Consider the following 144,179-nt stretch of genomic DNA (forward strand, 5'->3'; position numbering starts at 1 on the left):
GAATTGCTAAAATCTTCAATCTCAAGGAAGGCCTTCCTTCTTTCCTTTGGATCACTTCGTCTAACACATCTTGGGTTACGCTTTTTGGGTGACGGTTTTTTAAATCTTGTCATTGCAAACCGCTATTTCGAACCTCCAGTATGCGCAGAGGTTGAACTTCCTACAGATGGTTATTACCATCTATCGAAGGCACACCCTTAGCCACGTGCCTCTTAAAATTTTCTCTTTTAAGTTGGGCCTCTAAAATGGGCTTCTTAAGTCCACCTGACCCACCTTATATGGGCTTGAAGTTTGCGGCCTATTGAAGACTTCTACCCCCTTGTCTTTCATAAGGGCCTCCTCTACCTGGCCCACCGATTTAATGTTCCCATCTTCAGCATGTTTTCCTAACCCTTTCTGGTCTTCTCGCAGAAAAGCAGGTGCAATTGATAGTTTAGGAATGACGCCACTTGTAACTGCATGGACATAAGATTTGTCAGAGGCCCAACAGCTACCTTGTTGAGCACGCTTCGGCCGTTCCTCCTTCTGCAAAGCTTTTGAACTTCTCAAGTTATGTTCACCCTTTTTTGTATTACTTTCTTTTCCTTGCAGGATCCCCAATCCTTTACTGCTACGTAGGACTTCATCTTCAACCTTTGCATCTTCCTCCTTCCGAGCTTCCCTCCACAGCTCATCTTCCAAGGAGGAAGCCAACCAGACCTCCATGAAAGCTCCTTCTACCTTCACATTCACTTTCCTGGGAATATCCTCGGGCTTGACTCCATTCAACAATACAACTGCAGACCTAAGGTCTCCCTAGAATACCCCCTCCAGTTTCACTCCTCACAACACTGCTATTGCTATTGCAACCTCATCCTTCCAAAGATGGAAAGGTAAATCCACTATACACATTACCACCCCATTTAAAATCGAGGAATCCTTTGAGTGTGAAGAAGGAGACCACCGGAAGATATTAATTGAGCCGTAATCATCTCTGTACGCATACAACAACCTCTACTCCTACTTCATTTTCAAGTGGATCCAAGAAGGCTTTACACTTATCAAAGGGTGGATCCAAGAAGGCTTTGCAACCAAGGTAGAGTCACATTGCCTAGGGGATTCAAGATGGACTACTGTTCTTGAAATCTCTTCTTCTTCCTTATTTTATGTACCACTTTTCTTTTCTGCCTTCTCTCTGCACGAAAATTCTTTCAAAGGCTTTGCTATCTCCATCCACTCCTGACTCCTTCCATCAGGAAAATAGACTAGTTGTTTCCTATTCTTGTCAAAAAATTCTGTAAGAGATTGAACAACCCTTTATGATTTCTTCTCATTCCACCACATATCTTCTTCCCACCTTCGTGGTGAGCTCTTTCCAACTTATCTCCTTCCCTCTTGCACTGGATTTTACTAAAAGTCTGTGAACAATTCTACCACATCCAACACAACCATAAGTACTAAAGCCTTCTTGGCTTCCCCTATTCTCAAGTTAATCTGTCCTCTGATTTTTATTTCCCCCATCAGGAAGCTTTTCGCCTCCACCTTTAGAAATCTCCTCCATAGATTGGCCTCAACAAAGTTCTCCATTCTTCTTTGAGCTTAATAGGTTGCAGCTTCACACCACACTAATTTCTCCTTCTATTCACCGACTCCAAGCCTCCTGTGTTTGCATCTTCTCCTTGTATGTAAGCTTTGTTATTTCAAGGTGAAACTTCATCACCTTATATTGTAATATCTTTTTTAAAAAAAATTTACATTATTATCATGAACAAATAATGGCAAGTCAAGATGGCCTGAAGAGCTGTTTATGAGATATTTGGAACAATGATGGATGTAGTTGAAGCATGTTGAACAAACTCAAGAAAAGTGAAACACATTATGCACACGGAACAGATGTGAGAATTCTTCTCTAACAAAGATAAAGTGTGGTTAGTTTATGTGATTTTCTCCTCCATTTGTTTTACATGCTCCAAAGTTGCCCATTTACCTGTTGTACATTAGCAGTATTGGACATGCCTAGAATTTTTCAGTATGCTTTATGAATAACTGGACTTTCGGCCATAGGGCCTTTGAGTAAGTTAAGTGAGAGTTAAGTCATTTGTAACACCATCGTTTGCGTAATAAGTCTTCTGATTCCTTGAAGTACTTTTTTACATAATTATTTAGGTTTATGTCAGTCTCTGATTGTCAAATGTGTCAACTAAGCAAGTAGTGTAGAACTTCATTTCCATTATGTAATAAAAAATTAGATTTTCATTTTCACATTTAGTTTTCTATGTTTGGAGCTGATTAATATTTCAACTAAGAATGGTAAAATTGTTCATGTCCTTTATTAAAGACTCCTTTCAATATACTTGGGTTTACCCTATGCACACAAGAGAAGAGGTTCCAAAGCTTGTGAAAGATTTTCAGCATATGGTCTACACCAAATTTTAGACAGAGATTCAAGTTACTCTATGTTTGTGCATAGGGTAAATCCAAGTATATTGGGAGAAGTCATCAATAAAGGAGATAAAGTATTTGTAGTGATTCTCAATTGGAATATTAACCGGTCCCCAAACATCAGAAAACAAAATGTGAAAAGGAAAATCTAGTCTTTTATTACCTAAAGGAAATGAAGTTCTACAATGTTTACTTGTTTGACACACTTGCCACATAGACTTAAACAGAATTGCAAATAACTATTTTAAGGACTCAAAAGACTACTGTCCATATAATGGTGCCAAAAATTATTTGACTAACCCCCTAGACTCGATTATGGTACTGCACTAGGTGTTGGATTGGGTTGTCTTTGATGTGCCAACCAATGAGATCCTTAACAGGGGTCAAAACCTGGGTATGTTGGGACAATCTGAGAATTCACCTGAGTGGGTGATCATAGTGATAGAATCAGCCCCTTTGTCGGACAAAGTGAATGATCGGGAATGCATTCTCTCTGATGGAAACCTAAAACTACCGGCAATTGATTTCAACCATTGAAATTTGTTTTTGTAAAATATATTTATATAAAGATATACATATATATTATGATTTCAAAATGTTTGCAAAAGGTTTTAGTTCCCGAGATCCATGAGAGTAGAGTGTGCAACACTTTTCCTTGTAGCTGAGGGAGAGGTCCTCTCTTGTCGAGTAGTGTTTGATCATTATGGGCTGAGAGGTTAAGTGTAAGACCACTGAGGTTAATACCTGATGGGCTAATCTTGCATTTGCCCACAGTTCTTGGGTTTTCATAAGTTGACTAGACCCAAGGACCATTTAGTGTAAATGATGGGCCCATTAAGAGCCCATGGTGATGGACTCAAGGGTTCACTATCTCCTACATTGAATTCAGTTAGGCCTTGTAAAAAAGGATGGGCTGAACCCATGTGGCTGATGTGTAGATCAATGTTTGGGTCCCACGCCATACAAGGAGAGCCAACTGGCAGTAGGTTAACAGGTTAAATGAGCACATAAACTTAATGGGCCTAAAGCCCAATTCAAACTGGGTTGATTAGATTAATTAAATAGGGGCAGATTTGGGTTTGGATCAGCAGATAAGGATAAGAGGATAACTCTTATCCACTTAAAGAGTCTAGATCCAAATATTATTTGGATCAGGAAACTCCTAATTTGATTAGGATTAAGCTGATCTTAAACTGCAGATAAGATAAGGGATTATCCTTATCACTTGAAGAGTTCAGATCCAAATAAAGATTTAGATCAGGAAACTCCTAATCAGATTTGGAGGTTGTCTCTTTAAGGCTATAAATAAGAGAGCAGGGCGAACATGCAAAACACATAACAGACATTACAGCAGTTTGCAGAGTCCTCCCCGGTTCTTGCTGCCCCTACCCGGTTCGTGCTCACCAGCCCACTACCCCATTCTTGCTGAAGAGCCATCTTGTTGATCATGCTTCACCTCACATTGTGTCATCTTCAGTGGAAGTAGTTTTTAGATTTCTCCTTGGGCGTGAACACATTCATTGGGAGTTACTACTACTCCGTATCAGGTATATCCCTGTCCTCCCTTTTGGTTTCAGATCTGGTCCGATTTGGTTCAAAATTGATCATTAAAAATGCAGTTTTCTAAAATAGGGAATGCGATTCCCAGATGGGCGAGAAAGAAATTTATGAAAATTTGCCCAACCTTCCTGCATGGTTCAGCTGAATTAGAAAATGGAAGAGAAAAGGAGAAAGATAAAGTGGTCAGACCCCGAAGGCGCTTCCTACATACCCTCTAGCGAGGGATTAGGACATTGTAGTTTACTAGAGTTGGAATTTTGGCTATGATGGAGAAGGACGGTGGCAGTTGTATAGGAGATGGAAGGTGATTTAGATGGAAGGAAGGAAGAAAGGGAGCATTAAAGGTTTGGACGTGAACGATCAGCTCCCAAAAGTCCATTGAATAGAAGGGACGCCTAGAACACTTGATTGGTTTATACCAAAAAAGAGGGTATAAACCTCTCCGTGAAGCCCATGCAGCAGTAGTAGCAGCCCATGCAAAGCTTTACAGACCTCTCCGTGACTTGTTTACAGCCGTAGGCCACGTCATAACCACCTACATGCATTGCTCATGGTAATGATGAGCTGATAAGTGAGAAGGCCTATATAAGGCCTACGGGTAGAACAAAATGGCCAAGAAAATCATAACCAACTTATTCCTTTCCCTCTTTCTCTTCTTTCTCTCTCTCTCTTAATTCCGTTTTTGGACGAAGGTGCTCTCTCAAAGAAGCTCCGTTGACTTAGAGTTCATCTGATTTATATCAAAAGAAAAAAGATAAGTTTTCAACAACGAAACATGAGGTCATTTTTCTTCTTCTTTCCTTTACTTAATTAATTATTTCATTTTTCTTTTATTCAGTACTACATTGATTCATTCCTTAATTCCTTCATTAAAATTAATTCATTCCTTGTCATTCTCACATTTATGCATACATTTATTATGGTGAATGCATGAGTGTAACCATATGAATGAATGCATGTATGAATGAGTGGATGCTTGATGCATGAATGCAAAGGAAAGAATGCAGCAATCAATGCAAGCATAAATGCACGAATGAGCGAATCTATGCTCCAATCCATATGCATGAATGCACAAAGGAATGGATGAATGCATAATTTAAGGAATTAATTAATGTGAATGAAAGAATTTAGGAATGAATCAATTATGTAAGGAACAAAAAGAAGAAAAGAAGAATGAATGAATCAATTATGTAATGAGCAAAAAGAAGAATGAACAAATGTAGGATGGAAGAAAGGAAGCAAGAAAAGAAACAAAGCAATAAAAGAAAAAAATAAGAATGCAAGAGGTGGTACTCTGTACTCTGATTCGAATTCTTAGGGATTGGCTAGGCGGCTGAACCAAAAATACGGAAAGAAAATGATCAAGAGAAAGCGGTCGGACCCCAAAGGACTGCCCACATACCCACTAGCAAGGGATCAGGACGTTGTAGTTCATGGAGTTGGAATTCTGGCAATGGACAAAGATGGTGGCAGTTGTCTGAGGGATGGAAAGTGGTTAAGACAAAAGGAAGGAAGGAAGAGGGAACACTAATGGTTCAAAGGTGAATGTTGAACATCCAAAAGTCCCTTGAATGCGGCAGGCAAGTTGAAGACTTAGACCGGTACCACAAAGGAGGGACTTTGAACCAAGGCATGTTGCTTTAAGTGATCATGTGCCAAGATAGCAATTAAATGGACTGGTAGATGACTCATAGCCCAATACCTATGCTATTGCCTATAATTGAAGTTAAAAATTCTTAGGGCCCTTGTCGTGATTCTAAAAAAGAAGAGACATGGGAGTTTTTACCATCTGTCAAGTAGAATTTTATGTGGGCAGGGACAACAAAAATATATAGGAACAAGCAAAAGCAATGTACTCAAAACAAAGGCACTATGTTAGAATTTATCAGTTACAAGCTTGTAGAGAAGATGAACCGAATGGCCCATAGGCTGTTTATCCTTTTTTATCTTTTTTTGTTCTTTGCTGTAATGGGCCTTAATTAGGGCCCGTATTTTTTTTATGTAATGTGTTTTATTTTCTGCCCAACCAGGGGCCTCTTTGTAAATTACTAATGTTTAACTTAATGAAATGGGATTAGGGCCTTAAGAGGAGATTATGTTAGAAAATCTCTCTCTGAACCCTAGTTGCCACTACATTCTTCTTCCTCTCCTCTCTTCTTGAAACCTGATTTCAGCTACTTTCTATGGATTCTCTACAACATTTTAAACAGTCCTTTCATTTCAAAAGGTTGTTTATCTTCTTGGTATCAAAGCAGGCTTGTCTTCTTCTCTTTTCACCTCTTTTTTCCCATACACAGTGTGTATGGTGAACTGAATTGGATGAATAGTTAAAGAAACCTGTTTCAGCCTAGTTGTTAGTGGTTTTTGGAGAAGGGGACTGGTTTTTTCGTCCTCCTAACAGATTCAAGTGTGTTGCCCGAACCCTAATTTTTTAGGGAAATATGATTGTGGGCTCCACAGGGAATTTGAACTAGGTGCTCAGTTACTGGAAGTCTTCTTATCCTTCATCTTGAAGATCGATTCAAGTGGTTTGGTGTTCTGTGAAGTCTACAAGGTGCGGCTAATATTTCTCTGATTCTCCCGGGTTCTGGGTGTGACGCAGGTAGCAGGTACGACTGCATAGAGGTTTACTCACAACACAGTTTTTCTTCTGTTATTCAAAGTTGTTAGAAGTTATTTTTGAAGTATTTTAAAAAGATGAACCCTTCAGATGTTGAAAACAAGCATGTTGCTGAATCCGGATAGGTTCCGGGAGCCTCTGTTGGCTCTTTACGGGCTATGACCACAGTCAAGCTAGATGGAACTAATTATTTGGCTTGGTTACAATCAGTAAAAATTCATATCTACAGTAGAGGAAAATGGGGTTTTATCTCCGGCAGCAAAAAGGCTCCCTCGGAAGATGACCCATCATATGAAAAATGGACGCAAGAAAATTATATTGTTATTGGTTGGCTTGTGAACTCAATGCAACCTTAGATTTGTCAACACTATTTGTGGATGAATTTAGCAAAGGAAATTTGGGATAGTGTTGTTGAAACCTATTCCCATAAATTAAATGTAGCTTGGGCTTACAAGTTGAGGAGTGATGTGAAGAATTTGAGACAGGGGGAGAAACCTTTAACTGTTTATTTATCAATACTGAAGTGTATATGGCAATAAAATGATTTGATAGAAGCTATCGCCTGGGACACCAATAATGATGCTGAGACCTAGAGGAAACTTGTTAAGAGAAACAAGGTGTTTGAGTTTTTGACAGGGCTGAATCCAGAGTATGACATGACAAAGCAAAATATCTTATCCAAGGATAATGTTTCACTATCTCAAGTCTATGCCTTGGTAAGTAGTGAAAAAAGCAGGAGACTTGTCCAGGTTCAAGGGGCTGGTCTAAATGATCACTTTTCTAATATGGGAGTGAAACCTAAGGAAGTCTGATAAAAACAAGTGTTAGAAATTATTTGTGAGTTCTGTAAGAAACCAAAACACACTAAAAACAAGTGTTAGAAATTGCACCCTGAACTTCTTCCTCTTCGCTTTCAAAAGAAGTTTGATAATATGAAGGCGGTGAGTGCCAATGTTGCTGCTGGTCCAGATACTGAAAGATGCCTAACTGAAGAGAAGACTACTAGTGAGCAGTTAGTAGCTATAAAGGTAGAGTATGACAAATTTGGAAGGATGGTCAGTCACCTAGAGGGTGTGGCCTCCTCTTCCAACCCTCCAGGAAATTAAACCTCTTCTGCATTTGCTCATTTAGGTATATGGCTTTCTACCAATCATGCAACTATTTCAGGTAATCATAGGAATCCTTGGATTATTAATTCTTGTGCTTCTAATCACATGACTGGCATTTCCACTTTGTTTGTTTCTTATGATTTACTTCCTGGTCGTGACAAAATCATCATAGCCAATGGCTCTCTTACCCCTATCTCCTACAAGGGAATCATCAAGGCTACAGATTCCTTGGTACTTCCTTCTACTCTTCATGCACCCAAGCTAAATACAAATTTGTTATCTGTAAGTACTCTAACTAAGTCTTTGAAATGTTGTGTAACCTTCTTTCCTTCCTACTATGTTTTTCAGGATCTGGAGTCTCAGAAAATGATTGGGAGTGGCCATGAGGCGAATGGAATTAATCTGCTATACACTCCTGGACAGAGCCATGGACAACCTGGAAAAACTGCTTTTGGATCTACATCTACAGAATCTATCAGTCGGGTCATGTTATGTCATTTTCATTTGGGTCATCTTTTTCTTATGCATTAAGTCATTTATTCCCATAACTGTTTAAGGGAATTGGTCTATCCAATCTTCATTGTAAGTCTTCCGAGTTGTCAAAGCATTGTAGAAGCAATTATCCTTTGAGTAATAAAAGATCTTTTTCATTCCATATTGTGCACTTTGATGTGTGGGGGCCTTGCCACTTACCTTCTATGGATGACCACAAATATTTTATCTTGTTCATTGATGATTTTTCACGGTTCACTTGGATATTTTTGATGAAGTCCCATGATGAAGTTCCCAGACTTGTGAGGCAATTCAATGAATTTGTTCTAACCTAGTTTTATACCAGAATTAAAATTTTTAGATCCGACAATGCAAAAGAATATTTTGAGAAAAACCTGACCTACTATCTCACTGGTTTGGGGGTTATTCGTCAAAGCTCATGTGTTAGGACCCCTGAACAGAATGAAGTTGTTGAAAGAAAAAATCGGCATATTGTTGAAGTTGCAAGAAGTATCATATTTGCCTCACATGTCCCTAAAAAATTATCGGGTGATGTTCTCACTGCAACCTACCTAATCAACCGTATGCCATCTAGGGTTTTGGGGTTCAAGTCTCCCTTCAGTCTTCTTCATCCAGGCATGAACCTCTTTCCTATTCCACTCCATGTCTGTGGCTGAACTTGTTATGTACATATCCCAAGTGTCTAGAGACATAAATTTGAACCAAAAGCCCACAAGTGTATTTTCCTTGATTATTCCCCCATACAAAAGGGTTATTATTGTTTTGATCCAAAGATTGGAACTCGGTATGTCTCAATGGATGTAACATTTGAAGAGCTCTCTTCCTTTTATGATTCCTCTCAGGAGAGGCATTGTCCAAATGGGGAGAATCTGTCATAGTTGTTTCCTCTCCCCCGTCCTGTCCCAGTTGAGTCTTCTTTTGAGACTCTTCCTCCTACAAATGAATTAAGGGAGTCATTTCATTCTCATTCCAGTATTCCTATCCCTCCTCCTTTACCTCACCGTCCTCTTTTTAATCCTAGGTTATACCAACAATAGAGAACCAGTTGTGAGAAGATTGTTTCCCCTACACCACATGAGCTTTCTGCACTTCCAGTCACAGAAGAGACAACAGGTATTGATCCCTTTGGAGTCATCCTTTCCAAACCTTGATATCCCTATTGCTATTAGGAAAGGAAAAAGCAAGTGTACTAAACATTGCATTTCCAAACACATTTCTTATAGTTTGCTCTCTCCTTTATCTTTTGTCTACCTTTCTTTGGTTGCTTCTAACCCAATTCCCAGGTCTGTGTCAGAAACTCTTACTATTCCATAATGGAGGGATGCTATGATAATAAAAAATGATGCCCTGCACAAGAATGACACTTAGGAAGTGGTCAATTTACTTGATGGTAAGGATCCAGTAGGCTGTAAGTGGGTCTTTACCATCAAATATCATGCTAATGGCACCACTGAAAGGTACAAGGCTAGGCTTGTTGCAAAAGGTTATACATAGATATATGGGATTGATTATCTGGAGACCTTTGCTCCTGTTACCAAGATGACTTTTGTGAGAGTTCTACTATCTCTTGTTGCATATCAGACTGGCAACTTTATCAGTTGGATGTAAAGAATGCATTTCTGAATGGAGATTTACATGAGGAGGTCTATATGTCTCTTCCTCCAGGGATGTATGAAACAGATATTGTAGAGAAGGTGGGCCGAATGGCCCATAGGCTGTTTGTTCTTTGTTGTTATTTATGTTTTTCTGTAATGGGCCTTATTTTGGGCCCATCCTGTCTATATTAAGTTCTTTGTAAATTCTTCCCCAACTAAGAGCCTCCTTGTAATTATTCAAACCTATTTTAATAAAATAGTATTAGGGTGCTGAGAGAGGTTCAGTTCGAAATCCTCTTCTCAAACACTCATTGCAGAATACTCAACTCTCCTCTCTTCAGTTTCAACAGATATGAAAGGGAAGGTCTGCAAGCTGAAGAAATCTCTTTACGGACTTAAAGAGACTCCTAGGGCATGGTTTGAAAGGTTTAGGGCTGCCCTTGTTAACTTTGGCTATGTATAGACTTAGTCTGATCATACCCTCTTTGTGAAGAGGAGAGGATCCTTGGCAGTTTATCTAATTGTGTATGTTGATGATATTGTTGTGACTGGTAATGATGCATTAGGGATTATTGATCTCAAACTTTTACTTAATACAGAGTTTGAGATCAAAGATCTGGGGGAATTGAGATACTTTCTTGGCATAGAAGTTGCTCGATCTAAGGATGAGATCCTTATATCTCAGAGAAAGTATGTACTTGACTTGCTCTTTGAAACAGGGAAGATGGGTGCTAGACCCGTTGCTACTCCTATTGATATGAGTCATAAACTCTTTGTTTCAAATGGAATATTATTGAAAAATAAGGGAATCTTCCAGAGGCTACTTGGGAAACTTCTCTATTTATGCATGACTTGGCTAGACATTTCATAAGAAGTCAGTTTCATTAGTCAGTTCATGCATGTTCCCAGGGACAATCACAAGGCAGGAGTAGAGCGGATTCTGTGTTAGTTGAAGGGTTCTCCTGGAAAGGGAATTCTATTTGCTAAGCATGGTAATATGAAACTTGAAGCCTACACAGATGCTGATTGGGCCGAAAATATTGATGACAGAAGATCTACTTCTATATACTGTAGCTTGGTGGCAGATAATATTGTCTCTTGGAGAAGTAAGAAATAATTAGTTGTTGCCAGATCTTCAGTTAAAGCTGAATATAGAGCCATGGCTCATGGAGGTTTTGAACTACTGTGGCTTAGATCCTTGATGGAGGAACTAGGTATTGAGCATTATAAGCCATTGATGTTATACTATGATAATCAGGCTGCCATCAACATTGCTTACCATCCAATTCAACATGACAGAATCAAACATATTGAAGTTGACAGACACTTCATTCGAGAAAGAGTGGCTTCTAGAGAAGTGTGTCAACCTTTCATAACTTCTAAAGGACAGCTAGTTGATTTCCTCACCAAGGGAATTCCCAAGACTAAACTTCAGCATGATACTGGCAAGCTTGGCATGATTCACATATATGCTCAGCTTGAGGGGGAGTGTAGAGAAGATGGGCCAAATGGCCCATAGATTGTTTATCATGTTTTATCTTTTTATGTTCTTTGTTGCAATGGGCCTTAATCTGGGCTCCTTTTTTTTCTTATGTTATGTTTTTGATTTTCTGCCCAACCAGGGGCCTCTCTGTAAATTACTAAATTTTAAGCTAATGAAATGGGATTAGGAGTGTAAGACGAGATTATGTTCAAAAATCTCTCTCGGAACCCTAGTTGTTGCCACCTTCTTCTTCTTCCTCTTCTCTCTTCTTGAAACCTAATTTCTGCTACTCTATTTATTCTCTACAACATTTTAAATAGTCTTTTCATTTCAAAAGGCTGTTTTTCTTCCAAGCCTATTCATCAATAGGTAAGCAAGGAGAAAGAAGCTTATTAGCTTTCCATTCTGCCCTCACTTCAATTAGGAAAGAGTTGGATTACTGCCAAAGCAGAGAATGGGAGAGCGAGAAAGATATGAAAGCCTATAAACAGTTGGTCTCCCAACTATTGGACGGTGAAATCCATTATATGGCTGGCTGAACCATGCTAGATGGTTGGGGGAAATATAAAAAAATTTCTTTCAGCCTTCCAAGAATCGCACTCCCAATTTCAAAAAAACTGCATTTTTCTAGGATCATTCTTGCACTGCAACTAAATCAGATTTGAAACCAGGAGGGAGAAGTATACCTGATACGGATTCCACAGATGTAGCTCCCAAAGTGGTAGTTCACATCCAATTCAAATCCCAAAACCAGCTTTCATTGAAGATGGCATAGCTTGGAGTGCAGTCGGTTCAGCAATGCAGTTTTTAGCAAAACTGCAATCCAACTATATGGATCGAACAAGGGAGGTGACCACGGTTTTTCAATGATATTTTCTTGCAAAATTCAGAGATTGAACTGATCAAGATCAGTCTCAAAAAGGGGGAGATAGGACTAGGGTTTCTGGGGCAGCAAGAATAGAGAGAGTTGAAAGCAAAGTGATCTGAAGCAGTTCACCTCCTCTCTTTTCATAAGCCTTGAGGAGAACCACTCCTAATCGAATTAGGAGGTTTGTAATCCAAATCTTTATTTGGATCTGGACTATATTAGTGGATAGGTTTTATCCTCTTATGAGAATGGGTGACCAAACCCCATATTTGCCAAGGTCAGATGATTGCTTAAGTTGTCACGTGACATCTTGATTAATCATATTAATCATGGGCTTTAACCCCATCAAGCAAATGGCTCATGTCCCAAGATAGTTGCTGGCGCATTTAGGTTCAATTTGTATGGCATGGGACCCCAACAATGACCTCACATAAGCCCACATGGGTTCAGCCCAGCCTCTGTGAAAAAGTTTGGCTGAATTCACTGCCAAATGCAGTGAACCCCTGAGTCCATCACTATGGACTTAAAACGGGCCTAAAATTTATAGTTAAATGATCATCGAGTCCAGCCATCCTATGAAGGCCCAAGGATAATAGACTTAAGTAAGACATAGCCCATCAGGTAAACAGACTTCAATGGTCCCTTACACTAAACCTCTTAACCCACAATGATCAAACACTGGCCGATAAGGAAGGACCACTCCCCTGATTGTAAGGTGCAATGTTGCACTCTCTACTCGAATGGGTCTCGGGAATTAAAACATTTTTGCAAACATGTTTCTTTAAAACATAATATATATATATATGCATACCATATAAATATATTTTACAAAACAAATCTCAAACTCTGTTGAAATCTACTATCAGCAATTTCGGTTTCCATTAGAGTGCATTCTCAGACTGCCCCAACATACCCAGGTTTTGACCCCAAAGGATCTCACTGATTGGCATATCAAAGACAACCCGATCTAACACCCAGTGCAGTACCATAATAAAGTTTAGGGGTTATGTGTAATTTCCAGTCTAATGGTTCGGGTTCAGTGCTTCAAATAAACACACACTACATGTGCTTTGGGTCTCACCCTAGCAACTAAGACAAGGTGCTGTGTTATGGACCCGGGCGTAGGATCCTGTCATGGGTCGGTCCACGGGGAGAACCTCTAGCTTCCCCTTGCCCCTCCCCTTGTGTGGAGACCCTATCGTGGTGACCTAAGGGATGATTTGTCCAAGAGATCACCCTAACTCTCCTCAACTCTTTTCTTGATTGAAAATTGGATGCCTTTATTCTCAAATCGCAGCTCCTTAAATAGAAGATTACAAGAGGTAAGAGTCTGCCTTGTAGGAAGACTCCTTGTTGAATTCGACTGCTTACAAATAAGACTCCTACTTGGGAAGGATAAGGCTTCCCTAAGATAAATCAAACTCCTACTACTCTTCTAATAGATAAAGAACAGATAAGAACATATAAGAGAGACTGCTAAGGATAAGATAAGATAAGAAAAGTTGTTGGATGATAAGATAAGTTGCTGGCTAAGGAGCGGATAAAATAAGCTACTGCCATGTGGACCCCTCTTCACTGCTGCTGCTGGCGGAGGTACGTCCTCCCCACGAACGCATCTACATCATTACACCCCTCCTGGGCAACGAGCTTATCCCCAAGTTCGATATCTGGATATGCGTCTTGAAGATCAGTCCATGGGATCCAAGTGGCCTTGGCTGATGGTAGGTCATCCCATTCCACCAGGAATTCGAGAACACCCCGATTGACTCGGCCTTAGCTAATGGATCATTCCCTTCCACTGGTGGATAAGGATCTATATCTTTTCCCTTTGGTGTTTCATTATCAAATGTTTTAAATGTTCCAAAGTTTCCCATTAACTTGTTCATTAACAATATTACACATGCCTTGAACTGCTTAGTAAATAACAATTCCTCCCCCGTCTTTTTTTTTTTTCAGTATTTGGCCTTTGACAAGACAATTGGAAAAGGAGGACATGGTCCATATGTCTTTTGAGTCCTTCAAGTACTTGGTTCTAGTCTTTTTAAGTTTTTGTCAGTCAGTGATTTGATGTGTCAAGTGTGTCAACCGTGCAAGAATTATACAACTTCCTTTTCCTTTACATAATAAAATATCAAAATTTCCTTCTCACATTGTGTTTCCTGATGTTTGGGAACTGATTTATATTCCAACTAAAAATGACTACAAATACTCCATATCCCTTATTGATGACTTCTTTCAATATACTTGGTTTTACCTTATGCACTCACATAGGGTAACTTGAATCTCTGTCTGAAATTGGGTGTAAACCATACTTTGAAATCATTCACAATTTTTGGGAGTTCTTCTCATGAGTGCATAGAGTAAACCCGAGTATATCAAGAGAAGTCATCAATAAAAGCAAAAATATTTATAGCCATTTTTATTTAGAATATTAATCAATTACCAAGCATTAGAAAACACAAGTGAAAAATAAATTTTGATACTTTATTACATAAAGAAAATGAAGTTCTATAATGCTTGCTTAGTTGATACACTTGACACTTAAAATCACTGACGGACAAAGACTTGAACAAATCTAGAAACAAGTACTTCAAGGATTTACAAAGGCATATCGCCCAAAGTATGGTAACACAAAATTACTCGATTCTTACTTGGCTGACTCAAAGCTCCTGAGACTACAAGGCTAGATTTATTCTCCAACACATATAAACCACCATCCATGTTCCCTCTACCAATCATCTTTCCGGAGGCCAAATCCTAAAAAACACAATAGTGGAGAAGAAAGGTTACTAAACAAATTAAGGCATGTGTAACACTGCTAATGGAAAACAAGTTAATGGGCAACTTTGGAACAAGGACTCATCAGCTAACCTCACTTTATCTTTGCTAGAAAGAAGGGTGTAGGAAGGAAAAAAGGTTGACTTAATAATCATATGGGCGGTAACATCAGAATCAATTATCAACAGGGATTCCAGGGTATCAATAGCTACATGGAAACCAAAGGCAAATCATTTGCCTCTTCTTCTAAACTGAAGAAGAGGCAAATGATGTAGAAGGGGTGGATCCAAATCTACCTACAGGATAGCCCTACTATATTGTTCCAAATGGACATGGAGGGAGTTGATAATATCCTTCTTTAGAGTAGAACCTGAGGGGGGCAATTTTGAGAAGAACTCATAGTAGAGATACCACTTTGAGGTTCATGAGATGCAAGTTTGGCTGATTTCTTGCTTATATTCTTGCTCTATTCTTGGTCTAGTTTGGATTCTTGCTCATGAGATACCCCTCTGATCAGAACCTGAGAGGGGCAAGGTGAACTTCTAGTTTGGATTCTTGCTCTATTCTTATGCTGGTTTTTGCTTAGTTCTTGTTCCCACTTTGGTTTCTTATGCAATTCCCAACATGTCTCACAGGTGTGCCTGGATTTTTGACAATTAGTACACCGTAGTTTATCTTTATCATCTACCTTTTTCCGATTTTCCCCCTTTTGATGAACTGGTGTTACCTCTCACATTTGATTTTCCCCATTCTTGAATGGTGATTTGGAGGATGAAGTCTACATTGAGTGCTTGGTTTAGCAGATTCTACCAAGAAATGCAATAAATGGGATTCTTCTACTAAGGGCAGTGAACAGAAAATCTATAAATTGAAGAAATCCTTATATGGGCTAAAATAGTCATTGAGTGCTTGGTTTAGCAAATTCTACCAAGAAATGCAATAAATGGGATTTAAGTATTGTCAATCCGATAACACTCTTTTCCATGAAGAAACAAGGGAAAACAACAGCCTTGATTGTTCATACTGATGAAATTGTAATAATTGGTGACTAGGTTTTGGAGATACAAAGGTTGAAGAACTTTCTAGCTATAGAGTTTGAAGTGAAGGATCAAGGACCATTGTGTTATTTCCATGGAATTGAAGTTACACGGGAGTTTTTACCATTTGTCAAGTAGGATTTTGTTGAAACTGAAGAGAGGAGAGTTGAGTGTTCTACAATGAGGGTTTGAGAAGAGGATTTCGAACTCACCCTTTCTCAGCCCCCTAACACTGTTTTATTAGATATATTTGAATAATTACAAGGAGACCCTTAGTTGGGCAAGAATTTACAAAGAACTTAATAATGACAGGATGGGCCCAAAATAACAAGAATAAACAACCTATGGGCCATTCGGCCCATCTTCTCTACACTCCCCCTCAAGCTGAGCATAGATGTCAATCATGCCAAACTTGTTGGTATCATGCTGAAGTTTTGCCTTGGGAATGCCTTTGGTAAGAAAATCTGCCAACTATCCATGTCAATCATGCCAAGCTTGCTGGTGCTGAAGTTTTGCCTTGGGAATGCCTTTGGTAAGAAAATCTGCCAACTGTCCTTCAGATATGATGAAAGGAAGACACACTTCACCCGAAGAGATCCTTTCCCTAATGAAGTGTCGATCAACTTTAATATGCTTGGTTCTATCATGTTGCACTGGGTTGTGAGCAATGTTGATGGCAGCCTGATTATCATAGTACAACATCATTGGCTTGTCATATTCAACTCCAAGTTCTTCCATCAAAGATTTTATCCATAATAATTCAGAAACCCCATGTGCCATGGCCCTGTATTCTGCTTCAGTAGAAGACCAAGCAACAACCGATTGTTTCTTGCTTCTCCAAGAAACAACATTACCAGCTACCAAGCTACAATACCCAGAGGTAGATCTTCTGTCATCAATGTTCCCGGACCAGTCAGCATCGGTGTAAGCTTCAAGTTTCATATGACCATGCTTGGCAAACAGAATACCCTTTCCTGGGGAGCCCTTCAAATAACATAGGATTATCTCAGCAGCTGCCAAATAAGTGTCTCGAGGAGCATGCATGAATTGGCTAATGCAACTGACTGCATATGCAATATCTGGCCGAGTCATGCATAGGTACAAAAGTTCCCAAGAAGTCTCTGAACGATTCCTTTGTCTTCTAACAATGTCCCTTATGAGGCTGAGAGTTTATGGCTCATATCAATAGGAGTAGCAACTGGTCTAGCACCCATCTTTCTAGTTTCAGAGAGCAAGTCAAGAACATACTTCCTTTGGGAGATAAGAATCCCATCCTTGGATCGAGCCACTTCTATGCCAAGAAAGTATCTCATTTCCCCCAAATCTTTAATCTCAAACTTTGTATGGAGAAAAGATTTTAGATCATGAATTCCTGAGGCATCATTACCCGTCACTACAATATCATCTACATACACAACGAGGTATACTGCTAGAGGTCCACTCCTCTTCACAAAAAGAGTATGATAGGACTGTGTCTACATACCTTCCCTTTCATATCAGTTCCATACATCCCTGGAGGAAGAGACATGTAAACCTCCTCATGTAATTCACCATTTAGAAATGCATTATTTACATCCAATTGATAAAGGGGCCAGTCAAAGTGAGCAGCTAAAGATAGAAGAACCCTCACAGATGTCATCTTGGCAACAGGTGCAAAAGTCTCTAAATAATCAATCCCATATGTCTGTGTATAGCCTTTTGCAACCAGCCTGGCCTTGTACCTTTCAATGGTGCCATCAGCTCTGTATTTGACAGCAAAGACCCACTTGCAACCAACAGGATCCTTCCCTTCAGGCAAATCCACCACTTCCCATGTGTCATTCTTGTGTAGGGCATCGATTTCAGATTTCATAGCATCCCTCCATTCTTGAATCTTAAGAGCTTCTGACACAGACCTGGGAATAGGATGAGAAGCAACAGAAGAGAGATAGGCAAAATATGAAGGTGAAAGAAAATTGTAAGAAAGGTGCTTGGAAATGCAGTGTGCAGTGCACTTCCGTTTTCCTTTTCTAACAGCAATGGGAATATCAAGGTCAGGGAAGGATGAATCCAAAGGTGATGAACCAATATCTGTTGTCTCTTCTATGACTGGAAGTGTATGAGGCTCATGTGTTGTAGGAGAAACAACCTGCACATTTCTGGATCTTTGCCTTTGATACACCTTGGGATTGAGGATAGGACGAGGAGGTAGAGTACTAGGACAAGGAGAATGGAACGACTGATCCACCCTTCATTCATTTGAAGGAGAGGCAGACACATCAAGGGACTCAACAGGGACAGGAAGAGGAAGAGCAAACACCTGTCTCAAATCCTCCCCCTGTGGACAATGTCCTTCTGGAGAGGAACCATAAAAAGGGGGAAACTCATCAAAGATGACATCCATTGAGACATACCGATTGCCAAACTTTGGATCAAAACAACAATAACCCTTCTATGTGGGGGAATAACCAAGGAAGATACACTTTTGAGCTTTGTGTTCAAACTTATGCCTTTGGACACTTGGAACATGTACATAACAGGTGCAGCCAAAGACACGAATAGGAACAGGAAAAAGGTCTTTGTCTGGATGAAGAAGAGTGAAGGGAGACTTAAACCCCAAAACCCTAGATGGCATGCGGTTTATAAGATAGGTAGCAATAAGTACAGCATCACCCCAAAACCTGGTAGGAACATGTGCAGCAAATAAGATACTTCTTGCAACCTCAACAATATGCCTGTTTTTCCTCTCAGCAACCCCCTTCTGTTCTGGGGTCCTATCACATGAGCTTTGATGAATAACCCCCATGTCAGAAAGATAGCAGGATAGGTTTTTCTCAAGGTATTCTTTTGCATTGTCCGATCTGAAGATTTTAATCCTGGTATCAAATTGGGTTAGAACAAATTCATGGAATTGTATTACAAGTCTTGGAACTTCATCATGGGATTTCATTAGGAATATCCAAGTGAACCGTGAAAAGTCATCAATAAACAGGATAAAATATTTGTAGCCAGCCATGGAGGGTAAGTGGTAAGGTCCCCACACATCAGAATGCACAATATTAAAAGGAACAGAAGATCTTTTATTTCTCAAATGATACTTGCTTCTACAATGCTTTCACAATTCACAAGACTCACAATGAAGACTGGACAGACTAATTCCCTTAAATAGTTCAGGGAATAGATGACTCAAGGCAGAAAAAGACAGATGACCAAAACGACAATGACACAACATAATCCGACTAACAGACTCTAAAGAGATAGATCCAAGAGCAACATTCCCAAGATGATCAGTGCATTGTCCCGGAGTTTCAAGCAGGTATATTCCGTTCGCCTCATGGCTACTCCCAATCACCTTCTAAGACTCAAGATCCTGAAAAACATAGTAGGAAGGAAAAAAGGTTACACAACAGTTTAGTGACTTGGTTAAACTGCTCACGGACAACAAATTTGTATTTAGTTTAGGTACATGAAGGGCAGAAGGTAGGTACAAAGAATCCGTAGCCTTGATGGTTCCCTTACAAGAGATAGAGGCAAGTGAACCATCAGCTAAAGTGATTTTATCACGTCCAGGAAGTAAGTCATATGAAACAAACAAGGTAGACAGATTGGTCATATGGTCAGAAGCACCTGAGTCAATAATCCAAGGGATCTTGAGATTACCTGAAGAGGTAGCATGATTAGCAGAAGCCCTTATACCTGAATGAGAAAATGCTGAAGTAATAGAATTTCCTAAAGGGTCAGAAGGAGAGGTCACATGACTCAGCTGATTGATCATCTTCCCAAACTTTTCATATTCTGCTCTCATGGATGCCAACTGTGCAGAAGCAGACATCTCTTCACTATCTGGCCCGGCAGCTACATTTGCACTTCCTGATCTTTTACTATCATGTTTTTTCTGAAACCGAATGGGAACAAGATTAGGATGTAACTTCCAGCACTTGTCTTTGGTGTGCTTCGGCTTCTTGCAGTATTCACATATAACTTCTTTCTTTCCTGTGCCACTAGAAGTTCCAACATTCCCTTTAGGTTTAATCCCCATATTGGCAAAGTGATCATTAATATCAGCCCCTTAAACCTGGACAGCCCTTCTGCTCTCTTCACTACTCACCAATGCATAAGCTTGTGACAAAGAGACACACTCCTTGGAAATAATATTCTGTTTTGTGATATCATATTATGGGTTTAGTCTAGTTAAGAACTCAAAAACCCTGTTCCTTTCAACCAATTTCCTGTAGGTCTCTGCATCATTGGTGGTGTCCCAAGTTACAGCTTCTATTAGGTCAATCTCTTGCCATAGGGATTTCAGGGTTGAGAAATATACAGCAAGAGGTTTCTCTCCTTGCCTTAAATTCTTTACATCACTTCTCAATTTATATGCCCGGGCCACATTGAGTTTTTGGGAATAGGTTTCTGCAACACTGTCCCAAATTTCTTTTGTTGAATTCATCCATAGGTAGTGTTGACTAATTTGTGGCTGCATTAAGTTCACAAGCCACCCAATGACAGTGTAATTTTCTTGCATCCACTTCTCTTAGGATGGATCATCTTTTGGGGGAGCCTTCTTACTCCCGGAAATGAACCGTCACTTTCCTCTACTACATACATGAATCTTTACTGATTGTGACCATGCCAGATAATTAGTTCCATCTAGTTTAACTATGGTCACAGTCAATAAGGAATCACTTGGAGTCCCCTGAACTAGTCCATATTCAGCACCACTTTTGTTTTCAAACTCTGAGCAGTACATCACGTAAACACTCCAAATATGATTTCAGATGACTTCTACAAGTATACTGAATAAGGACAAGCAGTAACTGAGTTCAGCCGACCACAAGGAGGCAACACACTGAGTTCATCCGACCACAAGAAGACAATACACTGAGTTCAGGCTTCAAGAAGTAATCAGAAACTCCTAGGCACTGTGCACTCAGCCGAAGTACCTTTTCAAAGTTGTACACTCAGCCAAGAAGAGTAAGTACCAATCGGTATTGCTGAATAGGCCTTTTCACAAACACAGTGTGGGCAATAGAGACAACCCCACTGTCAAGGAAGAGAAAAGACCCCAAAAAATAGTTCGTACAGCCCCCTAAAACAGCCGAACAAGAGTAACAATACACAGCCTTGTTACAAGGATGTTTCGGCAGGTTTTAACAATCCAAGAAGAAGAGAAAAAACAGCCCAGAAATTTCTGGGTTAAACCAGATTTAATGCAGTTGAAGGTAGTACAAAACAGCTTGGATTTTTGGGCACTTCAACAGTCCAAACACAGTCGAAGGTAATACAAAACAGAACCAGAAAACTGAGCACAACTTATACTTCGAGCTTCAACAGTCCAAACACAGTCGAGCTTCAAAACCAGAACCGAGCTGTTCCCCTTCCCCCCCCCCCCCCCTTCTTTCTTCTTCTCTGATTCTTCTTGGTCACTAAACCCCTTCTCCAAGAGATTCTAGTCTTGGGCTTGTCCAATGACCTCCAAGAATCAGGCAGTACGTGACTAAGCCTCCAGCCCTAGGATATTCAAGTTCAGATATGCTCTGATACCATGTTGAAACTGAAGAGAGGAGAGTTGAGTGTTCTGCAATGAGGGTTTGAGAAGAGGATTTCGAACTCACCCTTTCTCAGCCCCCTAACACTGTTTTATTAGATATATTTGAATAATTACAAGGAGGCCCTTAGTTGGTCAAGAATTTACAAAGAAATTAATATTGACAGGATGGGCCCAAAATAACAAGAAGAATAAACAATCTATGGGCCATTCGGCCCATCTTCTCTACAGATTTTATGTGGGCAGAGACAACGAAAAAAATATAGGAACAAGCAAAAGCAATGTACTAAAAACAAAGACACTATTCTAGAATTTATCAGTTACAAGCCTGTAAAGAAGATGGGTCGAATGGCCCATAAGATGTTTATCATTTTTTATCTTTTTATGTTCTTTGCTCCAATGGGCCGTAATCAGGGCACTTAATTTTTCTTACGTTGTCTTTTTTATTTTCTGCCCAACCAGGGGTCTCTCTGTAAATTACTAAAGTTTAACTTAAAGAAATGGGATTAGGGCTATAAGAGGAGATTATGTTCGAAAATTTCTCTTTGAACCTTACTTGCCACCACATTCTTCTTCCTCTACTCTCTTCTTGAAACCTGATTTCTGCTACTTTCTATGGATTCTCTACAACATTTTAAACAGCCATTCATTTCAAAAGGTTGTTTTTCTTCTTGGTATCAGAGCAGGCTCGTCTTCTTCTCTTTTCACCTCTTTTTTCCCATACACAGTGTGTATGGAGAACTGAATTGGATGAATAGTTAAAGGAACCTGTTTCATCCTAGTTGTTAGTGGTTTTTTGAGAAAAGGGGACTGGTTTTGTCATCCTCCTGACAGATTCAACTGTGTTCCCCAAAACCCTAATTTTTCAGAGAAAAAATATTGTAGGCCCCACAGGGAGTTTGACCTGCGTGCTCAGTGATTGGAAGTTTTCTTATCCTTCATCTTGAAGATCGATTCAAGTGGTTTGGTGTTCTATGAAGTGTACAAGGTGCGGCTGAGATTTCTCTGTTTCTCCTGGGTTCCGGGTGTGACACAAGTAGCAGGTACGGCTGCATAGACGTTGACTCACAACATAGTTTTTCTTCTATCCTCATTCGTTGTTATTTGACGTAGTTAGAAGTTATTTTCGAAGTATTTAAGAAGAACCATTCAGAAGTTGAAAACAAGCATGTTGCTTAATGCGGACAGGTTCCAAGAGCCTCAGTTGACTCTCTACTAGTTGTGACCATAATCAAGTTAGACGAAACTGATTATCTGGCTTGGTCACAATAAGTGAGTGGGACAAACATAGGAAACCAAGTCTAATCCTATTTCCTGTGTTCTTATCAGCATAGGAGAGCTTTTGTAGGAGACCAACACCTTGCCACCTTCCGCAGTTGAGTTAGTCTTCCACTGCTATCTGGCTTAAGGCGATACATAACAGACCATTCCAATAGTCTTTCCTTTGAATCACATCGTCTAACACATCTTGGCTTATGCTTTTCAGGCGACAGTTTTTTTTAATCTTGTCATCGTAAACCACTTTTTCGAACCTCTAGTATGCGTAGAGGTTGAACTTCTTGCAGATGGTTATTACCATCTATCGAGAGCACACCCTTAGCCACATGCCTCTTTAAAATTTTCTCTTTTAAGTTGGGCCCCTGAAATGGGCATCTTAAGTCCACCTGGCCCACCTTATATGGGCTTAAAGTTTACCGCCCATTGAAGACTTCTAACCCCTTATCTTTTATAAGGGCCTCCTCTAGCTGGCCCAAGTTCTTGAATTATGGACCCCCCAAATCTAGTTTTGTCGTTTCCCCCCTAACCCACCTATTTAATCTTCCCATCTTCAGCATGTTTTCCTAACCCTTTCTGGTCTTGTCGTAGAAAAGCAGGTGTAATTGACAGTTTAGGAATGACACCACTTATAACTGCATGGACATAAGATTTGTCAGAGGCCCAACAGCTACCTTGTTGAGCACGTTTCGGACATTCCTCCTTCTGCAATGCTTTTGAACTTCTCAAGTTTTGTTTGACCTTTTTTGTATAACTTTCTTTTCTTGCAGGATCCGCAATCCTTTGCTGCCACGTAGGACTTCATCTTCAACCTTTGCATCTTCGTCCATCCGAGCTTCCTATTGGTTCAATTGGTTTAGTGTTTATGTTCGTCTTATTTATGTTTTAAGTTCTTAGTTATTGGGCCTAAACTTGTTTTATTCCTTTTATGTCTAGGTGTCCCATCACTAATCAGGGACATTCTAGTCCATTCTTGTAACATTACTTTGTAAACATCTATATAAGATTATAGGGCCGGCTAAAGTGTGCAAGCCGCCATTCTTCTTCTTCTTCTTCTTCTTCTTCTTCTTCTTCTTCGATAACTGTTCTCCAGCAAACATGGTATTAGAGCACTAATCGGTTTGATTGGTTACAACCGCCTCTTTTCTCCACTTCTCTATTCCTTCTCTTTTTTTCTCTCTCCTATCTCGGCCACTGTGAAGAAACCCTAGGGCTGACCGTAGAACACAGCAAGCTCTGTATCTAGGGTTTCCCTTGGTTGTAGGGCCCAAGGGGAGTTTGTTCCAGAAGCTTATGCCCTACTAGAAACCCTGCAGCAGGTAGTAGTCATTCGGCTACTAAGAGAGATTTGTGTGGAACAGATCTAGGTGGAAGGACTGAGTTAGACAGTCCTAGTACAGATCATAAGGGTGGTCACAATCTAGGTTCAACCACCGGAGGTGCCAAAGAGGTATTGCCCTCGGCTACAGCTACGATAGCAAAAGTCAAAACCCAGTCCAGAAGTGTTCAGCATAGTACAGGGGTGGATCGTTCTTGGTTTCAGACCTATTACGAGGGGTTCTCAAACTTGTAACAGCTTCAGTAAGTCTGAAATCGTGTTCTTTGTACTAAGTTTTCAATTGTGATTACTGTAAGAGGAAGGAGATGTCTTCAATATCGGGAGAAATGTCTTCTAGGGAAAATAGAACTGGTGGAAGGTATTCTAATCTGGAAAACCCAAATCTGCACAACTTGCATATCACTAGTGTATTGTTGGATGAATATAACTTCAGAGAATGGTCTGTTTCAGCCATGCTCTTCATTACTTCCCAGGAACTTATGGGTTATTTAGATGGATAGAAGCAGGAACCTGAAGTGGGTAGTGTGGAGTATGCAATATGGCGTAAGGAAAATGCTACTGTTATGTCCTGGCTGCTTGCTTCATTGACTCCAAGTGGCCAAGATTGTTCAACACTTTCCTACTGCTGCTAAGATTTGGGAGAAAGTGTCCTTTGCCCTAATCTTCCAGACTTTCCTCTTCCACCTAGAGTCTTTGGTTGTGTATCTTTTATTCATGTAAAGGATCCAAAGAAGACCAAGTGCGATCCTAGGGCTACGAAAGGAATCTTTCTAGGGTACTCTCCTACACAGAAGGGTTACAAGTGTTATGATCCCGTTACCAAGAAGAAATACGTCACAAAGGATGTAGTATTTTTTGAGTCTCAATCCAATTTTCATTCTTCCCAGAATCCTCTTCAGGGGGAGACTAGTGGGATGGAAGAGGATTCTTCTTATCCCTCTTTTTTTGTGCCTCTTTCAGCCTTGGGCCTTCCATCTTCTCATCTTGATCCTCCTAGTTGTAGCATCCCAAGTGAATTTATTGAGGCTCCCATTGATCCTATTACCACTCTTGATGTTGCGGATGTAACTGAGGACACTAGTAGGCAACAAAAAGATATGAGAATCACCTACAACAAAAGGAAAAAAGACCCTCATGGCAGCAACTAATCGGACTCGGATCAATCTGTCTCAACAACTCCAGGTAATCTTAACACTCATACTTCTGATTTGGATCTCCCTAATGCTCTTTGCAAGTCTACCAGCTCTTATACTATCCAACACCCCATTGTTGAATATGTTTCTTACTCACGTTTATCTCCTCGTTATTATTCCTTTATGTCTACTCTCTCTTCCGTGCATGTCCCTACTAGGTACTCAGAAGCAATGTCTGATCCAATATGGAGAGAGGCTATGAATGAAGAAATGAAAGCCTTAATGAAAGCCAGGACTTGGGAATTAGTGGATCTACCAGAAGGGAAGAGCACTGTGAGATGCAAGTGGGTGTTCACTGTGAAGCATAGGGAGGATGGGTCCATTGAAAGATACAAGGCCGGACTAGTGGCAAAGGGGTTTACTCAAAAGGAAGGGATTGACTACAAAGAGACCTTTGCTCCAATCGCAAAGCTCAAAACAATCCGGGTTCTATTGTCATTAGCTGCAAACTTCTCACGGGAGTAACATCAGTTGGATGTGAAGAACGCTTTCCTAAATGGCGATCTACATGAAGAGGTATTCATGGATCCTCCACGAGGTTATGGTTTTGATGGGAAAGTGTGTAGACTGAGGAAAGCATTATATGGTCTTAAGTAGTCCCCTCGAGTTTGTTTTGAGAAGCTCTGTGGGTACATGAAGAGAGTGGGATATACTCAAAGTTGTGGTGTAAACTTGGGAAAGCATTATACTTTGTTCATAAGGAAACATGATTAGCAAACTTATGGCACTCATCGTCTATGTGGATGATATGGTGATTACAGGGAATGGTCAAGAAGAGAAAAAAAGATTGAAGGAGTTCTTGGCATCTGAGTTTGAGATCAAAGACTTGGGCCATTTGAGATACTTCCTTGGAATTGAAGTTGCTAAGTCACAAGAGGGCATCTATATATGTCAACGGAAGTACGTCCTTGATCTTCTAGAGGAGACAGGTATGATAGGGAGTAGACCAGCAAATACTCCAATAGAACAGAATCATTGTCTATAGGAATCAGTGGGAGAGGACTACCTTGATAAAGAGAGATACCAAAAACTGGTAGGGAAATTAATATATTTGTCTCTCACTCGACCAGATATTGCTTATGTTGTACATGTTGTCAGCCAGTTCATGCACTCTCCAAAGATTCCTCATATGAGACCAGCGGAAAGGATTCTTAGGTATTTGAAGACTTGCCCAAGCAAAGGAATTATGTTCAAAAAACATAATAAAATTGAAATTGAAGCATATACTAATGTAGATTGGGCTGGTTCTGTTGGACACAGGAAGTCTACTTCTGTGTATTGCACGTTCGTTGGAGGGAAATTTGGTTACATGGCAAAGTAGAAAGCAGAATGTGGTTGCTAGATCAAGTGCAGAGGCTGAATATTGAGCTATGGCTCATGGTGTTGCTGAACTATTGTAGCGTAGGACCCTTCTTGGTGAGCTCAGGATAAGGGTTGAGTGTCCTCTCAAGTTGTATTGTGACAACGAGGCTGCCATCAAGATTGCAAATAACCCAGTGCAACATGATAGGACAAAGCATATTGAGATTGACCAACACTTCGTTAGAGAAAGGGTAGTCTCAAGGGAACTCTGCATTCCTCATACTCCTTCTGAGATGCAGATTGCAGATGTGCTAACAAAACGACTAGCTTCAATGAAATTCTTAGACTTACTTGGCAAGCTAAACATGACTAACATCCATGCTTAGCTTAAGGGGAGTGTTGGTTCAAATGGTTTAGTGTTTATGTTAATCTTATTTATGTTTTAAGTTCTTAGTTATTGGGCCTAAACTTGTCCCATCACTAATCAGGGGCATTCTAGTCCATTCTTGTAACATTACTTTATAAACATCTATATAAGATTATAGGGCCGGTTGAAGTGTGCAAGCCGCCATTCTCAGATCTTCTTCTTCACATTCACTTTCTTGGGAATATTCTTGGGCTTGACTCCATTCAACAATACAACTGCAGACCTACGATCTCCCCAGACCCTCGAGTTTTGCTCCACACAGCACTGCTATCGCTTCTGCAAACTCATCCTTCCAAAGATGGAAAGGTAAACCCACGATACGCACTACCACCCCATTTAAAATCGAGGAATCCTTTAAGTGTGAAGAAGGAGACCACCTGAAGATATTAATCGAGCCATAATTGTCCTGTAGACATACAACCTCTACTCCAACTTCATTTTCAAGTGGATCCAGCAAGGCTTTGCACTTATCAAAGGGTGTTAAGATATATTTTGTTCTTAATTTCAAATGTTTTCTCAAAGAACCAACAATTTTCCTTCCACCCTCTAGTTGGATTATCGACTTCAACAATCAATTTGCTTGTCCAATCTTCTCTTTCAGTTATTACTAACAGAGCTGCCTTAGTTCCAGTTTGCACCAAGGTAGAGCCACGTTGCCTAAGGGATTCAAGATTGACTATTGTTCTTGAAATCTCCTCTTCTTCCTTCTTCTTTCATGTACCTCTTTTGTTTTCTGCTTTCTCTCTACATTAAACTTCCTTCAGAGCCTTTGTTATCTCAATCCACCCCTGACTCCTTCCATTGGGAAAATAGACTAGTTGTTTCCTATTCTTGTTAAAAAATTCTGCAAGAGATAAGAATGACCCTTTATGATTTCTTCTGCATTCCACCACATATCTTCTTCCCACCTTCATGGTGAGCTCTTTCCAACTTTTCTCCTTCCCTCTTGCACTTGCTTTTACTACAAAGTCAATGAACCATTCTACCACATCCAACCCAACCAGAAGTAGTACTAAAGCCTTCTTAGCTTCCCTGATTTTCATGCTAATTTCTCCTCTGAAAGAATTTTTTTGAAATTTCGCCTAACCATCTAGCATGGTTCGGCCATCCACATGAAGGATCTCACCTTCCTTCAAAGAGAGCATTGACGACGGTTTGGAGGTGAATGATGTGATCCCAAAAGTCTCTTGAACAGGAGGGGCAGGTAGAAGACTTACATTGGTCTAAACCAAAAAAGAGGGAGTTTGAACTAACCCATGTTTGTTTAAAGAAAGCACTTATGCCATAACAAATGTTATGGGAAGTAGGGATGAAATAGGAGAAATTGCTAGATTGATATGTATCAACAGAAACAATATAAGGTTCAACAAGGAAAGATGAGGTCAATTTTCTTCTTCTTGTCTTTACCTAATGAATTCTTTCATTTTTCTTTCATTCACTTCTACATTGATTCATTGCTCAATTCCCCTATCTTTCATTTCTACCTAATGAATTCTTTCATTTTTCTTTCATTCATTTCTACCTAATGAATTCTTTCATTTTTCTTTCATTCATTTCTACTTTGATTCATTGCTCAAAGCAATAAAAGAAAAAGTATGAACGCAAGAGAGGTCTTGTTGAATGGACTTCGATTATGTTCCCGGTGGTTCTTGTGTTTATTTGTTTTTATTCAGATTTAATTAGTTAGGGTTTAACTAGGTGAATTTAGAGGTGTAAGGCAATCAACAAATGGTGGTGTATACTCTAATTCAAATTCTGAGGTATTGGCTAGGCAGCTGAATTGCAAATGGGGGAAGAAAAGGAGCAAGAGAAAGTAGTTGGATACCGAAGGGGCTGCAGCCTACATACCCTCTGGCAGATCAGGCCATTGTAATTCACCAGAGTTGGAATTCTGGCATTGATGGAGAAAGATGGTAGGCAATTGTATAAGGGATGGAAAGGTGGTTGAGACAAAGGGAAGAGATAGCATTGATGGTTCGGAGGTGAATGATGAACTCCCAAAAGTCCCTTGAACGGGATGGTCAAGTGAAAGACTTAGACCGGTCTAAAACAAAAAGGAGGGGCTTTGAACCAAGGCATGTTGCTCTAAATGATCACGTACCAACAAAGCAGTAAAGTTGGCTGGTAGATCACTCACAGCCCAATACCTCTTCTAAAAGGAGAGTTATATTGAGAGAAGTCATCAATAAAGGGGGATAGAGTATTTGTAGTCATTCTCAGTTGGAATATTAACCAATCCCAAACATCAGAAAACAAAATGTGAAAAAGGAAAATATAGTCTTTTATTACCTAAAGGAAATGAAGTTTTACAATGTTTACTTAATTGACACACTTGCCACACAGACTTAAATAGAATTGCAAACAACTATTTTAAGGACTCAAAACATATACTGCCCAAATAATGGTGCCAAAAACTATTTGACTCTTATTTGACTAACTCAAAATCCCCAAGACCACAAAGCTAGCTTTATTCGTTCTTGTGATTAGTTGTTTCCATTCTTGTGACTAGTTGTTTCCACAAAGCTAGCCCAAATAAGGGATTCGTTAGGCAGCTGAATTAGAAATTGGAAAAAAAAAGGAGAAAGATGAAGTGGTCGGACCATGAAGGCGCTTCCTACATACCCTCTACCGAGGCATTAGGACATTGTAGTTCACTTGAGTTGGAATTTTGGCTATGATGGAGAAAGACAGTGGGCGGTTGTATAGGAGATGGAAGGTGATTTAGATGGAAGGAAGGAAGGGACCATTAAAGGTTCGGACATGAATGATCAAGCTCCCAATAGTCCATTGAATAGAAGGGGCAGGTAGAAGACTTTGACTAGTACATACCAAAAAAGAGGGTATTTGAACCGACCCATGTTTCTTTAAACTACAGGCGCCATAACGATTGCAATGGTGGAGTAGGGATGAAATAAGAGAAATTTCTGGATTGATTTTGATAGATCCCAGGCAGATAACCCACCATCAGATCATTGGGCCCATATTGTTCAGGAAAGCTAGGCCCACACAGGTCGTGAAGCCCATGCAGCAGCAGTTGCAAACCATGCAAAGCTTTACAAATCTCCCCTGAGACTTGTTCACAATTGTAGGCCACGTCATAACCACCTACCTGCATTGCTCGTGGTAATTATGAGCTGATAAATGAGAAAGCCTATATAACACCTATGGGTAGAACAAGATGGCTTGGAAAATCATAGCCAACTTATTGCCTTCACTTTCTCTCTTCTTTCTCTCTCTCTCTCTCTCTCTTAATTCTGTTTCTAGAGGAAGGAGCTTCCTTGAAGTAGCTCCGTCAACTTAGAGCTCATCTGATTTGTATCAAAAGAAAAAAGATAAGGTTTCAACAAGGAAAGATGAGGTCATTTTTCTTCTTCTTGCCTTTACTTAATTAATTTATTCATTTTTCTTTCATTCAATACTACATTGATTCATTCCTTAATTCCTTCTTTAAAATTAATTCATTCCTTGTCATTCTCACATTTATGCATACATTTATTATGGTGAATGCTTGAATGTAACCATTATGAATGAATGGATGCTTCATGCATGAATGCAAAGGAAAGAATGCACCAATCAATGCAAGCATAAATGCAAGAATGAACTCATTAATAATGTACGAATCTATGCTCCAATCCATATGCAGGAATGCACAAAGGAATGGATGAATGCATTATTTAATGAATTAATTAACATGAACGAAAGAAATTAGGAATTGATCAATGTAGAAATGAATGAATCAATTAGGTAAGGAACAAAAAGAAGAAAAGAAGAATGAAAGAATGTAGGATGGAAGCAAGTAAGCAAGAAAAGAAACAAAACAAAAAAAGAAAAAAATAAGAATGCAAGAGATGGTACTTTGTACTTTAATTCGAATTCATAGGGATTGACTAGGTGGCAGAACCAAAAATGACCTCACATAAGCCCACATGGGTTCAGCCCAGCCTCTGTGAAAAGGTTTGGCTAAATCCACTGCTGCTGTAAGGCTTATTTAATTGTTACTTTGTAGTTGTTGTTAGTAAGCTGACTTCTTAAGATACTATCAGTCAGTTACTTTTCTTTTTTTCTTATTAATTTGGTTTTAGGGTGTGCCTCCATGGGCATACTTGTAATTTCTATTCTTTTTTTTAAGTTAATATAAATAGATAACTAGCGGCAACCAGTAGTGATTTTCTTTTCCTCTCAATTGTGTTTCCCTTTTCTTCTCTTTCTCTCTCTCTCTCGTCTCCCACTCTCCATGAATGATTACATGGTATCAAAGCTAGGTTTTCTGGGCTGTAAAAGACCTTCGATCCCTCCTGTTTTGAACCTGCTTCGCCTTTTCTTCCTTCTTTAAATTCTTGGACATGGAAGACAAAGAATCCCTAGCAGATTACTGGCGGCACCTCCTGTCGTTTTTTTCTTGGTCATGATATCAAGGAAACCCTAGTCGGAGAAGGGCGATGCTGATAGAGACTCCCTTCCTTCTCTGTTCGATTTTGTGAAGTCGATTTCAGGTTGGCACCTTCGTACAGGTGTTGGACAGGTGTGTTCTTGTTTTTGTCTTTTTTAGCCAATGGTGTGAAGGGCTTATTCCTTGGTTCTATATATTTGTTTGGATGCTGGACTGTTAGACTATATGAGCTGCAGTCGGACTGATAGTAATGTCTGCCTTGTCTGTGTTGGATTGATTACTGGGCTGGTTTAATGACTGAACCATCTCAGAGTTGATTTCAGCAGTGTCTTGTTCTCTTCCTCACATCCTAGAAGTAAATTCCTTGAGAGTTGGTATTTTGCTTGTGGTTGTTGTGTAGTTGTATGGTGTTTGGACTGTTTTCAGCAATGTCCTATGGCAAATTATGAATCAACTTCATCGGGGGCTACACCGACAAACAGTACAGCTGGTATGGGAGGTGAAAACATGATGTTTCCCATGCCAATTACCCCTTTAAATGGTCTGAACTACCTAGAGTGGGCTAAAAGCGTAAAACTCTATGTAACGGCAAGGGGTAAAGGTGGTTGCATAAATGGAAGGGTGAAAAGAACCCAAGGGTGAGACAGCTGAACATGATAGGTGGGACCAAGAAAACAGTATGGTGATGTCTTGGCTCCTCGCAGCCATGGAACCTGATGTGAAGAAGAACTTTATGTGGGCAGACACCGCTAGTGAGATCTAGGAACAGGCCAAAACTACCTATTCTGAGCAAAGGCATTATGCCAAGGTTTACCAGTTACAAGCTGAATCTTCAACCTGTAAACAGGGAAACCGTAGTTTGTCTTCGTATTATTCAGCTCTTACCTCCATATGGAAAGAATTGGATCATTATCAGGCTATAGAGTGGAAACATGATGATGATGCTAAGGCCTACAGAAAGCTGGTCTCTTAGCAACGTGTGTTTGCCTTCTTGTTGGGACTGAACCCTGCATATGAACCGTTGAGGGTTCAGATCCTAGGAAGCAAAGAGTTGTCGTCGGTTCACGAGGTATACTCCCTTGTTCAATCGGAAGAAAGCAGGCGGAGTGTGATGGTTACAGCTGAGGGGGAGCAACAAGTTGCTTTGGCTGCAATGAATAATAACTCCACGGGGATGAAAAGTGACATTAAGAAGACTAATGATAAAGATAAGTTGTTCTGTACCCACTGTCGGCGTTCACGGCATACACATGACACTTGTTGGGACATCCACGGGAAACCCAAGTGGGGAGTGAAGAATCAAGAATAGGGTAAAGGTCAAGGTCAGAAGAAGATGAACACAACACAGAATGCAGCACATGCGGCAACCCAAGATACTCAGGTTGCCAGTAGTACCCGGGACCACCTCGATAATTCTGACCCCAAGGAAGATATAATGAATTCCTTCAGAGCACCGGGAATCTTATGGTAGGGCTTTGCGACAAATGGACAACTCAGTCACAAGTACTCCATCTACTTCATTTGCATCTACTTCAGGTAATACAGCTTCTGCATTCCATGTCACTCCCACGGATTCCCCTTGGATCATTGACTCAGGGGCCTCCAACCACATGACCGGTAAGCTGAACTTGTTTCAGACTTATAGCCTGTTGTCAGGAAGGGATAGACTAATACTTGCAAATGACTCTTTTTTATCCATTGCAGGCCAATGATCAATATCCCTTCCCTATGGCCTTGACCTGAATTGTGTATTGCATGTCCCTCAACTTCCTATAAATTTGCTTTCAATTAGTAGTATTACAAACTCTTTAAACTATAATATAACCTTTTTTGCTGACTCATGTGTTTTTCAGGACCTAACTTCTGGGAGGATGATTGGTAGAGGGAGCCTAGTGGATGGTCTCTACATTCTCGACAACAAAGCTGGTCTCTCGGTGTCATCCCCAAAGTCACATAGTTAGTCAAATAAGAATCAATTTTTTTTGTGGCATAGTCGTTTAGGTCATGTTTCTTTTGAAATAATAAAGTCTTTGTTTCCCATTTTATTTAAGTCATGTTCAGTGTCAGAGTTCCAATGTCAAACGTGTCAGTTGAGCAAATAATGTAGACCAACTTTTCACTCAAGTGATAAAAGATCAAATGTTCCTTTTCATGTTGTGTATTCTGATGTATGGGGGCCTACTAATGTAATCTCTAAGGGTGGATATAAGTACTTTATCACATTGATCGATGATTACTCTCGACCTAATTGAATCAAATTCGAATGGTTTGATAAATTAAATGGTTGAATTCGAATTTATACATTTTACCGATTAATTTATCAAATTTGAATTTGAATTCATATTGATCCAATTTGATAAAAATTCAAATTTGATTAATTATATACATTTAATATATATTAATAAATATAATAAAATATAAAGGTCAAAGTTAAAGAGGGGTAATGTCAAGTACATCATAAAAAAAGCTGACAGTGGCAATTATATCGCCTGTGCATGCTGTCATTCTTGATAATTCCTCCCCTCCTCTCTCTCTCCCTCTCTCGTCCAATCGTCCTTTTCTCTTCCATTTATTTTATTTTATTTTATTTTTATATAAACTAGAGATCCAAACCAGTTTCATCTCCTGTTTTTAATTTTTCTTCTTCCTCTTCTTTCCTCTCTCTCCCTCAGTCTTTTCTATTCACACTCCGCTTCTCTTCCTCTCCCTTAGTCTTTTTTTTTTCCAATCTTTAGAAGCTATGAGCAGTCAAGCACCGGTCACCGGCCACTACCATCTCCTTCACCGATAACTATCTACTTATCGATGGATGATTTAAAGGTAAAATTTCCTCCCTCCCTCTCTTCGTTACCCTCTTTCTAACTCTTAGAACCTAATATTAATCTTGGTTTTACTTTTGTTTTTTATTTGAGATGAAGCATTGATAAACACCACCACCTGAAACTTAATTGGACAATTTATGTACAATAGTGCTGGTAAGCTATCCTTTGTGAATTTCATAGCTGAAACCGAATGCTTTCTGCATTATTTTCTCTTTGAACTATCACCAAAGACGACAATAAATACACTTGAAAAAGGCACTATCAATTTGAAGAAAATACTATCACAGGGATTTAATAGTTTTGCTCAAGGTAAAGTTGTTTTTCCAATAAATGCTCTTTCAATTGATAGACTTAGGGTGTTTTAATATTTTGTAGTTGGATACTCTGTCTATGTGATTGTATTGAAGATAGATTTAAAAACCTAATTTAATTTATAACAATAGGGATTTGATTTCACCAGTTTTTGTGTTACCTAAATGGTTTGACTCAAATTACAATCAAATGAACTGAAATCAGATTTAGTAAAGGCATGAAAGAGCATCATTAGGTGCCACATTTCAGAAGTTGAAACTAGAAAAACTCAATAGTACATTGACCTTGGAGCTTTTGGAGTGCCACTAATTCTGGTAAATGTCTATGGGTGGCTGGTTTTTAGTTTCTATTGAAAAACTCAATAGTACAAGAGGTGTAGGCTTGGACATCACATGAGATTGTGGTGAGGAGCTGCAATGAGTTTTAGAACACCACATGCCTATTGTAGGCTTCAAAATGACTATTTTACTTCAAGCCTGACAACTTTTCACCTTCCATTGATGGGTCTTTGACTTGAGACTTCTTCCTCCTAAAAAAATTATAGATGTACACATCAACTTGACCAGAGTATGTTAATTAAAAATACAAGTGGAGTTTAGTTCCAAGTATCCCAACCTAATGAGAAAAAAATGCCATGTGTCTAAATTTGAAAAAGCCATGTGTCTAACTGGTGAGAGGCTATAGTTTGAAAGCCTTCCTTTAATGTCTAATATATATATATTATAGGATCAAGAAGGAGCCATGCCTGACCATCGGGCCTAGATTTTAGGCCTGAGCCGGACCTCATAAAAGCTTGAGACTCGAGCCCGAGCCCAAAGCCTAAACTAAAATGATTTTAGAAGGGTTGGCAAACTGGAGGAGTGGAGGAGATAGAGAGAGACCTGATGGAGTTCTCTATCACTAGTTATCGCTTGTCCGACTTCTGTTGTAGATGCCACCGGCCGCTGTTAGGGAATGGGGACACCACCTCTAGTCCATGACTGTGTTAATATATATTTAAAGATCAAAGAATGGGAGATGGGGCACCACCTTGCCAAAGAGATTATATTGTCTACTGCTTCACCGTTTGTGGAAGGACATGAGAGATGATACCGCATAGGCGCTCATTGCTGCTACCACCGGCTGTGATTTAGAAGGTTTGAAGGAGAGTCTACTGAACGAAATGACCCGAGTCGGGCTGTCGAATGCACAACCCAAGAATAGGTTTATTTCTAACCCTCTATCAACTTGATCTAACACTGCACGTCTCACCATGAGACTGGTACCTACCATGTATGAGATGTGTGATGTGAGATCATGTCGGTAGAGGGTAAGAACCCGTTGTTGGCAAGTGATCCAGACTCCTAATTTGTTGCCTTTACTGTTGAGTTTGGATCACCTACCAACAAAACATGTTCCAACCCCCACCAACATAACCTCATATCGCACATCTCATACATGGCAAGTCCCACTTTTATGGTGGGCCCCAGTCTCTCATAGTAAGATGTGCGGTGCTACATCAAGTTGGTAGAGTGTTGAGACATGTTTTGTTGGTAGAAGATCTCAATTCTTTATTATTAGGGTTAAATACTTAAGCTACCCTTACGCTTAGTTTGGAAGGAGTACAAATATAAAACTCCTGAGTCTGGGGACACAGGACCCATAACCAATTTGGGTCTCTATGCCACCTTTCATTAAGTACCAAGATCAGGACCCACCATTGAATGGTTCTCATCTAGGAGTAGTCAAGTAGGCCAAAAATCAGTTTAAATTCTTATCCAAAGTGGCAAAAGCTTTTGTGGGAACTCTCACTTTCAACCTGTACTAGGAACTATGTGGCTTTCGTAGGATAATATGTAAGTTGGTTAAACATACAACCGTTGGGAGTGCGAATGAAAAAACATGTTGGTAGTGTCTTGTGTGTAGCAGTGCAATTTTATTTGCACTAGTACAAATGCATGGGAGTGCAAATGAAAAAAATGCAAATTCTCGTTTAATTGTGTTTTGGGATTTACTTTATTCTGCTTCATGTCTTAATTTATTTCATTTGTAATGCAATCAAATGAAATAAGTTAAAATTTGAAACAAGAATTGGTCAGAATTTACACTTAAATCATTTGCACCGTCACAGTTCCACAACATTGCAAATTTATTTGCATTGCAACCAAACACAGCCTATGCTACATTAATTGATAAGAAGAAAAAATAAAGAGCAAGTTACCAACATTCTTTAAAGACTATTCTTTTTTCTTCTAGCATGGAACTTAGCATCTACTAGCTGCTTCACCACATCCCTCATTGTGGGCCTCTCACGTGGCTGTTGTGCTGTACATTTCAGTGCCACCAAAGCACCTTTGTTACTTCTTCTAAGACAGAGGAATCCAAGACTTCTTCAATGAGGCTTGGATCCACAATGCTATTGATAGACTCAGTTGTACTCCAAATTGAACTTACCCAATGGACTATGCCTGTGTCCTCGGGAAATGAAGTATCAAAAGCCTTCTTTCTGGTTATTAGTTCAAGCAAAACCACACCATAGTTGTAGACATCTGATTCCTTGTTCTTTGCCACTTCATATGAAATCTCTGATACAAACCACAGAAACAGAGTCAATGAAAATTTTACAAATAATTTCAAGATAAAAGGGCAGAAAAAAAAAAGTGAAATGTGATTTGACATAGAAAGGAAGAAAAATGATAACAAAAAGGAAATAAAGCTAATATCCAAAGGGACATACCTGGTGCTATATATCCGATGGTGCCCGCTACTGTGATGGACTGATCTGAGGCAGAAGAATGATCCAGGAGTTTGGCAAAGCCAAAACCATAGATATGAGGCTCCATCTCCATGTCCAATAGTACGTTATTTGGTTTGATATCTCGGTGCACAATAGCAGGATTGCAGTCATCACGAAGATAAGTTAATCCTTGGGCAATTCCCAGTGCTATCCTGTAACGCACTTCACACTTGAGAACTGGAGGTGGTTTTATCACATGTAGAACATCATGGAGGCTTCCATTCTCCATGTATTTGTACAAGGTCAACCCATAGTCTTTCCTCAGCCAGAAATCTTCCAATCTTACCAGATTTCGGTGTCTGATCTCCCCAGCAGTCTGGATTTCCCTAATCATTCTCTCACTTGCTTCTTTATGGTGTGAAAATGCAAGTTTCTTTACCGCATACAATTTCTCTGGACCCAATACTACTTTGTAAACAGTCCCATGGGCTCCTCTGCCAATGATAAATCTATCATTCAGATTATCAGTGGCCTCAATCACTGCATTTAGTGAGAGAGTTGAACCTTCACCAATAGAACTTTCAACTTCTGGTTTTGATCTTCTGAACTTGAAAAATACATAACTCAACAAAAGAATAACTGGAACACAAAATAGCTATGACCCAATAGCTATCAATGAAGTCTTTACTCTAAAGCTCTTCTGATCACCGGATCGATGACTACAAGGCATAAGATTGTTGTTCATGCTGCAATTGGAGCCATCAACAAGAAGACAAGGAACACAGATTCCTGGGTTCCCCAGGAATGATGAAGGAGAGGACTTTAGCAACTTAATTAATGTATTTGGTACAGGACCAGTCAAGAACTTCCAAACTTCCTGAAAGATTGTTGTGAGATATATCCACGCTTACAATCTTATTCAACTTTCCAATCCGACATGGCCCAGGAGGGGTTATGGGTCGGGCTGTAGTATGTTCTGATTGCTACTTGACATGGCCCATTTTACAGATCTACTTTCAGTATTCACACTTAGAATCGACACTTTTGAAAACCGTTTGGATCGGTTGTTGTTAGGTGTTCAAGTTTAGTTACTAAACTGAAAATCATACTAACCAAATCAAATAAATTAATGTGCTTATTTGGTTTTTGGTTTGGTTCAGTTTGATTTGTATAAAACATTTTTATGTTTTTGGTTTGGTTTGATAAAATTTTTCAATTGAACCAAATTGAAAACCAGGGTTTTAAAAATCAAATCGGACAGCAAATCAGTCAGGGATCTGGTTTTTGGGTCGAACAGTTTGATCGGTCAAACCAAATGGATCACCTGACCAGACCAGTTCTAGTCTGACCAATTCCTGGTTTTTCTGATCTGACCATCCAGTCCGGTCCGATTTTGAAAACTATTGTAAAAACCGAATTATCAGAATTCAAAGCTGATTAAAAACTCAGCCAAATTGATTTAATTTCGGATCGGCTCAGTTCCATAAAACACTCTTGTTGTTTGGAATTGGTTGAAAATCCAATGGCCACTCATAAATTTTGCACCAGGGAAATCTGGGTGGACAGTGGTACACTAGTGGTGTAATGGTTGAAGGTGGCGGTAACTGTCCAGAAAACCAAACAAGTCATAGAGATCATTTTTTGCTTTTCGGGAAAATAAATTTTCATAAAACTTTTATGAAATGGCTTGGACTAAAAAGGGAATCTTTTATGAATTGACTTTTCAATATAAAAACTTGTATACCTATATCTCTTTAGTAAACATATATAACAGTCATACCTACTACTTCATTAATAGATACATATTAATTTTATTTTTGCTATGAACATAATAAGAATAAATCTAAATATTCAAATATTATATCAAATAATAACAATGGAGTATATTTTAGGGTCATTTATTAGAACACCCCATATAGTTTTACAGATTTACTTAAACTTATCCTATAGTTTTCATTTTAGTAAAACACCCTTTATAATGTGCAATCTATTGACTTTTTATTAAGAATTATTTATTTTGCCATCTGAAATTAGTAATGTAATCACCTAAACTAAGTGGAAAATGTTCTAGGGCATGGACCAAGGGTTGTTCATTCCAAAAATACTCCTTAAATGAGTGAAAAATGTTCAAGGGCATGGATCCATTGTTGTTTATTCCAAAAGTATCCCAAACACTTTTTTGTATAGAAAAAAATTGAACAAATGAAAAAAAAATAGTGGTTGTCCTTATTTTATTAGGGACAAAAACAACATTTTTGTTTTTAGTTTACTTGATTAAATTTATTTGAATGGATGTTTCATGTTTGGGTTAAAACTTCCATTTCCCACTTTCATCTAATGGAATTGAGGTGTAAAGTGGGCCATGCTGGGCCGGAACGGTATGGCCCATGGGCAGCCCGCCCTAAAGGCGAGCAGTGTCGTGCTGGCCCGCAAGCCACCACAGGCCGTGCCGTCATCCCCGTTGGAAATTTTGGGGGTTGGCCCGACACGGCCCAAGCCCAAGTAGGCCTGCGTCGTGCCGTGTTGGCACGCAGGCCTAGGCCGGGCCAGGTTGTAGGCCATGCCATGGGCTTGGACCGTGCCAGGCTAGGCCATAGGGCGGGACTTGGGCTTAGGCTGAATCGGGCTGCATTGTTTTTTTATTTTTTATTTTTTTAATTTTGATTTATTTTCTAAGTAAAATTGTAAAACTAAAATATATAACTTTATTGTAAACTTTTGGAATTAGAAACTATTTAAAAAATTAAGAAATGATAAATCTAAGTTATTTAATACATAGATGAAAAAAATACTTCACCAAATTGAAATAAGAATGATGGAATAATAAATTGGAAGAAAAATAGGAATTTTATTTCATTTAAATTTGAACGATACAAATTAGTGAATTACAAATACAATGATTAGATCATTGCATACTTGGATGAATGAAATATAAAAATGGAATAAATTAATAAAATATAAAAATACAATATGGTTACAAATTGAAAATACAAAATTACATTGTTAAAAAATATATCAAATAAATTAAATAAAATTTAAAAAATTTACAATAATTTGAAAAAATGAAAAATTCTACAAGTAATCAAATTCATGAATCATCATTCATGACTTTTATCATCTGCTTCGGGTGAAATGTCTGGTGTTGTATCATGCCCTCCTTTGTCTTATAATCTATCTTCTACATCTAGCTAATCCTTGAAGCATATGCACACCTCTATGCTCTCATCGTTCATGCAGTTTCTTTTGTCATCCAGCACCCTGGTACCTTCACTAAAATAAGACTCCGATGGAATTGTAAACACTAGAGGGGTTAGTAAATCATGTGCCATGGCGGCGAAAATTGGATAATTTTTTGAGTGTTCACTCCACTAGGCTAAAATATCAAAATTATTTAATACTTCACCTAAATTAGAAAAATTTGCTTGCAAATAAAAATTAAGTTTAGTAAATGAATTTGTAATAGAAAACAAATGTAACAGATTGTGATGTTGGGCAATGAGAGAGGGAAGAAAACACACCTGGAGTTCCAGTCATATGATCGGAGGCTCTAGAATCAATAATTCAGGGATTGGGTGTGGATGCCAGACAAGTCATACCTGAGTGTGCAAGAGTGGTCGTGTTCTGCTGAGATGTGCCCTAAACAAACATCTCATACTCATCACAGGGAATATTCATCATCTTCTTACCAGTAGCATCTGTGGATGTAGAAGTTATCTGATCAGCTAAATGACTCTCTTGCCTGGAGCTACTATCACTAATCATGACATGATTGACCTAAGTTGAGAGTGGACCATGCAAGTCATAGCAATAATTAATGGTATGTCAATCCATACCATAGTATGTACACCTCCTCAAACCTGAACTATGTCCTCTGCCACGGGCTCCCCCTGAATCTCAACCTCCAGTACAACCACTACCATGGTTATATGTAGGTCCACTACCACCACTCCAGCCATATGCTGGTCCACTACTATCACTACGACCAGACTGAGTTCCCCGAGCTCCACCTCTAACACCATGGCCTCTGGATACTACAAAGGCTAATATATCAGAAACATTAGGGTTCTCGAAAGATCTAATGGAAATCCTCCTAAGTCGAGCAAACACATTTTCTAAGGAAGGGAGAGCTGACCCTCCTGAAGGGTTGAGAGATCCATCACATGGACGCCCAAAGATTGCGGAATAAGGGGCGAATTTCAAAAATTTTTTCTCTCCCTTCAACTGGGAATCACATTCCCTATTTAGAAAATCATATTTTCAAGGATAAACCTTGACCCTTAAACTGAACCAGATCTGAACCAAAAGGAATGGGAGAGAATGATACCTGATACGGAGAAGCAATATCTCCCAACGAAGGTGTTCACGCCCAAGGAAGGATCCAAAGACTGCTCCCATTGAAGATGGCGCAGTGTAGGATGGAGCAGAATCAACAGTGTTCTTCCCCAAGAACTCGCAAGAAACAGCAGGATGGAACGTGAGCATAGCTTCCTTTTCAATCATTTCTCAAAGAATTGATGTCAAGATCCAATCTTGACTTTTCCCACAGCTGGAGATCGAACTGGCAAACAGGGCGGCAAGAGCAGGGAGGCGGCAAGAGAGTATTCGCAGGGTGCAGAATTCTCTCTTCTTGATTTCAGCACTAAAGAGGATCTGATGTGTTTCTTGGTCTCTCTCAAGGCTGCCGCCCCCTCCTTCCTTTTGTTAACTTGAAAAGATCAGCTCCTAATCCCATCAGGAGGTGCTTATCCAAATCATATTTGGATCAGCCTTCTCTTCTAATGATAAGGATAAACCCTTATCTTATCTGTAGATTAGATTAGTTTTATCCTAATCTTATTAGGAGGTTTCTAGATCTGAATCACATTCAGATCTGTACTCTATGAGTGGATAGGATTAAGACCCTATCCTCACTGCTAATCCATCTCAGAATTCGCCCCTTTAATTAACTAAAGCTTTATCCTAATCTTATTAGGAGGTTTCTAGATCTGAATCACATTCAGATCTGGACTCTCTGAGTGGATAGGATTAAGACCCTATCCTCATTGCTAATCCATCTCAAAATTCGCCCCTTTAATTAACTAAATTAATAGCCCAGTTCAAAATGGGCTTTAGGCCCATTAAGCTTATGTGCTCACTTAACCTTCCTAACTGCTGCCCAGTTGGGCTTCCTTGTATGGCGTGGGACCCAAGCATTGATCTACACATCAGCCACATGGGTTCAGCCCAGCCTTTGTTACAAGGCCTGGTCGAATACACTGTTAAAGACAGTGCACCCCCTGAAACCCATCAAATGGGCTCTATGGGCCCAACACTTACCCTAAGTGGTCCCTAGGCCAAACCACCTTGTAACACCTAGGGACTGTGGGCAGATGCAAGATTAGCCCATCAGGTATTATCCTCAATGGTCTTACACTTAACCTCTCAGCCCATAATGATCATACACTGCCCGACAAGAGAGGACCTCTCCCTCGGCTGCAAGGAACAGTGTTGCACTCTCCACTTATATGGATCCCAGGAATTAAAACCCTTTTGCAAACATTTTAGAAACCATAATATATATACTTTTATATCTCATATAAAATATACTTTGCAAAACAAATTTCAACGGTTGAAATCGGCTACCGGCAGTCTTGGTTTCCAACAGTGAGAGTGCATCCCCGATCATTACCTTTGTCCGACAAAGGGGCTGATCCTGTCACTATGATCACCCACTCAGATGAATTCTCGGATTGTCCCAACATACCCAGGTTTTGACCCCCAATAAGGATCTCACTGATTGGTACATCAAAGACAGCCCGATCCGACACCTAATGCAGTATCATAATCGAGTCTAGGGGTCGGGTGTAACTTTCCAGTTTTGCCCATCAATCTCCAAGGTCCAGGGGAATACTGGAAATCTGGTCCAGTTCAAAGATTTAATTAATCCCACACTGTATGTGCCTAGGGTCTCACCCCGGTAGCTGAGACAAGCCACCCCAACCGACTTGGTGGCACCACAGTGTCAGCCTTGTCAGGATAGGTCTCCCCAGACCGACCCACTGGCTATGAACATTCAAAACTAACACGAGTCTCAATAAGTGTCCAGTTTAAGGGTAATACACAAAAACATACCAAGGGAACATGAATCAAATATGTACTTTTATTCATTTACAATAAACTCATAAAGTACATCAATTTTGATTGAAGCTAAGGGCATACAAAACTGTCTAACACCTCCTAATATCTGAGCCCGCACTGGTTCATACTCAAATTTCAGCCCCACCAAAAATCGAGTCACATCAAGTTGTTCTCTCTGTTGTTACTAAATTTTGACATCAGAAGTGAGGGGTGATAAATATTCAATTCATTATGAATGTTTCTCATACTAGCATAGTACTCCTCAAGACTCTGATTACCATGTTGTAGATTAAAGTATTCTTGCTCCCAATCAGCATACTCATGAGAATCGGTGAAGGGTTTTTCATCCCTTATGTGTTTCAATTTCTTCTTTGCCTTAAGAGGGACTTCTAAAGAGTTATTCCAAGGTACATAATTTTCTCTATTCAACTTAATGGAGGTCTTTTAAACATTCAAGTAGTCAGTAGGAACTATCACACTAGTCTTGCTATCACTGTTGTCTCCCATTGCTGAATTTTGGTATTGCTGAATTCGGCAAACTGCACATTAGACCACACTTCACACTGAACACATTGGTTTCAACACTTACTATTGCTGTAAACTGCACTCTTTACACCACAAACCCTACCTCACGACTACTTGAAACTTCACCACATTGTTTGAGGAACACTCCCCCTTCGAATCACACTAAAAAATGCACAAACCTTAGCACACTACAATTTGAAATCCCACCATATAGTTTGAAACAAACTTATCATTTGATTCACACCAAGTAAATGCATAGAACCTCTTACCTAATTACCTGAAAATCAAACCACACAAGGCACCCACTACACCACACTAATCAACCCTTTTTTCTTCATCGATTAGGGGAGGGCTTCTTAGAAACCGCAGCAACCAAACACGAACACCACAACTGAAAGCATAGAACCTCCAAGGGAAGAGGGCAATCACTCCTTTTCAGCCCTTTCCCTTATCTCTAACTAATGGTGAAGAAAGCAAGAGAAAACCCTAGACTGGGTGCGTAGAGAACAGAATTCTGGGCAGATCCAATTTGCTTAATTTGGCTTTGATACCATATTAGAATTTGGCCTACCTGTTAGACTGATAACAGTCAAGGAAAAGAGAGAAGAAAGAAAGAGAGAAAGAGAGAAAGGAGAAGAGTAGAAGAGAAGACAAGGAGGAAAAGGTATGGTTCGAATGAGAGAAAAGTCAACTCTCCCATTCGGCCAGATTTGTTTTATATTAATAAAATATTGTGGAAAAGTCACATGTGCCCGTACTTAAGTTGGGGGCATTAGATCTAACATAAACTTACACATCAACACCTAAACATAAGCACAAGACAGAAATACCCCTATATACTCGACACTAACAGACATCAAATGCATCAGCGCTAACATTAATACTACCGTGATGTGATTGAATGTCATCTATGGTGAACATGTTGGGGAATCAGTTTTGAGAAGGGCTGGCATTTTTTTAATTCTAAAAAGATAAAAATTAATCTAATTCGACTTAACTGGATTGCTGGATCAAAATCCCAACTTGATTTCAACGATTGAAGCATTTCAATGTCCAAGCCTCCCGAATTGAGATACTTGAGCTAGTTAAGCAAGCCTTCTTCTTGTTGAAAGTTGAAACTTCGATAAAGTTAAGACTTGAGAGTTGGAGAATGCAGAATCAGACAATCAGTTAATTAGAATTTCTCAGATTGCAGATAGTTGAGAATGTATGAGTATGAGAGAGAGAGACAGAGAGAGAGAGAATTAAGAGAATTGTTGAATTGGTGGAAGATATGGCTATTTATTGAACATAATTCAATTGTCCAAAATACCCAAAAAACTATATGTTATTTAGTTGTTGGGAGGGGTATTTTGGTCATTGTAAAGTTACTTATAACTTTACCCAAAATGCCCCCTAAACTAGTTGTTATATAGCTGTTGGGGGGGGGTATTCTTGTAAACCCCCCAAAAGCTGAAACTAGCCGTTGGGCTCCTTTGGGAGGGGGGCTCAATGACTATATTCCCGAGCAGGCCGAGCACAGCCCGTTATGGGCCTGGTGGCCCATGCTTCTTGTCGTGTCGCGGGCGGCATGACACGTGCTATCATGCTGTGTCGTGCCAGCCCATGGGCCTCGAATCCCCGACCCAGCACGACATGAACCTTCGGGCCAAACCTGGCACGACTCGTTAGTCGTCATGCCGTGCCAAGCCAGCCAGTCCAAAGTCGTGTCGGTTGTGCCAGGCTACATCACGTATTAATGAGAGACAAAGGTAGTTTTCCCTTCCTCAAAAGAGATATTTAAAACCTTGACAACTACAAAAAGATGTCTATTAGAAATACAAAAGTTACTATCAAAGGTTAACGGGAAATACTCGAATCCTATAGAGGACTGCCCTAGTCTTTGGTTGACAAGAAGGGTTGACGATGACAATGACGCTTGATTGATAAATTACAAATTTCTAAAGGATAGAAGAGGACTTGGTGAATGGGATGAAACTGACTTAGAATAGGGGTCTGAAACGAAGGAAATTATTTTGAATATAAATTTACTTAAAGTAACAGAAAATTTTAAAATGTAAACAATATTTTAAATATGTTGTGATATTTATATATAATATAAATAATATTATATATATATACAATAATATAATTAACATGAATAAAATTTAATATAATAAGGGTCGGAATGGGGTGGAGACTTCATTTCCCATCCTCGACCCTGACCCAGCCCGATTGAGAGTTCCTATTAATTCTCATCCTCATTCTTGCACATTATTAAGCTAAGTAGGTCGAGTACACGGCAGGGATGGGAAAAATTGCCATTCCTTATATTTGACCAATATTTTACAAGAAATCAATATATGGGAAGAGGCCTATTGAGAACCCATGATGCTGAATTAATACAGTTGACTTTTTTTGTATCTAACAATGGTTATTAATCAACATATCCTGATTCCTGGAATCTCTTATCCCTAGCTAATGCATTATAATTTAACTAAGTACACCAACAACATTCGTCTACTTTTTCCACAGTTGACTTTTTTTTTTTTTATGCTTGAAATTAAATTCACATTAAGTGAGGAGAAAAATATTTACTGCGATGCTACAAATTCTATAAAGAATTAAGGTTCAGACTTGAGAGTCCTATTATAAGCAATTTGCTGATTCGATTACACGTAAAATGACCACTCATACTAAAGCCCAAAGAGCTGAAAATTTTGATTCCTTATTTTGTCGTTATTCTTAGTCAATGCATAGTGGCTGAACTCTTCCTTACGTAATGGCCTTATCTGAAGAAGGAAGCTCAGTAATTGGTGGCCTTTCTGCAAATCTGTGGATCTGATGCATGGCACCAGTCTAGGTTCCTTTTCTTTGTTATGTAGGCTCCCGTAGACATAACATTTGCAGGATATAGATCTCTCAGAGTTTCGCGCAGTGTCTGAAGAAGTTTTCTTAACAAGTTTCCCGAGTACAATCAATCTTCATTTAAGGATGAAGAATCAATCTTACCATCTCTATCTTCTCTTCTTATACTCATCTCTGATCTTCTACACAAACATGGCGGCCAGGGCTAAATACGACAGAAATGTCAACACCATTTCCTTGTTTCATGTTGGCGTGGTTCTTGATTTGAATTCTTTAGTTGGAAGTGCTGTTTGGAGATGCATTGAAATGGCACTCTTGGACTTTTATGTCATCCATCCAAGTTATAGCTCGAGGATTATACTCCATTTAAGAGACTGGAAGGGTGACGGCCACTTCAGCACAGTATCTGCGGGTATGTAATTGTATATGTCTTTGTTCCTTCCACTTTGATTTTTCCCCAAAGGGATATGGTGTAGGGCCTATAAAGCTCTTTTTTCTTCCCCAATAAATCTTAACCTAAGAGTCTGCCACTTAAGCCGTGATAGCTATTCCTTTCTTTTCTGAGAGCATATGTTATCACTGAATGAATCATAAGTACCCACCATGTTTGGCCTTGTTTGTTTAATTCAATTTCCATTTTTATGTATTCATTCTTTTCAATAATAAATAGAAATGAGCAGAATGAGATGCTATGAATCATACACTTTTTTTTTTCTAGAAATATAAGTTATTTTTGTGTTAAGAATGAAAATAAATTTTGAATTCGTTACCAATTTCATTTTATTCATATTTTATCGACCGAAATAATAATATATGTATGTATACAAAACTCAAAACCCACACCAACAAAACAAAAATCAACCATGTAAACACCACATCAACAACATAAAAAGGAAAAGAAGATAAGAAACTAAAAAGGCTTTTGCATGTGGTTGCATACAGAAAAATATAGAAATAACTTAAAGGAATTGTTATTTTCAAAAAATTGTTAATAGAATAATATTTAATAAGGATAATATAGTAAGAAAGTGTCACGGGCCTCACCCCATTGTCGGGCTGAGAGCTGTGGTTGACCCTGAGCTGTAGTGTCGCACACCGTTCAAAAGGGAAAAAGATTAAAGAAGACAAGAGAAAATGATGATCGATATCTTCATTGGGGGATAATGCCAGAATATATAAGTGTAGGGCTGTTCATAAGAAGGTCCAACTTCACCAAACCAACAAATCTGGATCGATTCAACCTGAGTCAGCCGAGTTTTCATCAGCATGGGTCGGTTTCGGGTTGTGCAAATTCTTAAACCGATGATTCGGGTTGGTTTTGATTTTTACACAAGAAAATCGAAACCGACCCGAACCGAACTGACTTAGTTCCTAGTTCAAACATGAAGTTCTAAAGCCCATTAGACCACCTAGTTTTTGAATGGTTGCAAGAAACTTTGGATTAGTGAATAATGATTAATGAACAACTTTTGTGATTAACTTTTTCATTTAAATTTTATCATAGGAGATGGCTCATAACAACAAACCAAATGTGGCCCTTGTTGCTTATTAAATTGAGAACTGAGGCCCATAACATTCATTAATCTTTCCCATTCTTGTTTTGTCAAAAGTATTTTGAGAGTTCAATTCATTATAAGAGTCAAGGCTCAGTTTGAAAAGAGTATAAATACAAGTATGTACAATATAAATAAATAAAAAGTAATACAAAATATAAGGTTTTGCATTCTACATATTTGCATTTACACTCCTTCAAAACTAAGTCTAAAGAAAAAAAAGTAACCAATCACATATCTATTTACCTTTTCAATTTTTGAGGTTTTACATGGTGTACTAATATTTAGACATTTCTTTTGACAAACAGAACAGAGATATTACAGAACTTAACAAGACGTCAATTGTGACTTTAATATCACTGGTTCATTTTTGTGATCAAATTTTGGGGATGTTTAGTATGAATGGTGTTTATCTTATAATCTTTTTGTATTATTTTGTCTCAAAAATTAGGACAAAATCTGATTTTAACTTATTTTTTGACACCTCAATGCCATTAGGTGCCATATAAGTTAAATAGTAAAAAAATGTCCTTGAAAATTAAAAAAAAAAAAAGTTAGTTTTAGCATTTTTATGATAAATGGCTCTCGTGAAAATCGAGAGACACATTTATTCGATAAATGCATATATGGAGCTGAATTGACATCGGTGCTCGGAAAAACACCATCAATACCAAACACCATGTTTGACAATTTTTGAATATTGAATGAATAAACCATACTACTAGCTTGTTATGCATGATGAGCAAAATTCACGGGACCAAAGTATCCTAATTTCTATTCTCTATGCAGCCATGGATTTAATAGAAGATGTCAGGATGCAAGCCATTAGTTGCCATGGGAAACAAAGTTCATATACCAATAATTTCCTTCTCGCCACACAATTTTAGCATCCCACGCACCCAATTTCCTTACCTTGTCAGAATTGCTCAAAATAATTCATCCCAAATTAAAGAAATTGTCAACATTGTCCAAGCATCTCAATGGAGAGGAGTGTCAATCATCCATGAAGACACTGAAAGTGGAAAAGTAGCAACACTGTACCTTACTGATGCTCTCCGAGACATTGGTGCCCAAGTACGCCAAACAATTATCTTGCCCTTTTCTGCAGAAACTGAAGTAATTATAGACACCCAGCGCATGCTCGAAGGAACCAGCACAAGAGTCTTCATCGTCCATCTCTCTCATTCTCTTGGCTCCTCTTTCTTCTTGCAAGTCAAAAAGGCAGGAATGGTGAAGCCTGGGTTCTTGTGGATTGCTACTAGTACTGGATTTACAGATCTTAGGGACTCTTTCCTCTTTCATTCTGCTGAAGGATTTATGGGAGTGAAGCCTCAACTGCCGCCATGTCAAGCCTTCCGTATGATTAAAGATCAATGGAGAAAACAAGTTCAAGAGAAAGATATAGACATGAAGAAAATGAAAATCAACGTATACGCAGCACTCTGGGCATATAATGAACTATTTGTCATGGCAAATGCAGTAGAAGAAGCTAGGTTTGTTTCATGTAAGAACTTTTGGTTTAAATTTGAGATAGTAAATGAGACAAATCCTCCTCCATAGCGAGCTATCCTGCTGCGAGCTACCTTGTAGCGAGCTCCTAGGACTACTTGGAGGTGACCCTTTTCAAGGCTATCTTTGGGGTAGTTTTTTCGCCTAAGTGTTGGATCGAGGTGGTTACCCTAGCTTGCGAGCTGGGATAGTCTTGGAGTATTCCCTTTCGGTAGCTCGGGGGGCCTCATAGCTCGCGTTGTAGCGAGCTCCCCCTATAGCGATCTATGATGTAGCGAGCTGTCCTGCGGGCTCGTTACATAGTTGCAGTTAGGCTGGGGTGCTGAGTTGTTGCTCATGTTGAGTCACATCCACATGTCACCTTCCCAGGGGGTCGGGTCAAATCCTCCTCCATCAATTGCCCCCCACTCCTCGAGCTAAGGGTCGTGTTCTAGCGCGAGGAGTTCATGGACTGTGACGGATGGATTTGACCCAAAATTCAAACTTGATTGACTGATTGCATTAAATACACGCACGTGGTTGCCAGGGGGTTTTTGAACTTTTTGAATGCCGAGAAGCGTGCCAAAATGACTATTAGTTTTGGAAGACGTGCCGCCGCCATTACCTTAATCAAGGGAGGCATGCAGCCAATCGCGTTTTGGTTTCGAAAGACATGCAGTCAGCTTGACTGCGAACCGTCAGATCCGCCTCACCCTGAGCCATTGATTTGAGGGCACAGTGGCTATAAGTAAGAGGGCCCCAGGCCTCATCTCCTTCACGCTAACTTGCTTTGCTCTTGGATTCTGAGGTCGCGCCTTCATCTAGCTACCTGAGCTCTTCTTCTGTTCACACCGCCTTTTCCCAATTCAGCTTTCCCTAGTGATTCTTATCAATTTTTCAGCATGTCTGGGTATCCGTACAACAATTTTCCCTAGGGTGGTGACCAAGGAGACATCCCCTCGAGCTCGAGGGGAACTTGGGGGCAGGTTCTGGAGGCTAGGGAGGCCTCCGGTGAAACGGCTTCCACCTCTTGGGGTAGGGAGCTTGATAGTTTTGGGCCTTCCACCATGTCGATGGAGAGAGTCAGGACCTTGGTCCTTTACTATGACCTTCCTCGGAACCTCATCTACAGTCTTCCCTCTAGTAACTTCCCTTGGGAACACGATCATGATGAAATCATGATCTTTCAGGAGCAGCTCATTGCTGGCCTCCATCTCCCTCTACATCCTCTGATTGTAGAGGTTTTGAATCATTTTAATATCACTATCGACCAGCTTCACCCCAACTCGATCCGCAATGTAGTTGGGACTATTTCTTTGTGCTATGAGTATTGTCTTCCCCTTAACCTTGATATCTTCTCTTCTATTCTCTGTATCAAGAATGCTTCTCCCGGGGCACCTCCAGAAAGGCGTTCCTATTGTTTCCCACCCCCCCGCCCCGGCTTCAAGCTCTTGCACGAGCTGTAGAATAGGATCCTGGCCTGGAAGCGGGATTATTTTGTAGTGCGCAACCCCGAGGGGTGGCCCTTCCCATCTCACTAGAGGGGCGCCGTCTAGGATCCAAGGGTTGAACTGGATCCTAAAATTCGAGAGACGCTGCAATCTTGGGCAGCACTTGGCCTTCTCTGCTCGGACTACTTGGCCAAGAACAAGCTCGCGCAGGCCGGCCAGAGCTTTGGTAGGTTGCCTTTTAGGTCGCGTAGTGCCTTAAAAGATTTTTTTTTGTGTTGGACTAGTGCCTTGTGGTTTTTGACAGCCAAGATGACCGGTGTGGATGCTCGTCGGCTTCTATCCAGTAGCCAAAATAGTAGGGTCAAGAGGTCGCGCTTCCGGTGGTACAGAGTTCGAGTCTTTGGAGCCAGCTTTCATCCTGCCGGTGTCAAAGGTCCCCCCAGCCCCATTCGAGGGGGCAGCCATGGGAGGTGGTGCAGAGGGGCCCGAGGTTCCGGCGCATGGGCAGTTCCCTTCGTCAGAGCAGCCCCACCGCTTTGCTTTCCCACAGTTCCCCACCGAGAACTAGGATAGTGTTACCGACATTGTCGTGGCTTCGCGGCAGAGTCGAAAGTCAATCTCCCAGGAGGAGGTCGCCTGCTAGGGGGAATGGAGCCCAGGCAGCTCGCGAAGCTAGCCTTCGCTCACTGCATGGTGGTACGTGATTTTTCTCCTTCCCTTTATTTTCTCTTCTTTTTTCCACCTTTTCCTCTTGTTTTCACCCTTTTGACCTCAATCTTCTGATTGGTAGGTGAACTCCGCCATCCACGCCATGGCCCTCCAGACCAACATCCACTTCTACGACACTCTCAATCAAAGGTCCACGGTGCAATGACTCTAGGGCGAGCTCGACCGGGCCCGAGGTGAACTCCTTCAGGCTCGTTAGGGGAGCGAGGCCCAAGAACAGCTCGTCCGGGACCTGGAAGCACAGATTGCCTGATTGTTTAAGGAGAACACTCGCTACCGGGAGGAGTCGTCGAGGGTGGCAGGGGATAGGGAGCTTCTCCACCAGCATGTCCAGGACTTGGAGTCAACGCTTCAAGATCGGACTCAGACCTTTGATGCTAGGGTGGAAGCCAAGCGAGCTAAGGCGGTGAGTGACTTCAAGGACTCCCAGGAGTACCACGACCTCTAGGTGGACTACGGCACGGGCTCCTACCATTCGAGGTTCAAGCTCTATCGCTGGTTGGTCCAGAAGAAGTTCTCCGGGCTCAACCTCGATGGTGTGACCATGAAGGGCCTAACCCCTGAGATGGCGGATGCAGCGGAGGAGGAGGAGCCCGACTCCCTAGAGGAGGAGGAGGACGAGGCGACGAGAGAACCCTGAGGTCGATTCTTATTCTTCTGTTTCTTGGATGGTTGTTCCTGGGTGTTTAAAACCCGGTTTAAATAATTTCTCTTGATGGACCTTCTTCGGGCTATTAAGCCTTGTTCGTCTTTCTCTCTCTTTTCTTTTTTGTGATGAACCTTTCTTGGGCAACTAGGCCCGTTTTTTTTTTTTTACTTCCTATTGGACTCTTCCCGATCTATTTTAGCTCGGTTTTTATTTATGGATCAGTAATGAAATTCTTTTTCTACTGAGTATGGTGTGCTCTTATTTTTTGCCAAAGTGATCCCATCACTCGAGCTATTAGAGCTACATACCCGAAGTAGAATTTTTCGGTAATTGTTACCCTGAGCTATCCCTTAGCGCTTGAGGTCTTTTTATAGTATACCGTGAAGTAATTACCATGTATGCCCGAATTGTATGCTTGAGGATACCTCTGATACTTCATACTTTGCCTTTGCCAATGAAGTGACTAAGTCTTTCACAGTGCCGAGGTCTTAGTTAGCTCGTTGTTTTAGCCCCTAGGCTGAGGGGATGACAAAGTCTGCCCTTGGGGTTCGCCCATGCCATGGAGGCGACTGAGGCTTATTGCGCCAAGGTCGTGTTAGCTCGGCATTTTGACCCTTAGGCTTTGAGAGTGACTTATGTTCTACTCAGTATTTCGCCCATGCCATAGAGGCGGCTGGGTCTTATTGCGCCGAGGTCGTGTTAGCTCGGCATTTTGGCCCTTAGTCTTTAGGAGCGACTCATGGTCTGCTCGGTTATTTATAGATAGTATTGCCTCAAGTTGACAATATTCCATGCCGAGGTACTTGTTTCCCTTCAAGGGTCTCGAGCTCATACGTTCCCTCCCCAAGTGCTTGCTTTACTAGGTAGGGCCCTTCCCAGTTTGGCCCGAGCTTACCAACACCGAGCTTAGGTACCATAACTTTACGAAGTACAAGGTCACCAACGTGGAGGTTTCGCTTTCTGACCCTGGCATTATAGTACCGTGCTACTCTCTGCTGGTAGGCTACAGTCCTGATATATGCAAGGTCTCTTACCTCGTCAAATAGGTAAAGGTTAGTACATAGCTCATCTCCGTTTGCCTTATAATTATACACCTCCAATCGTTACGAAGGAACCTCGATCTCGGCTGGGATGACTGCTTCGGTGCCATAAGTGAGGTTGAAGAAGATTTCACCTGTGGCAGTCTTCATTGTTGTCCGATAAGCCCACAGAACACTAGGTAGCTCATATGCCCACAATCCTTTAGCTCGATCTAGTCGCGCCTTGAGTCCGTGGAGGATAGCCCTGTTTGTGACTTCCGCTTGACCATTTGCTTGAGGGTGTGCGACTGAAGTGAAGTTCTGTCGAATTCTCATATCTTGACACCAGTTCTGGAACTTGATATCCTCGAATTGCTTACTGTTATCGGAAATCGGTACTCAAGGTAATCCGAAGTGATAGACTATATTTTTCCAAAAGAAGTTCAGCACGTTCCAAGTTGTGATGGTTGCGAGAAGTTTGGCATCTACCCACTTGGTGAAGTAAGCAACTACTACCACTAAGAATCTCCTATGGCCTGTCGCTGGTGGAAACAGTCCGAGTATATCGATCCCCCATTGTGCGAAAGGCCACGAGCTAGTGAGATACTTGAGGTCGGCGGTAGGCTGATGGTGGATGTTGGCATGCTTCTGGCACTTGTCACACTTTCTAACAAGCTCAATCGCTTCTGCTTTCATTGTTGGCCAGTAGTATCCATGTCGTAGTACTTTCTAGGCGAGGGCCCTGCACCCTAAGTGTCTGCCGCACAGGCCCTAAAGAGTGTTGCGGAGCACGAGCTTAGCTTCGGAAGGTCACAAGAAGTGCAGGTAGGGGAGTGTATAAGATCTTTGGTACAACCGCTCATCTATGATGACGTATTTGGCCGGGTCCTGTGTAGCAGGAAGCTCGTGAGCGAATCAATCCAGCTCGGCTCAGCTTGAACGACAGGAGCGACCTCCTCTGCCCCCCTGAGAATGCTAGACCGAGGTAGGTTCTCTATGCACACGATTCTCATGGTGTTGTCACTGGTGCTGGCTAACCGGGATGGGGCGTCGGCCTCAGCGGTCTCAGACCTCGGGATTTGCTTGATGAAGTGTGACTGGAAGTCGAGCAAAGCCTCCCTTACTTTGGCTAAGTAGGCAATCATAGTTTGTTCGTGAGCTACGTATTCGCTTGTGACTTGATTGACCACGAGCTAGGAATCACTGCAAATGATGAAATGCTAGCTTTCATTTCTTTGGCTAGAGCCAGCTCGGCTATTAACACCTTGTACTCCACTTCATTGTTGGATGCCGCAAACTCAAAGCATAGCGTGTACTCCAATTTTGCGCCGCTTGATCCGTATAGAACAATTCTGGCTCCACTGCCCTGCTGGTTTGAGGAGCCATCTACGTGAAGGATCCAGGGCTCCTCCTCCCAGTTCGCGCTTGGCCTAACTAGGAGGGATGCTGCATTGGGTACTACCTCATGGTGCTCGAGCTTAACCGGCCTGGGAACTTTGGGCCCACCCGAGCTAGGGGCCTTGTGCTCGACCAGCCTAGGGACTTTGAAGCTGAAAGTGCATTCTGTAACAAAATCTGCTGAAGCTTGGGCCTTGATAGCAGTTCGCGGCTTGTATTGGAGGTCATACTTGCTGAGCTCAATGGCTCACTTCGTCAGCCTACCGGATACATCGGGTTTGAGCAGAACTTGGCTCAGAGGCATATTGGTGAGGATGATAATGGTGTGAGCTTGGAAGCACGAGCGAAGCTTTTGAGCTACGATAACTAATGCATATGCCAACTTTTCTATCTGTGGATATCTTGTCTCTGCACCCTGCAACACTTTGCTAACATAGTAGATAGGTCGTTGGACCCGATCTAATCTTTAATCAGTATCGAGCTGATCACTTCGTCACTTGCAGAGAGATACAACTCTAAAACATCGCCCTCCTCGGGCCGGGTTAGGATCGATACACTAGCGAGGTACTTTTTGAGCTCGTTGAACGCGAGCTAGCACTCTTTTGTCCACTTGAAACCTTTGCTTTTAATTACCTTAAAGAAGGGCAGGTAGCGATCTGCTGACTTGGACATGAAGCGGCTCTGAACGGCTATTCGGCCATTAAGCCTTTGAACCTCCTTCATATTTTGGGGTGGTCTCATGTCTAGGATGGCCATTATTTTATCTGGGTTGGCTTCAATGCCATGTCGGTTAACAATATACCCCAGGAACTTGCCCAAGGTGACACCAAAGACACATTTATTTGGGTTCAATTTCATGTTAAATCTATGCAAAATTTTAAAAATTGAATGCAAGACTTGTATTAAATCATGCAAAAACTGGGTTTTGACGACCATGTCATCTACATAAGATTCTATTTTTCGGCCAATTAATGGCTCAAACAATTTATTTACAAGTCTTTGAAAGGTTGCCCCGACATTCTTTAGCCCAAAGGGCATGACTTTATAGCAGTACAGGCCAAGCTCGATTATGAAGGCAGTCTTTTCTTCATCCACTAGGCCCATCTTGATCTGGTTGTAACCCGAATAGGCGTCTATGAAACTTAGCAACTCATGCCTGGAGGTCGCATCCACCAGTCGATCGATCCTGAGAGTGGGAAGCAATCCTTTGGGAAAGCTCGATTCAGGTCGGTATAATTGACGCACATGCGCCATTTACCGTTAGCCTTTTTCATCAGAACTGGGTTAGCGACCCAGCTCGGGTAGTGGACTTCATTATGAAATTGGCTGCAAGGAGCTTCCCGACCTCTTCATAAACCACTCTCCAGCGTTCTGGGGCTAAGTTGTGTTTCTTCTGTCTAACGAGCCTAACTACATGATCAATGTTAAGTCTATGAGTTATGATGCTAGGGTCATTGCCGGGCATTTCTGCCGTAGACCAATGCAAAAACATCTAAATTTTCTAGTAGAAAGCATACCGGTTTAGATTGTAGAGGCTCCTCAATGGAAGCACCGATCTAAAGTGTTCGGGCTGGATGCTTTGCTGAGGCTGGGATGGAGATTGTCTCTTCTATGTGTGCAACTCGCTCCTCACTCTGCTTCATAGGTCACTCCAGCTCGAGGTCATCGGCCACCTTGGCTTTCTCTTTGAGGGCGGCGACGTAGCATTTGCGAGACTCGAGCTGGTCACCTTGTGCTATCCCGATCTCAAAGTTCATGGGGAACTTCATGACCAAGTAGTAAGTGGAAACCACAGCCCGTAAGGCATGGGTGATCGACCGACCTACTATGGCGTTATACAGGAAGGGGGTTGCGACCACCAAGAAATCATGGCGGAGCCTCACTATGCTAGGCCAAGTGCCGACTTCCACAGGTACTATAATCCTTCCCAGGGGCCTGACTTCCTCTCCGCTGAAACCTACTAGGGGAGTGTTCGCAGGCCTTAGGTCACTCTCCTGGAGCTGAAGTTGGTCGAAGGTTGCTTTGAAGAGAATGTCCGTTGAGCTGCCTGATTCGACGAGGACGCACCTGACTTCGAAGTCGTTGATCCTCATTTTTATGACGAGCACATCATCGTGGGAGTAGTGGACCCCGCGTGTGTCGTCTTCTATGAAGAGGATGGGGTCTTCCATCCTTGGCCACTTCGGGGGGTTCTACTCTTCCTTAGCGGCCTCGCGAGCTAATGCACGAGTTGCAGCTGAGGTGCAGCCCACCACAATCGAGCCTCCAACTATGACATGGATGGTCCCCCGAACTAGTCTTTCTTTGGGGGCTGCTTTACGGTTGTTTGGTTGGCCTACTGGAATCGGGAGCATCTCTACTCTGCTCCCCTTGACGACCTATTTTATTACTATTATTTTTACTTTGTACAAAATTTCTCAGATATCCGCGACGGATGAGTTCTTCTATCTCATCGTGGAGGTTCTTACAACATTCGGTGCTATGACCGTGATCTTTATGAAAGTTACAATACAAATTTTTATTTCTAGCATTAGGGTCGGCCTTCAGCTGAGGTGGCTACTTCACGTACGGAGCATCCTTGATCGCCATGAGGATCATGACCCACTTCGTGTTGAGGGGCGTGTAGTCCCTTTCTGCAGCCGAAGTTCGGGAGGGCTGAACCGGCCTTGCCCCCCGAGCTAAGTCCTTCTTCTTCCTGCTGTCGCCCTGAGATGGGGGGTCTAGTTCCTTCTTTCTCTTCTCAAGGGTCTACTCGTCTTTTTGGTTGATGTCTTCCTCTGTCCCTATGAACCGATCCGCGAGCTTGAGGAACTCAGTCATGGTTTTGGGCTGGTTGACAACTGTGTGCCACTTGAACTCTTTGTGGGTGATACCTTACTTGACTGCGGTGAGGTGAACTGCGGGATCCAGGTCGGGTATCTACAGACAATCGTCGTTGAACTGCTTGGCGTAGCTCCGGATGGACTCCCTTTCCTTTTGAACTATGCCAAGGAGGCTTTCTTGAGTTCTTGGGCACCTCTTGCTAGTGAAAAAGTGGGAGGTGAAAACTTACACGAACTGCGCCCAACTTCTTATCAAACTGGGAGCAAGGTTTTGGTACCAGGTGCGGGCTACCCCTTTGAAGGTGGTTGAAAATGCCATACACATGCAAGACTCGCTGGCTCTTGCCAGGTGCATCTGAGGCTGGAAGACGTCCACATGATCATTCGGATCGAAGGATCCATCATACTTGTCTAGTGGAAGGAGTTTGAAGTCCCTTGGCATGGGGACAACAAGGAGTTCTGGGGGGAACGGGGAAGAAACCGAGAGGAGAGGGGTAGCTTTCACTTCACCTGAGCTTACCTTCTCTTTTCCTTTGAGCTCGAGAGAGGCTCGAGTAGCAGTTCGGCGAGTTCACCGGCGTCTTCTCTGCCACTTTGTTGGCCCAGCGTTGGTGCTTGATGCTTTAGTATCACCGAGCTTGACGAGCTCGAATTGTTGGTGGTGGTGGCTTTGAACCGAAGGGCCCTGCCTGTAGCCTGCGGCTAGGACCTCAAATGGGTTCTCTACGAGAGGGAGATCAAACTGGGAGTGCTGGGACGATGCGGGCTTGGTTGGCTGGGAGGCCCTCGACCTGCCCACAGGCTATGAGGTGGGGGTGGTCGGCCTCTCCTTTCTACTATGGGAAGAGGCTCGGCTCTTGGCGAGATCCTAGACCTAGGAGGCCTCTCCCCGGCGGGGTCATTCCCTCCTGCGGGAGGGCTTGGTCTACTTCGTGGCTAGGTGCCAAGGGGGAAGCGGCGGTTGGGCCTGAGGCAAGGAGGGGAACAGCTACTGGTACTGGTACTGGGAAACCTGGTGCAACACTTGTTGTTGGTAGAGTTGGAACTGCTGGAATTGTTGCATTTGGGCTTGCATGGCTCACATGCATTGCATTAAATGTTCCAACGAGTTCGAGTAGGTCACTAGGGGCACAACCAAGGGTTCAACAAAGGTTGCTCCAATCGTAGAAGGGAGTGGGGTGATCATGGGTGCCACTGTGAGAGGCACATTCAGACAAGGAACTCCATCCACAGAAAGGGGGACGGTGAACTATCCAATACAGATAGTGGGTAGTTGGGGTTGCTCCCTAGGAGCGTTCTACTTGGCACCACTTCCGGCGTTGGTAGAGGAGGCCATGAATGCTAAGTTTCAAAAAAGGAACTATAAAAGCTTAGAGGAAGGCTTTTTGAAGCGTTTCCCACAGACGATGCCAAATGATGTTCTGCAATTCGATCACTCCTAGCTAGCGGACAACTGGCTCCTAGCTGACGACGGATGGTACCTGAGAAGAAGACAACGAAGGATTCCTGAGGGCTTACCCGGTGGGAATACTCCGATGCTTTAGTTAGAACGCTTGTGAGAGAGGTGAAGATTGCAAAGAAGGCTAAGAGTGCAGGTCACGCTAGCTCAGTAAGAGTTTAAGATTAATTCAAGATACCTCTTCCTCTTCGGCTAGGGGGCTCTTAAATATGGGCGTTCTTGTCGAGCTGGGCATAACCGCCACTGGACCTCTGTCGTAGCCGTTACTGACCAGGGCTGCACATGTAATCATTGCAGGGTACTATTCAATCGGGTGAGTGACACGTCTCGTGAGGACAGGCACGCCTCCATCTATCGAGAGAGATGTGGGTGCAGTCTGTTGAATTGACAGGGACTGCACTGTCAGTCAGGAGACGTGGCGTAGTCTGACGGGTACGGTCTTGTCAAATAAAAGCTTCCTGAGTGCACCGCGTCGCGTAGCGAGCTATCCTGCCGTGAGCTACCTTTTAGCGAGCTCCTAGGAGTACTTTGAGGTGACCCTTTTCAAGGCTGTCTTTAGGGTAATTTTTCCGCCTAAATATTGGAGTGACGTGGTTACCCTAGCTTGCGAGCTAGGATAGTCTTGGAGTATTCCCTTTTGGTAGCTCAGGGGGCCTCATAGCTCGCATTGTAGAGAGCTCCCCCTATAGCGAGCTATGACGTAGCAAGCTGTCCTGCGGGCTCGTTACTTAGTCGCAATCAGGCTAGGGTGCTGAGCTGTTGCTCGTGCTGAGTCACGTCCACGTGTCACCTTCTCAGGGGGTCGGGTCAAATCTTCCTCCATCAGTTACAATTATTGAGATTAATTTGGTAATATATATACATACATATACATATATATATATATATATATATATATATATATATACAGAGAGAGGGAGAGAGTGAGAGAGAGAGAGAGACACACACACACACACACACACACTTCTATTTACCATCTTTGCAATAAGTCATGTCACCTACCATGGTGCAGCCCTTTTGTTCGACCACCTCTTGATTTATCATAATTAAATCCTATACCATAAACCCCAAGATCTAATACATTAAACCTTAAACCCTAAACCATAACCCTAAGGCCTTATTCGCTTTTCGGTAAGTTACTTACCCGGGTAAGTGCACTTACCCAGGTAAGTATTTCCTAGGAAACACTTATCCATGTTCTTTTATTTTTCATGTAAATAAGATAATGATAGTTTTGACCATAAAATGTCATTATTAAAAGGTATAATTTTGTCCCATCCAAGTGTTGGCAACTTTCCTTGGCAGGTGGGAAAGTTAGGAGATGGGTATCACTTATCCGGATAAGTGATACCTAGGAAAAATAAAATTTCCATGAACCCCATAGAAATCTTAAAAAAGAACATGGGTTTCTTGGTCAATGGAACCAAATTCCCATTGACCAATTTTTGCCCTCTCAAAATCTAAAAGAAGAATGGACCCTAAATCCTAAAATTAACCTTTAAAATGCATTTGATAGGGCACATATCCTTCAACCAGGTGGGAGTTAAATGATTATCAAGGAATTAGCCCATCTTCTTACATACATATCTAAATAAGATTTTTTAGGACAAGATTTTTGAAAGTGATGACTTCCATTGTGTTGCGTTGTTAGATTTGTTAATGTTTTAACACCACCAAACATTGATAATTCATTTCTTCTGGTTCTTTTATTTGTGGGAACAAGAGAACAGGTTTTCAATGGTGCAGTAGGAGACATAACAATTACATCGAATAGATCAAAATTTGTGGGGTTCACTCAACCATATACTGGTTTTGGAGTTCGCATGGTTGTACCAGTAGAGCATGAAAACCTTACAGATGGATTATGGTGGTTCTTGAAACCATTTACACCACAACTATGGTTTACCACCTTTGCATTCTTCATCTTGAAAGGAGTATTAGTATGGATATTTGAGCATCAACAAAATCCTGAGTTTCAGGGCTCATATTTTCAACAGATAGGAAAAGTTCTTTACTTTTCTTTCTCCCTACTAGTTTTTTCACAAAGTAAGTAAAGGTATTTTTATGGATTTTCCAAGTGTTGAGTTCTATGAAAGCCACTTTGCATTTTAAAGGGTGTTTTTTAAATTGTGGATGATTCTTCTCTCATTGACTGGTTATAATATGTAAAACGTTTTTATTAAAGCTATGCTTGGTTTGAAGGAAAAAGTAGGGAAAAGAAAGGAAAGTCAGGGAAACCTTCACAAATATTTTATAGGTTTCCCTAACTTTCATTTCTTTTCCCTACCTTTTCCTTTAAACCAAACATAGACTAAGGGATCGATTATGATGCTAGAAAGACATGATACTAGAAAAACATACAACTAATCAACTAGTATCACAAAAGTAGTAAGCAAATAGGTGGGTTTTCATCAAAATTCATGGGGTTATGATTGGTCAAAGCCTTTTGATATCATGTGTTTCCTGTATCATATTTTCCCTTTTATTAAATGAAAAGTTATTCATACTTGTTAGTTTGTTTAGTTTCTTTTATTTTTAAATGGGTAAATTGTTGGAACGTCCCCTGAAGTTTCTAACTGTTGCTGAAACTTCCTTGAAGCTTGGTAATTGTAATCGCTCCCTTGAACATTTTGACATAGTTACAAATAAACCCTCACTGTAAGAATCCTCCAATAAGAGGTATGAAAATGTCCAAAGTGTTCATGTAGTAACTTTTGACCAAAATGTCTTGTTTTCAATTTTTTGTATGAATGGTTATCCCAAACCCTTCCAATCAATTTTATAAAATTTGATTTATTTTCTAAATTTTCCTTTCATATTAATTAGTTAAAGGTAAAGTTGCAATCTTAATCTCTTTTTCTTTTGTTGGACATAAAGTTTAGTAGTTTACCCTTTTTAAATTTCATCAACTTCCTTCTTTCATATGAAATTACAGCTTTATGGTGCAAAATGAATTGATGAGTGTCTTTAAAATTTAAAGTTAATAATTTCTTAAAATAGAACTTCACCATCACCCTATGCATAACCTCCTCCCACTAGTGACAATAGGATTTGATCCAAAGCCTCCCCTACAACCAGCAATAGTTGCTCCCTTTTCTTTTTAAACATATGTGAACATGTTCATTTAGTGCTCCTTCAAAATCTTTTATATATTTGAAGGTGGCAATTTCTAACCCATTCATCCGTAACACAACCCTACACATCCATTTAACAATAAGTTGGTGGAGTGGGTCGATTAATCCATTGGGCCATAGAAAATGGGTTGTGTTAGGTTTGGTTGTGGGTATTCATTTGGGCCAATTATATGTACGTCACCATATTCTCAATTCTTTCTCTCTCTCTCTCTCTCACACACACACACTTTTTAACAATTTTCTCTCCTCATAATTCCATCTTTTCTCTGTCCTATAAATTCTAAATTTTATCTCTATTCTCTCATTCTTTAGGATTTTTTTCTTTCAATTTTCTCACCTCTTTTCTCTATCTTGACTTTCTCTTTCCTATCTCACATTCTTTGTCTCCTGTATTTCTCCTTTTTCTCCCCAATCCTACAAATTATTCTTTCTCCCTCCTCACGTTCTTTCCTCTCTTTCTTTTAATCCAATTTCCCTCTCTACTTCTTTTTCTCACCAATTCTCTATCCTCCTCTTTTATTATTGACTTTTTTCTCTTTTCTCATACAGTATCTCCCCCTCTACTCTCCTCCATTTGTGGGTCTCTCTCATGTATTTTCTCCGTCCTATGTTTTTCTCACTTATCTCTCATCCATTTCTACTTCTTTCCTTTCTATTGATCTCTAGTTCTCTACTATATTTTCTTTCTCTCTTTGATTTTAATTTTATTGAATCTCAACTTTTGTATCTTTGTAAACCATCCACTTAAGGACACGTAGCAACATAGAAAAGCTATAGTTTTTTTTTCTCAAAAAATATTTGTTTACATTTTTTAATTATTCAAACTAGTGGAGATCCGTGTAATGCACATGATTTGTTGAATGAAAGTTAAACAATAAAAACATATAAGAGTAGAATTTTTTTTTATTTTAACTTTTATGTAGTTAATATTATTTATGTTTTATATATTATTTTTTATGAATTTTAACAATACAAAAATAAAAACAATTAATTTTAGTTAATTTAATTGTTAAATCTCTTATAAATAACAATAATTTAATCTCCAATAGTTATTGAAAATTTATAATGAAAAAACACAATTATTGAAAATAAATTTACAACAAAAATACAATATAAATTTTCAATAGTTGTGTATTTTATTGGAAATTGTTAGTTATTGGAGATTTGGCTATTAATTTAGCTAAAATTAATTATTATTATTTTTTTGTATTGTAAAAAAGATTATTAAAAGTAGTATATGAAACATAAATAATATTAATTGTCTTCTCTTCAACCCTACATCGAACCTAAATGAACCTATTCATTTGCCACCCCTATTTAGTATCTTCCAATAAATCAGGTGCACTCTAATATATTTTGTATATATCTTGTGAATATTTTCCTTTTTTTATTAGTACTTATGCATGGGAAAAAAAAGAATGTGTGGCATCATTATGCCTTGTGGAGTTGATACTTATAAATTTGTTTTTTATTTTACAGAAGGAAATCTCCAGACCAACTATTCTAGATTCGTAATATACTTGTGGATGTTAACATTGTTCATTATTGTGGCAAGTTATAATGCAAATCTAATTTCCATCTTAACGGTGGATAACCTACAACCAACCGTTACAAGTCTTGATACATTGCACAAGGATGGAAGCTATGTTGGATATCAGAAAGGGTCTTTTGTGGGTGAACTTCTGATAGAGAAAGGATTCCCAGCTGAAAAGCTTAAGAAGCTTTCTACACCTACTGAATATGCACTTGCTTTATCAAACAAAAGTGTTGCTGCAATTGTCGATGAAGTCCCATATATTAACGTATTTCTGAAAAAGTACTGCAACCAGTTCATGATAGCTAGAATGCCTATTCAAACTGGAGGGTTTCGCTTTGTAAGTTTTTTTTCATGCCTAATATTTTTGAATTAGTTTATACCTTTCTTGTTTTATTTTGTGAATTGATACAATTAATGCAAGTATGACTATGAACAATTCATGTTGTTGCATAAATAATAACTATTTTGTATAGAATTAGTGTGTGCTAGGTATTGAATATTGTAGAACAACAGAACATGATTCACCCCATATTAGGACAAAGGGTTTCTTGAGCTGAAGTGAGATCTATAAAATGTATTGAACAACATATGTCAACACAACTTTTTATGGGTTCAATTAGTAATAGCACTTTAACTTTAAAGTGGTTTAGAAAAATCATATATATTCATATCTATCTATCTATCTATCTATCTATCTATCTATCTATCTATCTATCTATCTATATATATATATATATATATATATAATAGAAAGAGGAAAGAAGGGAGGCAAGGGGTCCTCTCACCATAGAGCTCACATGTGACTCCTTTCTCACATGTACATATTTATTTTTAAATGAAATCATTAAAAATATAACAAGGCAAAATTAAAACCCAAGTCTTCATTGTCTCTCATAAAACCTATATTTAATGTCTTTCTAATAAGATCATTCTTCTCTCTCTCTCTCTCTCTCTCTCTCTCTCTCTCTCTCCTAATAGTCAATGTTTGTAACATCTCCCCTCCCCATCTTTTCCTTTTAAATTTCTTTTAATATCTTTTAATCCCTTTTGTCACTCTATAATGAAGTAGGGATGTAAATTAGATGGATTGGGTAAGTTTAAGAGCCAACCTAAATATGAACCCTAGCTTAGATCAAATTAATGTCAAAGCCATATGTGCCAACTGGTACATTGGGTGAACCAATTTTCTTCTTATATAAAAGTCTATAGAAAACATTTCTACTTTCCATGGGTTATTAGGTTTTTCTTTATTTTTTTATTAATTTAATGTAGAATTGTTTCATGGATTCTCATGGTTCAACAACAAAATGCAATGAGAAAAAACTTAACATGGGCCTTTGGTTATCTTCATAATTTTAATTTTAAAATTGTTTTTAACTTTGTTATTCATCTCATGTTTCTACTATATTTTATATGTAAAAGACTAGAAATATATAAAAACTTTAGTGAATCATTATTACTTTATTTTTTCTCTTAAAAATACATTCTTAAAATATAACGAGTAATTGCTTTAAAAATATATATTTATTGTCTTTATTGATGTATATTAGTTTTAATTTCCTAAAATAATTAATCTAGGTAGAAGTATTATTTTCTCTTCATAATTTGTCAATGATATAATGAGCATGAGACTAATGTTATATTTATTGAGGATCTATGTTTGAAGAGTAACCAGTTAACATGGCGAATGGTTGTGTATTTGTGCAATATATTTTCCAATGTATTGATATTTTTTTACATTTAAAACTCAGTTCTCCTTACTTTTTTACAGGTATTTCCCCATGACTCCCCTATGATATCTATGGTGTCTGAGCAAATTTTGATGATTAGTGAAAATCAAGACTTATGGGATAAAATTGAAAATGAGTATTTCCGACAAGAAACATGTTTGAATCCTTATGCCAATATGACATCCACTAGATTGCGCCTTTACAGCCTTCGTGGTGTATACGCAATCACTGGAGTAGCTTCTGCTTTAACCGTCTTTCTTTTCTTTATTTCCTCGATATTATTTCCACAGTGTAATGTTGAGGACAATGAACAAGATGGACAACCCATGGTGATTATACATCATGAACAAGAGGAAGAACCCCAAGTGATTCTACATCAAGATAGAAATACTTGAGAAATCTCCATAGAATGGCCATGTCATTGTCCTAATCGTGGCTGCCGCCATCTTAGAATCTTGGAAAGGAATGTTGTATGACATCAAATATTTAGTTGTTATATATATATGGAAATCAAACAAAAGGTGGGTTTGTGCTATTATTGTTATTATGGTTGTCATTGATTGCAAGAATTTTTTATATGTATTTGTAGTTTACCATAGAATTGTTCTCATATTTGAATAACCTAAATATTCATCCACGGTTGATTAGTGATATATTTCTCTTTTATTTTCTTAAGATGATCTAGTAATTATGTATTGCTCATATGACTACATAAGAAGTTTAGAAGGTTGGGTTTGTGCTACACATTCAACCTTGAAATTAATTAGTCTACTTTAAGTTCTAGAGCAAGTTAGAACTATTTATTGTGTAATCTCATCATCCTAATATGGGATTGTCTAAAAGATGTTAGAGATGTACTTGGAATGATTTGGTTTGGGTTAACTTAATTCTGCCAACCAAACGGATACTATCGGATTGGCATTTGGGTTAATCAAAACCAACCTACATGTTCCTGAAACCAAATGTGATATTGTTTTGTATATCAGTCAACTTAATCAGTTAATCAGTTAAAAGTTCTCCTATTTTATTGCATTTATTACCATTTACCAACTTTATTTGTATGGGAGAAACTAGGCATGAGTTTAGGTCCCGCCATGAAATTAGAATGGGCCCAAAATCATGAGTAACATTCATCCAAACTTTTGCCAAGTTTACCAATATGACAACTAGTTGACTAGGTGTCCGGGAGAGGACATTATTTTTTGTCTTTTCTAACTTTTATGGTATTGAAGAGAGAGAGAGAGAGAGACAGAGGAAAGACTAGTGTTGAGAGAGATCAAATCAGCCTCCCACAAGATTTCCCCTACAGTGTCCCACAGTACATCTCTGCCGTGTATTGGGAACATCTTCCGATGATAATACTAGAAATGATGATGTCATCATCGAGAGATGTTCCCAATACAGGGTGGTGATGTTCTGTGGGATGTTGTAGGGGGATGATTTGAACTCGTATTGAGATCGATGGCCTTACCCAATTAAAAAAGGGCATGAATTAGATAGAGATTTAAATTTTATTTGTCTATGAATTCAATTCGAATTCTTATCTCTTGATAACCGAGCTCAAAACTCTTCCCCTTAAATTGAATCCGAACCTTATCACAAATAATATGCAATAGAAAATTTGAGACTTAGTTAATTGGGTTCAACATTACCTGTTCAAGATAATACACTTGAAACAATCAAGCTATTGAACTAAGAAATCTATAGCCAAATAAAAGAAATAAACAAAACTGTAGAAGGAGTTACAAGAGTTAGCAATCAATAATTAAGCACAAAAATAAACAATAAGAAAATAGAATTAATAACCATAGAAATATAAAGGAGCAGCTTAAATGTAAATAAATACATATTTAATGGTAGTTGCACCTGGTGGTCTATGCCATTGCAACTAGAGAGAGAGGACCAGCCATAAACAAGTAGCTATCAAATGGACCTACTACAAGAGAGTTGAGATATGGACTAACTATTAGAATAAGTAAAAGTAAGTGCAAAAAAGCAAATGCTTCTAAAATATAAATAGATAATATAAGTTAACAACAATAACAATTAAAGTAAAGGTAGTTAGTAATGTTAGTGCAGTGAATAAAGTAAGTAGAGTTAGAGTTCAAACTCCACTAGACCTGCTTGTACCTTGTAGATATAAAAATAAGACAAATAAAATAAAGAGAAGATTTGCAAGATCTCAAGGTCTCAAGTATCGTAGTGTTGAGTAAGTTAGCACATATAAAATAAACTACAAACTTAAAAACAAAAGAAGCCAAAACATAAGAGGCACACAAAAATTTTCATAGAGGTTTGGCCAACCCTACTTGTGTCCTCTACTTCATACCACCATTGAGGATTTTCACTAATTGACTTGACTTTTCGAACACCAACCAAGCCTTTACAACCAACAAGACTTCATAAGTGCCTACAATACCTTTCATAATTGGACTTTCATTGGGTGCCAACAAGACCTAAACCAACAAGGTTTCTAGGTGCCTACAAATCCTTGTAGTTAGCCTTAAAAAAGGTGCCAATAAGACCTTAATGGTGTTCAACAACTTGAATACTTACCTGCTCAAGGATCTTCCACCAATAAGCACATGAGCAAGTTTACAATGCAAGAACAAACCTCTTAAATATGTAGGTATAAACAATTATCATTCAAACTAATCAGTTGCTAGAGAATACTCATATGCTCAAATTAGGGAGAAAGATCCCAATAGATGGGTGAGAACGAGCTTAAAGGCTTCTCAACTAAGTTAACTATAAATAAATGAAGCTCAAGATCCTCCAAAAACACTCTAGCTCTAGTTTGCTCTCTTTGAAATACAACTATGTACAATATGTAAAAGTGAAATCATATTTTGTTTTTCACAAGCTTTGATTCAATGAAAATTTAAACGCAAGTGGTCGTCATTTAACCATTAAAAGGATTTTACCTCTTTAGGAAACAATTCAAATTTCTTCTAACTCATTGGAAGGCTTTTTAGATTTATTAGTAGTTGTTGGAGCATCCCCAATTCCACATGGTCAAGTTTATTCAATGTAGACAACTACACTCTTTTGATAGTTGTCTACAACAAGAAGGGAGGAATCTTTTTTCTCCTACAGTCAACTAGTTCCACTATATAAGTTAAATGGTAAGCTTGTGAACTCAATCAATTTAAGAAGTCAACACTTGTTTACTAAGTTGTTTACACATCTTCTCAAACTAGGAAAATTCCATGCCTCAACTATCACAATTAGTTGTGTTGGAAGAATTGGAAACTTGATTAGAACCTATTACAGTTGTTAGCTGAATTAAAAAAAAAAAATCAGCCCAACTTGAGAATTAGTTTCTTGGTATTTTGAAAATTAAATTTTCAGGTCAATCTTGCACAGAACCAGATTAGATTTGAAACCCAAATTAAATAATGATTGTACCTGATATAGAATCCATATAATTAAGCTCCCAGAGTGGTAGTTCATGCTTAATATCAGACCTAAATCAACCTCTAAATGAAGATGGCACTGGTGTATGTAAAACCAATTCAGCAATGTAGTTTCTACAAAACTAAGCTCCAACCTTCTTGGAACCAATGTAGATGTGTGAACCTTGATTCCTCTAAAGTTTTTCTTCAAAATTTCAGCAAAAGATTGAAGAGAATCAGCCCCCACTATGGCTGGTTTGAACTACGGTTTTGATGCAAAGGAATGAGAAAAAGAGAGTAAAAAAGTGGGGAGAATAGAATGGTTCACCTCTTCCCTCTAATCCTATTATATAGAACACTCTTCTAATCCTATTAGGAGCTAATCCAAATTAATTTGGACTAGGGCTTATCCATGTTTAGATATGGACATTATATTCTTAAGAGAATCAGTGCTCCATAGCCATATCCATATCCATATTTGATCCATGTCAACTTAAGTTGTCATGTGACTATTCAACTAATTAAGACCCTTTTTCTTTAATGGTTCACTTCTGTAGGCATTGCATGGCCCCTTTATTCCTGAATATTGGATGGTGTGGGACCAACAAAGGTCTCACATAAGTCTACAAGGGTTTGGCCCTACCCCTAGAAAGGGGTAGGCTGAATTCACTACCTAAGTGATGTAGAACAGAAATGAAACACATGAGAAAAGCTTCAAAGAAAAGAGTAGAAGTCGAATTTTAAGAAGAATAATTTTTCACTAAACAATTAAGATAAAATTGATAACAAGAGAACTAACCATAGCCTTCCCCTAGCTAATCTTTATATAGGCATACACCCTTATGTCTCTTAATCCTAATCTACAAACACTCCAAAATAGAATCCTACTAAAATCCTTCAAAAGGAAAGTCATAATTGAATATAAATTTGAAATAATGTTATATTGGTAAAAATGAATTAAGATAGAAACTCTGAGATGACACCAAGTTGGTAAAAAGTATTAAGATAGAATTCTCGTGATGATGTTATATCGGTAAATTTTTACTAAGATGGGCGAGCGGCGTCATTTCTGCTTCTTATGTGTCTTGGAACGGTCCCAACTTGCATAGAACTCATTGGCCTTCTCCTGTACTACATCACTAAGGATGGTAAACCCCTAAACCAATCAACTTGGGCTCAACTTAGGCCTAACATTTAAAAAAAAAAATGATCCTTGGATTTAGCTACCTTATGAAGACTCAAGGGTAATGGACTTATGTAAGATGAATCCCATCGAGTTATCATCCCTATAATGGTTTGTTTCCCTTAACCTCTCAGTCCATAACCATTAAACACTGCTCATAGGGAATGACCTCTTCCCTGAATGCAAAATGTAGTGTTACACTCTCTCCTCAAATTAATCGCAAGATTAAAACCATTTGCAAACATTTTTTCTAAAAATAATGACATAATATATAAGTTCATTTTGCAACTAATATTTCAAATACCTTGATATTCACTTTGTCTAACAATGGAGCTAATCCTATCACTAAGATCACCCACTTAGGTAATTTTCTAAACTTCTCCAACATACTCAGATACTTGACCATTAATGAATCTCTTTTGCCCACATGTCAAAAACAACTCAATCCAAAACCTAATGCAATATCATAGTCAAGTCTGAGGTTAAGTGTAACATTCCAATTTTTTTCCATTTATCTCCAAGGTCTAAGGCACAATTGATAATTGGTCTAAGTTAGTATTTATCTAAAAAACCCATTATCTATGCTTGGGGTCCAATCCTAATCGTTAAGACAAGTTGCTCTAGTAATTTGACAACACATCAATGTCAAATTTGTTAGGATAAACTCTCCAAGTCTATCCAATACTTAAAAACTTTTCTAAACTAACACAAGTATAATAAGCATCCAGTTTAAGGAGTAATATAATCACACCAACTTGAATATGAAACAATAGTGTACTTATATATTACTCAAATATAAATGTTTGTGTACAATAATCTGATTGGAGATAAGAGCATACACTTTCTAACAGCTCCCACTTGCACTTAAATTTAATTAGGCATAAACCTCAGTCACATACTATTCACATGTTCCTCAAACACTTTTTATGTCAATGGCTTAGTTAATGGGTCTACCACATTTTCTAATAATGCCACCATTTGAATTTGGGTGTGCTCTCTACAACTATTCTACTTGTAGTGGATGCATAATTGTAGTGGCAATGTGAACTACCCGCATATGCAAACGAAGTAGAATAGCTACCTCCTGATTCACCTGCACCTTTCTATGCACCTGATAATGAGTTGGAATTGGATATATCCCTCTGATTTAAAAACTACCCATATCTCTCCAATTTGACCATCACTACAACTACTGTAACAGACACTAGAGAAGTTGAGTCATCTTGATATAACGTGTGGGTAAAGCCTCTAATAGGTATTTCTAGTATGCTTAGGTTTCTTGCAGTAGTCGCAAATTAGATCCTTCTTGTCTTCCTTCTTCAGTTCATTTCCACCCTTATCCTCGCTCGCCTTAGGCTTCACTATGCTAATCATAACTAACTACTCAAGGCCCTGATTCCTCATCATCACATTCATCTTACTTTTTTCTCCAGACACAAAGGCATATGCCTAAAAGAAGTTGATGCATCTTTTCTAGAAACTCAAATACCTTATTTGGGGTTAAATCTTGTTAGAAACTCAAATACCTTATTCTTTTCTACCAGCTTCTAATAAGTTGATGCATCTTTGCAACTTTCCCAAACCATAGTCTCAAAATGATCTACCTCCTATTCCATAAGGTATTAATGGTTGAAAAATAAATTGCAACAAACTTATATCCCTACCTAGTAGCAATCACTTGGTTTCTCAATTGGTAGGCTCTAGCAACATTCTTATTCTGTGAACAAGTTTCTGCTACTCCATCCCAAATCTCCTTATCTATATTAGCCCATAGAAAGTTATTACTAATTATATGGGATGCTATGGAATTGCACAACCAAGTCATTACCATATATTTCTCCTATACTCACCGGGAGTAGTTAGTCTCAGGCTTCTTTTCTTCACTAGTGATATACCCCAATTTTCCATGAACTTCAATGGCTGTCTTTGCAGTTTGTGATCATTCTAACTAGTTTATACCATCCAACTTGATTGTAGTGATGGTCCCAACCTCAAAGAGATCACCAACACCTCCTCCACCTAGTCCCATTTCACTTACAATTTTGTTTTAAACTCCACAACCCTCCATAACTCTAAGAACTTATTATGAAATCAATTTGAGATGAAATTAAAGAGTTTTATCTCCTTTAGAAACCTCAAACACCTTCCTAATACCTTAGAAGCCCCTTCCTCCAAAGATCCCCTTCTTCGTGAGAGTAGGAGAAGAAACAGAAGAGGTTGTCACTCCCTCCAAGGGTCCCCAAAAAGCTGGAACTTGAACCACCCTCTTCAAAAAACCTCAAGAAACCCTAGAAACCAAAGTGCCACTTCCAAGGTCAAAATTGAAAAGTTCTACTAAATCAAGACTTTTCCCCTTTCTTCAAATCTTGCTGATTTTGGTGCTAAACCCTAGACTAGTTATAAGGGATTTCAATTCCACCAAAAACTGGGCTTACCTAAAGTCCTTGATCAACACTTTACCTCTTCATGCAGTCAACTAATCTAGGGCTGAATGATGGAACAAATCAAACAATCTTTAACGACCTTGCTCTAATACCAAGTAGAAAAGTGCAGAAGATCTTTTTTGATATAAAATTTGTGTAAGGAAGAGAAATAAAGAAAAGAGAAGGTTTGTGTAGAGAAGAAAAGAGGAGAAGGATTGAAAAGAATGGGTGAAGCCAAAATTAGGTTTGGCCGCTCCTTTCATAAGTTTATATATTCACAAATAAAAGCAGAATACAAAGACAAGTATGCCCTTAGTAAGTCAACTACTTATAAAAACTAACACTCTTAACTTAAACATAAACTAATGGGCCTTGGGCCGAATAATTCTCTAAACCAAAATTAATAACAATTTGTAAAGAACATAGGAACTCACCCTATGTGAAATCATCTTGAATGAATAAGGAATTTGATTGCCACTACTCTCCATCCATTCAACCATTGAATCTACCGCAAAGAAATAATAAATAATGGAAGAAATAATATAAAAAATATTAAGATCATTGGCCCAATCAAGAGAAAACCAAATTCTCAAAAACTAGTGAAAATTTGCTCAAATCGCCTAGACTAGTTCTAGCTGATTTGATCGATGCAAGAATCAAATTGGATTGCATCTAATACTAGACTAAAACCTGGTGCTCATATACTACTGTTGGTAGGATTGTAAATTACCTAAAATTGTTTAACCATGCTAGGTTTTCTAGGGTAAAATTCAATTCTTTTAATAGTCCAACAAATAGAGAACCAATTAGAGAAGCCAATTTCTCCTAGACTTGGGGACTTAGGAGCTAAAAATCAAATCTCTGACATTAACTAGGAGTTAAAAAAATAACTCATCTTAAAATTTTATACCATATGAATAATCAATTAATACAATAAAAATATAAAATGATTAAATAAAATTGAAAAAAAATGCTTTAACAAAATAGAAAATAAAAATTTGCAATGAAGTTGAAAAAAAATTAACTTATAAGGTACAAATAAAATTGATGAAAATATCAAATCATAAATCTAAAACTTTTCTTCAAATCCCACTAAGTGGTGATGCATTGGATGATTTGTCATGTCTTCCTTTATCTTGCAGTCTATCTTCTACATCAAATCAATCTTTAAGACAAATGCACATCTCTAATATTTCATCACGTGCCACAGTAACAAGAATAGGATATATAATTATTTTCCTATGCTTTCCACCAAGCTAAAATATCAAATTTTCCTATGTTGGACATCTAATAGTTTTATAAATGTCTTTTCAAATGGTTGTGCCAACATTACTTTGATAGAAAAAAAAATCATGTTTACATTTATTACAAACTGCTCTCATGCTATTTTCCGCTACATCCTTTATGGTAAAATAATTTCAAAGATCACTGGTTTTCTTTCTTGGTACCCTAAAATTATTAAGGTCAGCACCAATTTGGGTTTGAAAAGAGAAATTAGCCATTTTAATAAATATTAAAATCTTATAAAAATCCAACTAACCCGATAATTGCACTTGGATCCTTGGAGTTCAGTCTACTACTTCGGTCTTTCAACTTGAATGCAAAGCTTTTAAGTCTCTGAAATTTCCAACTTCAACTTGAGACACTCGATTAGGCCTCCATGTTGAGAGTAGAATAGTATGACATGAGAGTATGAGAATGAGAGATTGTATTTGATTGTTGTTGTGAATCTGTGGTGAAAATGGGTAAGGATTAGGGTATTTATAGGGGTTAAAAATAAATGAGTTAACCAAAATACCCTCCTAAACTAGTTTTTTGAGTTATTTAAAGGGGTATTTTGGTTATTTATATGTTTATTTATCACTTTACATGAAATGCCCCCCTTTAAACTAGTTGTTTGTAGTTTTTGGCATTTTAGTTATTTTATTTCACCCCCTTTGGTAAAATACACAAATTAATACCCCCCAAATATTTATTTATAATTGTTGGAGTATTTTTATAAAATGCTCAGGCCATGCTAGGCCATGAGGTGTGTCGTGCTTAGGGGTGGCAACGAGCCAAGCTTTTCACGAGCTGCTCGAGCTTGGCTCGACTCAGTTGAAACCGAGCTCGAGCTCGAGCCTATTAGAGCTCGACTCGTGAGGCTTGCGAGCCAGCTCGAATATATATATATATATATATATATATATATATATATATATATATATATATATAGTATATATATATAATATTATATAGTATAACAATAATATATATAATAAAATTATAGAAAATAATATATATATATAATAAAAATATTATAATTATAATTATTATAATTCTTAATTTTTTAAATATCAAATAAAAAATATATTTTTATATATTTTTTTTATTTTTATAAAATATTTTTCTTAAAATCGAGCTCGAGCCGAGCCGAACTCGAGCTCGAGCCTTGTAGAATAGTCTCGAGCCATGCTTGAGGTTGGTACTATTCGGCTCGGCTCGGCTCGAATCAACCCCCAGTCATGCTTGTACCAAGTCAATAGCCATGTTAGCACAAGCCCACATGGGCTGCGAACTATGTTGTGCCATAGACCAAAAGCCCCAGCTCAACCCAGCCTAGGGGGTCATGTTGTGCCTAGCATAGACTATCACTATAGCTGCCTAATCCGTGTTGGGTTGTGCCGGGGACCAATTTTACACCTCAATGTATGGTAGAGTGTAGATAAAATTTTTGCTTGCAAACTTGCTCCTCTCTCTCTCCCCAAAATGAGAAGCTTAATTAACAATGTTTTCTTTTCTTTTTTTTTCTCTAGTTACTTTTATATTTTAGTTGTGATGATGTCCATTATAGTGTGACATGTTATTTAAATCATTTTAGCACATGATTTTTGGTTCCTCGTCTATTCCAACTATGGAAACTACAGCCTGTAGGTTCTTACAAATGGCATAGAGTTGAATAAGCAATGCTCTTTGTGTGATTGATGCTCCAATAACTAGTAATGGGAAGGATGATAACCTTGAGTATGTGAAAACATGTTGTCGAATGATTTAAAATTCAGTGTATTTGATTACTTTTTCCCTTTCTTTAATGGTGCTCATACAACATATACATTTCCAATGGTTTTAACTAAGGCCAGTGAGAGAATTCACTCCCCTATTTTTTTGGATCACCATGTGCTATGTCCCACATGTAACTTTCTTTAAAGAAAAACAATTGTCCTTGTTATTTAGGATACAATTTTTCTATACTTCATTTGATCCTTCCTATATTTTTCAATGGGTTATAGCCAAGGATCAACGTATGGGTATCAAGTATCGCATTGGACAACCCAGATACAAATATTGGATATGAATACACTTTAAAAACACATGGATACAAATGAAAGATATAGAAACGCTTAGATAGATAAATGCATACATATCACATAAATACATTAATAATATTAAATCTAAAGATGAGTTATCTATGAATAAAGTTTAAACACATGACAAAGACTTTAGAACATGTACACATCATACAATAATTATCACTTTTCAGTTTTATTAACTTTTCAGGGAAAATTATTTATTTAGTAAATTTATATAAATAATACCTCCATTTCTCAAATAATAAATATTTTTCATTTTTAACAGATAATTGTAAAATAAAGCATATTAACCATTTAAGGTAGATAAAATAATTTAGTTTTATAATTTTCATTTTTTATGAAATTTTTAGAAGAAAAATAAATATTAAATTATTTATATCAGATTTTATGGTAATAATTTTCTATTTTTATTAATTTTTTGGGAAATTTATTTATATATATTTATATAAACAAAGATTATTTTTTAAATAATAATATTTTACATATAAATCATTTTTAGGTAGATAAAATAAATTATTTTTATTTTTTTAGTATTTATTAAAATTTTAAGGAAAAATAAATCTTAAATTATTTATTTCAGTTTTTATTATTATAACTCTATTTCAATTTTATAATTATAATTTTCAGTTTTTATTAAAGTCCAAGAATAGTCAACATTAAATTCGTTAACCCAAACACCAATGTGCTTTTGAGACCTGGCATTCAATTTTTCAAACAATAGTATTTAACAAGAGGGTATTTTCCACTTTCAAATAGAAGTTTTTTTTTCATTCGGACATGTCTCTATCTATTCTCAAAAAAGTGAAATTAGTTAACTTCACTATTAGAAAAGTGTTAACTTTAAATACATGGCTAACTATAAGAAGAAAAATATCCACTATAAGTTAACTTTAAACACATGGCTACTTATAAAAAAGGTATCCACTCTATCTTTGTAATTCAATTTCCTAATTCAAATAGAAGATTCATTACAAAAATTTAATTACCTATAATATATAGAATGGATACTTTTGGCATCAAGTATATTTATATCTATATCTATCTATCTATCTATCTATCTATCTATATATATATATATATATATATATATATATATATATATATATATATATATATATATATATGTATGTATATATATAGCAATGTGGTCCACTTCACCATGCCTCTCCTTGCTCCAAACCCCCCATGCTACCCTCCTTAATTCTCTCTCCCTCTCCTTCCCACCATTCCTATTAAGGCATGCCCGCACCCTCTATCTCCATTTATTAATTTGCTCTCTCTCCATTACTAACTCTCTATACCCACACAACCACTCTCCTTAATTAGCTCAACTCATCTCTCTCTCTCTCCCTCCCCCCCCCTAAAAAGCATTCCTTTTGACACATCTCCTTATTAGCTCAACTCATGTCTCTCTCCCCCCCCCCCCCAAAAAAAAAAAGCATTCCTATTGACACATCTCCTTAAAAACATCCCTAAAATCTCTCTCCTAAAACCTCTCCATACTCCTAATTTATTGCTCTTAAAACTCTCATTCTCCCTATCTTACTCTTTCTAATCCAAATATTCAATTATTTAATAAACCTTTCAATTTCCTAATTCCTAAAACTTCTCTCACAACTAACTTTTTTTATACTCTTAACTAATTCCCACTTCCCCACTTCTAACTAAAGTGATGTGGTTTATTTTGAATCTGGTATGGTTCTGTTTTCATTAATCCGACCCGACCTATTTACTTTGAATGCTATATTACTTACTGCTTATAATTAATAATTTCTTTCTATTTTATTATAATCCATACCAAAATGAATTAATTATTTTTAGGATTAATTAAAAATACCAAAATTCACTTAAAAGCTATTATTTATATCCATGATTTATTAAAAATTACCAAATATATTATTGTTTTTAGTAATTAATATTACTGAATATTATTGTTAATAATAGTGATATTTTTACAAATTAAGAATTATTAATTTTATTAATTCATAATTAAGAACTATTAACTATAATTATAAATTTATTAATATTTTTAAATATTAATTATAAAATTTAAAATTAATCATTAACTATCTATATGCGAATAATTAAAAAACCATAAAACATTACTTCTTCTAGTAATTAATATTATTGTTAATAACTATAAATTGAAATTTGTGCAATGCATGATTTTTGTTAAAAAATTTTGAGGCAAAAGGAGCTAGGGGAGTAGCTTAGGTTGGGTGGGCCTAACCCGAGCCTGACCTAGTTCAGCCAAAGCTTTTGCATAAGTTGGGCTTGAGTTTTCGAACTTCTAGTTGAGTTTAGGCCAACAAAGTCAAGGCTAATCCAATCTCAAGTTGGGCTTTGGTTGAGACCTTAGGTAGTTCAAGTGCGATCCGGCCCAATTTGATCTCGTGCCAACATTTTATGATATACATATCTATGTATTATCAATATGTTCTACTTGGAAATTGCGCTATAAAGTTCAATATGCCTAAGCCCAAGTCCAGCCCAAGATGTTAGGTTAAGCTTGGGGTTGGGCCTGAGTTAGTAAATTATCAGTAATTATTGTCATTCTATTTTTGTTATATATTAGTAAATTATTAGTAATCATTGAAAATTACAACTTTTCTCTTACCAACTTAGCCTTAATCCGAGTGGGTTGGGCTTAGGATTGGATGTGTTGAGCTTTGTTGCACAATTTCTATGTAGAATATATTGATAATATGTAGATATGTATATCACAAAATGTTGGGTGGGCACAAAATGGTCGAATCAGGCTGGAGTTACCTAAGGCCCCAACCCAAGCCCAACCTTAATTTAGGTTAGGCTTGAGTTTTTTTGCCTAAGCCCAACTTGAAGTTCAAAAACTCAAGCCCAATGTATGCAAAATCTTTGGTTGAATTTGGGTTAATCCTACCTAAGCTGCACTCGTAACAACTCTTAATTTGCCTTTTTTTTTTAACAAAGTCCATGCATCTAACAGGTCTCCATTATATAATGGATACTTGCCTTGATTTGCACTATCCAAATACCATATTTCATAGACGTAATCTTACACCATTGTTGAATGAATAGGCACCAACCCCATTCGGTCCCTTTGGAAACATACACCATGGTTCTTAAAGTGTGATTCCTAGCCATGATCATTGTTTTTGGTCGCATATGTGGGTCTCTTGTTTAGTTATTAAAACTGAGTAAATTGGACGGTTATTGAGTAATTTTCTTTTCTTTTAAAGTCTCAAAAGAGAGTTTCAATTTCCTTCGTAAAAAGGACTCATAATTGAAAACTTGGCAATTTGTTTTTCTTTAATAGCTCAAAATTTTATTTTTTTTCTTCCAAAATTTTGCTATTGATTAAATAACTGAACATTGCAGCATGGATCGGCTGCACAAAAAACACTGAGCAAATGCTATGCACAGGACACTACAGCTGCAGATTGGGAAAATCTCCCCATGAATGACAAATACAGGAGAAAAAACTGAATTTAAATAACGTGCATGGCATAGAATACAAGGTATGTGAAAGTAAACTCTTCATATTCTTTTTCTGTTCTCATATTAATATTGGCTTCTATCTTTTTTAAGGAAATAAACAAGCAGAACCCCTGATATTAAAACTTAAACAAACAATTTCACTAGTTGGACCATTAATTTTCAACTAAATAGTTAAACTAGGCTCCTGTTTCAGCAAACTCTGGAGCCAATCTGATCTAAATGGGTAGATCTGCAAACTTTTCTCTGTACATTCAAGAATATGTGTTGGTGTTCTTAAGATCAACTACAAATTTTGGAATAATTGATCCTAATAATGTTTGCATGAGATTTGCTTTGAAGATACCTTACAGTTCTGGTAAAAATGGGCTAGGCTCTGAACTCGTGTCTGAAGAGGCTAATGTGTTTGCTTGGATATTATGGCCTAGTTTGTTTAAAATATAATTTGATATGCACCGGTGTTGAATGCAAATTTTGATTGATTTTTGTTTTAAATTTTATTTTGTTTTGTATGTTTGTAGTACACTAAGTAAAATAAAACCTGAAGCAAAGTAAAATCTGTACTAAAGGTAAATAAGAATTTCTGATTTCTACACCAATGCATATGTTCTAGTGCAATTGGAATTTCATAGCAAACAAATGAAGCCTATTTGGGGCTCTATAACATGCCATCTGTATCAGGACCCACTATTCAACAGTTATCACCTATAAGGATAAGAGATTAACTGGAATTCATATTTGCTCCTCACAGAGCGCGCCTCGCACCAACCTCACCGTGCATTGCAGCTGAAAATCTTCCCATGAATGATGACATCAAGTACGACAGATGTTCTCAATGCAAGGCTACACTGTGCCTGTGAGGTTGGTATTAAGCGTGCTCTGTGAGGAGCAGACCCATCTCGATTAACTGGGCCAAAAGTCAGTTTAAATTCTTGTCCAAAATGTGGGTCTATCTATAATGGCAAAAGCTTCTGTTGGAATTTTTTCACTTTCAACCTTTACTAGGAATTATGTGGCTGTCATAGAATAATATATCAACTGGTTAAACACAAAAACATAATTTAAAGTGGCAAGAAGGAAAACAAAGTTCAAGTTACCCACAGACTACAAAGACTAACTCCTTTTCCTTCTAACTTGGGACTTTGCATCTGTTAGCTGCTTCACCACGTCTCTCATGGTGGGTCTCTCACTTGGCTGCTGTGCTGTACATTTCAGTGCTACAAACAGCACATTTGCTGCTTCCTCTAGGACAGAGGAATCCAAGAATTCTTCAATGAGGCTTGGATCCGCAATCCTATTGAGGGACTCGGTTGTACTCCAAATTGAGCTTACCCAATGGACAATGCCTGTGTCCTTGGGAAATGAAGGATCCAAGGCCTTCTTTCTGGTTATTAGTTCAAGCAAAACCACACCATAGCTGTAGACATCGGATTCCTTGCTTTTTGCCACTCTATATGCAATCTCTGTTACAAACCAGAGTCAATGAAAATTTTATAAATAATTTCAAGATAAAAAGGCTGAAAAATTAAGGTAAAGAAAGTGAAATGCCAGAGAGCATGAAAAGGAATAAAAAGGATAAGAAAAAGAAATAAAGCTAATATCCAAAGGGCAGACCTGGTGCTATATATCCAATGGTGCCTGCTACTGTGATGGACTGATCTAAGGCTGAAGAATCTAGGAGTTTGGCAATGCCAAAATCAGAGATATGAGGCTCCATCTCCATGTCCAGTAGTATGTTATTTGGTTTGATATCTCGGTGAACAATAGCAGGATCGCAGTCATCATGAAGATAAGTTAATCCATGGGCAATTCCCAGTGCTATCTTGAAACGCACTTCCCACTTGAGAACTGGAGGTGGTTTTATCTCATGCAGAACATCATGGAGGCTTCCATTCTCCATGTACTTGTACAAGATCAATCCGTAGTCATTCCTCAACCAGAAATCTTCCAATTTCACCAGATTTCGGTGTCTGATCTTCCCAGCAGTCTGGATTTCCCTAATCATGCTCCCACTTGCACCTTTATGGTGTGAAAATGCAAGTTTCTTTACAGCATACAATTTCTCTGGACCCAATACTACTTTGTAAACAGTCCCATGGGCTCCTCTGCCAATGATAAATCTTTCATTCAGATTATCAGTGGCCTCCATCACTTCATTCAGTAAGAAAGTTGAAGCTTCACAAAAAGAACTTTCAACTTCTGGTTTTGATCTTCTAGACATGAAAAATACATAACTTAACAGGAGAATCACTAGAATACAGAATAGTGATGATCCAAGAGCTATCAATGCAATCTTTACTCTAAAGCTTTTCTGATCACCAGACCGATGATTACAAGTGCTGTTCATACTGCAACTTGAGCCATCCCCAAGAAGACAAGGAACACAGATTCCTGGGTTCCCCAGGAATGATGAAGGAGAGGACTTTAGCAACTTAATTAATGTATTTGGTACAGGACCAGTGAAGAGATTATATGAAACATTTACACCCGTCAATGACTCAAGTGCACCAAGAACTTCCAAGCTTCCTGAAAGATTGTTGTGAGATATATCCAAGCATACAATCTTATTCAACTTCCCAATCCCTGATGGAAGTTCCCCCATCAGTCCATTATCACTGAGGTTCAAAGCAATGACTAGGTTCTGCAACAATCCAATTGTTGAAGGGATTTCACCCCCAAGAAGATTTCCTCCAAGTTGCAGCTCTAGAAGATTTTTAAATTCTGACAAGAAATCTGGAATACCCCCATTGAACTTATTCTCTCTCAGTACCAAATTGGATAATTGAGTTAAGCTTCTTAGACTTGAAGGAATTGAACCATTTAATGAGTTAAACCCCAGGTCCATCTCCGATAAGTCCTTACAGTTTGAGATCTGTGGAGGCAATGGACCTAAAAGATTGTTATGAGACAAATTTAACCGCTCTAGGTTCGCAAGGTTTCCCAGTTCTTGAGGTATAAACCCTGTAAGTTCATTCATGGACAAATTAATTGTTCCAAGATTGGTACAGTTCCCCAAGCTTGAAGGAATTGTTCCATTTATTTTATTTCCACAAATGTTCATGAACAAGAGGTTTGAGTTTTGCACAAAATCAGGAAGGGGGCCAGTAAGATTGTTTTTCTTAAGAATCAGTCTTCTCAAGGATGAGCAACGCCCAACATCTGAAGGTATGTTACCTTCAAATTGATTTAGACCCATATTCAAAACTCTCAATCGTTTTCCAAAGCAGAGGTTTGGCGGGATTTCACCAGAGAACCTATTGTTAGTCAATTCCAACTGCACCAAGCTACTATTGATTCCCAACCCTTGGGGTATGACTCCAGAAAAATGGTTGCTGAACAAAGATATGTTTTCCAGTTGTTGGAGCTCAGTAATCTCTAAAGGTAATTCCCCAGATAAATTGTTCTGATAAACCATGATGTATTTAAGTGTTGGAATCTTCCAAATGCTTATTGGAATCTCTCCAGTCAATTGATTGGAAAACAACTCAAGGTCCTCTAAATAGCTCAATGATCCCAACTCACTCGGGATTTGACCCTGTAGTTGGTTGGTATACAACAGTAACACCTTCAAGGATTTACAGCTCCCAATCTCAGGTGGTATTTCTCCAGACAAATTGTTTTGATTAAGGTAAAGTATCTCAAGTTTAGTAAGTAAACCAAAGGAAGAAGGGATCTTACCTGTTAAGCTATTGTTAAGAGCTGCAAAACAATTCAAGCTACTGCAATTGCCCAGACCTGCTGGAATTTCTCCAATAAAACGGTTGGTAGACAAAACCAACTTCTGTAAATTCTTGCAACTTCCTGAACCCAATGTAATCCTGCCCTCGAGTCTGTTCGAACTGACATCCAAGACGGTAAGTAGCTCAAGATTGTTTAGGCTCTCAGGCAAAAAACCAACCAACTGGTTGTCAGTAAGATAGAGTTCATGCAATTTAGTACAATTCCCAATAGATTCTGGTATGCTACCCGATAATTGACTACCAAAGACCCACAAAGAAACAAGTTCAGTCATGTTCCCTACATTCGACGGGATAGAACCTGTGAATCCATTATTCTGCAGGTAAATCGTATCCAAGTGTGGAATCTGAAACAAGGCTTCTGGTATCTTTCCACTCAAGAAATTATCAAAAAGCATTAAATACCTCAAGTTCCTCAAGTTTGCTAAATACCCAAGCGCTTCACCACTGAAACCATTCGCAGATAAGTCCAAATATTCGACAAGACTACAATTCGACAGCTCCGGCGGTATCAAACCTGAGATATTGTTAGTGTCCAGGTCCATCGTCTTGAGCGATCTCAACTGGCCAATCTCCGGTCTTAGTGAACCAGAAACCCCAATACCCGACAAGTTCAGAGTGATTACATTCTGTTTGAGCTCATCACACTCAATTCCTTGCCAGTTACAAGGCGTGGAATCGTTCGAATTCCAGCTCGATATAATTGAAGGTGGTACTGTCAAACCTTTCAGAAGTGAAAGCAGAGCTTCTCCATCGGAGCTCAACCCAGAACCGTTACGAACCCAAACAAAAAGAAAGAACAAGTGCAAGCACAAGAAGTCTCTGAGAACACTACCCATTACACCAGAATCAATCAAAAGCACCAAACTTAGGTTATGAGTATGGCGGTATGCTCACCTTTAATGAACCAGTCTTGCGAAAAAGCAAGAAATCTGTTTCTGTTGCCTTTATTTGTACACCTTGTACCTGTTATGATAAGAGCTGACAGCTTCGACATTTCTAAGCGGTTTCTCTGTGTTCATACCTAGTCTAGTGTAGTAGTGCTCTTGCCTCCTGCTCTCTGCACGCGTTGCTGCCGCCCTGCTATTTGTTTTTGCTCTTTTATTTTTCTCAAGAGTCTTACTAGCTTTGAAAGATGCAGGCTTCTTTTGACATATCTGAGACCCTCTGTCCTGTCTTTGCCCAATTCAAAAGTTAACCCTTCGTCCTCAGTGCTCGCTTTGTTTTCTTCTGGAATGAATACCGGCAGTCACCTTCTGTGAATTTAGTGTTCACACTGACTTTTTTGAAAATCCAACTCCAAATTTCCCTTGTTGGGCATGGTATTCTGGAATGAATACCGGCAGTCACCTTCGTCCTCAGTCAACTGTCAATGCATGAATAGAAATGACTTCAAACTTTTATGAAATGAGTTTGAAAAAGAACTTTTTTTTTCTGAAAAAAGAACATTTTCTTGAAAAGCACTTTAAAAAAAGGGATTATAGGCAACTTTTGGGTCCAATACCAATAAAGCTAATACTTTTATTTAAATTTCAAAAATAGGATAACTTTTTAAAAATAATAGCAATTAAGGGCAAAAACATCGTTCATCTTCTTCCTCTTGCAATTGAGTTATTAGCGCCACCACCCACCACCGCCTCCGGCAAACTCTGGCAATGCCTCCTCCTATCTCCGGCAACGTTTCCGGAGGCGGGCAAAGGCAAAGGCGGCGGCAACGACGCTGGTGGTCATTCCTCTGCTCAATGCCGCCACCACCGCCTCTGCCTCTGCCCACCTCCGGCAACATTGCTGGAGGCAAAGGCGGAGGTGGCAGCGTTGGGCAGAGGAATGACCACCAGCTCCGCCGCATTGCCAGAATTTGCCAAAGGTGGTGGCACTGATGATTCAATTGCAAGAGGAAGATGATAAACAATGTTTTTTCTCTTAATTACTATTATTTTTTAAAAGTTAACCTATTTTTGAAATTTAAATAAAAATATTACTTTTATTGATATTATGGCCTAAAAGATGCCTTTATCTGTTATAATCCAAAAAAAAGAACTTTTATAAAACTTAAACCTATATCTTAAACATATTGTTACCTACTAATAATATTAATTTATTGTGCTTAAGCATAAAAGTAAATGCTTAAATATTATATCAGATCACATAGAGGTAGATTTATATTCAGTCCACTTATAAATGGATTAGGTTCGGATTGCCTTATAATCAAATTGGACGAATTGAATCCAAAATGGATGTCATTTAAAGCCTTAGATTGATATAGTGATCAAACACTATTTGATATACTCACGCTGAAATGATTCATCAATAAGCCCATAAAAGCAACACTTTGTTGTTCTTTGTTGTTCATCTCAAGCCTTGGCCACCATTTCAAGAGTTGTGATGGATGTAGGAGAAAACAGCCCATGAAATATCATGAGCCAATTCTCGGGCTGCTTGAACTGAAAGCCCTGGAACAGCTTGGAATATTGTCCTTCAGAAGTAAATTTAATGATCAAGATAGTATTCACAGAATGTAGGATAAGAGAAACTGTGATTTAGTAGGCACACTTGTAAGTACTTAGGGTCTATTTAGTTCACAGTTGAATTGGAATCAAAATCTGTTGGAATCAGAATCAGAATGATCTGATTGGAATGAGAATTGGCTAACCAAACATTTGGAATTGGAATGGTATTCTAATTTTGCCTAACCAAACATTTGGAATTGAAATGAGAATGTCATTCTCATTCTAATTCCAGACCCCTATTCTTGCAACTAAACATGCTCTTAGAAAATTTTTTATACATATCCCATATCCAGTCTCCTAGGTTAAAACCAAATAATTGGAATTGGAATGAAAATGTCATTGCCATTCTGATTCCAGACCACTATTCCTGCAACCAAACAGGCCCTTGGTAAATTTTTTAAACATATCCCATATCAAGTCTCCTAGGTTAAAACTAGAGTATATTTTTTGAGATATTTGGTGGAATTCACCACTAATAACCCCCACTCCCCAAAGTTGGTGGTTGCAGGAATTGGCTCCTAGAGTGTAACTGTAAGCCTGAATTGACTCTACCAATGACGACTGTTCTGCTTGAAACATCACTTACTGCTAACCGCTCACTAGTCACTAGGGTTGTGTTTGGTACCATGGTGGTTGAAGTGACAATATTTGTGTTGGGCTTCGATGTTTTGCACACAATTGAAGGTATAATTTTTTTAATATAATTTCACTGGCATCAATACTATGAAGATGGTGTTTGGTTTCATTGTTGTTTGTCTGAAAAAATGGTTTCATTAATTTGGCATTTCTCCTCTCCTTAAATGGAAATAGACCTAAGCACACCCTAGATGTTGCAAGATAACGGAATAAAGGAGGAAACACCAAAAGTGACTTGCAACTTGCAAGTAAACCTGAGTGATAATGTGAATTACACATAACTCCAACCAAACATGTAGGTTTAATAAAATCAAAGCATATATATATATATATATATACTTATGGAGGCACAAGTACAAATGTGAGACTTCAAACAACAATGACACTAAATACTCTTTAGATCAATCATGAAGGGATGATAGTATATATACACTACATTTGTTGTTATTGTTGCTAAAGTCATTCAGGCCCCATTTGGTTCACAGGAATAGGAGTCTAAAATTGGAATTGGGATGGGCTATTTCGATTATAACTGTTTGGTTGAGTGGAATTGGAATCCTATTCCCATTCCTGCTGGAATGACAATCCCCCATTTGAGGGTATGGTCAATCCCTACCTCTCTCTTCAGAATGAAATATCATTCCAGCTGATTCCAATTTCTATTCTCATTCCTGTCTGAATCAAATAGACTATAAGAATAGACCATTCCGATTCCGGTTCTAAAGAATTTAGATTCCAATTCTGGCTGTGAACCAAAAGAACTCTCATTTTGGCAAACACTCCTAAAAATAAAATCTTTTAGGCAAAGTGGATCATGGGCATGTTACATGAAAAAGAAATTCTTTGAAAATTGGCTATTTCACCATAAAGAAAAAGCTTAAAAAGCTTCCACTCACCCTAAAAGAGGAGGGAATATAATCCTAACCAAGTCATGCTGCATGGTTGATCTTAAGCTTTCCTCTTGATAATTTATATAGATGCTGTGGCTATCAGCCTATCATCATTCTCCAAATGCCAAATGCATTATGAAATGCAAAGGTTTGATTTCAGATTGTGAGAAGTGGGAGAAGGAATATTCTAGCAGCGAAAAACAAACAAGCATTTAAAAACTGAGGACTAAGCTATCATCTCAATGGAGTACTTTAACTTATTATCTGTTTTGTTTACTTTTTGTGGACCCACTCCTTAAATGACTTCCTAAAAACCCTTTTTCACATTTTAATAGCTGTTTTAAACTGACTTGTAAATAGAACCACTTTTCCTTTTCGGTAGTGGGTCAAGTATTCAACCATTTGAATCGATCAAAGAATAAAAAATACTAAGAATATATAAATTATAGTATTAAATAAAACAAATGTGAGAAATGAGAATTATTTTATTAATGATAATGGATGGATAAAAATATAAAAATGGAATGAACCCACTGATTCAGTGAAATGGTTCAGCAATTCAACCAGTCAGGTAAACAAGTATTTTATTGAGGCTACGTATAATGCCCAAGCGATGGACCACCACTTGTTCGAATGCCTGATTAATATTTAAAATTTAAAATTTAACATTGAAGTCACTTGGCAAGTGTTACTTTAACTGTTCTTTTGTCATCTAGCCTGTATACACATTGAACTCTCAGACAAATAAAAAAACACAGATACGGGTAGCTCTGTTCCATGAGGCAGTTCAGGGTGGTCGAATGACGATTAGAGTGGTAGAAATGGTGGGATGCTGTAGGAAATAGAAGAAAGAAGAAAAAATAATTGAAAACTAGAGGGTTTTTACTGGATTCAAGTGGGAACGAAGAGGAGGGACTTGCCGCTGCAACTCCCCTGCTTTCGTCGGAGAAGACAACGGTAATGGCTCACCGGCGAAAAGGAAGATGGAAAGAGAAGCTGAGAGAATAGGAGGAATATAAGGGAATCAGAGAACAAGAAAAAAAATGGAGGATGAAAAAAACAAAGCTCTAATTACTGTCGTTGTTTGGTGCTTTAGAATGTTGATGACGATGAATAGGACCATTATCAGAGCAGAAAAGTGGTGAGAAATAAAAAACTGATGAGAATGATGGGGGCGGATCTGAGGAAAAGGAAGAAAAAATGGGGACAGATCTGACAACGATGCATCCATCCGTTCCTCAGATCCGTGAAAAAGGAGAAAAAACTGGTGGCAAATTTGAGAACGATGAATCCCTTCTTCAAATTTGTTCATTAGCTGGGAACAAAATGGTGCAGATATGAGATTTATTCCTCATATCTGCTCCTCCAAATCGAAAAAAAAAAAATGGTGGAAGATTGTACTCGCATCGTTGCCGATAGAAAATAGTACTGGTGATTGTTTAAATGTTGCGACGGCAAGAGGAGATTCAAGAAGGGAGTTTTACATTGATTTTATCGCTGATAAATTTTCACCGAATATTGATGTAAAACATGGGCACAGTGAAGTTTTACGCTGGTTTACGGTGTAAACCAACACCTCAAACAAACGAATGCAAACTCAAACCGGAATGTAATCTTCACACTGGTTCGCATTTCCACCTCAAACAAATGCGGCCTGAGTGATTTTTTTTTTTTTTTTTGCAAACAAGAGGTTCAGGGTGAAACAGACCCAGAAATCTGGTCCGTTGACAGGTTCATCAGTCCAACCAGCCTATTAGATCACGGATTATGAACATTATTTTCATCTATTATTTTCTCCAAACAAAAAAAAAAATGTAGGAGCCACTGCAGTCTGTGCAAAACTTATTCCATAAAACGAGCTTCCAAAAGTTCAAAGAAAAAAAAAACACATTTCACACTTATTTCAAGGTTTATATATATATATATATATATATATATATAAAGGGCAATTAAGCATTTGAAAATTTCCATATAGGCAAATTTGCTTCAAGATAAAATACCTTTGAAAAACAAATTTCAATAAGAAAAGTTGAAAGAACAATTTTATTTTTATCTTAATTGTTTGGACACATTAATACTCGAAAAGTAGGGGCTGCAATTTGGGTGGTCTAGGCCTTGTATAAGGTCGAGTCAAGCCCAAACCTAAGACTTGGACCTAAGGCTGGATTAAGCCCATAACGTATTCTTTGAGGAGGGGTGGTCGATTTTCTTGTGTATCTAACCTTGGCATTCTTAGACTAACATCCCTTGTGGGGCAGCTCTGGTTAATGGTTAGCATGGCTATCAAGTTTCCTCATGGGTACACACATGCTCATTGGGATGGTGCATAGACCGGCACTGCGCTTCCACTCACTAAAGGGAGGCTTGGCATGAGTGTTTGACTTAAGCATGTCCCTACACCTCACCAGCCCCTTACCTAAGCTGAATGAGCTACCCCATTTCCCATAGCACACGAGCATGTTCCAGCCCAACGATTGCCTATCATCATTGGCACAACAGGTACCTAACATCATTGGCATAAAGGAGCCCCTGTCATCACACCAAGTCACCTCTCTTCTGGCAGTCCCCCTTTAGCAAGTAAGCGGCGCCTCCCATGTACCGGAAAGAGCCAACAGAAATCTCCGATCATACGAACTGTGGTAATGATCTAGTACTACTGACCTTGGTGGAGACATCTTTCCAGACAGCTCCTAACCCCAAGCGCATATAAGGCTTCTCCTGACCTGCCTTGGCCTGGACGGTTCAAGCCCAATTTGTTCAATCCAAACCTAGCCCAAACTGAAACTTGACACACTCAAATTTGATTTGGGCCCGAGCCAAGCTCAGGTTGGATGGCGAAGCTTTGTCCACACGACAACCCAAGGGCTAAGCTCAAAACCAGCCTATCTAAAATTTAAGGATGGATGGATCGGACCAAGGTCAGATTAGGCCCATCCAAGTTGAGTTGCATACCTATCCTAAAGCACTATGAGTGCTTGTCTACCATAGAAGATTTTCCATGTTTTCTGCTTATTCAAAAAGCATAAAAGCATTATAAACGCTTCTAGCTTTTGATTTCCGCAAAAACTAAGGAGGCAGCAAGTGTGTGCACAATTCTGAAGGCTCTGCCCAATTCTAAATCGGATGCAAATTTTGCATTCCACTCAATTTTGCATTTATGTATTTGTAACTATGATTTGTCCTCTTACCCAAGGTTCAAAAATATCAATACAGTCTAATAGCAATAAGGGAGGGGGCTATTTTTATATTCTTTAATTATTAAAAAATCTTTAAAATGACTTAAAATAGGCGTATTGGTAGGCAAAAGATGATACAATACGTCCAATATAGACCATATTGTATCAAAATTTCTATGTTTGTCTCATTTACATTCATTGGAGTGTAAATTTTACATTTCAAAAATTGATGCAAAATTTGCACCACTTTCCTCCAACTTCAGTTCTCTCCCACAACATCTTGCTTCATACCTTATTCCTAAACAAATATCGCTTTCTTTCTAATTCAGTTCTCTCATATAAAGTGGGGACCACCTCATCTTGCTTCTACCTTATTCCTAAACAAATAACGCTAACTCTATCTCTGTTAATTTTCATATAAAGGGAGGATTACTTTATTTTATTTCCTATTTACTTCTTACAAATAAACAAGGCAAGATCAAACATAAAGCAACCAGAATTTTACATTCAGCCTATTTGGAGTTCCCCCTTACATTTACACCAGGTGCAAATTATATTTATATTTTTTAACAATTAGAGGTCGTTTTTTTTATAGGTCCATACGTGGGAATTTTGAAATCAGCCCCCGTTTGATTTACGGTATAAGGGGTCTGGAATCGGAATTGGAATGGGTTATTTTGATTTTAACTGTTTGGTTGGGCAGAATTGGAATCTCATTCCCATTCCTGCTGGAATGACATTCCCCTATTTGAAGGAATAACTATTCCCTATCCCACCCTTGGGAATAAAATCTCATTCCTGCTGATTCCAATTCTCATTCCCATTCCTGCCTGAACCAAACAGATTATGGAAATAGACTATTCTGATTCCAATTCCGAAGGATTTTGATTCTGATTCCAATTCCGACTCTGACTGTAAACCAAAGGGACCCTCATTAGCAATTCAAGACACAAACCAAACTATTTAACCAAATGGATCCATTAAAAATAAAGGATCAAAGAGTTTAGGACAGACATGTTTAGGGGCCAGGCCAGGTTGAGTTGGGACTGAGATTTTGCCTCTTTATAAACAAAAAAAAAAAAAGAAGAAAATAACTAGGCCCAAACCCAAGCCCAGCCCAACAATCGAGCCAAGATCTTGAGTCCAAGCCTGGCCTACACAAATCCCAAAACCCGGCCTGAGCTCAAAGCCCAATCTGAACAGAAATTTTATAATATATTAAGTATATACTATTAATAATATTATATTAGAAGGAGACTGAATTCCATAAACCAAATCAACATAGTGGAGAACCATTACGAAGGTGACAAGGAAATTGCAGAGGCGGTTGTTAGTTTCTACAAGGAACTTTTCTTAGCTAAAGAAATGGTAAGACCCAATCTAGACGGGCTGGACTTTAAACGTGTCTTTCATCGTTAGGCTATAATCCTAGAAGCACCTTTCACTAAAGGGGAAGCGTGGCCGACTATAAATGACTTAGGTAGTGTTCTGTAACGTAGATGAGATTTTGGGTGGTGTGTGGTGTGGATGAAAATACACCATACCCTAACAGGATATTTGTTCTGCACTATAGACAAAAATGTGTGGACTAATCCACACCACACATCAATGGGTGCTTTGCAAGGTGTGGCATACTTCTGTCACACCTTGTGTTCGATTCCATGCATCTCAACTACAACATGTGAGATTATCCATGTTGTTTATCACTAAAAAATAATATTTTATTTTTTAGTAATATATATAATAGAAAAATATTAATAAATTACAAAAAGAAATTTAATAATTAATAAAAATTATATTAATAATAATTAATAATACTAACAATAATATTAGTAATATTTAATAACAAATAATAATATTAATATTAACTAAAAATAGTAATAATAATAATTATTAATATTAATAAAACTAATATTTCAAATTTAATAGTTAATAAAATTATATCAGTAATAATTTATTAATAATAAAATAATGTTAACAATAATATTTATAATATTTGATAATAATTAATAATATTGTTATTGATTACTAATAATTAACAATGATTAATAATATAAAATAAAAAATAATATTCAAAACTTATTAATTAATAAAAAGATTTTAAAAAGGAAACTGCATGTGGCATTAGTATCCTTGAATATCAAGAGGCTAAAGAAGTAGATGAAATCTTTGGGTTAACAGAGGTTTGTACCTTTAACAAAACAGTTTTGCATAAATGGCTGAAGGTAAACCAAAATGAATCCTACATAAAATCCATGATTTACTGAAAATGACAGGTCACAAATTACTATTAGTAATAAGTATTGAGTGCAGAATTATCAGGAAAAAAAAAAATAAAGCTTATAGGGGAATCGCTATCAATACTGAATATAAGTTGATACAACTAGTAACTGTGAAATATATACTAAAACAAAGAATTCCTATGAGAAAAGATAAAATTCCAATGCAAAGTAATAGAAGGGAACTTATTTATGAAATCCTCATAGGAGCATAGGGAACTGGGGAAATAATTTCCTCTTGAATGAAATGACTGCAGGAGGAACAAGGGGAAGTAGGGAATTGTGGTTTTCTCCTACCATCTAATTTGATACCAATGACAATCAGTTAATTTAAGGAGCCTAGTTCCACAGTCTATTGGAGTATCATAAATTGGGCTTTCTTGAATTTTTGTTCCCCTATATGTATAGGATAGGTAAGTCCTATGACATGGATAAACTTTATAGTGCATCCTTGGGGATGATTGACAGAAACCATAGTACCTTATTCCTATTAACCAAGTAACAAGATGAGAAAAAAGCTACTTCTCAGCCTAAATTTGGTTTAGTTGTGTTGATTCACAATGGTTTTATGATCTCAAGAAGACATAATGGTTGTTTGAAAAGTTGGCAAATAATGGGGTCTGCCTTTTGATGGGCACATTACATTAAGAGGTACAACAAGAACAAAGAACTTAAAGTACTTTGTTAACATTTCAAAATGACAACTATAAAATACAAAGAAGGAAATGATTTTTAACACTTGATTGATATTAAGGTAATATATTTAAAGTTGTTTTTCTTGTTTTATCTAGGATTAAGTTAAAATAAACTCTAGCTAGTTCATTCGTTTATTATAATACTTAGAATAGCATCATGGCTTTACACTTCAGTATATCAAGAAAGTTCTAGTGCTCATTCACTATATGGAGGTTCTAGAAGAACTAGATCTCATGGCCAACACTTCTCGAAAAGTATGTTAGTTTATGCTTTTAAAGGAAGCCTTGAATTTGTTTTCCCAATATTTAGTTATTCTAGTTGCAAATGGGTTTAACTGGTCTCCAATCTATTAGATGGGGTAGATAAATCATTTGGTATGCACTAGTGCTTTGTTGTTCTGTTTATTGCTTAGGCAGCGTAGGCGACATCTCAGAATCAGAACCTTGCGCCTTGGGCTCCAAATGCTTAGGCATGCCATAGCTAAGTGTCTCTAGACAAACTGTTTTCCATGGCAATGGTCTTGATGGCATTGCTCTATTCCTTTTTTAATGATGTAATAAGGGATATGCATATGACGTATAGGTAAAAGTAAAATACTGTAGAAATTGAACAATGTAAAAGAGGTATTAGATGTTATAAACTAACATTATTTGATTTTATTAGTTATTTATTCTGGTATGTCATTTGTACTTGTGGCATGACAATTTTCAAATATTTCTAAAGTCATAAAAATTAAGAAAAATGTATTTGTTAAAAGAACAGATGAATAAAAATGAAGCCAACATTTTCTATTTGGCACTAGATAATAGGCACCAGTACTGAAAACATTTCCTGGAGAATTGGTACCAAATAGAAAATGTTGTTGTTCCAAGAAACGTCCTACCTGACAACAACGTTTCCAAACAAAAAAAAAAAAAAAAGACACCGTTTTCTTAGAAAATGGTGCTTCTAACCCACACATAAGTAATAGAAAACAGTGTTGTATCTGCAACATCGATGCCAAACATATAATAGATTTAGAAAAGGCATATGATCATGTCCAATGGGATTTTGTGGAGTATATTTTAAGGAAGGGTTATGGCTTAAAATCTTAATTATGATCATAAGCTGTATGGAGGCAGCTAAAATCTTAATTATGGTAAATGATCGGCCTAGAGATTTCTTCCCAATAAAAAGAGGCTTGCACCAAGAGCATCCCTTATCCCCATTTCTTTTCATTATGGTAGTAGAAGCCCTAAGCAGAATGGTGGAAAGGGCAATGTCTAGGGGCATTTGGAGGGACTTACTGTCTTAGAGAGCAGCAATCCAATCACCCTCTTACAATTTGCAGATGACTCCTAATCATTTCAAGGGCTAGCTATAGAGACTTGTTCCTGAGATGCCTCCTAATTTGCTTTGAACGGTGTTCGGGCTGAAAGTTAACTTGCAAAAAGCAACTCTTATTTTGGTAGGTGAAGTCCCTCAGATAGCTCCGTGGACCTGTTGAATGTATTGGACAAGGGCAAATCCTTTGACAACGGTAGAACCAGATCCCCCATGGATCAGCTGGTTGTGGAAAACCTCCATTCCACGAAAAGTTCAATTCTTCATGTGGGTGGCCTTAAAGGAGAAAATCCATACCTTGGATGTCTTGAGGAGGAAGGGAGTAACCTTGGTAAATAGATGCTGTTTGTGTGAGTCGGATGAGGAAAGTATAAATCATCTACTAATTTTTGCAGTTTCTCCTTCAAAATTTGGATCCATGTCTTATTGTTGTTTGGTCTAAGCTTGATTACACCTCAGAACCTGTATTCTCTGCTGGCTTAATGGAATGCATTACCGGCGGCGGTTTGTTGGTGCCTATGGAAATAAAGAAACAATTGCATTTTTTGAAGAAAAAGCGAGCCCTCTTGAAAAAATCTATGCAGAAAACTTTGGTGAAGTGGGTATCTATCAACAATCTTTTCAAGGGATGTAGTTTCAAGTTCTTTTGTTGATCATTGGAGTTCTTTGTTATGGGATGAAAATCTTGAATTGTAATTGGTAGCTTGCCGGCTATCTTTTGTATGGCTGGTTAAGGAAATCTCTCCCTCAGCAGTCTATTTAGATATTGATATTATTAATATAATTTATCATTTCTCAAAAAGATATAATACTTTTTTTGAGAAAATGCCACTTTTGTCGTGTATTTTGCGAAAAGGCCACTTTTGCCCCTGTACAATTAGAGGAGCCAATTTAGACCTCAAATTTAAAGAAAAAGGCCACCAATAGCTCCAGAATGCATGGTGTTAGTGACACCATTCACAATTCATTAAATAATGAATAAAATAATATGAAATGTTGATTTGATACTGTTAAAATCAAAAAATTGAAAAATTATAAATGAGCCCTATTGAATAAAATAAAATCATTTAATATATAATTAATAAATGTTGAAAATAATATATAAGTGGGTTCCACTTGAAATTATAGGTGGATCCTACTTCAACTTTCCTATTCTTAGAGAAAAATAATAGGTGAGTCATACTTAAACTTTTTTATAAGAAAAACAATAGGTGGGGTCTATTTGAAATTATATGTAGGCCCCATCTTTCTCTGGACCAGATATCCCTCCCATATCTTCTCCCACTGCCGCTACAACTCTTAGCAATAGCGACTAACACCCTCTTTTTTTCTCTATTGTAGAACTTGTGTGTGCTCTCCCCTGTCGTTGTCGTCCGGGGCGAAAGGCAGACTTCAACATTGGCTCTCCCTTCACTCCTCCGTTGGAAAATCGTCACCTTCCCATCAAATTTGTTTCTACAGCCACTACGCACCACCAGAGGCTTTCCCCACCCAACATCATTAACAAGCATATTGAACCTCAGCGATCTCCCCGTCCCTAAAGCATTATTATATACTATCCTATCCATGAACGTAAATGTAGGTTCCTTCGTCTAAGATTCCACCAAACTCTTCTCTACCATTGCATCATTGTGCGATGCAACAACCTGGTTCAACAACTAGGCCAACCATGCCGCCCACCCCAGACCTCATTCTAGCAGCTCCCCTATCTCTATCATTGTCGTCCCAAGGGCGGTTGCAACCTAGCCCATTTACCTATAAGCAACTGATAACAAGTCTCTTGGTTGGAGTCGAGTCCTTGGGCATGGACCACAGATTACCAAATATGAGCCAATATTAATTGCAGAGAGGATATCCGGTCCATCCCGCATTTAGTATTCGCCTGCACTTTGAGACTTGCGATCTTTTCTTTGGTAAAATGAAACGTTCTCTCTTCCGATGGTGGTGCTGGTGGGTAGGGCTATTCATAAGAAAGCCTAACCCGACCGAACTGATCAACCCGGACCGACCCAATCCAAGCCAGCCGGGTTTTCATCAGCACGGGTCGGTTTCGGGTTGTGCAAATTCCTAAACTGATGATTCAGGTCGGTTTCAATTTTCACATAAGAAAACTGAAACCGAACCGACTTAATTCCTAGTTCAAACATGAAGTTCCAAAGCCCATTAGGCCACCTAGTTTTTGAATGGTTGCAAGAAACTTTGGATTAGTGAATAGTGATTAATGAATAACTTTTCATTTAAATTTTATCATAGGAGATGGCTGAAATGATGTTCAATTTATGATTGTTTTTAAAATTAACAAGATTTTATCACAGGGATGAACTTAGAACCCAAACCGACCCAACCCGACTCAAACCGACCAGGTCGATTTTGCTTAATACTGGGTTGGTTTCGGTTTCTATATCAGGTAACCCGACCAGGTCGGGTTGGTTGGAAAAACCATAGTAAACCAACCCAACCCGACCCGTGAACAGCCCTACTAGTGGGGTATATCTCAGCGATAACTTTCCCTATTTTTTTTTTTCGGGTGGAAGCAAGAACTTTCCCTGTTAGAGATAGAAAAGCGAGTAGGACAATCTATGCCAATAGGAAATCAACGTTAGAAAACTAGAGGGCGCGCGATACAATCTGCATCCTACAGACCACCGGGTAGAAAGGAGAGAGAAGACTAGGGAGGGAGATTCGACACACACATAGAGAGAGATGGGGCCTATATATAAGTTTAAGTGGGAGTCGCTTATTATTTTTTTAAGGTAAATTTTTTAAACTACCCTTATGATTTAGTTAATTGACAAAGTGTATCTTTGAAAATTGAATAACTCTATCCTTATTGTTTCTAACAATTCACTACCTCTTCCCTCATTATTAATGTCCATTAACAGAAAAGTGAAAAAAATTATTTTACCCTTTCTTCTTCAAATTTTCAAAATGAAACAGAGGAAAGGAACTTGCTACAGTGGTGTGATGAAACAGGGACGAGGGTGACTGAGGGGGAGAGAGAATGAAGGGATGAAGAGAGTGTTAGTATTTGTTAATTTCAAAAGGAAAATATTTATTGGATTGACAATTGATAGATACGTATGGGTCTATGAGAGTGTTTTGTAAGTTAAAAATAGACTCCTATTTGGAGTGGGATTCTAAGTTGGTAGGACTGGATTGAGATTTATTTGATGGGGAACTAATCTCAATCAGTGATAAGAATTGTTAGAATCCTAATTAACTCTAGATGGAGGTAATAAAAACCACATAGTAGTTCTGGACCTTATCATTGTTGGCCTCAAGATCCAGTAAAATCAAAAAATTGATAAAGAAAGAAGCACATTACAAACATTCAACAAAATGGCCGGAAGACAAAGTAGAATCCAAATGGGTGCAAATTTTTGGATTTGATTTCTTATTTTGTTTCACTATTCGTCGATTGAATGAGTTTTAAAGCTTGCAATTGGTATCAGAGCCATTATCATTAATTGATGAACGGCTTGATCAGAATTGATATGTCTGAACAAGACTCTTGATTGATTCGTCTTTATTGAATTTGACGATTTGTCTTGAAAGTTGTGGGTAATCGCTTGAACATCCGTCATTTTTTTTTCTTTTCTTTTGGGATTTTAATTGGAAAGACTAGTTTACAGCCAATTGGATTTTTAATGGATTAATCTTCCTTGTCATCTATAGCGTTTATAACTAATGGGTATGAATAATGACTGCCGCTCTTAGTTTTTTAACCATTTGTTTGTATTGACTTTGCTGTGTGAAGGGGTTTTTTCTCATCAAAGCAAAAGGTTTAAAAATTAATAATAAATAAAGGAAAAGGGGGCGAAATATTTTAACTTGCCGTTGTGAATTGCATTTTACCCTTTGATTAATTTAAGTATTCAAAAGGCAAAGATAATTTAAGTATTCAAAATCCTTTTCAAAAGGTAAAGATAACGCCCTTGGATTTCGTCAGTCTATTCAGCATTTCTAATAGGACTGAACCTTGTTATTTTGACCCGATTTAGACCCAACTACTTCTATTTCTGTCTTAGTTATCTGAATTCTTGTGTAAACCCAAATTGATTTATCTAAATTATTATTTGTTCCTTTTATTTCTCTTTTTAGCATTAAATTGTATTGCCTCCTTAAGTTTAAGATGAATTATTTGATGCATTTGCTAATATTGTATTTCTGTTATATATGCTTAGAGGGAAGGTATATATTTAGACTGCATCATTGATTGAAACTTGGGGACATTTAGTAAATGAATGGTGCCAAAGTGCTTGAAGTTTATGACATGATAACCAAGAGTTCAATCCCTTATTTGTTATTTTAAGAACCTTGAGATAGGTTGTGATTACCATTCTTTCTTTATTTTTGTTATGGTTAGCCCAAAAGCAACATTTTAGCATTGTGATAAATATGGAATGAGATAAGGGAGGAAAGTATATGGTGTGTAAGTGAACTTCTTAAGCCCAAAAGAGTAAGAGGAGATCATATACATTCATATATGAAACTTGCTTTGATTAAGCAATGTTTATTCATTGAAAATGATGACGTGGCTATTTATCTCAGCCCAAAGGAGGGGGTAGATAAGCCATAAACATCTAGGGTGATATACTGTCTCTATGTTAGTCATTAGGCATTCCCTCTTGTATGTGATTAGATGTGATGCATGATGTATGGACTTTAGATATAAATATACTCCCTTGACATCATGATAGCATAGTTTTTTTGAAATAATGATTAATTTAATGGTTTAAAATTACAGTTGATGTGAACACCTTTGTTGGACCTAATCAGCCTTACCCTATTGAGCTTCTCACCAATAATAAATATAAGAGATGGAGAGGCCAATTGGAATCCTACTTTGGAATCCGAGAAATAGATTTTTGTCTCACCCAACTTGAGCCATCTGAGCCTGCTCCCAATGCTTCTGAGGCACTTAGAACAAGATACACCACTTGGCACAAAACAAATAAAATAGTACTCTTGATAGTTCAGAACACTATCTCTGAACCTCTTAGACCCGGGATTCTCATTTTGAACACTGCCAAAGATACACTTGACAACATAGAGGCACAGTTTGTTGGATCAAGTAAAGCCCTCATAATGAGCTTGTTCACACAATTCTTCACTATTAGTTTTCCTGGAATGAATGTTAGAGAGTTCATCTCTAAGATGTTAGGAATTGTTTACCAACTTAGAGATTTGAAGATGAAATTAAGTGATGAACTTTTGGTGTATGCTATCATGTCAAAGTTACCAAAATCCTTTGAGACCTTTGTGATGAACTTTACTACAAGTGTAGCAAAATGGATCGTCAATGAGACGATAAATCAATGTGTTTTCGAAGAATAAAAGCAAAAAAGATAGAAAATAGAATCTTCTCATTTCACCTCCTTGGGTCCTAAAAGGAAACCCTTCAAGAAAGGTCCAAAGAAGGACAATGAGGGAAAAAAGAAATATCAAAAGGGTAAAAAGGTGTCACCCACCAAACAACCTGAACTGAATCCGACTGTTGTTGAGCCATCCACCAATGTTGATAAGGTGATATGTTACTATTGCAAAATGCCTGAACATTTCATAAGCGATTGTCAAAAGTTGAAACAAAGGAAAAAGAAATAAGGTATTTCTTATGTAATCACTGAAATAAATTTTTTAGATACCCCATCTGATGTCTAGGTTGTTGACTCTAGTTGTACGGTTCATGTTGCTAATTGTGTACAGGGGTTCCAGAAGCTAAGAAGAACTGATGATGGAGAGGAGATACTAATATATATAGGAGATGCACATAAACTGAAGGCAACTGGCATAGGAACCTTTAGATTAGTCTTGGATACTTGATATGTTCTAGATTTATTGGATGCTTTATTTGTACCCGCTATGAAGCGCAATCTTCTTTCCATTTTTAGATTCGATACAATTGGATATTCCTTTCATTTTGCTTCTATTACTTTGTCAATCTTACATGATGCAAACATTATTGGTTCAGGTGTTCTTCAGAATGGATTATATCTATTAAATTTGAATAGGTCCAATGCATGTTTCCTTGCTAGAAATGATGTTATGTTGATAAATGAAAATGGTAAAAGAAAAAAGCAATGTGATAATTCTTACCTATTATGGCATAGAAGGTTAGGGCGCATTTCTAAAGAGAAATTGGAACGATTGTCAAAGATAATATCTTGTCTACGCAAGATTTCAGTGACCTTAATATTTGCATAGACTGTTTGAAAGGAAAAATGACAAGAAAACCCTTTCCTAAGGGTACTAGGTCAAACTCTCTTTTAGAACTGATTCACTCTGATGTATGTGGCCCTTTTAGGCATGTTGCACGAGGTGGAAAAAAATATTTTGTGATTTTTATTGTTGATTACTCAAGATTTTGGTACATATACTTGATGGAACACAAGTCTGATGCATTAGAAACGTTCAAAATTTATAAAACTGAAGTTGAAAAGCAACTAGGGAAGCAAATCAAGGTAATAAGATTTGATAGGAGAGGAGAATATGATAGCTTTGATGCCTTTATTCAAGATCATGGGATTGTTCATCAAACCACAATATTAGGAACTCCGCAACAAAATGGAGTTGCAGAAAGGATAAATAAGACATTGATGGACATGGTGCGTAGTATGATTGCTGAATCAACCCTACCTGAATCCTTTTGGGCAAAAGCACTCAAAATGGCTACCTACATATTGAATCGAGTACCCATCAAAGCAGCATTGAAAACTCCATTTGAACTTTGAACTAGTAGGAAACCTAACCTAAATCATCTTCACGTTTGGGGCTATGAAGCAGTGGCTAAGATTAACAAACCTGGTTTACCTAAAACTGCTAGTAGGGCAATTAAGTGTGTGTTCATAGGGTACCTTGAAAGATCTAAGGGTTATCAATTGATTGAATTGTCTAACCTAAGCAATGCAATTTTTTAGTCTAGAGATGTGGAATTTTTAGAAGAGACTTCTACATCACAAGGGAGAGGACAAGTAGAATTTGAAAAACTCTCAGAGTTCAGACCTTCACCTGTTGAATCTATTAATCCTCCTGTAGTTGCTAGAGAAGAACCTCAACACTCCCAAAGAGTGAGAATGTCAGCCATATCAGATGACTCTCTTGTGTATTTATCTGGCTCATTTATTGATAATGTCACAGATCCGAATAGTTTCTCTGAAGCCCTGATTCATAAAAGCTCAAATGATTGGATAATGGCAATGCAAGAAGAAATGAGATCCATAGAACAAAATTCTGTATGGGAATTGGTTAACCTCCCTGTAGGTGCAAAGTCCATTGGTTGCAAGTGGGTTTTTAAGACTAAGCGAAGCTCAAGTGGTCAAATTGAGAAACATAAAGCAAGAATCGTAGCCATGGGCTATACTCAAAAGGAGGGTATTGATTATGATGAGACTTTTTCTCCGGTCTCAAGAAATGACTCTCTTAGAATATTATTAGCTCTTGTGGCACATTTTGATTATGAATTACATCAAATGGATGTAAAAATAACATTTTTAAATGGTGATTTAGATGAAATTATTTACATGGACTAACTTGATGGATTTGTAGCCAAATGACATGAAAGGCAGGTATGCAAGTTGAACAAATCATTGTATGGACTCAAGCAAGCTTCTAGACAGTGGTATTGTAAACTTCATGGCATTATCACTGAATTCAGATTTAAGGAGAACACTGCCGACAATTGCATTTACACCAAGACCAGTGAGAGTAACATTATATTTTTAATATTATACATAGATGATATCCTCTTGGCTTCTAATGATCTAGCATTGTTATTTGATACTAAGACCTTGTCTATGTCTTTTGACATGAAGGATTTTGGAGAAGCCTCATATGTTTTGGGTATTCAAATTCAGCGTAATAGACGTATGAGAATGTTGGGATTATCACAAGAAGGGTATATGAAGAAAGTGCTAGAAAGGTTTGGGATGACAAATTGTAAATCTGGTAAATCTCCTGTTGTAAAAGGAGACAAACTGCATAAGGGGCAATGCCTACAAAATGATTTGGAACGCAAAGACATGGCAAACATTCCATATGCCTCTGTTGTTGGTAGTATCATGTATATCATGAATTGCACCCATCCGGATATTTGCTTTGCTATTAGCTTGCTTGGCAGATTTCAACACAATCCTGGAATGGATAATTGGAAGGCTGCTAAAATGGTTTTAAGATACTTGCAAAGAACTAAACACTTCATGTTAGTTTTTAGCCAAGTAAACCAATTGGAGATTATGGGATATGTTGACTCAGATTTTAAAGGTGATCTTGATACTCAAACGTCCACTTCAAGATACATTTTCACTCTTGCTAGTGGTGTTATTTCTTGGAGAAGTCATAAGCAGGAATCTACATCTCTCTCTACAATGGAAGTTGAATATGTCTCATGTTGTGAAGCTGCAAGGCATGCTTCGTGACTTAAGACTTTCATCACTGATTTGATTGTGGTGGATTCCATTCTTAGACCTCTTCAAATTTATTGTGATAACACTACTGCTATACATTTGACTAAAGAGGCACGTCATCATGCAAGATCAAAGTACATAAAGATCCAATATCATTATGTCAAAGAAATGGTTGTTGAAAAGGAATTAACAATCTTTTAAATGCCCACTGAAGACATGCTATCTGACCCTTTGACTAAGGGTTTACTTATCAAACCCTTCCAACGTCATGTATCCAATATGGGTGTAATAGATGCTAGTGAATTATTTTGATTAGTGGGAGTATGGTGTTCATCTTGTTTTGTTTTGACATTGATATCATTTAATGTTCATTAATAATGATGGCTCATTTAATATTTTATAATTTGTTTAGAAATATATATGTGCACATTTGATTTCCCACATGGGAGTTTAACTATCCATGTAGATTTGATGGCTTGGGCATTCATGGTGACTGGACATCACCTATTAAGCCCTTACTAGATGAAATGCTTGTTGAAAATAGCATTTTTAACCACATGGTTTGACATCCAAGTGACGTGTTTGATCAACTGATTGACACATGAAGTTTAGTGGCCATATTTGGAAAATCCTTTGATGGCTTCCCAAACCACCATTCACACTTTTGTTTTGGCTTGTGGAAGGTGTGCTTATAGATGCTTTGACCATAGAAATGAGTCACTACTGCATAGTAGCATAGGTCTTTCCTGCTTGGGCATTTGTAAGGATATTGAAAATGGGACTGATTTGATGTTGCACTCTCATAACACATATGTTTTTTATTTATCTTTTTTCTTTCTTTAGGAGTGGCCACTCGATTTCAAAAAAAAAATTATTTCAACCCAATGGATGTTTTGTTTCAAAACTTTTTTTTTTAACTGTGACAAATAGGGGGAGATTGTTAGTATTTGTCAATTTAAATATATATATATATATATATATTATATATATATATTTATTTATTTATTTATTTATTGGGTTGACACTTGATACGTATGGGTCTATGAAAGTGTTTTATAAGTTGAAGATAGACTCCTATTTGGAGTGGGATTCTAAGTGTGGTAGGATTGGATTGAGAATTGTTTGATGGGGAATTAATCTCAATCAGTGATAAGATTTGTTAGAGTCCTAGTCACCTTTGGATGGGGGTTATAAAAACCACATAGTGGTTCTGACCCATCACTGTTGGCCTCAAGATCTAGAGAGACTAGTGAACTCAAAGAGCTGATAAAGAAAGAAGCACAACACAAGCATTCAACAAAATGGTCGGAACACAGAGTGGAATCCAAATGGGTATGAACTTTTGGATCTGATTTCTTATTTTGTTTCATTGTTCGTCAATTGAATGAGTTTTAAAGCTTGCAGAGAGGAGGGAAAAAGAGAGAGAGAGAGAGAGAGAGAGAGAGAGAGAGAGAGAGAGCCCTTTGTCAGTGGTTGTCGTCACCTGCGACGGTTGTGCCAAGTGAAAGATGGAGGGGGATAAGACACAGTTAACAGATTCTCGATAGGAAATAGTGACACGAATGATGTGGGACTCTCTATTAATCTGTACCCATGACTCACTATAAACCTAGCCGACTTGGTCCAGAACAACACCATCACAGGAGGTGGTGCCCTCCTATTAAAACATGGCTGAGTTGCTTTAGCGGAGACAAATGTTGGTTCCACCCATAGCTTCCATGCCCTACGGGTAGCTTTAACTGTTGGCGTGGAACATTGTAAGGTGTGGGGAGAGGTCTGAAAATGGAGAAAGAAGGAGAAATCTGACACCACCGCCGTGTGTGCTATCTTTCGACTACCACTCTGAAATCCCGGAACACGTTGTCTTCATTCACCTCTGTATCCATCACAGTTGTTCCACCTAGATTGAATCCTTTATGGTCAAAAATTGAAGATGAACCTCACTTTCTGAAACGCCAAGGAATGCATAATGGTCTAATTTTGTTGTCTAAAAGGATGAGAGATCCATCATATGGATGGCTGAACTCTGTAGGAAAGTTGGGCAAATTTTCAAAATTTCTCTCTCCCATGTGAGAATCACATTCCCTATTTTATAAAACTACATTTTCAATGATTAATCTTAAAACCAAATCGGACCAGATTTGAAACCAAAAGATTGGAGAGAAATATGCTTGATATGAAGTAACAATAACTCCCAACAAAAGTGTTCACGTCCAAGGAGAAAACCAAAGACTGCTCCCACTGAATATGACACAATGTTAGGTGGAGCAGAATTAATAGGATGGCTCTTCAGCAAGAACCAAATTCTTCAGCAAGAATGCGATGGAGGGTTGGTGAGCACGACTTCAGATTACCTTTTTTACCAAAAGGTAATATCAAGAACCTTTCTTGATCACATCCACAGGTGAAGATCAAACTGACAGGGGTGGCAAGAGCAGAAGACAGGAGCAGTCAAACTGTAAATTCTTCTCTCTTTGTAATCTTTGAACTGAGAATTGTGTATTAGAGGTTCGCCCTACTCCTTTATTTATAGCCTTTAAAGAGAGCATCTCCTAATCCCATTAGGAGTTTTCTAATCCAAATATTGTATTTGGATCTAGACTCTCTTTAAGAGGTAAGGATAATCCCTTATCTTATCTGCAAATAAAGATCAGACTTCCTAATCAAATTAGGAGTTTCCTGATCCAAATCTTTATTTGGACCTGGACTCTCTGAGTGGATAGGGATAATCTCTTATCCTATCTATTGATCTTAATCCTAGAACCGCCCCTAATTAATTAATCTTATTAAGTCAGTTCGAATGGGTTTTAGGCCCATTAAGTCTATGTGCTCACTTAACCTCCTAACTGCTGCCCAGTTGGCTATCCTTGTATGGCGTGGGACCCAAACATTGATCTACACATCAGCCACATGGGTTCAGCCCAGCCTCTGTTATAAGGCCTGGCCGAATTCATTCTAGGAAATAGTGAATCCCTTAGTCCATCACCATGGGCTCTTAATGGGCCCAACATTTACACTAAATGGTCCTTAGGTCAAGCCACCTTATAAAAACCTAAGGACTGTGGGCAGATGCAAGATTAGCCCATCAGGTATTACCCTCAATTGTCTTGCACTTAGCCTCTCAGCCCATAATGATCAAACACTGCCTGACAAGAGAGGACCTCTCTCTCGGCTGCAAGGTACAATGTTGCACTCTCTACTCACATGGATCCCAGTAATTAAAACATTTTGAAACCATAATGTATATATGTATATCTATATATAAATATATTTTGCAAAACAAATTTCAACGGTTGAAATCAACTACCGACAGTTTTGGTTTCCATTAGAGAGAGTACATTCTCGATCATTCACTTTGTCCGACAAAGGGGCTGATCCTGTCACTATGATCACCCACTCAGATGAATTCTCAGACTGCCCCAACATACCCAGGTTTTGACCCCCTCTAAGGATCTCACTGATTGGCATATCAAAGACAACTCAATCCGACACCTAGTGTAGTATCATAATCGAGTCTAGTAGTCAGGTGTAACATTCCAGTTTTGCCCATCTATCTCCAAGGTCCAAGGCAATACTTGAATTCTAGTCCCGTTCAGGGTTTCATGAAACCCACACTACATGTACCTCAGGTCTCACCCTGGTAGCTAAGACAAGCCACCCCAACCAACTTGGCGGCACATCAGTGTCAGCCTTAGCAGGATAAATCTCCCTAGATCTATCCAACGGCTATGAAGATTCTAAACTAACACGAGTCTCATAAGTGTCCAGTTTAAGGGTATTACACAGAAACACACCATAATAACACGAATCAAATATGTACTTTATTCATTTACATTAAATGTCATAATGTACATCATTCTGATTGGAGCTAAGGGCATACACTATCTAACAGTTGTCACGCTTGAAGCTCCGTTATTGGTAAGACTTAAATTTTGATGAAACCTAAGTCTTACAAAATACTCTAATGGTGGGTTTCTTGTTGGTAATCAAATGCCTTTATTGCTTACAACTAATTGTATAGTCCATATTTTGTTTCTGTTAGGAGAGATAGAAAGAGAGAGAGAGTGAAAGGGATGACCCATCTCGTTCACACTAGTGGTCCAATGCCCAACTCGGGATCTATCATGTTCATTTCCACCATCCCAATAGTCTTCACTCCTTGTGTAGCCTTTAACGTTGCTCACTCAGTTGGAAGAAAGAGATTCCACTACGACTTCCAAGCACATTATACGAGTCTTTCAATCTCTATTAATCTATACCCATGACTCAAGGGTAATATTGGGAGAGGTCTTAGAAGAGAAGGAGAGGGGAGGGGGCTCAGGGTACTAAGGTAATATTAAGTTTTAAAAAAATTGTATTGGTCAAATGTGGTCATATGTGCATAGATTGTGATGGAGTATTAACAGATGTTAATGACAGGGGTAAGAGTTAGTCAAGTGTCAGAAACAGTAAGGATAGTGTTAGTCAATTTTCAAACAGTAAGGGTACACTTAGTCAATTAACTAAACCGTAAGAATAGTTTAAGAAATTTATCCTGTTTTTTTATTAACAGAGAATGTTTCAATTGGATTCACCTATTATTTTTCTCTTAATAAAAGAAGTTAGAATCCACCTTATTTTTCTTTGAAAAGAGAAATGTTCAAGTGAGACTCATTTATATATTATTTTTAATATTTATTAATTATATATTAAATTATTTTATTTTATTCAATGAAACCCATTTGCAATTTTTTAGTTTAATACCACATCAACATTTTTTATTATTTTATTCATTGTTTGACAAATTGTGAATGGCATCACTTATACCGTACGTTTTGAGATAAACGGTGACTTTCTTTTTTTTTTTAAGTCTAAGATCTAAATTGGCCCCACCCTTTTCGCAAAATACAAAGTTGTTAGAGACAAAAATCCCATAATATCATATAATATATATAACATATTGTTAATATAAATTATATTTTTATTAAATATAAACATTATCGTGCTAAGCTAAGGCTTGGACTTCGGTGTGGGTTTATTTGGAAAAGACCAAACCTGACGTCCTGACCCGAAAAATAATCAGGCCCGGTATTTAGAAAACGAGCCCGAGAAGAAGGGCCCGCGGGTTACCCGGCCCATGAATAGATCTATTTAGGATCAGGATTAAGTGATTAACCATTTAGTCGGTTCAGTGAAAGATCACCAACAGAAGAAAAAAAACAGTTTGGTCGGTTCATTTTCCACTGTTTTTATTAAAGTGCAGTAGATGTTTCTCCACCGTCCAAATGCATGCATTAAATTTCTCATCTGCAATCACTATATGAGATTGAATGGCAAATTACTCTCTCAATCGAACACATTCTACAACTGAGGCCAAGTGCCAAATATTCAAGCTGAAAAACTGCTCTGAAAAAGGAATTACTCAGGGTTATCTATACAGTCAAGCGAGCGTACATGTCTTTCTGCAACTTGTTACCTTCTTCATCCATACAGTCAGGTCACATTCCTGGTACCAACTCTAGTGACCTCTCCTGCTGTCTATGTAACCATCAACTAGCTTAATGTTTACACTGGACAAAAAGAGAAGGATGGTAAAACTTAAACTTTCACCTTCAACTTGCTTAAGGGTATACTTATCTATGGCACAACAATATGATGATGGTAAGATGGTTAGAGTTCTCACTCCATAAACCTCTATCAAGAATTACATAGCTATGTACAAAATATGTTATTAAATTTAACATAAAATACAATTTAAAGTGAGAAAAACCTAAGTTACCAACAAACTTCAAATCTAACTAAACTTTTGTATAACTTGGTCCTTAGCATCTAATAGCTGCTTCACCACATCTCTCATTGTTGGTCTCTCACTTGGATGATCTGCTGTGCATCTTAATGCCACCAATAGTACATTGATAACTTCTTTTATGGCAATAGAGTCCATGAATTCTTCGATAAGGTTTGGATCTGCAATCCTGTCAATGGCCTGAGTTTTGCTCCATACTGAACGTGCCCAGTGAACTATGTCGATGTCCTGTTGAAATGAAGGATCCAAAGCTTTCTTTCTGATAATCAGTTCAAGCAGAACCACCCCATAGCTGTACACATCTGATTCCTTGCTCTTCACTACCTTAAATGCAGTCTCTGTCACAGTCACAGTGAGTTAACATGTTACAAGTAAATTTCTGGATGAAAGAGCTATGAAGAAATTGAAACCATGGACCGACAATGGAAACAAACAAAAATGAAAACATAGAAGTTCATTTATACCAGGTGCTATATATCCAATGGTGCCTGCAACTGTGATGGACTGAGTTGAGGTAGAAGATTTATCCATGAGATTGGCAATGCCAAAATCAGAGATGTGAGGCTCCATGTCAGTGTCCAAAAGTATGTTATTTGGTTTGATATCTCGATGAACAATTGCAGGATTGCAGTCATAATGCAGATATGCTAACCCATGGGCAGTTCCTAGTGCTATCCTGTAACGCACTTCCCACTTGAGGACTGGAGCTGGCTTGATCTCATGTAGAACATCATAGAGGCTTCCATTCTCCAAGTAATTATACAAGATGAGTCCGTGGTCCTCCATCAACCAATAGGTTTCGAACCTTACCAGATTTCGGTGCCTGATCTTTCCAATAGTTTCAATTTCTCTAACCATACTTTTTATGGTTTTTCCTTTATGATGCGAAAATGTAAGCTTCTTTACAGCATAAATTCTCTCTGGACCCAAGTCTGCCTTGTAAACAATTCCATGGGCTCCTCTCCCAATGATAAATCTGCTGTTTAGATTATCAGTAGCCTCCATAACTTCACTCAGTAAGGAAGATGAACCTTCATGAACAGAGGTTTCAAATTTTAGTTTTTCTCTTCTCAACTTGAAACGCATGTAACAGAACAAGAGAAGCACTAGAATACAGAACAATGATGACCCAAAAGCTATCATCACAACCTTTATTCTGGTGAGGTGCTTCTGATCATGCAATTCATGATTGCACGGGCTAAGATTGCTGTTTACAATGCAACTTGAGCCATCTCCAATAAGACAAGGAACACAGAGGCCCGGATTTCCCAAGAATGAAGAAGGTGAGGAGTTTAGAAACTTAATCAATCTGTCCGGTAGTGGACCACTGAAGTGATTATATGAAACATTCAACTCAATTAATGAATTTAGGGTACCAAGCTCTGCTAAACTTCCTGTCAGATTGTTCCAAGATAAATCCAAACTTGGCAGATAACTCAACTTTCCCATCCCTGATGGAATTTTTCCTGTCAGTCTATTACCACTGAGATTCAAAGCAAAGTTTAAGTTCTGCAATAATCCAATTGATGGAGGAATTTCACTCTCAAGAAAGTTTCCTCCAAGTTGTAGCTCTGAAAGCTTTTCAAATGCTGAAAAGAAATCTGGAATCCCCCCACTGAACAGATTCTCTCTCAAAATCAAATTGGATAATTCTGTCAAGTTCCTCAGAGACAACTGAATGGAACCATTTAATAAGTTGAAACCCAGATCCAACTTCAATAATTTGTTACAGTTTGAGATTTGTAGAGGTAGCAGACCTATCAAATGGTTATGAGACAAATTTAAAAGCTGTAAGTTCACAAGGTTTCCTATTTCTTGAGGAATGGGTCCTGTAAGGTTGTTCATGGACAAATTTATTGTCGTAAGATTGGTACAATTCCCCAAGCTTGAAGCAATTGCCCCATTTATGTTATTTCCACTAATGTCCATGAATAGAAGGTTTGGGTTTTTCATAAAATTGGGAAGGGGACCTGTGAGACGGTTGTTCTTAAGAATCAATCTTTTCAAGGTTGGACAGCTTCCAACATCTGAGGGAATGCTACCTTGAAGTAGATTCAGACCCATATTCAAAATTCTCAATTGTTTTCCAAAGCAAAGACTTGGAGGGATTTCACCAGAGAATGAATTGTTAGTTAAATCCAATTGCACCAAACTACTGTTAATCCCCAAGCCCGGGGGTATGGCTCCAGAAAAATGGTTGCTATACAACGAAATGTTTTCCAGATGGTGGAGTTCAGTAATCTCTAAAGGTAATTCCCCAGACAAATTGTTCTGATAGACCAGGAGATACTTAAGGGTTGGAATCTTCCAAATGCTAATTGGAATCTCTCCAGTCAATCTGTTTGTAAACAACTCAAGGTCCTCTAAATTACTCAAAGATCCCAACTCACTTGGAATTTTGCCTTCAAGTTGGTTTGATTGCAAGAGTAATTCCTTCAAGGAACTACAGGTTCCAATCTCTGGTGGGATTACCCCTGACAAAGAGTTCTCATTGAGGTAAAGTTGCTCCAGCTGAGTTAGTAACCCAAAGGAAGCAGGGATCTGTCCTGTTAATTTATTACCCAGGGCTTGCAAGGTTGTTAAGCTACTACAGTTGCCCAAGCCTGATGGTATTTCTCCATCAAATTGATTGTAAGTCAAGACCAACTCCTGCAAATTCTTGCAACTACCTGAACCCCCCAACTTTATCCTGCCCTTAAGTCTGTTCGAACTGACATACAAGTAAGCAAGGAACTGAAGATTGTTTAGGCTCTCAGGCAAAACTCCAACTAACTGGTTGTCAGTAAGATAGAGTTCTTCCAATTTAGTACAATTCCCAATAGATTCTGGTATCATCCCTGATAATTGATTACTATAGAGCCACAGAGAAACAAGATCAGTCATGTTTCCTACATTCGACGGGATAGACCCGGTGAACCTATTAGCGTAGAGATAAACTGTGTCCAGACGTGGAATCTGGAACAAAGACTCTGGTATCTCCCCACTCAGGGAATTATCAAACAGAGATAAAAATCTGAGCCCTCTCAAGTTTGCTAATTTTCCAAGCACATCACCGTTGAAACCATTCATCGATAGATCCAAGTATTCAAGCAGACTACAGTTGGACAAGTCTGCCGGGATCAAACCCGAGAAATTGTTGTCACTAAGGTCAAGCCTCTTGAGGGATCTCAACTGGCCAATCTCCTGTCTCAATGAACCGGAGATTCCCAGACCCGACATGTTCAGGGAGATCACATTCTTTTTCAGGCCATCACATTGAATTCCATGCCAGTTACAAGGAGTGGAATCGTTTGAGTTCCAGCTCGACTTGATAGAGGGAGGTACAGACAGATCTTTCAGTAGTGAAAGCAGAGCTTCTCCATCAGAGCTCAACCCAGCAGCAGTATGGAACAAAGCAAAGTAGAAGCACAAGCACAAGTACAGGAAGTCTCTAAAAACGCTACCCATTACAGTTACACTACACCAGAACAAATCAAAAGACTAGATTTGGAGTATGGCTATGCTCACCTTCACCTAAGAACAAGAACTCTTGCACGAGAACAAAAAACTCTGTTTCTCTTGCCTTTTGCTTTCCACTGGAAGAACGAACCCGTGATTCATTCAGCACACTGAAACAGACCTTAAATACTTCACAGGATCATACTCCACCTCAGAATTCATCCCGCCTGTACGGTGGGCTAAGATTTGTTGGGGTGGACTGAAGTCTGAACAATAAAAACCCCTTTTAAAATTCTGATAAACGGTTAATGTCGCGTTGAAGACGAAAGCCAATTCTAACTAAACCCAAGTTATTTTTGCCATTTAAAATTCTGCCATCAGACCTGCTTGCTGACATCTTTCAGTCAACCTGCAATTCCAATTAATTAGAGTTAAATTTCTGCTCTCGCCATGGAGACTGATCTTTTCATGGAAAAACTTTGGCTGTCGAGAAGGATGTGAGGGAAGTCACTTTTAAGTCATTTCTAAGGATCCACGCATGGTCATTCCGGGGTTCAATTCTGGCGGGTTGACTCGGGATAAGGTTCAACCCAGGCCCATCTACAAGTGCAAATCTCGGGCTTTGGTTTGGGGTTTTGGTTAAGGCGAGTTCAAAAAGAAATATATATATATATATATATATATATATATATATGATAGATATATAATTTTTTTTTTTTTTGCTTCAGACGAGTTCAAAAATATGAATATAGTTTTATATGGTCATCTTTTATTGGGTTAAGGGCTTAAGGCGGTTCTCTTTGATTAAAAAATATGTATAAATTTTGTTTATAAAACTATATACTATTTATTTGTATGGCTCGGATTGGGTCAAATCTGAACTGGACTGGGCTGAGTTAGAGCCCTTAACGCAAACCCGAAAACACAGGTCCGATCCATGCAAAATCTCAGCTTGGATTGGATAGGGACTGCCCAAAGTTGCAGCTTGGTCACTGCATCTCCACTCACTTCGTCTGATATGAAAAACTGACAAAGTAACGGTCCGGAAGTAACATAGGAGAAATAGACCATAGGGACTAATTAGTAAATACCCAGTTTGGGAGAAATGGACCACAGCAACTTGTTTCACACTGGTTGAGTTTTTCTACCAGGGGGTAGGGCCCAGGGAATAATGGGATCCAAATTCCGAGACCCATCAAGCTTTCACACAGTTGGGCCCTACCTTTGGGGCCCAGCAATTTGTTTAACACGGTCGTCGGTGAGATCCAGAGTCCAGACTCGTCTAGCTTTCGCATAGTTGGGGGCCCTACAGGGTACGTCCCAGCAAGGCAGCAACTTCTTTCGTGAGTTGAAATCAGCCCCCCACGATGTCCCACACCACATTCCCGCGGTATATTAAGAACATTTTATCAAGACGATATCATCATTTTTTGTATATCATCGAGAAATATTCCCAATATACGGCGGAGATGTACTCTGAAACGTTATTAGGGGCAATTTTATAGAGGAGTGGATTGATTTGATGTCTTCTTTGTTACGGTTGAGATTAAGACCCGTCTAGCTTTCCGGTAACCTTAGTCTCAGACCTCACATTTAAGTACCATTGGACACGTTACTTTCTGCTTTAGGTATTGCAAGGTGGGGCTCACCTAGACTTGGCATGTAGTAAGAATGTTTGGTGAAAAAAATACAAAAAGTCTAAACGGACTATTTTTATGTCAATTTTGAAGTCACTTTTAAATATAGTTTTTAAAATCGAATCAGACCGGACGATTGGACCAGAAAAACCGAAAACTGGTCAGGTGACCAGTTTCATTTTACCGAATCGTGATTTTGCCAAAAACCATTAATTTGATAAACAAATCGATCGGACTGTTCAACTCAAATGATGGGACTGTTCAACGCAGGAACTGAACCCTGATCGGTTCGTTGTCGGATTTGCTTTAAAAAAAAAAAAACTTGCTTTTAAGTCATTCCATAGGGTCCCGTGTGACTATTTTGAAGTCATATTTTGGAGCTTAACGATAACGAGTTTGGGCTCTCTCTCTCTCTCTCTGACCCTCTATCTCTGTTTTTCACCAAACACAAACACTCACAGGCATTCCGTGTAAGCCGGATTTCAGAAAGCAGCTGATCAGCCAAATCCATAAACCAACAAATGCCTAAACCGCCTCAAACAGGGCCATAGCCAATCCTGATCCTTAGAGTGCTTTTCACGCCATTTTATTTGAAATCAACACTGAATAAAATTCTGATCCTTAATTTGATCCGCCCCCACGACTTTGCTCCCCAAAAACGTCTCATGCGCTGTGAGCGCGCCGCGTGTCCACACACACGCGGATTAGAGGGATTCGTGCGTTAGCTCCCTCTTGCCCAACTCTGCTCCAACCACGTGTGTCCCCCCACAACTCTGCTCTCAGAAAATCCGCCGGAGATTGCCCCCTTTCAATTCTGCTGGAGCACGAGATTCGCCCCTTGCTGCATATAACGTTGCAGCCATTTTTGATTCTCGGAGAACGAATAAAAGCTTTCCCTTTCCTCTTCCTCTATACTGGGAGACTTGAAGGACAACCTCAACTCAACCCCTTTCGTTTCAAACTTCAAAAAATGAAGAGAGCTTCCTCTGTCTCTCGCTTATGTGATCTGAGTTATGCCTCATTCTTTCTACACTTGAAGAAAGACACCTCCAGATATCAGAGCTAAAGTGCGAAACGAAGGACTGAACCGTAATCAACTGCCAAGGATAAGATACAAAGCACCCGCCCTATAAATTGCCATGATCGAAATGAAAAAACATATAAAAAAGAGAAGAAAAGAAAATCTGTGTAGGCTCACAAACCACTCCGTTAGTGTTACTGATGCGTCAGCGTCGCCTTCGGGAGGAGGCATTAGAGAGGACATCTTCTTCATCGTTTCTCACTGTTAAAATGCTTCGGCGAAAATGAGAAAAAAAAATAAAAACAAAAAAGGTAGAAAAAAAAAAAAAAACTTATTTGAAAACAGAGGGATATTTATCTCCAATAAATAAATCAGCCATAACGGTCGTCGGCGTTGATTGGCGGAACTCAAAGGAGGGCAATCTCTGGCGGGTTTCAGCTGTAAGAGCAGAAGGTCGAGGATTGAAGTGAGCTGAATTTCGAGAAAAAGGAGAAGGAAGATCTTTTGGGCGAGAGGGAGCTAACGGCCGTCCTGTGGGACGTGTGGGAGGATACACATGAATCCCTCTAATCCGCGTGTGAGAGGACACGCGGAGGGCTAACAGCCCATGGGACGTTTTTGGGGGGCACAGATGTGGGGGGCGGATGCGAACTCGTTGTGTAGCCCCGTGAAGCATATAATAAAGGGTTCATTACTTATATATAATATTTGATAAACCATTTATATATATATCCTAAGCTTTTAGAATCACCAAAGGTGGCTTGGTGGTGTATTAGCTGGTTTGTTCCAGCAGTGATGTGGAATCCAATACCAGAAAAAAGCTTTCAAAACCAAATTAAACGTGCCTTATTTGTTTTTATTTTTTTGATAAAGCCAAGAAAGGGGCTATAGAGACAGGTGTCACGGGTTTAATCAATGAGGTTCCGTGCGGCGCTTGATGGGGTCGAGAAAGCCTACGAATGCAAGCAACAACACACAAAATGCAACAAGAATGTACACAGACTAGACAAAAGGTAACTTGTATTGCATTAATCAATGATAAGCACAAGCACATAGTACAGTGTCGAGGGGATCTCGTGCTTAACCTTTACACACTTATGAACTCACTCGACTACTTACCTCCCCTCAAAGAGTACGTTAAGCTTTTGGAGGAGTGACAATAGGAAACATCAAAATGATGAAAATTTATACTATGTAATTACAATAACGCCATTGACAGTCCCCCCTTACAAAATGCATGCATAGCCCACCCACGACACACATGCTGACACCTTGAAGGCACGCAGTTGGCGCTTTGATGGCTCATGGTAGGTGCTTGATGGCACGGTGAAGGAGTCACTCGTGACATTCTCCCCCACTCAATTCGATTTACGTCCTCGGAGATCGACTTCGGCTGGTCCCTCGGAGTCTCTGTCGCGGAAGGAAGGTTCTTCTACTGCTCCCGAACTGGCTGTCGTCCAAGGCCGAGGTGTATAGTTTGGTAGAATGGTTGGGTTGGCCTATTCTGTTGGGATTTCCTATGGCTAAGTCCTTTCCTGGTGGCCTCAAGGTATGTTAATGACTGATTCATCTTGGTTAGAGGGTAGGTTTGGGCCAGGTAAGGGTCAAACTGATGTTTTGGATTGTTGGGGTGTTGGTTCCCATTGATTTTTCCCTAACGGTGACTCACAAGGCTACTACGTGATTCAGTCTGAGGGATGGTGCGAAAGTGGTCCCTAGGCGGCTTGGGTGGCACTCGCTTTCCCCTGTGGTGGTGGTAGTAGGCGAGGACAAACTTGGACACGGCCTTGGGTCCTCTACTTTGCTTGACGGTTGTCGACGCGCACAAACTCTGTTGCTGGAAAGGTGTAGAAGGCTAGATGGCCTGCTGCTTCCTACTGTTGTTGTAGTTGTTGGCTTGAGGGGCGGCTTCTTCAACTAGTGGAGTGGGAAACTTCTCTGCTTCCTTCATGCTGGCATTGAATAAGGCTTCTTCGTGAAAAAGTTGTAGTGCAGAAACTTGCTTCTCATGAACCCTAGTAGAAGTCGTAACTGGTACCATGCAAGGGGAACGCTCATCCAAGATGCACAAAGAGTTGATGTGAGGCAGGAGTGTTGCTTCTGCTTGTCTCATGAAGTCCATTCCCAAGACAACTCGGAAGTCATCCAGGGGTACCACTGAAAGATTAATCTTGCTTGTCCACGGCCCAATTTGGAGGTCAACCCCACGAGCCATGCCTTCAATCACCTTTGCCCCGGAGTTCACGGCCTTGATCCACCCTGTCTCTTTCACAGTGTTCAGCTTGAGTCGCTTGGTCTCGGCAACTGAAATGAAGTTGTGGGAGGCCCCTGTATCAACAAGGGCTTGAGTCGGCTTCCCGCCGAGGAGGATGTCTACATACTTCAGCCCCCTTTGGGCTTTCTTCGTCTTTCCATGATTGGCCTCTTTCTTCACCATGGCGTTGAAGAGTTGAAGGGCGCCCACTTTTGGCGCCTGTACAGACTTTTCCTCATCACTTTGCTCGTCATCACTAAGCTTGGTGACAAGGGCATTGATCTTCTTCTTGGTTGGGCAGTTGCGAACCAAGTGATTTTTCCCACAAAGGAAGCAAGAAATTGGGGACCCAGCGGTTCTGGGCTTGTAATGGTGTTGAGGGCCTTGCTCTCCTTGTGGCTTCTTCCCATAGTCTTGTCTTGCTGCCTTGTTGAAGCTGGAGTTGTTGTACGGAGGGCGTGAGCGACTTGCTCCCCCACTCAAATTAGGGGAACGCGGGCTTTCTGGCTTAGGAGCTTCTTCATCTGACAAGCTGGCTTCATTGAGTTGCTCCGCCACTACCATTGCCGTGGCGAGGTCCTGTACGTTGCGGCGTTGGAGTTCTAGTTCGGCCCATGGCTTCAGTCCGTCCATGAAGTTGAATAGTAGATCCTTGTCGGACATGTCCGTGATCTCCAAGGTAAGGGATGAAAACTCTTTAACATAATCGTGGAGTGAGCCCCCATGTTTGAGTGCTTTCAACTTCTTCTGCGCCAAGTACTCTACATTCTCTGGGTAGAATTGTCACTTTAGTTCTCGCTTGAAATCAGCCCATGTCTCAATGGTGCACGTACCCCGTTCAATGTCTTGGCATCGCCTGCACCACCATAGCATAGCAATGTCAGTCAAATACATGATCACTGTACGAATTTGCGTTAGGTCATCATCAATGCCAGCGGCATGGAAATATTGTTCCATTTGCCACAAGAAGTTGTTAAGTTCTCTAGCATCTCAGGAGCCAGCATAAGGTGTGGGCTCCTGAATCTTCACACGAGCAAGGGCCAGTGTTGTGGAGGGGCTTGGAGTGCTGGCCACTAATCTCTTGAGGAGCATCATGTCTCCTCTAAGTTCATCCACTTGAGTCTAGAGGTCGGAAGGAGAGGCCATGGCTACTTTCATGGCCATCCATTCAGCTCTCATCTCATCCACCTGGTCTTGGATGTCGGATCGAGATGAGCTCCCTTCTTGTCGGGATTTTGTTCCAAGGACTTCCTTGAGGGTTCTATTCAGGACGTTTTGGACCTCATTCATAATGCCATTTAAATGGGCTTTCTAGCTCCACCATGGAGCTCTCAATTGTTTCCACATTCAAGTGGATTTCTTCTATTCGGTCACGCATCTCCCCAACAGTCACTTCACAGCGAAGGATGCGTGTGTCGAAGGCAGCAAGCGTGTCAACTGACTTGTCAGGCTTGCTTGTCTTGGATGTGCGACCCCTTGGGGCCTTCTCTGCAGCGGCTTCATCACCTAGAGACTCATCAATCTCCTTCGCATGAGCAAGCCATGCCTAATCTCGTCGGTGAGTTCCTTGTTGTGCTTCATTGCGCCACCACTAGTGTTGCTATGCAAGGGTCACAAGCGTTGAGGAGCAACCTGCTATGATACCAACTATCACGGGGTTAATCAACGAGGCCCCGTGCGGCACTCGATGGGGTCGAGAAAGCCTACGAATGCAAGCAACAACACACAAAATGCAACAAGAATGCACACAGATTAGACAAAAGGTAACTTGTATTGCATTCATCAATGGTAAACACAAGCACACAATACAGTGTCGAGGGGATCTCGTGCTTAACCTTTATACGCTTATGAACTCACTCGACTACCTACCTCCCCTCAAAGAGTACGTTAAGCTTTTGGAAGAGTGACAATAGGAAACATCAAAAGGATGAAAATTCATACTATGTAATTACAATAACACCATTGGTGGTCCCCCTTACAAAATGCATGCATAGCCCACCCATGACACACACGTGCTGACACCTTGAAGGCATGCGATTGACGCTCTGATGGCTCATGGTAGGTGCTTGATGGCGCAGTGAAAGAATCACTCGTGACACCGGGGGGTCTCCTGAAATCTAAATAGTTAATCATAGTTCAAGTTTTGGAACAAAGGAAGGAACTAGATAGATATTTCGGAAAAGTACGGACAGGTTTAATGCCCCATTACAAAAGTATAAATATTTATAGAAAGTCTAAAAACCACACTCTATGCATTTATACCTGCCCATAATTTGGCATCAATTCCGATCTGTCACCTACCCCAAATATATATAGATATATATATATATTGAGCCTAAAAAATCTGACCCTAGGTTATCGATCATTCTCCCTGCATCTTTTGAGTGAGCGTAGATTGTCAACCAGTCCGCACAATGTTTATACCGCACGTTTCTCTCGAGCAACCATCTGCAACCCTCAATGATTGGCATCATTCTTCATCGGGGATCCACCGGGATAGACCCGGTGAACCTATTACCGTAGAGACAAACTGTGTTCAGACGTGGAATCTAGAACAAAGACTCTGGTATCTCCCCACTTAGGGAATTATTAAACAGAGATAAAAATCTGAGCTCCCTCAAGTTTGCTAATTTTGCAAGCACATCACCGGTGAAACCATTCATCGATAGATCCAAGTACTCAAGCAGACTACAGTTGGACAACTCTGTCGGGATCAAACCCAAGAAATTACTGTCACTAAGGTCAAGCCTCTTGAGGGATCTCAACCGGCCAATCTCCGGTCTCAATGAACCGGAGATTCCCAGACCAGATATGTTCAGGGAGATCACATTCTTTTTTAGGCCATCACATTGAGTTCCATGCCAATTACAAGGAGTGGAATCGTTTGAGTTCCAGCTCGACTTGATAGAGGGAGGTACAGACAAATCTTTCAGTAGTGAAAGCAGAGCTTCTCCATCAGAGCTCAACCCAGCAGCAGTATGGAGCAATGAAAAGTACAAGCAAAGCAAGAGTAAAGGAAGTCTCTAAAAACGCTACCCATTACAAGAACTCTGTTTCTCTTGCCTTTTGCTTTCCACCGGAAGAATGAACCCGTGATTCATTCAGCACATTGTAGCAGACCTTAAATACTTCACAGGATCATGCCGTTTCCAGGTTGACGGATTTTTGTTTTTTAATTTTTGGCAAACGGTTAATAATGTGGTTGTCCAAAACTCACCCTTAATATTCACTAACAAAATTTGTCCACGTCAGCATAAATACAATTTGCAAGACCAAATTGCCCCTGACTGGCGAATTAGAGATGCTCATTTAGGTCTCTCTCTCTCTGCTGATCTTCACTCTTCCTCTGTCGCTCAGAACTTCCTGCATGCCCTTCTGGGTAAGTACGATCTTGGGGTTGAGAATCCGACCATAAGCACTCTCATACGTTGCCTTGTCTCTGCGATGAAGGTGTTGGGGTTAGCAGATCAGTCTTGTCGGGGTAACAATCTTGCCCATTAAGGGAAGCAATTTGGGCTGCTTTGGACCGTCAGAGCGTGTCCTCACAGCAGCGAATAAGAGAAGAATAGAACAGTTTTGGGTGCAAAGTAGGGAGAGAGGGGAAAGTAGTAGGGCAGATGACATGTATAGGTGGATGGGTGGTGGGTAAGCAGCATTAAGAAAAACAAAGAGAGAGACAGAAAGCAGTTCAATGAATGATATAGTCTTAAGAGCAAACGAACAGGCTGAGTTTTGTATGTTTTTTATCAACCATCGTTATATAAAACTATGCAAAGGATGGACCCTCCTAAGTAAGACAAAGGAATTAAAGAAAGATTCGCTGTACCATCCGTGTAGGTTCTAATCGATCATCAATGCATTCCATCTACTCAATCGCTCCCATTGCCAGCAATCTTATATATATAGAGAGAGAGAGAGAAAATGGAATTTATTCGTGCGATTAGATCCCATTTAATAATTACTGTAATTAGTGATTATTACTGTAATTACTGTAATTTAATAATTACTGATTATTACAGTAATTTAATAACATAGCAGTAATTACCGATTATAGTAACTCGGTTATAAATATTGATTATTACAGTAATTTAATAATTACTGGTTATTACAGTAATTTAATAAATATATAATTAGTGATTATAATTAATAATTACTATTACAAATATTGTTAATAATTAGATATTTACTTTAATTTTACTTTAAATTAAAATTATAAATATTGTTAATAAATTCAGTAACCCGGTTTTAATAATTACTGATTATTACAGTAATTTAGTAAATATATAATTAGTGATTATAATTAATAATTACTGTTATTATAAATATTGTTAATAAATAGATATTTACCTTAATTTTACTTTAAATTAAAATTATAAATATTGTTATTAACAAATACTGTTAATAAATTTAGTAATGGTTGTTATATTAAAAATAATTAAAAAATTTATTGAAAGTGTTATTATTGATTATTTAATAAAATATTATAATTACTGACTATTACTGATAAATACTTTAATTTAATTTGATTTAATTTTGGTAATTATTAATTTAATGAATATTGTTAATAAATCCTATTCATAAATTTAATAATTATTGTTATATTAAAAATAACAAATAATATTATTAAAACTATCATTAATGATTATTTAATTAAATAGTTTAATTACTTACTATTATTAATAAATGTTGTTAATAATGTTCTAACAATCGACTGTTCGATCATCCTGTTTGAACGAACAGTCCGTTCTAACAACAAAAATTGTAAGCAAAAAATTGAGTTTGTGAGGTCCATTAAGTAGTATCATACATGTTATGTCATTCGAGCGTCTGACTCATACAACCCGAAAATGTAACCATTCTAGCCACTGGTTTTTAGGTTGATGGTTCGACCGTTCGGTTTGAATGAATAGCCCCGTTCTTAGAACAAAAAATTACAAGCAAAAAAATACGAAACCGTTCTGGCCACCAGTTTTTGGGTTGACAGTTTGATCGTGCAGTTCGAACGGATGACCCATTCTAACAATAAAAAATACAAGCAAAAAATTGAGTGTGTGAGGTCCATTGAGCAATATCATGCATGTTATGTCATTCGAGCGTATAACTCATTTGACCCCAAAATGGAACCATTATGGCCACCAGTTTTTGGGTCGATGGTTCAACTATCCAGTTCGAATGGACGACCCGTTCTGACCATAAAAATTAAAAAAAAAAACAAAAATAAATAAAAAAAACTGTTAAAAACCATTGAAGGGGTCAACGGGTTGATGATTCGTCCACTCGGGTCAATGCGTCATTAACCGATTCAACGGTTTTTGGCCAGGGATCAGGATTGGGGTAAAACGAAACTGGTTGCGTGGATGGTTCCTAATTAAAAAATAAATAAAAAAATGAATGACTCATTCTGGCAACAAAAATTACAAGCAACAAATTGAGTGTATGAGGTCTATTAAGCAGTAACATACGTGTTATGTCATTCGAGCGTGTGATTCATGCAACCTAAAAACAGAACCGTTCTGACCACCGGTTTTCGGGTCAACAGTTCGACTGTTTAGATCAAACAAATGGCTCATTTTGTAAATAAAATTAAAAAATAAAAAAAAACCAAAAATCATTGAACGGGTCAACGGTTCGACTGTTTAGATTGAACAAATGGCTCATTTTGTAAATAAAATAAAAAAAATGAAAAAAGATCAAAAATCATTGAACGGGTCAACAGTTCGACTGCCCGGGTCAATGTGTCATTGACGGATTCAACAATTTTTGGCTAGGGACCCAGACTAGGATAAAACGAAACTGTTACATGAATGGTTTCTAATTAGAAAAATAAAAAACAATGGCAAAAAACCATTGAACAGGTCAATGGGTCGATGGTTCGACTACTCGGGTCAATGGGTCATTGATCGATTCAATGGTTTTTGGCTAGGGACCAGATCAACAGGTCGACGGGTCCATTCCAGCCCTACGAAGCAGGGCCCCTCCTCTAGTATATATATTAAAGGGAAAGGGGTGGTCTCCCCTTTCGCCAAGGTAGTATTTCCCTTTAATAAGGTTCAGCCATTCGGTTTTTGGGTCGACGGTTCGACCGTTCAGATCGAATCGACGGCCCATTCTAACAACCGATAGTTTGATCATCCGGTTCAAACGAACAGCCCATTCTAACAACAAAAATTATGGAACCATTTTGGCCACTAGTTTTTCGGATCGACGGTTCGAACGAATGGCCCATTTTGACAACAAAAATTACAGGCAAAAAATTGAGTGTGTAAGGTCCATTAAGCAGTATCATACGTGCTATGTCATTCAAGTGTATGACTCATACGACCCGAAAACAGAACCGTTTTGGCCATCAATTTTTGGGTCGATGGTTTGACGGTTCGGTTTTTGGGACCGTTCTAACAACAAAAAATTACAAGCAAAAGGTTCTAAAACCATTATGGGCACCGGTTTTTGGGTCAACGATTCGACCGTCTAGTTCGAATGGACAACCCATTCTAACAACAAAAATTATAAACAAAAAATTAAGTGTGTAAGGTCCATTAAGCAGTATCATATGTGTTGTGTCATTCGTGTGTGACTCATACGACCCAAAAATAGAACCATTCTGGCCACCGGTTTTCGGTTCGATGATTCGGCCGTCTGGTTTGAACGGATGGCCCATTTTGACAAAAAAAATTAAAAAAGTAAAAAATAGCCAAAACCATTGAATGAGTCAATGGAATGATGGTTCGACCGCTCGGGTCAATGGGTCGTTGACTGGTTCAATGGTTTTTAGCCAGGGACCGGGATTGGGGTAAAACGGAACTAGTTTCTTGGATGATTTCCAATTAAAAAAATAAAAAAAGCGGACGACTCGTTCTGATAACAAAATTACAAGCAAAAAGTCAAGTTTGTGAAGTCCATTAAGCAGTATTATATGTGTTATGTCATTCAATCGTATGACTCATACGACCCGAAAATGGAACTGTTTTGGCCACCGATTTTTGGGTCGATGGTTCAACCATCTGATTTACATGGATAGCCCATTCTAACAACAAAAAATTACAAGCAAAAAATTATGGAACCATTTTGGCCACCAATTTTTGGGTCAATGGTTTGACCATCTAGTTTGAACAGGCGGCCCGTTCTAACAACAAAAATTATAGGCAAAAACTTGAGTGTGTGAGGCCCATTAAGCGGTATCATATGTGTTATGTCATTCGAGCGTGTGACTCATGCGACCCGAGAATGAAACCATTATGGCAGTCGGGTTTTGGGTCAACGGTTCAACCATCTGGTTTGAACGGATGGCCCGTTTTGATAACAAAAATTAAAAAATAAAAAATGGCCAAAAACCATTGAATTAGTCAACGAGTTGACAGTTTGACCGCTCAGGTCAATGTGTCGTTGACCGATTCAATGGTTTTTTACCAAGGACCGGGATTGGGGTAAAATGGAACCGTTTCCTGGACAGTTCCCAATTAAAAAAAAAAAAACAGATGACACGTTATGACAACAAAAATTATAGGCAAAAAATCAAGTGTGTGAGGTCCATTAAGCAGTATCATACGTGTTATGTCATTTGAGCGTGTGACTCATATGACCCGAAAACATAACTGTTTTGGGCATTGGTTTTTTTGTCGACGGTTCGACCGTCCGGTTCGAATGGACAGCCCATTCTGACAACAAAAATTAAAAAAAAATACCAAAAACCATTGAACAGGTCAACGGGTTGACGGTTCGACCACCTAGGTCAATAGGTCGTTGACCGATTCAACAGTTTTTGGCCAGACATCGTGATTGGGATAAAACAGAACCGGTTGCCTGGATGGTTCCCAATTAAAAAAAAATTGGCCAAAAACCATTGAACGAGTTGATGGTTCGATTGCTCGAGTCAATGGGTCGTTGACCAATTCAATGGTCAGGGACCGGGATTCGGGGTAAAATGAAACCGAATTCTTGGATGGTTCCCGGTCTGAAATGTGTCAGAGACAACGACAATTTAAAATCCATGGTTTTTATGCTTTTGGATTTTCACTATTCAAAGGCTCTTCTAAAGTGGGCTTTATTCGAGCATGTGCGGTATGTTCATTTTTTTCATTTTCTACTTTTGTTCTTTTTTTTTTTTGTGTTTGGTCTTCTTCAAGATCCTCCAAAATAGTCTAGGGTTTACCATCATTTTATTTCTTTCCTTTTGTTTTTTCTTTGGGTTTTCTTGTGCAATGTTTTTTCTTTATTTTCTTATAAGACAATCAGCTTCATCTCTTCCTTTGATTGCATGTATGTTTAACTCCATCTCAAAGTGGAACTATGGACTTGATTTTCTGATTTTTTTCCTTATTTTTTTAGTTTGGTGGATTTATCGCCATTTTTTTCTGTGTTTAAGGTCACTTTGGATTTATCTTTCAAGGTTTTGGAATCCCTTGCAATGTCCACCCTTCCCATGACAATGACTACAAAGGTATTTCGTCTAATTATTGACATCTAGAAAAAATGACTCGGAAGCGAAACCATTCTGGCCACCGGTTTTCAAGTCGATGGTTCAATCGTTTAGTTCAAACAGATGGCCCATTCTAACAACAAAAATTAAAAATAATTAAAAATAAAAAATGGCCAAAACTGTTGAACGAGTTGACTGCCCAGGTCAATGGGTCGTTGACTGATTCAACGATTTTTTGCCAAGGATCGGGTTTGGGGTAAAACAGAACCAGTTACCTGAACGGTACCCAAGCCAAACGATCCTACCGTCCTGGTCAACTGGAGTTCTCGATGTGAAACAAAGGATAGCTATGAAGTAGAACTCAAAACTATCACTATATGATCGTGCTTTTTTTATATAAGATGCTTTGTTGAAGCAATATTTAAAAAACGAGCACATGATGTTTTCTTTTAAGTCTTTATATGAGTTTCAAAACTTGAGTACTTATAATTGCAAGTTTCTTATTGATGTAGGTGCACATGGCCTTGCCCAATGGTGGGCATGTGCATGTTAGGCAGTGGCATTCAGAGCGGACCCAATCAGGGCATGCGCGGACAGAGCTCCACATGCACTCCAGAGCCAATAGCGCGATGTCACTTGGCGACCTCAGATGACCGTACTCCTCGCATACGGACTACATCTAAACCATCCAAGTGCACCCACCTCCTAGCGGACTAAAGTATAAATAGGGGGCACCCCCTCAAGGTAAGGGGGGGGGGGAACTTAGACTCTCTAGCTAGCACTTGAGAATTCTTGTGGCCTTGTCTAAGTTCTTACACCTCAGGCCTCATCCACCTTACACCTACCTCATACTAACTTGATCATCGGAGTCTCCACCTCTGGTACCAATCCCGGGCCTCGGACAGCTCGATCACACCTTGGCTTAGGAGCAAATTACAATGTTGCCGTCAACCCATTTTGACCAGTAACAATTGACACCGTCTGTGGGAACGTCGCTAAGACTTCCCTCAACTAAACTCTTAACACTTAAAAGAACTAACTCCTAAGCATCAGCCAACATGGCAAGAAACACCAGGAACACTCAGAACCTGGTCACAATGGACCAATTTCAAATGGTCCTCGATAGGCTCGACAATCAAAACACCCTCTCATTTTAAGGACCCTTAAAATTCTATATATCTTTCATTTCTAATAAAATATTAAGGGAAAATTATAGATAGGTACCTCATATTTTGGGGATAGTTATGACTAAGCACTTAAACTTTCAAGTGCTACATTTTAGTGCCCTGAACTTTGGGAAATATACATTAAAGTTTAGCTATTAATTAGTAGTCCCTCAATTGTCTTGAACACATGATATCATGTACACTTAAAAAAAAATTAAAATACCCAAAATACTCATTTCTTCAATCTCTCATCAAGCATCATTTTCTCTTTTCCTCCTACCACTAGATTGGAGCTTTAGCAAGACAAAAATGCCCATAATTGTCGTTGTGCATGTGATTAAACTCATGTTTTTGGTCCAATACTAAGGCCCTATTCGCTTTCCGAGAAGTTACTTATCAGGAAACAGTTACCTGGGTAACTACATTTACCCATGTTCTTTTATTTTTCAGGTAAATAAGACAATAATTGTTTTAGCCATAAAAGTCCATTATTAAAAGGGGTAGTTTTTTCCCATCAAAGTGTTGACAACTTCCCCCCAAGTGGGAAAGTTACTTACCCACCTGTTTTATGGGTGAAAGTGATACCCAGGGAAAATAATTTTTCAATGGACCCCACATAAATCTGAAAAAAGAACATGGGTATCTTATTTAATGGAAACCAAAATCCCATTGATGACCAACTTCCCCCCTCTCAAAATGTAAACAAATGAATGCCCTCTAAAGTTGCATTTGGCATTCCCTATTTTAAGGACTTATCTCCTTTTTGTGGTTAAAATGCCCCTATGAACACTGAGTTTTTAATTGCAAAAAGGAGATAAGTCCTTTGCCCCTATGAGCACTAAGCTTTTGAATGCAGCCTAACATTCAAAACAAACACCAACAACTTCAGTTGGAAATAACTGATTTATCAGTGTCCTTACTCTCCAGACACATTGACAAAATACTCAATCCCATTTACTGAGCTTTGATAAACACTAATCGAAAGATTATATTCACTAATAGAGAAAACAAGGCTCAAAACAAGAGTGAGAATGGTTTTGTTCATGTTGAAGTTGGTGGCAGTGGAGTTGTAGTGGTGATATTTGCTCCATACGCTAACAAGACTACATTAGTGGTGTTCGTAGAGGTGGTGATGCGGCCACTTGTCCTAGCTATTGAGAAAACAAGTTGTCCTACTTGTTGAAATGCAATGTATTTGGAAAAACAATTTTAAGTGATGTGTCATGATACACTTTTTATATCCATGGATATAGATAAAAAATCAAGATATGCATAGATACACTATGGAAACTCAAATAAATCATAAATTACATCAATAAATTCCAAACCAGGATACTCAATTTAGTGCCCTTCCTTTTCTTTCCCCTAGTAGTAGTACTAAGGCTGGGAACTCCGACAATATCAACGCATTCATATTCGATGCTAATACTATCATGTTGCGAATGAGCATCGTCATCGTCGACATTGAACATGTTGGTGATTTTTTTTCGGGAGGAGGCACCAACCATTTTTTTAATTCTAAGAAAATAAATTAATTTAATTATACTTACTCAAATTGCCAATTCAAAATCTCAACTTGATTTCAAGGGTTGAAGCATCAAGCTTCCAAAATTGTTAACTTGAGATACTTGAGTAAGCATTCTTCTTGTTGAAACTTGAATAAAGTTGTGAATTGTTGAATTGGAGAGTAGAGAGAGTATTAGAATGTATGGGACTGTATGAGAGACTAAAAGAGTATAAGAGAGTGTAAGAATTGCAAAATTGGTGTGATGAGAATGGTGGAGGATAAGGCTATTTATAAGAACTGAAAATAATTCAATACAATACCATAAAAGCTATTCTTTTTTAGTTGTTGTGAGGGGTTTTTTGGTTATTATAAAGTTATTTATCACTTTACTCAAATGCCCCCCAAACTAGCTGTTATATAGCTATTGGAGGGACATTATTGTCATTTTCCCCCAAAGCTAAAATACACCTTATATAGCTGTTTATAGTTGTTGGGGGGTATTTTATAAAAACCCCCATAAAAGCTAAAACTAGCCGTTGGGTAGGCCACACTCAACTTGCTACGGGCCCATGAGCTATGCCAGCACGTGGGCTATGGGCGTCGTGTCGTGCCATGCTGGCCCATGGACTTGAAACCCCAAGAACGAAATGACTTGTGTTCCACTATTCTAGGTTGTGTTAGGTTGCAGGCAGCACAATCCAATTTACACATCTAATGGTAGGGTGTAGATGGGTAGGGAGGCAAATGTCTTCAAGATGATGAGGGTAATTGTAATATAAGATAAGATAGGGAGGGCTGTTCTCTCCCCCTCCCCCTTTTCTTCCTTTATCTTTATGAGTTAAACTGGTTGTGGCTATATATTTTTCCATTTTTTCATTTCATTCATTTCTTCTCTCTTTCTCTCAATGTGGTAATGTCTTGGACTTTAAGTAATTTGAGTATTCTTTTCATATCAGAGGAATTCTCAATGCTCCATAGTTTTAGCTAGATTTGAGTTGTTAACCAGGTCTAACACTTGAGTTTTATTAGTTTTGCACAATCTTAAATGGGCAACCCAATGTGTACAAGTTTCCCAACAGAAAGAAAATAATTATTTTTTTCACTCTTAAGGCCTGTTTGTTTGCTCTAATGTCTAACATTTGAAAGTGCAATAATTACATTAAGAGGTATATTGGTAATGGTGAACTTTTCTTTCCTTTAAACTCCGAATGCAAAAAATGTCGTTCTGAATTTGAATCCTAAATTTTGAAATTTATCAAATATCCATTTTGACTCCATATATGAGAGTTTTTGTTAGTCTTTTTGGGGTATCATTAAAAAACAAAAAGTTGTATGATTGCACTTTAAGAGATAAGAGGAAACAAACAACAATTTTTCTCTTAAAGTTAAAAGATTCTTCTTTAAGAGATAAGAGTTGAGAGGAAAAGAATAGGGCCTCATAGTGGGACTCTGTTTTCACTCTCATAGTGGGGCTTCGTTTTCTTTGTAGTTGTGCTGATGGTTTTTGTATATCAATTTAGGTCAATTTTCGGTTTGGTTGGTCAATTCAAAAGATTTAAACTAAAATTTTTAATTTAAAAAATTATAATAGTATTATTAAAACAATAAATTAAAAAAATTATATTTACAATATAAAATATTAAATATTTTAGACTCAGAAATATGGGAATTTTCCACTTTCCCATACTAGAAAAATTATATTTAAAATATAAAGTATTAATATATATCTATGGTCAGGTCGGTTTGATTTAGTTAGTTTACAAATAGCCAAACCAAAATTGACTCAACCTAATCGAGTCGGAAAATTACCAAACCAAAGCTGATTGGAAATATTAGAAAGTTGACTAACTCGGGTTAAGTTGGGTTTGATTTGTCGGTTTGGTCGGGTTCATCAGTTTGATGGACAACCCTAGCTGAAATTAATTATTATGATTTTTGTATTATAAAAAATATTAAAATTATTATATAAAATATAAATAATTACTAATTCTTTTAAAATTACAATACAAAACAATTTTCTACTCTTATGTGTTTCTATTGTTTAATTTTCACTTAAGAAAGCTCGTACATTGCACAAGTCCCCCGCTAGTTAGTATATAGTAAAACAAAGATGACCACATCAAATGATCTGTCCTTTCTCCCTTCCCCCGATCCTTCATTCTCTCTAGATCACCCTTTCTTGCACTCTCAAGAAGCCACTTCAGCAGGGCCTCTTTCCATTTTCCACCTTTAATTTTTCCGTAAAATTTAGAGCCACGGTTATTCACGTCTTTCCTCTTTGTAACCATGTTACGCATCAAACGAAAGCTTCCTTTCTTTTCACTACTCTTTCTCCTCTCTCTCTCTCTCTCTATTTTTCTTCTTTTACCTAAAACAACTGGAATCTTTCTTCCCCAATTTCACTCCTCCCAAACTCACATTTTCTCATCGAAACAGGGGCAGATAAACCACTTATTCTTCTCTCACATCGGATGGACATCTTCAGCCTTACATTGCGTAGAGCATTATTGAACTTTTGTCTTCATTAAATATTTTAATGTGAGCAAATGGTTACTTTTTTTTTACACGTTAAAACAGGGTCTTCACCCGTGTGTTTTATAATTAATAATTTTATTTTATTTTATTATAATTCATACCAAAATTAATTAATCAATTACTTTTGTGGTGACTCAAAAAATTTCCAAACAATATTACTGACTTTAATAATTAAAATTTTTCATTTATTAATATTTTCGAGAGCTTACTAATATTTTACCAAAATTAATTAATTATTTTGGGATTAATTAAAAATATCAAAATTCAATTAAAATTTTATTATTTATAGTCATGATTAATTAAAAAATACCAAAATACATTACTGTTTTTAGTAATTAATATTAGTAATATATTAATAAATTATGATTAGTTCATTAGTGATATATCACAAACAAATTAATTAATTATCAATAGTAATTGATTGTTTTATTAATATTAAATTTTAAAAATTAATAACTGTTTTCATGAATAATTGAATTAGTCATTTTACCAATGTTTTAATATTATTGATATATTAATAATTTATGATTAATTATTTAGTGATATATTACTAACAAATTAACTAATTATTGCCAATAATTAATTATTTTATTAATATTAAAATTTAAAAATTAGTAACCGTTTTCATCAATAATTAAATTAATTATTTTATTACTATGTTGATAATTCATAATATAATTTTATTAATTAACTAGCGGGGACCCATCCGATGCACAAGCTTTATTAAAAGAGTTTGAGGCAAAAGGAGCTAGGGTGGGCCCAACTCGAGCCCAACTAACTCATCCAAAGATTTTACACAAGTTGGGCTTGAGTTCTTGAAATACAAGCTAGGCTTAGGCCAAAAAATATTCAAGCCTAACCTAAACTAAGGTTGGATTAAGTTGAAGCTTCAAGTAGTCCAAGCCTTACTCAACCAATTTGAGACCACCCAACACACACACACACACACACACACATATATATATATATATATATATATATATATATATATATATATATATATATATATATATATATATATATATGTCATGAGATATTTGTAGGCTTGAGTTTGAAGTTTGAAAATTCAAGCCAAACTTGTGCAAAAGTTTTAATTGAGTTGGGTCAGACTCAAGTTGGGCCCATGCAAGCTACACCCTTACCTCCTTTTGCCTCAAATTCTTTTGACAAAACCCATGCATTACATGAATCCCCATTAATATAATACATCATAAAAAATATTGCACAAGCCCAACCTTGACTAATCTATCATTTTCTTGAACTATGTGAGACTTGGAACAAACACTCAATAATGAGTGTTAGCATGGACTGTTGTCCTAAGTCCCACATTATTTAGGAATAAGAATAAAGGCCGGCATTGCGAGGACATTTCTCATGCTTGAATTGATTCATGTGTTGGCACATGTTAATTCATGTGTACGTAGTGACACATGTGTTGACTCATGAATTGTTCATCTTATTAAGGGTAAAAATGATATTTTAATTTTTCTTTTCTATTGATTAAATTTATTTAATAAATATTGTGGTAAAAAATGGTCAATTAAGTATAACAATTGCAGGCATTTTAATAAACAGAAAAGTACGACAACCCCAATGCAAATTTCTGAATTCCATTACTTTGGGCCTAAAAATTCTGACCCTGGATTGAATAATCATTCTTCTAAAAAAAATAATTTATTTTTTTCCTTTTTTTTTAAAAAAAACAACATCCATGGAAACAACTTCTGGTTCGCTGTAGCCACTAGTTAGCCAATGAGGAGCTAGAGCCTAGAGATGCATAACCTCTCCAGTAGTCCAAGGGAGAACACGTGGCAGCAACTGAATGGGCAATAGTATTCCAGCTGTTGATACAACCAAAGATGACGGATTGGAATCTAATAGCCAACGAAATAATGTCGTAGTGTCGTAGATGCCACAGGCCTACAGCTAAGAGCTTCTACCATACCACAGTAGATTCAGTCAAACCCCTTCTCAATCGCCAATTCGCCAGTGCGAAACCTGTCACACCACTATACCAAACACCCGGGAAAAACACATAACCCCCTAATTCGTTGAACGGAATGTACGTAGGCCTGTGCAACCAATGATAATGCCCCACGTCAGTAATGCACATGGCCCACGAAGCCACAAGGCAGACAACCACTCTTTCTCTGCGCTGTCATTGGTTACACAGCTACGCCAGGCTCCGCAGGCCGCACGCAGGTCACGCGTGCTGCGTGCAGATCGCGCCAGGCTGGTCAGACCGGTGCCCGGGTGGGTCACCAACTTCGTAAGTTTGTTGGCTGGGTGTTTGCCTAGTTGTCATGAGGTGCAACGTGTCACAATTCCACTGGAGGGCCAAATATGCCCTCATCAATAGCCCCCCACTCCCGAGCTGATCGTAACTCAGCGAAGGTCGCGCCAGGCTGGTCAGACTGGTGCCCGGGTGGGTCACCAACTTTGTAAGTTTGTTGGCTGGGTGTTTGCCTAGTTGTCACGAGGTGCCACGTGTCACAATTCCACTGGAGGGCCAAATCTGCCCTCATTAATAGCCCCCCACTCCCAAGCTGATAGTAACTCAGCGAAGGGAGTAGATTTCTTTTGGCCCGTAAGTCGATGAGCTAGTAAGTGCTGGTCCAATTACTAGTGTGGCCCGTAGGCTTTGGGAGCGACTCGTAGTCTACTCTTCTTTGACTTTTGCCCGTGCCGGAGAGGCGACCGGGTCTTAAGTAGTAATGTGGCCTGTAGGCTTTGGGAGTGACCAGTGGTCTACTCTTTTCTAACTTTGCCTATGCCGGAGAGGCGACCGGGTCTTAAGTAGTAATGTGGCCCGTAGGCTTTGGGAGTGATTAGTGGTCCACTCTTCTTTGACTTTTGCCAGTGCCGGAGAGGCAGCCGAGTCTTAAGTAGTAATGTGGCCCGTAGGCTTTGGGAGTGACCAGTGGTCTACTCTTTTCTAACTTTGCCCGTGCCGGAGAGGCGACCAGGTCTTAAGTAGTAATGTGGCCCGTAGGCTTGGCCTGTGAGGTGTCGAGCTATGATGGTGCTGCATCAACTTCGTAATGCTGGTCACCTACTCCTACAAGAAGCCACTAGGAGCTCGACCTTCGGGGGCAGCACTACTAACTTTAGGTTGCCAGCTCACACGGGAGCCTTGGAAGGCTCGACCGGTAAGGGCGCCTATGTAGTCAGTTGGCCGCCAACTCCCGCGGAAGCCACGAAGAGCTCATCTTTGTAGGGGGGACCTTGCGGAGAGGACTGATGTGGCATTATTTGAATTGAAAGTAAGGTTGGTAGAGCTACTTAGTCCGTTAGCTCCCTGCATAGTCTTTGAGTTCATAAAAAATGTAAACTATAAAGCGATAGCTTCAATATCTAAAAAGTGAGGACTTAGCTTTGGTAAGATGAGAACTTAGCTTTTGTAGGATGAGAACTTAGCTTTTTGTAGCGTGTTCCCACAGACGGCGCCAATTGATGTAACCGTTTTCGACCACGTACCAATGTTTTGTGATGTAAAATTTTTTGGCTAAGTACCTCGTCATTTGACCCGGTGGTGGCGTGCCTTAGTGATGAGCTACTTGGTGGTGAATTGCCTACTGGCGAACTGCTTAGTGGAGAACTGCCTGGGGGTGAACTGCCCGGTGGCGAACTGCCCGATGGCGAACTGCTCGGTGGCGAACTGCAGGTGGCGAACTGCTTGGTGGCGAGCTCCCTGGTGGAGAACTGCTTGGTGTCGAACTGCCTGGTGGCGAGCTCCCTGGTGGCGAACTGCCCGGTGGCGAGCTGCGTGGTGGCGAACTGCCCGGTGGCGAACTGCCCGGTGGCGAACTGCCTGGTGGCGAACTGCTCGGTGGCGAACTGCCTGGCGGAGAGCTACCTGGTGGCGAACTCCCTACTAGGCGGCCGGTGACTTAGAGAATGGTGGAGCTCCCTGGTGCAGCGCAATCCGATTGCCCTCAACATGAGGTGGTCTTCTTTCCTTTGTAGGCAGTGGGAGCTGAGGGACCTGCGAGAACTCCATCTTTTCCTCCTATTTGTAGGTGGCGGGAGCTGAGAGACCTGCGAGAACTCCATATTTTCCTCTTCTTTGTAGGCGGCGGGAGCTGAGGGACCTGCGAGAATTGAATCAGAGGTCCCGGGGGTATTTTCCCGGCGGGGGCTCTCTGACGCTTAAGTTAGCACTCTGATTGTAGAGAGCTTTGAAGATAATATGAGAGAGCTAGAGAGCAGGGGTTACTTCCCTTTCTTGCTCCCCCTCCCCTTTGGGGGGTGAGGTCTTTATATACCGGAGTGCTCGTGGGTTAGGTGGGTGAAAAGCCTCCAAACGGTAAGACTCGTCACATCCTGTCAGAACCGGGGTACGGTGGTGAACTCCTTGAGGTCGTCAGGCTGGCGCTTGTGTCAGGCGGCCAGGTCGGCGCCTGGGCCGGGTTGTCAGGGCGGCGCCTGCGTCAGTCGTCGGGTCGGTGTCTGGGCCAGGTCGTCAGGTTGGCGCCTGTGTCAGTCAGCGGGTCAGTGTCTAGGCCAGGTCGTCAGGCAGGAGATCTTCCTGCGATACACCAAACTACTCTTGTACCGAACTTCTTCCTTACAAGTGGCGAGCTACCTATAGCGAGCTGTCTGGGGGCAAACTGCCTGGGAGTGAACTCCTTGGGGGCGAACTCCCTGTGGCGAGCTGCCTGTGGCGAGCCTGCCGAACTGTTTGTGGCGAGCTCTGCCGAGTTGCCTGGCCCTTTGGCAAGCTCCCTGGTGAGCTTGCCAAAACATACTCTGTCTCTGAACCTACCATCTGCATTTGCATTTGACATTTTGATCAGCCAACAGTGGGAACAGTAGGAACATCCACTTACCCTACCATCTGCATTTGACATTTGGGCCATGCATCATAGACAACTGAATACTCATTGTCTAAACCCCTGAACATATTACAGCTGATCCCAAAACATACTCTGTCTCTGAACCCCTTGCTTAGCTGGACTATATGCCAGACTTTGGCAGATCTTCTAATCTAATTAACCTGAATAAACATGCCCCTAGAGAGCCATTTGAAATGCATAAGGACGTTCCTTAGATGCCAAGATACTCCCTCTCCCTTCTGTAGCCATTCTACTACTGTTTTGGAGTCGCCTTCAATAATTAATCTTTCAATACCAAATTCTTTGGCTTTCTCAACTCCAAAAACAGCTGCCAAGAATTCTGCAGATGCCACATCACCTTGCTCAATTGGACCTCAGTAGAATATTTCCTTCCTCATCTCTGATTACACCTCCAATTACGGAGGGGCCAGGATTGACCATACAACTCCCATTGATGGAGGTGACGAGTCCACTGTTGCTATCTGTATTCTAGAAGAGGAAGCAACTATAGCCCCCCAAGATCTGAAGAAATCATTGACCTGAAAGTGTGAAAACATATCCAATGTTTTAGCCCAATGAACTACCCTTAGGTTATGATCTCAATCAAGGCTTCCTCATTCCTCTCCTTATCCCGAAACGTTCTTGAATTTCTTTCCTCCCAAACTGTCCAAACTATTGCTGCCCTGGTACATCTCTACGTAAGCCTGCCTCTTTTATTTGTATAACTGCAATTTGAAGGGCTAAACAATCCTTCCAAGCTGACAGGAGGGAGCCATCTGCAGCCAAAAAGTGAAGCAAACAAATCCCAAATAAGGTCAAAAAAGGGGCAGGAGATTGAGAGGTGAAATTCAGTCTCACCATCCAACTTACATAGACAACACCCATTGGGGGACAAACACCAGTTTGGTCTCTTTAGAGTTTATTACATGTGTTAATGCAGCTGTGATATACTTCCCAACAGAAAGCACTGACTCTAGGAGGAATGGGGAAACACCAGATTTCCTTAACTGGGAAAGAAGGGGAATGGTAAAAGAGGAGGCTACAGGTGAATTAAACAAAGATTTACATGTGAAGAGCCCAAAATGATTTAGAGTCCACACCCTCATCCCCAAGAACCACAAGATTCAGTAGTGTAAGCAGAGTAGACACACTAGGAATTTCAGATTGTCTAAGGTTCTAGTGAAGCCCAAGTTCTAGTTCAACTCATGAGGGGAGAGAGGAGGATCAATAATTTCAGACCTTGGTCTACCTCTGAGATTGGAAAGAGTGTAAAGTGAGGGAAGCGTCTCCTTCAAAGGGGACTCCCAAGCCAAATGTCTTCCCAAAACCTAATCTTTTGACCCAAGACCAAGTCATACCTAATGTGGCTGAGGAAAATAGGAAGAGAGTCATGGATGGATTTCTAAAGAGTAGCCATGGTATCTCTATGAAGACAACCAACATCCCATCCATTGTTTGACCTTGTGTGCTCTCCTCTTGCAACATGTGCATATGAACAATAGGAAAACCCACTTACCCTACACTTGCATTTGGCATTTGGGTCATGTGTCATGGATACCTGAAACTCTTGCCCTAAACACAATATAGTATTTGTGTGCTCCCATCTTGTAACATGTGCATATAGATTATAAGGTGCTTGAGTGACAAATCATACGATCCCAATACCATTAAAGTTTAACATGTATGGAACAATGATTTAAAAGGCGCACAGGCGAGGCACATTTTAGGGTAGGCGTCTCGCCCAGGTCCTAGGCACAACCCTTTCAAAAGGCGCACGCCTGATGCGCCTTGCGCCTCAACCTAGGCGTGCGCCTTTTGAAAATTTGACGCTTTTTTGCTTTCTTTGAACCTAGCGGCTGGGCTGGGGTCTCTGCCCCCAGACCTCCATGCAATGCTCTCAAGGCAAGCCCAAACAAGTCCATGTTAGGGTCTTAAATTCTTAGTTTTCACACAAAAAATAATGATTTTATAATTTTAGTTGATTTTTTAAGAAGATATTTTATTAGGATGAATGAATGAACAACATTACCAAATAGGGTCTTAAAATCATTATTTTTGTGTGAGAACTAAGAATTTAAGACCCTAACATGGAATTGTTTGGGCTTGCCTCGAGGGGCGTGGCACAAAGGTGGCTCGTAGATTTAGGAATACATCGCATTAGCTACTTGAAGTAATGCAATTGAGGAAAAAAAGATTGTGGGTTTTACATGCTTGAATGTTTTATATGCTTGATTTTATTTTTAAATTCTCATTTGAATATGCTTTACATGTTATGTTTATATATTTTAATTTTAGATAATAGGTTTTTTAAAACATTTATTTTAAAATTTAAGTTTTTATTTTTTATTAATAGTATGTTTAATATTTTTGTATTTTTTGGCATTTTTTGTTGATTTTTCTGACAATTTTTTTTTGCATTCTTTTTTATTTTTGCACCTTGCTTCAGAAAGGCGCGTGCCTCACCTTGTGTCTTGTGCCTCGGGTGCAAATTGACCCCTATGCCTTTTTTGCACCTTGTGCTTTTAGAACACTGGCATGGAAGTATATCAATATGAAAGTACATCAGCATGAAAGTATAACATGATTTAAGAAAGTACAACACCATGAGCACAAAAAAATGTATCATCACATGGAAAGAAATCTAATATAACATCCTAATCAAATCCCAATTACCCATGGAACAAGGTTTTTGCTATCTCTTCATCTAGTGCATGCATGAAATGTTGATCCCCCTTTATTCTGCTATTTCCTTCGTCACCTTCATCAATGTCCATATCATAGGTCCCATTATCGCCTTAAGTTTGGACTTCATTCTACTCATAGTATTGTAGCAGTTCATCTTCAGTGGCTTCTTTCCTAAGGAAAATATGTATCACAAAGCAGGCAATGGAAATATCTCTTTAGACACTTATTGGGAAGGGTGCCATCCTCTTTAGGATAGAACCCCAAATGCCCTCTCAATAACCTTCCTAAGCTGTGTTTGATTGGTTAAAGACGCGAGTGTGCTTATATGTGTCATCGGAAAGATGGTACTTATCTACAAAAAAGAAAAAACAAACTTATAAGTATGTTGTGTTGTATTGTATAGTTGATTTGCATTCCTTACCAAGAGGAGGGAATGGGAAATTGTTGCTTGGATTGCATGCAACTTGATTAAGCACTTGTGAATTATGTGTGGTCCCTTCCCATTTTTTTATCAATAACAGAATAATTCATTAAATATAGAAAATGATACAAATGGAGGAGATAACCTCTCTTATCTCCTCCGAACAAGAGAAAGAAAACAGAAAACTTACAGGTGAACCCAAAACAAAGTACCCCTGTTAACCCCTTGTTTTGCTAATCCATCAGCAAGGGAGTTTGCACGTCTCTTTACCCAATTAAGTTTAACTTCCATATCTTCCGTCAGCCACTTGAATTTTTTCTTTTCATAACTGTACACCCACAACCCATTGTTGTCTCCCTTCAGTCATTCCACCACCAGCTTGAAGTTTCCTTCAATGATCAACTTCCTTATATTTAGATCCTTAACTCTCTGCACACCTTCTAAAGCTGCCAAAATCTCAGCTGTAAGAGAATCACCAGCTTCAATAGGGCCTGAGAAGTGAGAACAGGGCGATTGTTATCCCTTTCTCATCCCTTAACACACCTCCAATACCCGAGGGCCTTGGGTTGCAAAAACTGCTCCCATCAAAGTTCAATTTGTGAAAGCCACTTGGAGGAAGGGACTAAGTTGGGACTGATACCTCCTTAACAGGGGCTGAGGAAGCGACTTCTCTCCAGTTTCTGGACAAATCATCTATTGATACATTGTTGAAGAGATCCAAAGATTTGAGCCAATGCATTACCCTAAAACATACCTCCTTAACAGGGGCTGAGGAAGCGACTTCTCTCCAGTTTCTGGACAAATCATCTATTGATACATTGTTGAAGAGATCCAAAGATTTGAGCCAATGCATTCCCTGAAACAAATCACCTGACATTTCTTTCTTCCCAGATGGTCCATATAATAGCAGCCCTTATGCAATGCCACATTATTCTTCCTCTTTTTTTTGGCAATCTGAGGAAGGAAAGAGCAAACAAGCTTTTCACATCTGGCGGTGGGGCCCACCTGCAACCAAACAAAGGAGAAAATCATTTCCATAAACCTTTAACAAAGGAGCAGGATACCAATAAATGATATAAACTCTCACTATCAACCTTACAAAGAAGGCACCAACATGGAGACAAACAACTCTTTGGTCTTTTTCTTTGAAGCAAGTCACAGGTGTTGATTCTTTCCAGGTATGCTTCCCTGTAAGGTGGTTCCTTCACATTTGGAAAATACAAAGGTGAACACCATGTTAAAGTCACACTGTCAGTACATTTTGGTAGCATTCTTTTTCTCCTTGTCCTCTATATGGTTTTTGTTTTTCCAAAGGAACGACATGCACAAGTGTACCTTCAAGGACACTAATCGCTCCCTTGCAGAAATAATGTTATTGATAGTACTTATCGTGTTATTGATAGTTTTTATCTTAAATATGCGTTATAGCCTTTTATAGTTGCTTGGAATATCTGGGTTAGTATCCAATGTGGTCGGAACAACAATCTCCTTTGCAAATAACACCATTGTTTCCAGCACTTGTTGAAAATATTAATGTATAGTGTCAAGAGAGTACTGAAATCTATGCTTGATGACAGAGAACCATTCATTGTGACTCGCACACAATAGAGGCATAAAGGTCCTATAAACCATATGTACTGCATTTTTTTCTCTATGCATGAGAAAACCATCCTAGTCTACTTTTCCTCATTTTATTATCTGTTGTAGCTACTCCTATGTTCCCTCAAGTAAGTTCTTTCTGATCCTTTCTAGTCCTTGCCTGCACTACCCTAAGATGTAGTAGACACTGACATCTTCTAAGTTATAGCAGCATGTGTAGGGAAACCTGTAGTTATCATGACCTTCCTTCTACTGTCTTCGCTATGCATAAGAGAGTAAGTCTGAGAAAATGAAATGTCACCATGTGTTCATACTCCAAGTTAAAACCAAGGGAGAACCAGTGATTTAAAAGGCATGCCTCAGGTGTGCCTAGGCACATAGGCGAGGTGCATTTTAGGGTAGGCACCTCACCCAGGGCCTTGGCGCAGCCCATTCAAAAGGCGCACGCCTGGTGTGCCTTGCGCCTTAGCCCAGGCGTGCACCTTTTAAAAATTTGCTGCTTTTTCCATTTTTTTTTTGAGTCTGGCCGCTAGGCGGCTCGTAGAATTAGGAATGTAATATGTCGCATCATCTACTTGATGCAATTGAGAAAAAAAAGAGTTGTGGATTTTATATGCTTGAAATTGTTTTATATGTTTGATTTCATTTTTAAATTCTCATTTGAATATGCTTTACATATTATCTTTATGTATTTTAATTTTAGATAATAGATTTTTTAAAACTTAAGTTTATATTTTTATTAATATTATGTTTTATAATTTTTTGATTTTTTGATTTTTTTTAATTTTGCGCCTTGCCTCAAAAAGGTGTGCGCCTCGCCATGCGCCTCAGGTGCAAAATGGCCCTTACGCCATTTTTGCGACTTGCGCTTTTAAAACACTGGGGAGAACTCAAATATTCAACCAATTGCTTGTGGGTATCAGCATCCTCTTTATGGCTCTACTGAATTATCTCTGGATGAACAATCTTTTTTAGAATGACTGCAAAATCAGGAAATGAAATGCAAGAGACATCTTCCCCTGCTTCCATGCATTCACCTACAGGCTGCAGCCTAAGCTAATATTCCCTAGCAACATCCAATGGATGGGTGTAGGTCTCAGAAACTCCATTTCATAATTCCTTTTCTGTCTTCATATATAAATAATTTTGACTAATGTGTGGTGGCTTAGAATTAATTTTCCCAACCTTCCATGACTGCCAATATGGATGCACATAGGGTTTTCCCTTTCAAAAAAAAAATTCATGCCATCTAATTTAACAATTGTAATAACACTTCCCTGAGATGTACCTGTTCCTCTCAGGATAACATTAGGTTCTACAAGTCTACACCAGCTTCAAATCATCTCTAACAGGCTCCTTTATGAACAAACAACTTTAAGCAAACTCTAGCAAGATTTTGAAAACCTTGGAGGTGGTATTCTTGGCCTACAATAAAGAACCAGTGCTTTCTCTCAGGGCTCTACTAACCTTGGTTTCAAAATGTTAAGGGAGAAATAGTGTCTACTCCTACTGGACACCCTAGAACACCCCCCATAACGTGTTTTGATCTCAATAGAAATATAATAAGGGAACATTTAATACCTGATCACAACTTCCTTTCGGTCTTCAAGATAATAAAAAACAAATAATTCTCTAATTTTTCTTGATTTTTGGGAAGCATTCTCTGGACTTTATTTCTAGGCAGCAGACTGGTTCAATTTCTTCTAAAAATCCGGAATCATAACCTATGATGATCTGCATCTACAACAACTTTCCATGGACACTGCTGATCCTCATGATGCATAGGTGTCTTTCAAAGGGAAGAGAAGAGGGTTTACTTAGATGCCAATTTCTTTAATTCTGATAGGAGTGCAGTAATCAATCTAAAACTAATCGATTTAAGAGAGAATTAACTAGTAACAATGCAGAAAGGAAGAGAGGAAGAAGTTGTAAGTTTGGGAGCCAAGCCAAGTGGCTCATGTATGCCCCCAGTACTTCCTCTCACCCCTTTTAAAACACTGAACAAAACAAGGGGGTCCATCCTTTTCATTATTTTTTTCAGTCTTCTCTAAAATACAATTAGTGTTTTCCCTTCAACCTTCTTGTTTAACATTTTATGCAGGACAAAAGTAAGGTGTGATCATTCTTTGTTGATAGGAAAAATAAGGTGCATTCACCAATGTACATTCATATTAAAATTTGGTATCTTGTTTGGTGGTTGTACATACAGCAATGGATGTACTGACTTTTATTATTCTCACCAAGGTGCATTTATTGTTTGATGGATGTTTGTTTGTGACAACTATTTTTCTTATGATATTTTTTATTTTCAAAAAAAATTTGTGGCACTTATACGTATGGTTGTTAGTCTTCAGAACCTTAATCTACCAAATGAGCTACATAAGTTTATGTAGATATTTAGCTACATTTTATTTTTCATATCATTATCTACAGATTTATCCATATTATTGAATTTTTTAGGGTTACACCTTGAAATGCCTCAAGGCATATATGCCTAGCCTCTTCAGGCTCTAATCATCTCACCTTCACCTTTTGCCTTTTAAGGCCTTGGTGTGTCCCATTGTATTCATTATATGGCAATTTTTACAGTAAAATATAATATGACTATTTTTTCCATAACATCAGCAACAAAAATAAATATAAACAGCCCACATTCTAATGGTTTTTATTGCATATGTGAGAAAAAAAAAGAATATTTGGGGGATGTACTGCTCTATTGGAAGACTAGAAGTTCAGGACTGTTATCAGTCTTGAACCCTAATGAATCTCAGGATCGAAGATAAGCAGAAAGAAAGAGGAGAGAAGAGAAAGAGGGAGAAGAAGCAGTAGAACACAAGGGTTGAAAGGAGGAGCAGAAGCTTCATGTTCTGCCGCCGCCACTTTAATTAATATTTATAGGTTATGCTCATTACATGGAAAGGACAGATCTGCCCTTAGTCTTTACATAACAAATAGAGTAAAACAAAGACTGAAATAAATAACAACTGAAACAACTAAATGACCAATAGCTAACCCTAGGCAGACTAGAATATTTCTACCCTACGAACACAGTGGGACCGTAGCTGTGGGGCCCACTTCAGTGTTCTCTACACTCCCCCTCAAGTTGGGAATAAATGTTTATCTTTCCCAACTTGGATAGATATGCCTCTAGCTTCTTCCGTGATACAGCTTTAGTGAGGATATCTGCCAGTTGCATATTGGAGGTGATGTATGGGAGACATACTTCTTGTGATGAGACCCTCTCTCGTACAAAGTGTCGATCAATTTCAATATGTTTAGTCCTGTCATGCTGCACTGGGTTGTGTGCTATATTAATAGCCGCTTGATTATCACAATACAACATCAGGGGCTTTTCATACTCAACGCCCAACTCCTCAAGTAGTGATCTCAGCCAAAGAATTTCAGCCACTCCATTAGCCATTGACCTATACTCAGCTTCAACACTGGATCGAGAGACAAGACTTTGTTTCTTACTCCGCCAAGAAACCAGGTTACCTCCCACAAGAGCACAATATCCAGAGATAGACCTTCTATCATCAACACTCTCAGCCCAATCGACATCTGTATAGACTTCCACCTTCATGTGGTCATTGTTCTTGAACAGTATACCTCTACCCGGGCATCTCTTCAAATATGCTAGTATTCTTTCTGCTGCTAGAAGGTGTGT

At 38.8% G+C, this 144,179-nt stretch overlaps 5 protein-coding genes across 6 annotated transcripts; 2 read left to right on the forward strand and 3 right to left on the reverse strand.

Moving 5' to 3' along the window:
- Positions 1–36,777: 36,777 nt before the first annotated feature.
- On the reverse strand, positions 36,778–41,204 carry LOC148843703 (receptor-like protein kinase). The gene is given in 6 exon segments (XM_088959443.1): positions 36,778–36,893; positions 36,896–37,132; positions 37,285–37,891; positions 37,973–38,030; positions 40,931–41,058; positions 41,142–41,204. Coding segments are annotated over 6 exon segments (1,209 nt in total).
- Positions 41,205–49,133: 7,929 nt separating this feature from the next.
- Positions 49,134–66,134, forward strand: LOC148843704 (glutamate receptor 2.9-like). The gene is made up of 4 exons (XM_088959444.1): positions 49,134–49,819; positions 60,990–61,384; positions 63,952–64,346; positions 65,781–66,134. Exons 1-4 carry the CDS (start codon positions 49,134–49,136, stop codon positions 66,132–66,134), a joined length of 1,830 nt encoding a protein of 609 aa, XP_088815570.1.
- A 14,402-nt stretch (positions 66,135–80,536) lies between these two features.
- LOC148843705 (uncharacterized) lies at positions 80,537–84,675 on the reverse strand. Its single transcript, XM_088956989.1, has 2 exons — positions 81,179–84,675; positions 80,537–81,027 (listed from the first exon to the last, which is right to left on the reverse strand). Exons 1-2 carry the CDS (start codon positions 84,138–84,140, stop codon positions 80,678–80,680), a joined length of 3,312 nt encoding a protein of 1,103 aa, XP_088813115.1. The 5' UTR covers positions 84,141–84,675; the 3' UTR covers positions 80,537–80,677.
- A 1,690-nt stretch (positions 84,676–86,365) lies between these two features.
- Positions 86,366–100,148, forward strand: LOC148843706 (uncharacterized). Its single transcript, XM_088959445.1, has 2 exons — positions 86,366–86,495; positions 99,559–100,148. Exons 1-2 carry the CDS (start codon positions 86,366–86,368, stop codon positions 100,146–100,148), a joined length of 720 nt encoding a protein of 239 aa, XP_088815571.1.
- Positions 100,149–108,784: 8,636 nt separating this feature from the next.
- LOC148843707 (uncharacterized) lies at positions 108,785–112,942 on the reverse strand. 2 transcript variants are annotated; one of them, XM_088959861.1, is made up of 3 exons: positions 112,820–112,942; positions 109,463–112,702; positions 108,785–109,336 (listed from the first exon to the last, which is right to left on the reverse strand). In XM_088959861.1, the coding sequence occupies exons 2-3, from the start codon at positions 112,443–112,445 to the stop codon at positions 108,987–108,989; spliced, it is 3,333 nt and encodes a 1,110-aa protein (XP_088815987.1). In that variant the 5' UTR covers positions 112,446–112,702; positions 112,820–112,942; the 3' UTR covers positions 108,785–108,986. The 2 variants fall into 2 exon arrangements, with proteins under 2 accessions (XP_088815987.1, XP_088815986.1); XM_088959860.1 differs by having other exon boundaries at positions 109,463–112,924.
- Positions 112,943–144,179: the final 31,237 nt, after the last annotated feature.

This window comes from Nelumbo lutea, chromosome 8 (genome assembly GCF_056320005.1).
Source record: "Nelumbo lutea isolate HS-2025 chromosome 8, American lotus-T2T, whole genome shotgun sequence".
Taxonomy (NCBI): Eukaryota; Viridiplantae; Streptophyta; class Magnoliopsida; order Proteales; family Nelumbonaceae; genus Nelumbo; species Nelumbo lutea.

Bases quoted from the DNA above. Each gene is read 5' to 3' on its own strand.
- LOC148843704 (XM_088959444.1), top strand. From the start codon at position 49,134: ATGTCAGGATGCAAGCCATTAGTTGCCATGGGAAACAAAGTTCATATA. The intron at 49,820-60,989 runs GTTTGTTTCATG...TTGCGTTGTTAG, and splicing joins AATGCAGTAGAAGAAGCTAG to ATTTGTTAATGTTTTAACAC. The intron at 61,385-63,951 runs GTAAGTAAAGGT...TTTATTTTACAG, and splicing joins CCTACTAGTTTTTTCACAAA to AAGGAAATCTCCAGACCAAC.
- LOC148843705 (XM_088956989.1), bottom strand. From the start codon at position 84,140: ATGGGTAGTGTTCTCAGAGACTTCTTGTGCTTGCACTTGTTCTTTCTT. The intron at 81,028-81,178 runs GTCTGCCCTTTG...GGTTTGTAACAG, and splicing joins CATTGGATATATAGCACCAG to AGATTGCATATAGAGTGGCA.
- LOC148843706 (XM_088959445.1), top strand. From the start codon at position 86,366: ATGACGACTGTTCTGCTTGAAACATCACTTACTGCTAACCGCTCACTA. The intron at 86,496-99,558 runs GTATAATTTTTT...TTAAAATTACAG, and splicing joins TGTTTTGCACACAATTGAAG to TTGATGTGAACACCTTTGTT.
- LOC148843707 (XM_088959861.1), bottom strand. From the start codon at position 112,445: ATGGGTAGCGTTTTTAGAGACTTCCTGTACTTGTGCTTGTGCTTCTAC. The intron at 109,337-109,462 runs GTATAAATGAAC...TGACTGTGACAG, and splicing joins CATTGGATATATAGCACCTG to AGACTGCATTTAAGGTAGTG.